The sequence below is a fragment of the Dunckerocampus dactyliophorus genome, chromosome 7, assembly GCF_027744805.1.
Source record: "Dunckerocampus dactyliophorus isolate RoL2022-P2 chromosome 7, RoL_Ddac_1.1, whole genome shotgun sequence".
Lineage (NCBI taxonomy): Eukaryota > Metazoa > Chordata > Actinopteri > Syngnathiformes > Syngnathidae > Dunckerocampus > Dunckerocampus dactyliophorus.
Genome location: NC_072825.1, coordinates 12,785,636 through 12,929,814, shown reverse-complemented (window position 1 = coordinate 12,929,814; position 144,179 = coordinate 12,785,636). Strand labels below are relative to the sequence as shown.

The 144,179-nt window shown below is 40.1% G+C and overlaps 5 protein-coding genes across 7 annotated transcripts; 3 read left to right on the top strand and 2 right to left on the bottom strand.

The window, feature by feature from the left end:
• Positions 1-33,960: 33,960 nt before the first annotated feature.
• Positions 33,961-39,571, bottom strand: gdf6a (growth differentiation factor 6a). The gene is made up of 2 exons (XM_054781836.1): positions 39,128-39,571; positions 33,961-36,086 (listed from the first exon to the last, which is right to left on the bottom strand). Exons 1-2 carry the CDS (start codon positions 39,486-39,488, stop codon positions 35,140-35,142), a joined length of 1,308 nt encoding a protein of 435 aa, XP_054637811.1. The 5' UTR covers positions 39,489-39,571; the 3' UTR covers positions 33,961-35,139.
• A 2,346-nt stretch (positions 39,572-41,917) lies between these two features.
• sybu (syntabulin (syntaxin-interacting)) lies at positions 41,918-55,229 on the top strand. Of its 2 annotated transcripts, none has more exons than XM_054782825.1 (8): positions 41,918-42,111; positions 47,366-47,395; positions 47,561-47,747; positions 48,074-48,274; positions 50,108-50,207; positions 50,276-50,428; positions 53,088-53,243; positions 53,508-55,229. In XM_054782825.1, exons 2-8 carry the CDS (start codon positions 47,372-47,374, stop codon positions 54,655-54,657), a joined length of 1,971 nt encoding a protein of 656 aa, XP_054638800.1. In that variant the 5' UTR covers positions 41,918-42,111; positions 47,366-47,371; the 3' UTR covers positions 54,658-55,229. The 2 variants fall into 2 exon arrangements, with proteins under 2 accessions (XP_054638800.1, XP_054638801.1); XM_054782826.1 differs by having other exon boundaries at positions 41,923-42,111; positions 48,128-48,274.
• A 2,758-nt stretch (positions 55,230-57,987) lies between these two features.
• ebag9 (estrogen receptor binding site associated antigen 9) lies at positions 57,988-63,949 on the bottom strand. The gene is made up of 7 exons (XM_054782851.1): positions 63,718-63,949; positions 63,316-63,410; positions 62,966-63,047; positions 61,150-61,314; positions 60,215-60,325; positions 59,504-59,595; positions 57,988-59,343 (listed from the first exon to the last, which is right to left on the bottom strand). Exons 2-7 carry the CDS (start codon positions 63,396-63,398, stop codon positions 59,226-59,228), a joined length of 651 nt encoding a protein of 216 aa, XP_054638826.1. The 5' UTR covers positions 63,399-63,410; positions 63,718-63,949; the 3' UTR covers positions 57,988-59,225.
• On the top strand, positions 63,811-76,191 carry ttk (ttk protein kinase). Its single transcript, XM_054782850.1, has 25 exons — positions 63,811-64,433; positions 64,822-64,909; positions 64,991-65,216; positions 65,372-65,478; positions 65,562-65,705; positions 66,202-66,316; positions 66,401-66,473; positions 66,561-66,691; positions 68,248-68,335; positions 68,445-68,544; positions 68,626-68,848; positions 71,092-71,198; positions 71,356-71,499; positions 71,582-71,739; positions 72,009-72,151; positions 72,359-72,485; positions 72,868-72,960; positions 73,065-73,222; positions 73,422-73,573; positions 73,688-73,812; positions 73,943-74,017; positions 74,100-74,276; positions 75,322-75,418; positions 75,510-75,595; positions 75,707-76,191. Exons 2-25 carry the CDS (start codon positions 64,822-64,824, stop codon positions 75,770-75,772), a joined length of 3,003 nt encoding a protein of 1,000 aa, XP_054638825.1. The 5' UTR covers positions 63,811-64,433; the 3' UTR covers positions 75,773-76,191.
• A 1,198-nt stretch (positions 76,192-77,389) lies between these two features.
• bckdhb (branched chain keto acid dehydrogenase E1 subunit beta) lies at positions 77,390-116,945 on the top strand. 2 transcript variants are annotated; one of them, XM_054782349.1, is made up of 11 exons: positions 77,390-77,606; positions 78,196-78,273; positions 79,469-79,537; positions 87,394-87,527; positions 88,384-88,539; positions 89,287-89,395; positions 91,863-91,960; positions 94,100-94,210; positions 103,042-103,128; positions 115,059-115,211; positions 116,604-116,945. In XM_054782349.1, exons 1-10 carry the CDS (start codon positions 77,411-77,413, stop codon positions 115,197-115,199), a joined length of 1,179 nt encoding a protein of 392 aa, XP_054638324.1. In that variant the 5' UTR covers positions 77,390-77,410; the 3' UTR covers positions 115,200-115,211; positions 116,604-116,945. The 2 variants fall into 2 exon arrangements, with proteins under 2 accessions (XP_054638324.1, XP_054638323.1); XM_054782348.1 differs by having other exon boundaries at positions 116,552-116,945.
• Positions 116,946-144,179: the final 27,234 nt, after the last annotated feature.

The following is a 144,179-nucleotide window of genomic DNA, read 5'->3' as shown; positions in this document are numbered from 1 at the left end:
GTAATTGTTAAAAGTTGTTTGCAGCTGGTGCAGCTAAGCGGGAAAGTGTTACAGTTCGCCCAGATGGATTCACAACTGTACACACAAATACAAATCAAAGTTCTAGTCAGTTAACAAAGGGAAAGGAAGGTATCATGTGGTTCATTCTTGTGCTATTGTCGCTGAGGGTTGTCTTTGCAGAATTAAAATCATAGTTATATATCTGTCTTTTAAATGATGTATAGTACAATGTTTCAGTCATACCTGTATGACTTAAAGAGTTAAACAGTAAATACAAAAAGAAGAGACTGGTGTGGATAAGTGAGCGCATGCTTTGATCGTTGAAGACACGCTACCCTTCAATTCACCTCATCCCACTATCAGCTGTAAGCACAGATGAAAGCAGAGGCAGACAACAATCCATTGGAAGAAAAAAGACAGAAGGAAAAATGCTCTTACAAACATTGGTGGTGGATAATTAGAAGGTAGAATCTTGTCATGGTATGCGATTACTCAATATACTTTAGAAGTTGGCGTGCTCTATGATCTTGGCCAAAAAGTCACAGCATAGTAGGAATAGACAGATGCAATGAGTTGAGTTTTCATGAGTAAGTCGTAACCAAAAGAGGATTTGGTAATTATTTTTATTTATTTTGATATCCCCATTACATTCACAATAAATGTTTAGGCTTCGAGAAATTATTTAACGCTCCAATTGTCAAAGATGAGATATCAGAATGAAATTAAGTAATGAAAAATAAAGTTCTGTATATGAGTCATCTTTCCCAAAAGGAGCTTAGCCGTATGAAACTTTATTAAAAGGCCTGTAAACGCATGGCATCTGAATGACACCTTTGATTAATAATTACTGCAAAAGAAGCCACCTGTTACTGGAAACACGTCATTCTGCTGTTGGCAGACAAGCCAGCCAGTGATTCAGAATAGTGAAGCACAGGAAACTACTCCGGCATTACACACGGGACTGAAAACATGGATTGAACAAAACATCAGGAAACCTGCAGCCATGGACCTGGTGAACCTAGGAAATAGGAAAATTATATTCCAACACTGACACCACTTTTGTGACTCAAAAAACATAATTTCTTATTCATGTAAACAAATGGGGTTTACAGAAACAACATTCTTATTTGAAGAGTGATTATGCTACCCAGAATGCAGGTTTATTTGAAACAGTACAGTGATGCAATTTTAGCCAGTTCATCTGGGAAGTTGTTTTAGTGACCTATTTTGCAAAATAACATCCTGTATGTCAATGTTATGTATACGCTTGGACGGTAATAGTTCAGCACTCATCTATTGTAGTAGACAGGCTATCTGCACTGACTTCAAGTCGTATTTGTGTTTATTGTTTTGGAATGTGTCCAAAAGAGAAGACATTTCATAACATAGTCTGCGCTTTTGTTGTCTAAAAGCAGTCACATAGAATGTAACCCCCAGTATCTAGTCTTAGTTTTATGGTTTGTTACCTGACCATTTCCCAAAAAGGTTAAAAGAAAAAAAAAGCTTGACAACGGTTGCCAGGCTTATTTCTACATAGGTGCACCTGCCATGTTGCAACAAATAATCAATTTTGCAGACAGCTCCTTGTCCATAACATACGCCTGCCCAACATAACCCCCACTGTCACCATGGGCCACTCGATCCACAATACATGACCATCTCCTCAGGTTGCAGCATGATAATGCACAGCCCCATGTTGCACGGATATGTACCTAATTCCTGGATGCTGAAAACATCCCATTACTTGCACGGCCAGCATACTCACCTGACATGTCACCAATTGATCATGTTTGGGATGCTGTATGCCACCCCCCGTACCTTCTCTATACAGTGAAACTGCACATTTTGGAGTCGCCTTGTGCAATAGCCATGCTGTCTAATCAGCATTTTGATATGACACCTGGATGAGGTGGATGAATTATGAATGCTCACTAACACATAACACATATACATCAATATTTGAACAATATTTGATAGATATTTGAGAGATAGCCCTTTTGCGTACACACAAAATGTTTTACATCTTTGAGTTCAGCTCATGAAAACAAGGGGCAAAAACAAAAAGTGGTTTGTATTTTGTTAAGTGTATATCAATAGCTTTTTCTCCCTCAATGATGTGTAAAAAGGAAAAAAAGTAGTCTGTCAGACTACTGAATCAATTAGCACTTTCTCTGACTCTCAACATCCGTTGGAGATTTATGCTTGAAGGGGGAAGACAGTGAAAGAAAGCACCCTTGTGATGTCAGTCTTTTTTTCCTTTCTTTCCTTTTCCTCTTAGACTTGATCCCACCTCCTTTACTCCCATACTACCTCTGATCTATGAAAACATACAAACATGACACTGAGCCTATGATAAACACCAGGTCTGTATTTGGGGAGGAGAGGAAATCAACTCCAGTTCAGGATGTGACCACTACCTCTGCCCAGATCAATCATACTCCAGCAGCCCTGCAAGTGGGTGGCAACTATATCAGTATGAGGGGGATGGGAAGTGCACACACAGACAATATTCACACACACAAACAGACAAAAGCTCAGACACACAAGCATCTGCGTATTGCAGGGTCTGCATGGACACAGGACCCTCAAAGTTAACAGGTATGAGGTAGGAGAATGAGCCTGCTGCAACTGGATTCCAGCGTCGTGTGCTGGGTTAACACTTGCAACTCCCCCTTCCTTATCTCTCAGATTAGCTCGATAAGAGAATTATGAAGCCAGACAGACATCTAAAGCTTCCTGGGGGGTAAACGATGTGATGAGAGACAGCCCAGGAGGGGAGCCCGCCGCCTCTGAAACATTTTACTATGGACTCATAAGCATAGATCCCCTTCAGTCCAGAACCTCACTTATTCCTTGTTCCCTCATCCCTTCTCCCATTAAACAAAAAATAGAAGGAGCGGCAAACAAAGGAAGAGGGAAGTCGAGAAAGGGGGTTCTGACAGATATCCATACTCCTTTAACTTCCTTCCTGTGCATTCCAGGTTTTGTGACCCCACCTTCAAGGACAAAGAGCTGAAACACACTTCCCTCCTCAAAATTCAGAGGTCGGCAAGGAAAGTTTTTCTTCAAGTCACAGGACGTAAAGGGCGATAAATTATCAGGCTGTCAATTGGCCACAAAGGCTACTCAGTACTGGGGAGGTACAAGCAGATCTCCTTTCCTCCAACGGGTAAAAAACGGAAAATTCTCATGAGGCTTATTTATAACATGCAGATATTTGATATGACATTGCAAAACTGAACTTCATGAGGAAACATTTTGCATATTTTCCTATTTTGTGCTATAAATACAAATGTTAATACCGCATTGTGTTTAAATATCCCAAGTGTGAAATGGAATAGTGTACAGGTGAATGTGAAGGTCCTCTGGGAGCAAGCACAAGTATGGAGCTGGAGTGTTGATTGAAGTAATGCATCTGCAAGCTGAATAGCAGGCATTGAATCTAGCTACTGCCGTATATGTTGAATTATTTGCGGCATCATGAATAGACACACCGAACGTGCAAAACATCTTACAAACCAAACCAGATTCTTTCCGCTCTGCAAAAATTTAGTATTAAGTGCTCAAAATAATTCAATCATTGTCACTCATTTTCATATACTGATGTAAAGTGTCATGCAGTGCTTCTTTTTCTATGACCTATAAGTTGTTAGATAGAGGATCTAACAACTTGCAAACATGTCAATACGTTCTAAAAAGCCCATTTGACATGCTGTGTAAAAGGGTTTCATAAGGGTGTCCCCCTCTATGTTCAGTAAAAACAGCAATATTGTATATTATTCTTCAATGGTATTATCAGAACCGGATTGGAGCAGGAGGGGAAAGTCAGAATAACCAAAGTTGTGCAACTATATGGACCATTGAAAAAGCTACGGCAACACTCCTCCGTTCTTCCGTCATTATTGTTTTGAAAGCAATGCTGCTCCTCTACGCATACTTTACACATCATACTCTGGTCCAGACATTGTCACGGATGTAAATTCTTTGAACCTGGGATTCCATCCCGCTTTGTAAAATCACACACATGTTCACAAAGTTCTGTGTACAAAGCAAAGGGGGGTTTTTGAGGAACCTTTGATTTGGGTTCTCTCTACATAGCAGCATGGTTCCACCTAAGATTCAGTTTCCAATGTCAATAGAGTAACTCAGTTATAATTATTGGTATGCAGTGGTCAAAGTTTGGGCTTTAGGTTGAGTTGATAGATTTTGTTGCCCATTCAATGTTTCCCCTATCATTATATCGAGCAAGAAGTGAGGTACACCCTGCCACACTCCCACAGTCCAAAATCATGATGTTAAAGGAAAACTGCACTTTTTAAAAAATGAGACATGAACACATATTTCTTTCTCTTTTCTGTGTGTTTTAAAGATATAAAAACAAATTAGAAAAACAAGAGCTCAGTAGCGCACGTAATGCACCTATGCCGCCTACAAAGACCGTTATTAAAACACCTCCAAAAACCTCCAACAATGTTGTATGGTTGTATATACATGCTGTGACCATGTAGTAACAGGTACATTCATGATAACATGTAATACTTACAGTATTTTGCGTATTTCAACCATTCTAAGCATTTCCGGCACTTCCTTGCTCTGTGCGTTAATTTCACACTGCAACATCGTAGAAACGAAGGCCTACACCTAGAGTTAATTTTTCCAAACACAGCAGCAGTGACGGCATCTCGAATATGTAGCCTTACCTTTTGGTAGTGTCTGAGGCTTTATGAGCGCAGCGCTGATGCGCTCTGGGTGAGTCTGTGGTGAAGCTAGTCGCTAGCCGGCTAACATTCAACCGGTGTGTTGAGGCTAAGTGTCAGTACACCAGTAATGTAGTTATTGGGCGTAACAATGTTAATAATAATTATAACAATCTCGCTGTAGCTTGGTTAATATACGCGTCACATTATATGTACTGGAAATGGAGCAATGTTGGCACTTCTTGAAGACTTTTTCCAGACGACTTTACAGAAGGAATACTGTAAGTATGTCCCATACATGCAGTAATGTGTAATGTGTTTTTATATTTTTTAAAAATCCACAGAAAAGACAAAGACATACGCATTCATGGCTCACATAAGGATTGTGGATGATGGACAAAATTTGAAAAAAAATGCTGTTTTCCTTTAAGTTAGTAGAACACTACTTTATGTTTATCTGTATTGGCGCATATTTGACGTCAGCATTTACTACTGCTACTACTACTACTACTACTACTTATTGGACACATCCATGATTGAGTACACAATGCCTTGACAAATAACTCTGTCCATCGGCTAATTCATGCCCTATAGCTCATGCAGTCAATGTAGTTCAGAGGTCTTCGTCCTCTGTATGGGCAGGGTAGTCGCAAGGAAATTACATTCAAATGAGTTGTTCCTTGTCACGGAAACATTGACCAGCAAATTGTGTTCAATGACAAGATACAATAGACGAAATGTTTGGAATATCTCCATGGATCTCCTCTTTCATTTTGTGCTATCTGCAACTCAAATTCTGCACTCTCATAAGCCATCAAGCCGGTCCTGCAGGGCCTTTTTTTAATGATCCATGTCTCGTATCCATATAAGAGTATGCTTTCAACAAAAGCTCTAAAAAAGGCAAGTTTTGTGGTCCTTGAAATGTTTGACTGCCAGATGGGATGCAGCCTGTTACATGCATTCCATGCTTGTAGTGTTTTGCGAGTCATGAAGTCCTTCATGGTGTCAGCCACCTAAGAGGCTAGATATTTAAAGTCATTGACCGCATTTAGCTGGGAGCCATCACTTGAGAGGATTTCTATATAACTATGAAAATATTCCATTTATAAATAAAGAATCCTGATTTGCAGAATTTCACTTTTCACGGCCAATTAACCGTAAGAAATGAGGGATTACGGTATTTTGACTATCCGTCAGCACACCAGAAACCAGTAGAAATACTGACATGTATTTGAATAACATGCAGTTATAGACAATGATGATGAGGTGTAAGACCATATTTTGTTTGAAGCCGTAATGATAAATGTACTTGGGGATGTACAGTACATTAATGTTGAAATTAGGATGAGACTAGCTTGGTTTGAGTCTTCACTTATCACCATAATACCTGTGTTTTCCAGGGATTTAGGCATTGAACCCAGATGTTTCAGTTATCTGACATCCTGAGCCTTTGTGACCCAAGGCCTTTTGATTTAGGTGATCGATCCAGAGTAGACAATACCTTTCACAAGTCAGTTGGGATAGGACACAGCTTTCATGTAATCCTGACTAATACTGAGTGTACGGACAGTGTACGGAAACGTATAGACATCACGGCAGTTATTTACCATGTAGCGCCCACCAACATGTCGCCAGAGTCATAATTTTAATTTAATTTAATTTTAATGAGAACAACAAGTTACCCCAGCCTTTCCCACTTCTGCAAAGCGTTGCATGTCAGCGTCCATCCATCCCGTGAATTACAGCATAATTGGTCTGTCACACACCCTGCTGCCCAGTACTTAATTGAACATCTTCTATGAACATTACAACAGCACTTGCAGTCGCCATCAGATCCCTTCACCATCTTTAGTTATGAAATGGCAAAATTGGAACTTCTTCCACATTTGGTCTTACCCCTAACTGTCCAGTAGTCATCCTTTTATATACCATGCACATTTAATCTCAAAACACTTCCTATGGCAATCTTTTAATGTCAAAGTGGATTTCCTCTGTGTCCTTCTTGAGCCAAAAAAGAAAACCATCCCGACACTCTGCCATGGACCTTCCTTGGTTTCATGTTTCCCAAAAAAGCGCAAATATGCTTCAAAACCAATAAAACCAGCCCTGATATTTATTAGGCTGTTATTCAAGTATTCTCTTCCTACTCAGCCAAATGCCGACACATACGCACACACGGGCAAAAATGCTTGTTATGCACCTTTTGACAAGCACAGACACATTACATATTCAAATAAGGAGCCAAGGATGAAAGAACTTGGGTGTTACGGTACACGTCTAGACTCACTGTGACCAGGGATCAAGAAGAGGAACACTGAGGGAGGAAGTTGAGAACATTTCTTGATTAAAGGCTGCTGCAACATCTAACCTTTGACTGCAAACAGACTCAACAGTGGCTTGACAACATTTGCACCATGGTGTGGGTGTGTGTGGTAGGGATTTACAATAGTCAGTATGTTTGCATGCACACAACCAGATTACTGCTATAGTTTGTTCTCTCCATGTTTTCACACTTCTCGGTGAAGTCCCAGTTTACATGCTCTGGGTCTAAGGCTATACTCACACTCGGCCAGGGCCCACTACACTCGTGAAGTCCGGCACATTTGGCTGATGTGAGTGCTCTGATCCATGCTCAAGTTCGGCAAACGTCCCCTCCTTGATGGGGTGAGCCAGAGCTACATGCACACGCACGCACGCACACGCACACTGTAGTGGAGTCACAGAATGTAATGCTGTTGCTGCTCGCAAATTCTTAATGATAGCTGACAACTTTTATATCAGAATTAAACGACAATGACCCGAAATAATACAAAAGTCAAACCCCCAGCACGCTCACTCACTCTTGACTATATTCATGTGCCTAGCAAAGACCCGTCATTTAATCAATGCGTTTGCTTCTCTTGCAAGTAATTAATGAATACAGTCACCTCGCACAATAGAAATAACCAGAACAACTCTAAATACAGACTGGAAATAATTCCACTAGTCAGGAAAATTGCAGTAATACAGGAATGTAGAAGTGACGGGACAAGTAAACCAATTGGAGCAAAAATGCTCCTGCCTAAATCCGGTACGCTACGAAAGGCCTAGTTTGAATACGGCTTGATTTATTTGCTTGCCAAACTCTGTGTACCTCTGAAATGCCAGGGGGTGGTTTTGACCATTTCAGTTCATGCAGCTGTGTGGGTTTCTCAGCAAGGAAGAGGGACGCTACATGGTAGTGGCTACATGTAACTGGTAAAAGCTCAATGGTCAAATGGATAACATAACTTTCTAAATCTCTTCCATGCAGTTGGTAACGTTTGATGAGGATATGCTCAGGTGTCATGTCACATATCAAAACTGTCTTCTTCTAGAATGTTCTGCCACCTATTAACCAGGTAGGCTTCCATTTATCCATATACTTTCAAATATTGCCTTAATTCAGCTTCTGTAGAATGAATTGGTTTCATTTTGGTGTAAACATGTGATGTTGTTTAGGCATGCTTGTGAATATTGTCATGAATCCAGATCATTGTATTCTCAGGGCATTGAATTGATCACAACTGGGCCGTTCAGGTTGACCAAGACTAGATAGGACGGCAGAACAGGGCTTTCCTATCTAGTTGTCATTGGTCTTTGAAACTAACGACATCTGCTCAGATGAGAGGCAAAACGTCTGCTAAGATAACCTAAACAGTCCAGTTGCAATCGAATCAATGCCCTGAGAATGTTGTTAATGGCTGCACCATCAGTCCTCCACAGAGACCGGTGCCTGTTCCGATGATCAATCCAAGTGTGTACATGCAAGAGGAATCTGGTTTACATTCAATTGTTAATCCAACAACAGTCTAAAACAATCAGAATTTAAGGTGTTTACGTGCATTTGAAAAAGCTGGTTTCAGTTGATATGATGTTATAGTTGAGAGTGTGATTTGGAAAGAACAGATGAAAAAGGAGGCTATTCAGTCACGTTATTGACCATTGGGTCAAACTACAGTAGAAAAAGAGGTAACCGCTAAACAGTAGTGATTACGGTTTGGATCAATGTAGAATGAAAGCCTACTATGTTGACACGATACTGTAGGTAAAATGTACATTTTCTTCACAGTTATTAATTTGGATCATTAACAAATGTGTGGATCCTGCATTACAAAAGATTGTATTCAAATTTGCTCGCTGACTATCTTAAAAACAAAACTGTGTCCTTGTATAGCTCTTCCTCTCATTCAGACAAGCCAGTTAGTTTCCTTGTGTCCCCTAACCCCGCAGCTCCTAAACCCCCTCCCAGCAGTTTGCTTATCAATCGTCCCTCAGCTCCGTCATCAATCTTACTGAGAAATTCTCTGTCTTTTCTGCCAGTTGTTTCCTCAACTCCAGTGTATTTGTTAAGACTTTGCACAAGCTCCCCCTTTTTCCTGCTGGCTTGGTCAAAGGCTCATAAAACTGTCTCGGTCAGTCATAAGACACCCTGGGAGAGAGAGAGCGAGAGAGAGAGAGGGTGGAGTTGGTGGCGGTGTGGTGGGTTGGGGGCTAGCAGGACTATGTTTCGGAATGGGCTCAGTCAGACCTGAGTGGCTTTGCTGAGGGGAGGGTCCCATTTTCAGACCTCCAAACCAGCAGCATGATAAATAGCATTTAAAAGAGACAGTAAAACACAACTATTGCACAAAGTCATCCGTTAAAATTAATTACAAAATATATGGGGGTTTGATTGAATGGGTCCCCAAGGAGTGATCAGGGAGAGAAGCTGCAGGCGAGCCGAAGACAGTCGTCCGACAAGGGGCGGTGACTCACACACATTCCTTGGACTGAGACCTGGTCTATGTAAAGGACTTCAATGAGAAAGGATGATTCATCCCATGCCGCTATAAAGGCAAGAAGAGAATGAATGTTGTTCTGCTACCATACCTGAGATTTGATGACAACTTTATTTATCGTTTTTAAATATTTAGGCAAAACATCAAGACGTTTGAACTCAAAGTTGTCCGATATCACATTTTTATTTGAATTGACGTTCAATGCACTGTTCACAAGAAAAGGAGGGTTCTAAATGACTTAAAATCTTTAGCGTTTGATGTAAACCTCTTTATAACAATGTTTATAATTCTGTAAAGAAATATGAAAAATGTCCCATAAACCCATAAACCAGAGATGTTATATATATATTTTATAAATTCTATCCTAAAATGGGTAGTAAATTTCATTGTTAGTTGGTGTTAAACTATTAAATTATTACGATGTGACTTTATTTTTTCTTTTTTTAAATCATTCTATTTCCGTGTGTTAGCTCTGTTTCAACAACAGTTCCAATGGTTGCACTTTTGGCTCAGCTGTAGTCCCCAGGCTCTGAAATGGGGGGGCAATGGTAGTCCCATGGGAGCGTAGGTGCAGGTTAAGGGCAAGTGCCAGGCCTACTGGGTGGAAAAACAAAAAATCTGAGTGACCAATTGTATACTCGTATTTAGTATTACAGGACAATGAAAAGTGTTAAACAATGTTGTAGAAACGTGTATGCGGCAATTTGTGGGTTTTGGGATATCTGTTTCGGACAAAGTTAGTTACATAGTTGTTACTGCTTCTCACTGTTGGGGTGCAGCCAGCCGTGTAATCAGTCTGTTTCTTTATCATGTCTCTGGCCTCCTATAACTCAGCGCCAACACAATCACACATTCCCAGACTCACCCACACACAAACATTGACACTGATATAGAAAAAAAAAAAAAAAAGACCAAGCCAAAGGATTTAAGCCACTTCCAGCAGAGGCCATGTGTTTCTTATGTTGCTCATGAGATCATCATGTTTTAGGCCAAGTTAAAGGGACAAAAAAGTCTAATGTGTGTATATCACGTTATTAAGCACAAAATGAGACAATATGGAAAATAAAAGGTAGAGGTGTTGGGCATGGTGCTGGTGTAGAAATCGTCACATGGTTTGCAGGGAAGGATACCAGAAGAAGCGCGTGTAAAGCGCAAACTACCAGGAAATTGGTATAGTCCTGTATGATTTTCATAGGGAACTTGGGCATGTCCTTCACATTAATTAGGATGTGGAGTGCAGAGGTATATTTTACAGGAAACTAAGTATGGAACCCCTGCCGGCTGCCTTGGGGCTCCAGCTACTCAGTCAAAAAAAGAAGACTGTAACCAAAGTAAAGCAAGATAATGCAGGTCAGATGCACACTAATACTCATGCAGGAGCTCACTGTACATAGCTTTAGGGGAACATTTGGGGACAGTAAAAAATGAAAAAGAAAGAGGATTTTAGCGTATAACCTCTGAAACTAGTTTTTGTATTAAATGTGTTGTCATTTTTACTACAAGTCAATCCAGTAATAACTGTATAATGTGTACTACTGTCAGTCTCCTGGCAAGTCGCTCACTTTCCACCCAAGTAGGTCAGTCGTTTTCACACAAGCACTGTGTGTTTAGTCAACAAGGAACTGATGCAGGTGCAGTAAAATTAATACCACATATCAGTCTTTTGAAATTCAGTAAATCCATCGTTAAGGTAATAAACCCCCCGCCCCGGTTAGCATGTTTTTCGGTTAATTTCGAAAATTTACACCACAATTTTGCCTCACTTTGCGCACAATGTGGCTCGCGCCGTGTCGTGTTATTAATACACTGTGTGAGTCCAGCTGTGTTCTTAATGTATTTTTATCACTTGTTCGAATTTTTTTACATCAAGCTGTATGACCATGTATCCCCATCAGCAGTGTAGTCCATTAACAGCGACTTACCCCCCACTTGGTCCCCTAAGTCCAGCTCTGGTCGGATTTTGGTGATGAAAAATGCATATTGTTTTGAGAAGCCAAACTTTTTACTTAATTGTCCCCAGCAACTAAGCGGAAATACGTTCTTCATCACCGAAATCCGAACAGAACAGGACTTAGGAGACCAAGTGGGGGTTAAGCCGCTGTTCACAAACGCAGATATTTACTTCATCTTGTACCATTTATGTACCTAATGTGTAATGTTTTTACATAATCACGGTAGTAACATCAAAGTCAACCTTTCCACGTCATAGAAAGACTTAATACTTTACATCCAAAGGCTCTGCAAATCAAACTGTGCTTGCACAAATGAATCAATACGTAAGACTTTCGAACAAATCAATATTTATAAATAAATCAGTATTTACGCTTCTTTGTGCTTTGCACTGTACTGTTCACATTTTTAACGGCTGGGCGGAAGAATCTTGGGATATGTTGGGCCACAAAGGATCATCTGCCATTCAGTGGAGAAGGAGGACACATTTGGAGGAGCCTTTGCGGACTTTCTAATTTGGACAGCGATGAGGTCATGCAGCCCACAAATGCAGACTAGCAGGCTGCAGACCCCGGATTTAGACACAGCCACTGACTTCCGCTTCCAGTTTCATGCTAAGACGCTGCTAAAAGGGACGTTTTGTGATAAAAATATGCTGAACTCACACAGTGTATTCGTAAGATGACAAGACGCGCGCCTTAGACGCTAATTGGAAAATGTACACAAACTGAGGCAAAATCTTTATGTAGAGTTTCGACGTAAAACCGAAAAATAGGCTTTTAATAGATATGATCTCCGACAGGCTCAAATGCAATTCTCAAACAAGCATGTCTATTTCTCATGTTATTTTGAATACAGTGTACAATAATGTGAATAACTGAATTTTGTCACAGTTTTGTTGTAGTGGACATCATGTCTGCAGTCACACTCAGCAATCAATACAAATCAAGCAATCAATACAAATGTTTACGTTTGGGATTTTTACCCAATTACTACACCTGTGCATGGTGCTAAGTTCCCTATTTCCACCTGGGCATGGTACCTCTGGACAAAACTATTGTTCTGCCTATTTGGTGTGCATGAAATACTGTTTAATTGAAAAGGCCATGAATATGACAATGTGCAATTCGTGGTAATGGTTTGCAGTGTATGGAGTGATTGTGTGGCTGGTTCTAATTTGAAAACAAAGCACAAAGAAAATACACCCCAAAATGTCCCTTTTACTCCTGAGCCTATGAAATTTGAGTGCAGAATTTGCAGTTGCACAGTCCGAAGAGAACATCGGAGTGTAACACGGGGAAGGGACAAGCTGGGTCTAAACGTCTCAATGTATGTTTACACAATCTAATGCACAAGTTCAAAGGTGAAGGGGAAAGGGGATTTTAATGTTTCCGGGTTTATTTATTCAGCCTAGTATCTGGCTAAGGACTAATTCCCAACTCCCCCACCCCTCGCTACCCTCACCCACACCAGCCTCACTTCTTGCCCTCCTGTAGGGGTTCCCACCTCAAATGACATATCCCAGGATATGATTGTTGAAGAGCACAATGTGGGCTGTGTACAAAAAAGAGAAAGGAGCTGTAACTTCTATCCACATGTTTTCTGAGACAAGTTAAGTACACACAGTAGTATATAAGGGTAATAAATCAGCCAACAGCCGGCCACTAATTTCTGTACAGGGGAAAAGGGGGGTCTGTTATCGATTTGAAATAGCTCACGCAACTTTCTTCGCAAGCATAGATCAGTTAAGTTATTTCATATTGAAAACAATGGAAATATGAATTTTGTGTGTAAACCTCTGCATTGCATATGTAGAAAAAAATGTGTTTCGCTCTCATTCTCGGCAGATGTTCAATACAGTATTAAATCCACACACATGCAATAAAAATGGCTTCAGGTTGGCAGACACAGCATGCCAAACTTTAACTGTTGTTCCTGTGAGCCTAGTCAATCATAAATAGTTGAGACATTTTATTTGGCCAGCTTGCCGCTAGTGGATAGTGTTGGCACTACAGCAAGAGGCTCATAAAATTGACATGTCTGTAAGTTCATGAATTTATTGACGCAGATGAATGGAGGCCATGCCCCACTCTGCCATTCATTCTCAACCGTTCTCTGAGCGAACCAGCTGAACAATTTTGGATAGGGTTCAAAGTCTAAAGGAAGTTGTTGAATTTGTTTTAAGAGGCAAATTTCAAAATGTCTTTGTGTAATGCTGCATCCAGACTAAACAGAAAGGTTTCCTGCACAGATGCACTGAAGTTGAGTTTGAGTCTGAAGCCATGACAGTCTGAATATAATGGTTATCAGGGGGCTCTCTTCTTCAGACAGGAACAAACCATCGATTCATGCAAGGGAGAACATATTGTATTTGAAGACGCCAAACGAAGATGAATGATGGTACTTTCTACATGAAACCACTGAAAATATGTCAATATGTAAGTTTGAGCATATTTTATTTGAAAAAAAAAAGTAAAAGTGGTGGAAATTTTCTTTGTTTAACAAATCTTTAACAAATCCCATGCATGAACCTGGTTCTCTTCCCTTAAAAGCAAGCATTATTTGTGAACTCAGAGGCTTGTCAGGTAATTATATACTATTAAGGGTTGGCATATTTAGAAAACTATTTTTGTTGGAACTCAAAAAGATTACGACACAACAAAAGATGAGTATTACAAGAAAAAACATGGACCATTAAAGGTTTAAAATTGTTTAGAAATATGTTGATGATTTTATTTTAATAATTGTGTCATAAATATGTTTTCAAATTTTACTACAGTAATTCTTCGTGTATACTGTTACAGACTCGTGTTAAGTGAATTTCCACAAAGTAAGATTCCTTCTTTCTAAATGGAATATTTTTGTAGGTAGAGCATAGAAAACCTGTTGACAACCTTCTAAATACAGGTTTGATACTGGTGAAATAACACCCATATCGTCACCTTTATAATCTTATTACCCAATATAATAAACATAATCAGAGAAAATAAGCAACTTACAACATAAATAATACGTGTGCTCTTGTGTGCTGCAATAAATGTGTTCTGGACGTGTGGACAAGAAGCAATGTTGGGGGTTCAAAGTTGAGTTTTAGCTGGATTCTGGACGCAACAGGACCCCATGTTATTATGTTATTGTGCATGTTGTGAGATAATTCAAACCTGCAATAAAAGACTATTGTTACAGCGATCAAGTCTGGCACTTGTATGTTTTCCTACTGACACCTAGTAACCAGTGTAGAATACTGCATATCACAATTTGAATGCGCAGCACAAGCCGTTTTGAACTCTGTCTTGTCAAATTTACCAGCGCACGCCTATCTCTGGCTGTAGCGGCGTGAAGAGTGAATACATAAGTAGTTACCCAATGAGGATTTTCCTTCATCACGATTACGGATAATGACGAGCTGTACTCGTTTCATGCTCGTACTTGGCAAAAATGCATTATCCGTAACGGATACTCATCTCAAACGAGTATCTGTCTCATCCCTTTTAACTAGATGTGCATTCTTTCTGATGGGAAAAATTGATTCGGTGAGAGTACATTTTGATTTGAGTCGGACCTTCTAGAAAGGGTCAATGACGCTAACCGAGATTCCACTGCATATTGAAATCCCTAGTGGTGGAATGTTACACGTGTCTGCCTTTCATGGCAGAGGGATATGGGTTCAGTTCTCGGCCAGGGTCGTGTCGGGAAGGGCATCTGGCGTAAAAGCTAAGCCAAAACCATTCATGCGATTAACTTGCTGTGGCAAACTCTGACAAAAAAAGCAACCCATACTGAAAACTTTATGTTTTGACACTTGACGCTCTTCTGTTCAGTTTATTCATTTCATTGATTATTAGCATAATAAATTCAGGACTGAAACTGGTCTGATTCCAAACAATGATGCAGCCAGTATAAATATACAAGAGAGGTTCAAAGGGGTTTTCTGCAATAAGAGTGGTTGCCATTTGACTCATTAAAAAACTGGACTTTGTACCTCATACACTCAGTGACATTTGGTAATGACTACATCTGTAATGAATGTTGGGTTACATCCACCAAATAGTCTTAAATTTCTGGGCAGCGATGAAGGAATAATGCCTCACATAGTTTCAGTCTCTGAGTTATGACTGTTTTGTCATTTGCTTATAATATGTTCTGGAATAGTGAATTTATGCCACTCATGTACTGATTTCAAGTAACATACTCTGGCTGAAGGCATGGAAAGACATTAATTCTGCCTTCACTCTCTCATTTTCTCAATTTCACCCTCACTCGTCTTTCTTCCCCATTGAAGGAGAAGTGCCAGTCACAGGACACCCTGCTGCTGCACAGAGTATTACCTCGATGGGACAGATTAAGAACAGGCAATCAGCCTGGCTGGAAATCAGGAATGCCCTCATTCTCCACTCCTCATCCTCATCCAGCACCGGCACCTGATGGCGCATACCAAACTCAGTAGGAGATCTGTGACCTCATCATCCTTAGACTGTGAGAAAACATGCCACCAGCTTTTCCACAGGATTTTGAGAGAAAATGCTCTGACTGTATTTTAAGCGTAAGCTAAAATATGCACTAAGAAAATAGTTACATCCGTTGCGTAACACTGTTTTGGTACCCTCAACAGTTTTGCTTTGGTACCCTTGACACTTGACTTTTACATCTTGGGAACATACCAGTACCCTACAGTTACCGCCATGTCCATGTACTAACATATATTAATTACGTAATCATGCAGATTCATGCTGAATAAGGCCTATTAGTAAAACAAAATGCATATTTAAGCAAACTTTATGTGCCTGAGTTGCCTAAATTAAGCATTTTCAAGCATAAAAATGGCTAAATGAACTAAAATACAAATATGAGGAATTAAGAGGACGCTTCAAATTGTAAATATAGTATTCTACATTGGTCCCTAGGTGTCAGTAATTGTTTGGTGAGACAAGCACCAGATTCGATCACCAGAACAACAGGCTTTTATTGCTGGTTGAAATGATCTCACAACAGGCACAATAATAATGTAATCATCATAGTAATAATAACAACATGGGCTCCTGTTGTGGCCGTAATCCATGACAAGCTAAAACTCTGGACGTTACTACACACAAGCTTTTGTGTCTCAAATGTCTCTGATTATGTCTACTACATTGGGTAATATGAATGTAAAGGTGACTATTGGGGTGTTATTTCATGTCTAGAGGGCTCTAATAATCTTAAAAACTGCATTTCGAAGCTCGTAAACGGGTTTCTGTGCTATAACTACGAAAATATTCCAATTAAAACGAAGGAATCTCACTTCGTGGAAATTCACTTATCACTGTCGGGTCTGGATTCAACTAAAGGGATAGTTTGGATTTTTTGACATGAACTTGTATAACATCCCCATCAGCAGTGTAGTATATCAACAGCGACTCACCCCCCACTGAGTTCCGTGAGCGGAGTTCTGGTCGGATTTCGGTGATGAGGAACATAGTTCGGTTAGTTGCTGGGGTCACTTAAGTAAAGTGTTTGTCTTCTCAAAACAATATGCGTTTAAAAGAGTATTACATTCTTATCAAGTCTTAGGAATGGACATGAATTGAACAGAAATGCCACTAACGAATGCCTCAGTAATGCTGGCCAAATGATCAAAAGTACTTAGACAGTATTTACTGATTTTCCAGTGGATATTTTTGTTTTCTTGTCACATGTTTATTCTCCTACCGTCACACCTATTTCAGAAAAAGTGCTGCAAAAAGTCCATGGAAGAAGCGAAACATTAACACAGTTAATCCTTTAATGCTTCATTTTCAGGCTCCGGAACTCTGTGGTTATGTAAACAAACAATATTTTTTATCGATCTTAAAAGGGGAATGCTGTCATATAAAAGTGTCATGCAAGAAACACAGAGTTTTACGCACTGTTAGCTACATAACAAACAATTTCACAAGAAAGTGTGCGTTATCTTCTGGAGGAAATGTGCTGGTAAATGTACCTGCTCTGTCCAGATGCACTCTGATCTGGTCTGGTGGTGATGAGCCACATCTCACAAGTTTAATAGTTCACAGCAGCTCTGAAACATCTGTTCAATATCTGTCTAAGGGTGGATGTGTGTTTCCAGGGCCAAAAAGTGCAGAAGCAATGGGAGCGGATACAATACTTTTGCCCAAGATTAATCAGATTCAGGGCTATAACCTTGCAATCTTAGATGTCTGAAGAGATCTTAATTCAGAGTTGCACTTCAAACCACCCTGAGGATGAAAAAAGTGAGTTATTTGTGAAAGCATCTGGATTCATTGGCAAAGTGGTCTGTGTGGTGGAGTATGTTCCATCAACAGGCCACTGCCAATTCCCCTCCACCCTGCCCCCTCTCCTCTCCAACCTCCACCATCGTCTATTTATCATCAGATCTCCAACGCATATTAAAACATGAAAGAATGAGCGCCCGCAAGAGGCTTTTTAGATTTTGTGGAAATGTGACATTTCTGGAAACATTTATCCTGTCATAGCTGCTGCTACTCTTGAAAGAACACCAAGAGCAATGGATTAATGTTACATCTCGAACAAACTGTTACGTTCTCTTTTTTGCACGCCTCCTGTTCCTATTATTTTGACTCTGCCTTTTCCTCCCGTTTCTTTTTTGTCCATAGTACTCCATTCTCTGGCAGGAGGCGGTTCCTCTGGGCACACCTGTAATTGATTACTGCTGCTACTTAAACTCACCGCTGACAGCTGAGTGTTGCTGGATTATTCCTTTGTCTTCCATGGCATTGAGACAAGCTCTCATTTTGGTATGTTGTCCTTAACCACTGTTTCATTCTACTGGTTTTTGTCCTTGTAGTTGTGCACTACATGTTTTTTAGCTCAGCTACTACTACCCAGTAGGCTGCGGCCTCCTTCTTCCATGCTTGGGAATTACTTTTGTTTTTGGATTGCTCCATGGTGTGCCTTCCCCCCCCCATCACCTTGTGTTTAACATTTTGGACAATACAGTATATATTTATTGCAACACACTGCCTTTTGTCTCTGTATCTGGGGTCCACCAAAGGACAAAACGCAACACAAACATTCTTCCTGTATGTCCTATGTCCTCTCTTGCTTCCAAACATGGTGGCTCCCTAAATCTCCTGTGATCACACACTAAGATTAGATAGTGTGGAGCATTAAGGCAGTTAATCAGTTTAAGATGTACAGCAATCAAGAATGTACTCAAAATTTAAAACGATAATAAAACACTATAATATGATACATCGATGGAATTTATGTGGTATAGTGTGTGAAAATCAAAACTAACCTACGCATATGTTATGTGACACCTTTGACCAGGGCTACAAGGAATAAATACTATTAATGACATTGAATGAATTAAACACCACATTGACCTATCTGACTCAAAAAACATAACAGACCAAAAGTTTATGGTCTGCATGAAAACAATGTGAAACAGAGGCACCAAACGAAGTAAAACATCCCTTGAGTGTGTCACTAAACAAATGGAATATTAGCAGTGACAAGTTGTAAAACTGTAGATTGAAACCGACTGCAGGTTTTTGTTGTAATGATAGAAAGTACAGACACTGCAAACAATGCACTGGATTCATTGTTGAAAATATTGCAAGATGTACAAACCACTTTCCTTAAATCACCAGATGGCTTAGATGTTGGAAACGGTTCTCCTCAAATGGATTTATTTGGAAATAGGCATCTGAACAACAGCTGAATCGTATAACTTTTCCACCATTAAGTCAACAAGAATTCTAAATAGTGATGAGGAAAATATGGAATGGTGGTTGTTTTTTCGCTTTTCGTCCCTATCAGGGGTCGCCGCAGTGAGCATCCCAGATGCTCTTGCTGATTCAAGTATTCAAGTCTCCCATTTATCTTGGCTTGGGAACCGCAATGGACATCTCCAGTGGTTGGGTTTTGGGGCCCTGGCCGTAATATACAGTATATATATATATACACACATATACTGTACACTCCTGAAAATGTTAAGGCCAAAAGTTGCAAGAATTTTGCACTGTTGTATCTTAAGGAGGTTCTATGTAGCAAAAAGAAGAAATGGGATTGAGACAAAAAAAATTAGTAAGCAATTTGTTGCAAACCATTAAAGTGAAATGGGCTGTTCATCAGCTGATCAAAACTTTAAGATCATAGCCTTTTAGAAGCCCAAATCTTGGCAAAAATGTGAATTCTATGGATTTTCTGTCAGGTATTCACACTGTCATGATCTCTTGATGGCAAAGGCAAAAAGCTTTCTCTATTTTAAACGTGGTCGGATTGTCGAGCTGCACAAGCAAGGCCTCTCGCAGCGCTCCATTGCTGCTGAGGTTGGACGCAGTAAGACAGTCATTTTAAACTTTATAAAAGATCCTGAGGGTTATAGAACAAACAAGTCAAGTGGTAGGCCCAAAAAAACTTCACCGGCCCTGAGCCGGAGGATCCGATTGGCTGTCTGTCAAGACACAAGACGATCCTTGGCCCAAATGAAGGTTATTACTGGTGCTGAGTGCAGTCCAAAAACCATCAGACAACATCTGCAAGAGAAGGGTTTTAAGGACAAAAAACATCTTCAAGGGCCTCAGTTCCTTCAATTTTCACGAGAGCACCAAACATGGGACATTGAAAGGTGGAAGAAAGTTTTATTCTGTGATGAGAAAAAATGTAACCATGACGGTCCTGATGGCTTCCAACGTTACTGGCATGACAAGGGGATCCCTCTTGAGATGTTTTCCACACGGCAAAGTGGAAGGGGTGCCATCATGATCTGGGGTGCTTTTTCCATCAATGGGACAATGGAGCATCAGGTTGTGCAGGGGCGTAAAATGGTAGCTGGCTATATGGAAATGTTGCAGGGGGCATCCCTCTTGACTGAAGGCGCTTGTCTGTGTAATGACTGGCTTTTTCAACAGGACAATGCTACAGTTCACAACACCCGTCTGATAAAGGACTTCAACCAGAGTAATAACCTCATTCTTTTAGACCATCCTGCATGTTCCCCTGGCAAGGGAAGTTTACAAAAATCCGTTCCATAGAGTGGATGCCCTCTGTGAAGTCATCTTCACCACCTGGAGCAACATTCCCACTAGCCTCCTGGAAACACTGGTATCAAGCATGCCCAAGCCGAATTTTGAGGTGATTAACAATAATGGCCCTACTACTACTAATTATTTTTTGAACATTTTATTTCTATTTTAGGGAGGTTTAGGGGTTTTTTTTAGCGATGGTCCTAAACTTTTGATGAGCTGATAAACAGCCTATTTCAGTCTGTGTTTTGCCTCACTCCCATGTCTTCTTTTTACATCCTGAAGCTTTGCTTAGAGCCTCCTTGAGATCCAACAGTGCAAAATGTAAATTCTTGCAATTTTTCAACTGGTCTTAAAACTTCTCAAAGATGTTGTAATCTACTACAATGCACCTACGAACAAATCTGCATTTAATATAACATTCCAGGAAATAAATACAACCATTTTTTGTTCCTGAGAAAATAAATAAAATATTCTAAAGTAAGAAACACATTTGTTTTGAGTTGTTGGTGAATTAAAACAAAACAGTGTAAGGCAGTGGCAATTATTTGTAACAAAACCCTGTTTGACTCAGTTGTAAAACACAAGTGTGAGTGTTTGACACCCAAACTAGTGTTTCAGACATCTAAGACATGGACATGTTCATCAAGCACAGATAATACTTTCTTCGCACATACAGTATTTCTGTAAACAGTACTGTCAGAGGAAGTGGATTTTCTTCTGCCGAAGTGGTCAAAAGAAAAGACGCTCAAGCGTCAACTGCAGACATGATGGGTGCTTTCTCTGCTATAGATAGATAATAGTGTAGTGGGGACTGAAATAGGACACAGAGAGGGTCAGACAGAGAAAAGGAATGATGTTTACTTATTGCACTCATCCACAAGAGGCTTCTATCTTAACAGTCAGTCCGCTGGATGTTAAGCACAACATCCCGCCAACCTCCCCCTTTTCTCCTGCCCCCAAACCCCCCGACCCTTAACCGCCACCACTTTACCAACACAAAAAGATGCGGCATGGCACTTTCCTTTTCACCCTAGCATGCAAGCCCCCCTCTCCGCCACCCCACCCAATGCTCACATACCCCTGCCCCCCTTTCCTACCTTTGTATCAGTTGAAGGGCATATGGTTACTGCCATCCGATTCCCCCCAGCTGAAAGTGCCTTTCACTTTACCGCAGTTCACAAAAAGGTCAGACTACAGCAAACAGAAAAATTGCGTGAGAGCTCCCTTTTTTTGTGGCAGAGGTACAAGGTGTAGGAGACACAAGAATAGCAGCAGCAGAAAAAGAGAGAGAGTCCACGGTAAAGTTACACCGGGTCAAACCTCACTCCATTCCTCATGTTTGAGTCAGAGAACGTATGTTGTGTTGAATCAAAAGTGCTATGGCGTGATTTTGACAGAAAATCTAATATTAGAGCTACAACAGTGATGCCATTCAATGAGGAAAATCAATCAGCGTTGGGCAGGTGGAGATGATAGGAGCAAGGTGTTGGAAGTGTCACAGTGGCCCGTTTATGTAACATGATTCACGGCACAAACCTCTCCCTAGCTTTCTTTGTGCGACTCTTGTGAATGATTAATAACAAGTGTTCCTCTGCTGACCTTGTTTGTAAAAGACTTGTACCTGACAACTTTTCCACAGTTTGCACCAAGGAGCACCACAATGGGGAACTTCTCCTATTTCAGAGGGTCTCTTTGCGGCCATCATAAAATAAAATGCATCTTTGGAAGCTTTGAGATCTCCACCATGTCACTATAGTTAACGTAAATACCTTTAGCCATGCAGTGGCGCAAACATGTGCATGCAGTGTATGCACCGTATCCCCCCCATGCCAAAGAGATGGGGGGGTGGGGGTGGGGGATTATTTTGATTCGGCGTTTTCTGCATTTAACGGCTGTTTGCGAACGTGTCAGTGATATGATCAATAACAGATGCATGTCCCTGTTTCGGCACCCCCACACACAAACACACGATAGGCGCCCCCTCGAGCATGTGCTTTTGAATTTGAATCGTACTGGATAATTATAATTATATTAATTGTAGTTATTGTAATTTTAGTAATGGTAATTGTTTAATTTTATTTTAACACGCATACAAGTTACAATGGAATACATTATATAGTTCAATTCGCAGTTCCACATGTCCGAAAGGAGTAGGAAAAAGCAAAGCTTATTTAATCCCACCCCTCGTCCATTTCACCGCAGTTGCAATACATTTATTCACTTCCTGTATTCCCATGTAGTCTTTACCAGTTAATACATGGGGAAATGATACAGTGGAAAATAATGTTGTGTAATAATGTAGTAATATAATTGTCAAGGTTTTTCCTCAATCATAATAAATAATAATCGCATAATTAGTATAATAGTAAATCAAAGTAATTAGTTTATATAGACATAAATGAACTTAGTTGTAATAATAGGTGATTACTGACAATGAAATCATAAGAATGAAGACTAATGTGTATTGTAGTGATTAGACATAGCATTTTGTACAGTGGTTCAAAACTCTTCTTCCCTGTATTTTGCAAACATCAGCTGTTTGTATTGTTTCTTGAAATCGCTCGCCCTGGTGCTTTGTTTGAGCACCGTGTATAATTTATACTTTTTTGGGGGGTTTTGATTGAGCTGAACTTAAAATAAAATTATATAATTTATACTTTTTTGTTGTTTTTGTCTGCATACCTCTCAGAAAGTAGGTAGGTGTGCTCCTGTAGCCATTAAATGTGGGTAAAGGCTGCCCTGTAATGGACTGTCAATGTGGGCAGCAATTTACAAGCAATATTTTTCCTGGCATGGAAGTTACTAAACTAATAATTTGATTTCCAAATGAGAACTGGCGGGAACCATACCAAACAGTCTTTGGAATCAAACCACGCAGCCAAAGTCTTTAGAACTTCAAACACATCAGTCCGAGCTAACAGATTAATACTGAAAACGCTAACTGCTTCTTGCTTTGCCCTTTACGATGCTTACTTTTAGTAGGATAACATTTGGTGAGAAAGTGTCAGACTCAGTTGTAATCTGTGCCTGTTGCTTCCCCGCAGACCAGAGACTTCTTGATGAGGTCTTCCCCCAACAAGAAACTTCCTCCCTTTCCCACATGCAGCACAGACTTGGAAGTGGGCACTTTTTTTTTCCAAATTACCCATTTATCCACCTCGAAACCTGCTGCCAAAAAAACCCAGCCTCAGTGAAGGACACTGCAGTGTGCCAGATTAAACTCACAGTTAAGACAATCATAAAATAATGCAATCTAGTGTGTGTGTGCGTGTGTGTGTGTGTGTTTGTGTATTAGGAAATGCAGTGAGGGATTTTTACCCCTGAATGGAGGACTGCCTTGTGCCATAAATCTGTCCCTCATTGAGAAGACAAAATGAAAATGGCCCCATCATAAAACATCTGTAATGGCTTCATCTGCCACCAACATATAATGGGGCAATTACCAAGAAGGGGGTTGGGAAAGCGTGAAGCCTTTACCTCACTTTGGCACAACATTTAATGTGTTTTTTGGTGTGTTATATGCACATATTCTTGTGCTTAATTTCATATAATGTTCAACAATAGACACACATGTAATTGTAATATTATATCATCACTTAAAACACATTTGTGGTAATTGCATGGGAACATTTGAATTTCATTACGAATGGAAGTAGCTTGGTATTATTTCTTGCGTAGTCTGACACCCATAATGCATCTTTTTGCTTTGGTTTTCACTTGCCTATGTCAGCATATTTTTTTGGTCGCACGAAACCCATGAAATAACACACAATTCACATACTTCTCAAACATACCTCATTAGCCACATCAACTTCAGGGGAATAAGGCTGAAATATTCTTCACGACTACTTTAAGTACACTTCTATGACTTCTCTCAGACTCGTCAGAGGTTTCAATAAATGAAAATAAAATTACCTCAACATAAATTTGCTGTAAAGCATTATTGATTACGGTCTAATGTATTTATATGTAAAAATTGCCCCTTTTTGACTGAATGTTAAATCAGTGAATTCAATATTTGAGTTTCATCTGACGGCAGGTACAATGACAGCACTTCATGACAATAAAAGGCTTTGCATGTCTTGCACAGGAGCAGCAGTTTCAGACAAACCAAAAAAAAAAAAAAAAAAAAACAGAACGAAAATCTTCGTTTTTCAAACACCCCAGTTTTTGAATGATTCGGTTTTTGACAAAAAAATATGCTACCATTTTGCTTTGGTTTTCGTACATTGTTGTTTTTTGTACAATATTGCACGTAACAAACTAGTCTGTTTGCACCAAACAAAGCACCCTATGCGTTGCTAGCTCACTGTCTGACTGCTAAATAACCCGGCATGGGACAAAAGAATATAAAGAAGGGGGGGAACACTATTAAATTCAAGAAGAACTTTATCGCAAAGTATAATCCCCTTCTCTTTCTCACAAAAGTTGATGTAATATGTTGATTTGTCCATTTAATTCGTCATTAATAATTGTCACAAAGATTTCTGCATGTAAAACTATAATTTTTCTCCATGAAATGTATTTTTTCTTAATATTTTCGGGTGTCTGGAATGGATTACTTGGAATTACATTCTTTGGTACGACCACTTTATTTTATGAAAATAGAATACAAACAAACATTTCATTTTTGGATAATTTTATTGATAAACACAAAAAAACACCCAGTTTTTACTTGGTCCATGTCACAACAACATACAGCAATGAATATATGTGTGTAATTGTGTTTTTCATGTCAGCGTGTGTGCATCCTTGCTTGAGTGCAAAAAAACTCATTGAACAGATCCTTGACCCTGGATATTTAACACTAACAAAAGATCAGAGTGGTAAATGCAAGCAAAGAAATTACCGTTTGAATTGTGGAACAGACACATCTAATCTGACATTGCATTATTAATGTTCAATCGTTTGCATGGCTGAGGCCCTTCATCTTCCACACCTCCTAATCAGCCGTAATTGAGGTTAACTGTACAGCACAGCTGAAACATTAGACAGGTAAGCCGCAGCCTCTCATGATTAATGTAGTGTGTTAGTGTTCTGGGCTCTGACCTTTTGAGATAGGCCAGGCACCATTTTTAAGTGAAAGCTCTGCCTCTGTTGAGCTGTGGAGTTGTCCATCAAGTCCTCGTGCACCCCTCCACCGTCCACCTTCCACCCCACAGTCTTCCCCCACTTTCAAGCTCAGATCCTTGTCTTGCTGCCTCATTGCCCCTGACCCATGTTTGTTTGCCTACGTGTCTCGTTTTACAATGAACTAAAACTTCTTTTTACCACCCAGACCCCCTTAAAAAAAAGAATCAGGAATGTCTTTAGGTATGTAATGACAATGATTAATAGGTATGAACGGAATTCATAGGAGAGACATATTGTAGAGATCTAAAAGAAAAGATTCCTCTTGCAAATTCATTTTAATTCACGTGTGCAAGTTTCAGTCACTTTTTCAGCACGCATTGAAAGGTTTTATTTGCCAGACGTGAAAATACCATTGTTGGTCAATGACCCTCTCTCGCTGTCCTCTCAACAAGCCTTCGTGGATGTGAATTGGCACTGAGGTCATGTGCTCGCCTTGCTCCCAAACATCAGCATTGTCACACTTAACTGAGTAAATTTACCTTTGGCTCAGCCTCATTCAGACCCTCACACGAGCACACAGAGACTCCCAATAACCACAACAAGAAAGATGGACTCCAAGCATGCAGAGATTGAATGGGTGGTGAATCTGTAGGTGTACTTGTTAATCAGGGATGACGAGGACAGGGTCACCCTCTGTAACATAGACCAGGGGTAGTAAATTGATGAGGAGAGGTGAAAGGGCACCCTCAAACATTCCTTTAGAAAATAAACAGCACAAAAAAAAAAGTGTGCTTCTCTGGACAGGTACGCCATGCAGCTCTAGGAACTTATTTTGCTGATTAGAAAACAAGTTTTTGTATCTCACAGTTGCAATATTGTTCATCCTAACTTTGAAAAATGTCACCGGGGAGTTATATTTAATGCAATTAGCAGGTTATCTGTATGGCTTGACAGACAGGAGATACCACAGAAGAAGAGGCAAAAGAGGTGGAAAAACCACTTCTGTTTTTATTTGTCCATTTTAACATCCAGTTTTAATTAATGAGTTCAGTTCATTTTAGAAATGTGTGTGTGTGTGTCTGTGTAGCAACTGAAGATATTTTTGTTGCTGTTAAAGGAGCTCATGAGAAAGAATGGAAGCGGGGGGCAACGTGACCTTTGCCATTAAGGCACAAGCAAGTGTATTTAATGTTTAGGGCCGCCCCTGCCTTTGTGTTGAAGCCAGTGGTTCAATGAAAGGCAGCAGGAGGGGTCACTTCAGGCATCTGCTGCTCTACTGAATCCCTCATCTGTCCATCTGTGTGCACTGCGGCCCTTCTGTCTGCTTGTACATGCATAAACTATATAGATACAAGTGTTTGTCTACGTGATCACTGCACCTATTCAGGAAGTGAACAAGCAGGACCGACAGTGTATGTGGGAATTGTCCGTTCATCCCAGGTAACATCTTTGTGATGTCAAAAGTCAATGATGATGACCCTGAAAGACTACTGACTACTGACTCTACTACTCTCTACTGTATGTTCTAGTTCAGTGATTCTCAACCACTGTGCCGTGGCACATTAGTGTGCCATAAGAGACCATCAGGTGTGATGTGGAAAATGATCAAATGATTAAAAAAAAAACACATTAATGGCAGTAAAAAAATATTTTATACATTTTTAGTGTAATTAACGCATGCGCATCATGGCAAGCTATCTCTCTGTTGCGTGGGTAGCAAGCTAAAACTCTGAACCTGCAACACCATTTCCTGTCCACTTGCCATTTAGATCCCTATAGGCAACACATTTAGAGCAACACACACAAGCATGAGTCTTATTTATGTTTTAAGTGGCTTATTTACTCTTATGTCTACTATATTGGGTAATATGAGTGTAAAGGTGACTATAGGGTTGTTAGTTCATATGTAGAGCGCTCTAATAATGTTAAAAATTGTATTTAGAAGGCCATAAACAGGTTTTCTATGTGCTAACTGTGAAAATATTCAGTTTATAAATAAGGCATTACTTAAATAAGAAATAGTTTGCAAAAATCTCCTTCCTGAGCCACCACCTTATTGTGGTGGAGGAGTTTGCATGTTCCGATGATCCTAGGAGCTAAATTGTCAGGGGCCTTTATGCCCCTGGTAGGGTTACCATGACAAATAAGTTCTAAGGGAAGGAGCAAGAAAGTGTTCCTCAACAGACCCCAATGAAGACAAAAACAATGGACCTAATTTTACCTCGCCCGGACTCTGTTAATCGGGGCCCCCCTCTGGAGCCAGGCCTGGAGGTGGGGCATGATGGCGAGCGTCTGGAGGCTGGGCCCGCTCCCATGGGGCCTGGCCGGGCATAGCCTGAAAAGGCAACATGGGTTGGGGCCCCTCCCATGAGATCACCACTCATGGGAGGGGCCAAAGTGGTCGGGTTCAAAGCGAGGTGGGTGGTGGCCGAAAGCATGAACTTTGGCGGTCCGATCCTCGGCTGCAGAAGCTAGCTCTTGGAATGTCACCTCTCTGGTGGGGAAGGAGCCTGAGCTGGTGCGCGAGGTGGAGAAGCTCCGGCTAGATACTCTATAGTAGGACTCACCTCGACGCAAAGCAAGGGCTCTGGAACCAGTCCTCTCGAGAGGGGCTGGACTTTATTCCACTCTGGCATTGTCAGCAGTGAGAGGCGATGGGCAGGGATGATATTTGTTGCTGCCCCAAAGCTCAAGGCCTGTGCATTGTAGTTTAACCTGGTGAACGAGAATGTAGTTTCTTTCTGCCTTTGGGTGAGGGGATTGGTCCTGACTTTTGTTTACGCTCATGCGCCAAACAGCAGTTCAGAATACCCACCCTTTTTGGAGTCCTTAGGAGTACTGCAGAGTGCTCCCTCGAGGGATTCCTGGGTTCAGCGCTCACATTGGCAGCGACAGTGAGATCTGCACAGGCGTGATTGGAAGGAACAGCCCCGCTAAACTGAACCTGAGCGGTGTTTTGTTATTGGACTTCTGTGCTCTTCACAGATTGTCCGTAACAAACACCATGTTCAAGAATCAGGGTGTCCACATGTGCACTGGGCACCAGGACACCCTGGGCCGCAGTTCGATGAGTCCCCTGTCAGGACTTCAACTCCCACCTCCAGAAGAGCTTCAAACATGTTCCGAGGAGGCAGCGGACATTGAATCCGAGTGGGCCATATTCCATGCGTCCATTGTCGAGGCGGCTGATTGGAGCTGTGGCCATAAGGTGGTTGGTGGCTGTTGTGACAATAATCCCAGAATCCGTTGGTCACCAGCGGTGATGGATGCCGTCAAACTGAAGGAGTCCTTCCGGGCGTCTTGCCCATGGGACTCCGGAGGCAGCGGACAGGTACCGGCAGGAGGCCAAGCGGTCTGCGGCTGTGGCGGTCACCAAGATAAAACCTCGGACATGGGAGGAGTTCGGAGAAGCCATGGAGAACTACTTCCGGGACAGCTTTGAAGAGATTCTGGGCCACCAGGGGGAAGCAGTGCACTATCAACGTGTATGGTGGGGATGCTGTGCGCTGACCTCGACCCGAGATGTTTTGGACCAGGTGAAGGAATACTTCAAAGACCACCACAATCCCACCGGCGTATCCCAAAGAGGAAACAGTGCCTGGGGAATCCACGGTGGGTTCTCCTATCTCTGGGTTTGAGGTTGCCAAGGTGGTCAAAAAGGTCCTCGGTGGTAGGGCCCCGGGGGTGGATGAGATCTGTCCGGAGTTTCTTATAGCCCTGGGTGCTGTGGGGGTGTTTTGGTTGATACGACTCTGCAGCATCACATGGACATCGTGGGCGGTGCCTCTGGATTGGCATATCGGGGTGGTGGGTTCCTCTTTTTAAGAAGGGGTACGTTCATCCATCTATGCCAGTGACGTGTAGTGAAAGGCAATACAATTCAATTATCTTCCGCTAGACTAGGTACTAGGTATGCTAGGTACTTGTGTTTTCAGCTGTTGCAATTCATATAAGACATCTTATTTATTTTTTTATCATTTAAAATTTGTGCCTTAGCTCAGTAAAGATTGGGGAAGATATGTGAAGGGTTTGAGGTCATGGTTTTGTGCAAGTTCTTCCACACCAAACCCATCAAATTATTCCTTTATGGACAGTGCTTTGTGCACTGGGGCACAGTAATATTGTAACAGGAAAGGGCCTTCCTCAGACAGTTCCAGCACATCTGGTCTTGCTAAGATGAAGAATAAAAATCTGGAGAGAAATAAGGAGTCTAGTCCAACTCCTGATAAATTGATTAATTCATTGATTAAGAAGGGTGTCTGGATACTTTTGTTCATTCAATGTAGCTGCACTATGCTCGGCACATGTTCAGATCTACACCACGTTGCATTGGCCTGTAATAAGAGAAATGCATCAAGCTTTATCGCAAAGACAACCACAGTATCAGCTAACTATAACAACAGGAACTACAAGACAAAACCCCTCTGCAGCCAAGAGCCCCTCGAAGGAGAAACATAATTATTGAAAATATGCTTGTGCTGGATTTGATCAATTTAAAAGTGGGGCCTTGGCCAAGTGTCTATCTCTTGTTTTCTCCTCTCTTTTTTACATTTAAGCTGGACCAACATGAATCAAGGCCTTCACAGGAGATGCTATGATGCTCATTCATTCCTCTTTGACACATTTCCACATGCTTAGAGGTCTCAGCTGTCTAGACGATGTATGCCTATCCTGATGAGGACACCGCTGATAATGGGAAGGTTAAGAATGAGGAGTATTTACATCTCTGAATGAGCCAAGATGATTTTTATAATCTTGGAGAGGCTCCCAGGCTTTCCACTCACACCAACACAAAGTCGATCTTCACTTTTTCACTTTGGTTCCTACCACTGCCCTACAGAAGAGTCTTCCAGCACAGATGTGGGGTGTCAAGACTATTTGTGTTATACATTCTCCACATTTCTGATGAAAAGGTCTTGTCTCGTCGCCAGTTTTGGTTTGCTTGGACTAATACATTCAAACCAAGTTTCAAATAAACACAACTCTCTTTCTGCTCTCTCGACTTTGACGTGAAGTGGAGGGACAATAAGGCGGTTGTGATGAAGAACTTTATTGGAACATTTAACTTTAGAGAGAGGGATTGAAGCGGGTAAACAAAGCATTCCTTTCCCTTTCATCACCATTTAACTGTTCCCCTCACATTCAGTCTCACCTCCGGGCCAGTGTCCGCCAAAGCAGGGAACATGTCAAATAAATATAAATCAAAAAGAAAAGGTTTATCCAGTGTGTTAGTGCACAGCTGCTTAATCTGTATTTGTTATTTCTTTACATCTCTAATCTTGATGGTGCCATCTCCCAGATTGCTCATGGGAGCAGATAGCAGGGCTCGCAGTAGCACCCTTGACAGTGGTGTTCCAGACGTATAGCCTGGAGGGCCATTTGGTTATACTCAAGGGGATGGTTGTTGTGTCAGTCATTTGCCGCGCCTGCTAAAGAGTGCACTTAGCATCCTCTGTTTCCCCCTTACAAGCAAGTGAGGAGTGACATGATACTGTACAAGAGTCTGGACAGCATATAACATTTCAAAGCAATTTCCTAATTGTTTCCAGGCCAAGGTCGATAGCCTATATGGGAGCAATCCTTTTCTCTCTAACTTTTTCATCTACAGATTGGAAAACATTAAAGTGTTAAGTAAACTTGACCCAGGCAGGCTAATTCATTGGGAAATAGATGGGGTTCATACATTCTGTGCCATATCAGTGACAGCCAGGCTGTAAATTTCATAGCTTGGATGGTCACCATATGTCAGTGTCTATAGATATAAAATGGCTTTTGTACAAGGGAGTCGCTGGGCATTTGTTGTTTGTGAAGAGTGCCTGTTAACTCGGCCAAAGCCGATAACCTGAAGAGGCAATTAGATACTTCTGATTCGGGCATTTACCAATCCAAATTGTGTGGCTTAAACATGCAGGTCTTTCATAGTCTAATAGTTTTTTCTCTTCACAAAATGACATTCCACAAGAGCTATATTGTTTATAACAGGAACACGACATAAATGATTAAACAACAAAAAGAAATAAGTACATGTAGCGGCACAGAAGATGGATGGATGGATGGATGGATGGATGGATGGATGGATGGATGGATGGATGGATGGATAAGTACATGTCTAAATGCACAAAGTAAGGTTAATCAACTCAAACAACTTATCATCCAAATGATTGATATTTTGGTATTTATAAGTCCAAACAACATTTTTATGTAGTCAGTATGTCTTCATGCCGAGATTACTAATTTTGCAAGACTAGCTAGGAGCAGTGTTTCCTGTTCGCCCTCGCTCATTAAAACACATTATAATGTGACTGTCTGAGTGTAGCTTGTCTGTACAAATCCATACAGTAGGTGGCGGTATGACGAAGCAGGAGGAATCAGTGTTGCCAACTTAGGCCCCGTCCACACGGAAACGTTCCTGGGATTTTTTTCTGGCGGATTGAAAAAATTCGCATCCACACTGTGCCGGATTAGTAAATAGTTGTATCCAGATGGGAACGGATCACTGGGTGAAAACGCTGTAATACACAAGACACACCTACATGTGGTGCTGTAAACAGACAGGCAGACGGAACCACATGACACACCAAACTATAGAAGAAGAACGCATCGTCTTCCGCTTTGCGAGGCTTTTCTAGACTTACAATGAACTGGAATTACTTCTGCGAGTCATTTTGGACTACATGACTAAATATCAGGAGAATGTCGGCTGGGGCCAAATCAAAATATTCAGATATTATGCTGGGTTGTCGTCGAAGCTCACTACTGGTCAAGTGACGGCGACGGGGGTGGCGACGGGTCGGTGACGTCATCGTTTTCATAAAACAGCAGATTGCTTGTCTACATGGAAATGACAAGCTGGCGTTGTCAGATTTTGCCACTCTTGAAGCTGTTTTCAAAAAATACCATTTCACTGCACCCAGAATGCCATTTCTGTGTGGATGAAAGGCTGAAATGATAAAATACTGTGCCTGAAAACATTTCTGTGTGGATAGCCTCTCAGCAACTTTAGCGAGTATTCAAAACTCCTCTAGACCAGTGGTCCCCAACCTTTTTTGACCCACGGACCGGCTTGTGTTCCCACAAATCTCCCACGGACCGGGGGGAGGTTTGTACATTATAGCGATCTAATTTATCTTATTTATAATGTATTGTGTAAAGCTAAGACATGAATAACATCAAATTAAAAGCACAAAATGAATGCCGACCCACCATCCACCAGTTCGAGCCTCAAGGTTTTCCAGAGAGATTATTACATCGCTGTTTGACGTGTGTGGTAAAAGGCAGTGCGCTAGCATGAATTAACTTGAGACAAATGTGCACATTAGCACTCAATAAGTCATCAAAACTTACCTTTATGCATTCCCACATAGTATCAGCATTTGACACCAAATATGAGGTGAAAGAAAAATGGTAAAAATACAGTAGTAGTCTATCTGTGGGGCATGAGATAAAGTTAGCACATGCACAATGGACATGCGTCAAGTGAGACGGATTTAACAGAGAGAATCCGGCCACTTTTCAAAATAAAACACACAAAAAAATGAAATAAGGGAAATGATTTTTTCCTTCTGTGCGGCCCGGTACCAAATGACCTAGGGGTTGGGGACCACTGCTCTAGATAATCTCAAAATAGCAATTAGTGTCAAATCTAACGCCCTTTTCAGTCTTATTGGAGAGTTTTGGAGGTGCTGTGGTGGGCCCCCACCCCACCTAAAAGCTCTCACACGCACCTCGTTCGTGACATTAAATGACAAAAAAAAAGCCACAGAAGAAGGTTCATTTGTAGTTCTAAACATATTTGTTTTGCTTTTCATGTTTTTTACTCACTGTGTCTCTCTCACAACATCATTCCGCTCTCCTACAGCGTGCAATACAATTGCCTGCACATGCGTCATGCATCATAGCCAATTATGCAATCATGTCAACTAGGCGCCACTGTGAGTATCAACACTTTACGCAAAACATGTGATACTGTAGCAGATGTTATAACACTTGGCAAAGAAATTTACACACTTGTATGTGCCCCTTTGGTGAGACGAGAATTTGGAAATGAAAGCATCTTGGTAATTAACAACAGTTTTCTTTTTTTTTTTGCGCTGAACGCCTAGTCTTGCATGGATTTGACTTGGGAGCTGTGCAGACCTGAGACGTTAAATGACTGTAAGGATATTGAGTCCACATAAATTTAACCACCTTCATATACATGAGCAATAGCTCGGAGACAAATGATTGTCAATTATTTCAATTCGTAAAAACTTCCAACAATGTTTTATTGACTTGAATACACAAAGAAAAACGAGGGTGGAATCAATCCAAATACAAGGCTTGTGGACTTGGTTTTGAAATTTATTTGTACAGTAAAGGAGTGGAATAGTATCCAGTAATATATGAATATAAATGATCTTATATATACTGTAAAAGCTCTTTACACTCTAACTGAATGCACCTCAAAACTCAAGGTCCTATATGCAATGATGAGGTAGACAATTAATAATGGTACTTTCCACCCTCTGCAAAAAAAAAAACAAAAAAAAAATTGAATACACCTTAAATTACTCTTATTAATGTAAGAAATATATGATTATCATGAAACTGTACATCACAAATAATAAAATAATTATGTAATAGAATATAATTATACCAATTTGAGTGCATTTTGTATATGTACAAAGAAATGCAGTTCTCTCATTTCTTCATTCGGAGCACTTTGTAAAGTTATCGACTATACAAAATATTTACAGCTCAAAAATAATGAACAGCAGTGCATTCAAAGCTAATGTGCATTTAAATATCGCCTCTTTTGCGAGTCTCTTGTTTTACATTTTCCTCATCGGAGCAGACAAACTGGCTGCATCTCCTTGGCGCAGCTATTTGCGGAAGTGCATTTCGTAAAGATGCAGACTTTTGAGCAAAAGAATTCAAAAATAAGTTTGCCTGACTTGTGTGTGCTTTTTAAAACATCATCGTACTAAAACAGAGGACCCACAAGTCTGGTTTTGTGTCCACAAAAGCACACGAAGACCTTCACACAGCATCTCCTGACTGGTCTGCAGTGAGGCAAAAATCTCTTGAAGGCATTATCTGCTCTACTGTGTGTGTTTGTGTGTGAGTGAGTGTGTGCATGCATGCTTGTGTGTGTGTGTGTGTGTGTGTGTGTGTGACATTCTCTCCCCTTTCCTTTCTTCTTCGTTTTTTGCAAAAAATGCACTTGCACGGGCATTTAATGACTTCAGTGGGACAGAGGCAATTACGGGCTGCATGCACAGACCCAAACGAGTTCGCCTTACAGACAAGATTGCACGACAAGAGCTTGCAAGTCCAAACGCTGACGGGCAAAAAGCCTCTGTCCTCTATAGCCACGGCACGAACAGGTGCACAGTGGCACCCAATGGGCTTCCATCACACAATGGACAGTCTGGGAAACAAGGGCCTGTTTGATGACTTGTTGCATGATTGGGAAATAACACTTTAAGGCGGAAAGTGTGCATTTTCATGAGCAGTGAGTCGGAATAAATAGCAAATATCGCCTCTTGCGTGCGTCCCATGTGGATGTCATTCAGGTGAGGGTCTCCTCAACCCATCCAGACATATCATTGCTTTTTAAGTCTTTCAAAAAGCTGTATTTTGTGTCCGCTACCTGCACCCACACTGCTCCACCACCATGTCCTCATACTGTTTGTACACAACATTGTTGCCTGAGTCTATGTACAGGATGCTGATGGGGCTGAGTTTTGTTGGGACGCAGCAGCTAGGTGGTGTGCTGTTGGGGTCCATGGAGTTCATGAGAGTCTGTATGATGGCGTGGTTGGTGGGCTCCAGATGGGATCGGAGTGGGAAGTCGCACACCCCTTCACAGTGGTATGCCTCATAGTCTAGGGGTGCGATGATCCAGTCGTCCCAACCTAGCTCTTTAAAATTCACGTGTAACGCCTTTTTGCTGCACCTGGATTTGGATTTCTTGCCATGTCTCTTCCCATGACGATTGTTCAGGGCTGTCCTCCTCCTCCGCCTTGGCCCGTCTCCTCTAACCCCCCTTAGATGGACCCCTTCCTCCGCTGCCTCCTCCTCTGAAGCCCTCACCACCTCTATCTCCTTGATAGACCTCCGCGACTTGATCTTCTCTTTCATCTCGTTGAACAGGTTTTCCCTCTTTTTGGATCGGGTGTAGGCCACCAGAATGGCTTTCTCCTGCTGGGATCGCCCACTCCTGTCCAGTCCCAGCACCCTGAGGTCCACCTCGCCATCAGAATTCCTAAGAGCGACTCTGAGCTGGAAGCAGAGCTGGTTCCCTTGATGTTCATGATGATAATGATGTTGTTGATGAGATTTCAACATCTGCCACACGTCCAGAACCTCCCACCCGGACTTGGTGGAGTCCACAGGATCCAGGATTATGGAGTCCAGCAGCGTGTCCGAGCTGCACGGGTAGAGCTGGATGTGATAGAGGCCTGTCGTCTGCAAGTCACCCGACGCTCTCCTAAATATCCTTAATTCGGCCCCGACCAGCTCCTCTTTGTCTGAAAGGGTTGAGACATCAAACAGATACTTTTGTCTTCGCAGAGTAGAGTGCAAAAGATCGTCTGCAAGGATAAAAGAAGAAAATAATTGCAGTCAGATTCACTTAGGGTGTACAGTGTTCAGGATGGGAGGGAGGCGGGGGGATTCACATTCTCCCACAGAGGCCTTCTCTCTCCCCCTCTCTTCCCCCCCCCCCAAACACCAACCAAAAACCAGCCTGAAACAGATAATTGCCTAATTGTACCCATTTAGTGCTAAAATACAGCCTCAGACTCAACTGTGAATTAACATTTACTTTACATGTATTTGATTTGAATGTGCTCTTTCAGTGTCTAATCAAGAAAAGTGGTTTGCAATTCTTAAAATGTAGTTTTATGGGTTTTTACAGTTCCAGACCAATATTAGAAAAGTGTTCATGTGTGGGACCCAAACCTGATAGAACACATTGAGACACACAACATATTGAGGAAAAGGCCTATTGTCGAGTGCGTGATGATCAGTAAAATGTATTGCCATCCAGATCTTAAATTTAGGGGAAAGGCCGCACACCTGCTTAAAAACTGTTGGTCCTTCACGCCTTTTCATTTCATTTCCAGCAAATTTGTCACGCATGACCTGTTTAAAATGATGCTGAGATACAAAGCACACAGTGTTCGAGCTGCTTGCAGGAAGCATCTAATCTTGATCGTTACACTCGTTTGTTTTCTTGCATTTTCCTGCCCATCGTCCATTACTCTTTTTTTCCCCCAATAATTCAATTAGAGCTATCTTAATGCCCCATGCTTTCAAGTGAAAGTCCACGTCCTTTATTGTGGTTCCGTTTTACTTTATGATGGATTATGTATAAGAATGTTTCATTGCAGCTTTAGAGATTCTTAATTTTGTGTGATATTGTGACCATTTGCATGTATTCTTCATGTGTTTGAAGAAGTATTGTCAAGTTTATGATTCTAAAAAGGTCGGCACTGCGTGCCAGGCATAATGACCTTAGGGTGTCATATTTGCTCATACACACACACACACACACACACACGTATATACTATATACGCACTCAAATGAATACACAATCAATGCATTATTCTCTCTGCAGGAGCAGCAGGGGGCCTGCATATATTTCATCAACAATGTGTAGGAAGCACAAAAAGAGTGTGCAACAAATAGCATACAATATAACATCAACTTTCAGACGTGTAATTACATCTGTAGAACTTTCATAAAAATTGAGAAGGAAACGACAGGTGTTTTCTTTTTCTGGGGAGATTTTACATTTTAAAATAAGGTAACGTAATTTCCTAATAATTCCAAATGGCAATGCTTTGTCCTCGCTTATATTTTCACAATAGCCTAAAATGTCCTTGTTGCTTTCGAGTAAACACTTCCCTCGGCTGATCAGCACAAACATGCGAGTTCTTTGTAAAAAATCAAACAGACAAGCCCGCGTGTACTCGTTCACGTGATTTGTGCAATATATTCTAAATATATTATTTGATTCTCCTTGTCAGTTTCCCTCCGTGAACCCTGCCGAGTGAAACCGTAAAAAACAGATTGAAACCTTGTGCTCATTTTTGTTACTTTGCGCGTCTGGTCTGCATTACGTTTCTTTTCTACCTTTTTTTTTTTTTTTACAAGAACTTAAAACAAGATCGAATACAAGTTCACCAAATAATTAACAGTCCGAATTCCCATCCTCCTCATTAAAACACTTCCCCTCTTATATTTCATTCCATGTTGCCAACGACAACATTCCCCTTAAAATGCGCCTGCACGGATTGGGTGCACCGCCTGTTGAAATTACTGACATATTCGTGTTGACAGACAAGAATGTGCCAGGTTTTCTGAATATCGTGATTCCGTTAAATATATTTTTGTGTGTATTTCAACAAATGCAAAACGCATTTTGCAATATTTTTTAATTTCTCTTGGAGATGAGTGAAGTATCTGTCGAGCTATCTGTCTACGAGTTTTTTTATGAGCTGAAGTTTGGGACTAATATTATTTGGAAAAAATGGGAAATATGATGTGGTAGTTGTGCATAATGCTTCTACAGGATTAATTTTAATATAGTTGACAATTAAGAGGAGCATATATATATATATATATACATATATATACATATATTGAGAGAGATATAGTCGTGCGTAAATATGAATGAGAGTATGTTATTGTGTGTTTTGTGTATTTGCGTCCTTGTTTTGTGTTTTAAATACCGGTGAGTGTAACGCTGAAGGTTAATGCACCGCCAAAATCATTTTCTGTACTTAATGTGGAGGTACCACAGCACAAAACTGCAAAATACTTCACAGCAAAGTAAGTGTTTCCACTTTTCCTCGTCGTTTATTTGGTGATGTGCCATCATGGCCTTGAATGGTCATTATGGGAGAATAGTTTGATATGTTATGACATGAACACTCAATTAGATCACTGAGTTCAAATACTCCAATCAGCCGTTCGATGCCAAGCGGCTCTCAGAGGGTCCAGCTCGGGGTCAGAGCCACTGACACATCAGATCACAATCACACGAGAAAGTGCGGCCTTTTTTCCTCCTATCAAGAAGCAGACACACGAGCGAGTTTTGTGTCTTCACACTAGAGCTGCAATGCTCGCTGTCGTTTAGTTTGGATTTGACTGGAGGGAAAAACAATGTCCCTTGTAAAAACAAACTGCAAATTGCATAGTAATAACACGCCGCAGAGAGAGTGAATAAATGTGTATTTAATTGCATTATGGCATGAGAGTGGCTCCGGCTCTCTGCTTCCACACATATTAAATGGCCCAAACACCTGCTTCTCTCGCTGAGATCAGGTTGGCTGCACAATACTTGGAAATGTGCACAACCAACTCATGCCAATTTTGGGCTTTTTGTGTTTCCTCTGTTCGCGTTTTTTTTCCCAAGCCAGCACTCACACTGATTTACAACCTTCTTTTTAGCGAGTGCCTCAATTTGTGTTTTACGGTGCTCTCACCCAGAGGTTAAATTTAATCTTAGTCAATTCTGAGAGGAAATCGCGTTTTGTGAACGTGTGGGGAAAAATAGCCACCAAAAAAACATGCGCAAATGTACAATTTTTGGATAATATGGCATCACTGTGCCCCCAAACCAACCTGTTCCTCTGTCCACGAAACTTGTTATGGTGTTGGCAGATTTAGAGGAGCGGAAAAAGCTGGCGTTTAGTCCCAGTTTCTCTGCAGCCGAGTAGGTCCTGTAAATGGACAGCATGTACTCATGCGGCACGATGTCGTCCTTATGGTCTTCTTTGTGATGGCTCATCATGTGACGGGAAGACGCGAAGATGTCTTTTAGGAGTTTGATTGACCTTTGTCCGGCCTGATGAGGGAGTCTCGCTCCCCTGTTCCTCCTCGGAGCAGAAGGAGAGATGATAGCAGCTGACTGGAAACATGGTATATTCCAAAGGAAAAAAAGCAGCAGGCCTACGTAAAGCGTGACAACTCGAGATGCAAACATGGCTGGAGGGTGACTTTTTTCTTTCCCTGGATGGAGGGGTCCGCCTGAGCCGGAGATGGTGTGCGCGTCAGGGTGTGAGAGCTGCTACTTTTGCGCCCTCAAGAAGTGCGTTTTGCGCTCTGGACTCCACACCGCAGCAGAGACTGTTAGGCCGAGAGGAACACGCCCACACGGTCGCCCGGTGCTTCCCAATTTCATGACATCCACTTGCCAAAAAGGCCAGAGAGACTCAGGAATCCATGTGGGAAAGGTTTTTTGTTGTGGTTTCGCAAGACATGTATTTGCTGCCCCTCTTATAGATGTTGAAATATGAACAAACACGTGCGTAAAATCAAACCGTATATCAAAACACATGCCGTTAGCATGAAACAAATTCTATTTTGAATAAAGTTTTAAAATGAGATTATGACTCTTCTGTAGTGGCAAAATATTTTTGTCAGGTTTGCAAAGTGTGTGTGTGTGGGGGGGGGGTGTTAAAGTTCAATATTTGTATGTAATGCTCTCTATCCCAGTCAAAGGACACATCCGATCAGATTAGATAAGATTTTACGTTCAGATAGTTAAAAACATACTTGGTGATCATAAAGCTGTGTCAAAAATAACCACTATTGATGATGCAACCAGGGTTTGCGTGCCCTTTACTTTTGGTAGGTAGCATGGCATCTGGATTTTTATTTATTTTGATTTTTGTAAGTAATTGAGCTCGTTATTAAAAACATGACTCAAATTACTCGTTAACTGAAGACACACGAGCGAACGTGACAGCAAAAGCGGTCATCTTGGCGTGACAGCAAAGTCTTCAAAATGGCTTTGACGACCTCTAGTGTTCATTTTATACAATTGCCTTGCACGCGACTGTATTTGCAGTCACGGAAAAATGATTAGACCACTCCAGTTTCTTGTTAATTTTAATGCCTGGTACCAAAGGGGGTACATTTGTCCGGGCCAATATAATGATGAAAACAAAAGAAAAGCTCATGAGAGTTTCATTTAAGAGCTGATATCTATCCATTGCTTGCATTGCATGCTTGCTGCTCCCTCCTTTAATGACTCTGTTCTTTGTGTGACTATTTTTTAAGAGATTTTAACCTTTTTTCAGTCTCACGCCTCTGAATCTGGAGACCTATTAAAAATGGTGACACATCAGGCAGTGAATAAACATTTTAAAGACAAAATATCATGAATGTAAGTGTCAACATGTGAATCATATGGTGTGATTGATTCAAGTTTCATGTTCCTGTAATTGGAGACTAAATTGCCCAGTGGTGTGAATCTGAGTACGAATGGTTGTTTGCGTGACCAGTCCATGGTGTACCCCACCTCGCTCACAAATTCAGCTGGGGTAGACTCCATCTGACCCCTGACCCTGAACAGGATAAGTGGCAGAAAGTGAATGACGGAATGCTAAGGGTCACGAGGACAAGATAGTTATGCTAAAACCATTCTCAATGGTGAATGACACTGTCATTGTGTTACATTATTGACAGAGGAGATGCCATTTTGAGCGACTGTAGGCCCACTGCATGTCATTACACATTAGCTCCGGCAGAGGGCATCAGCGACAAAAAATGTTTGTTGGCGACATCGAGCATTGACGGACGTGGGATAATTATCGCATTTGTACGATACGATCATTTCACCCATTGTACGATCAATAATTTCAAAATTCACACATTGGACGGTAATTTGACACCTTCAATACATTAGCAAACAAAAACAGGATCATCCTGCACTGCGCCTGATGTTGTGCATTGTCTCGCGTGCCTCTTGACAGCCAGGTGAGGGCGCTGTTCTGCCAAGAACAGTTTTATTCCAACAATGCTGTTAGTTAATTTAAAGGCACAACGGCATCATAAGTAATACTCTACTATACTGTGGTCATGTTTTGCTTTAGCAGATGGTCCCGGGCAAAATGAAATCGGGTATGTGCGGTAATTTTCCTGAAAATACTATAATTTTAATGTTCTGGTATCTCCCATCTGGCAACAGTGGTGACGTCACATTTAACTCGGTTCCACCCAGTATTCAGAACCTCCTGGCGGCCCTGTTAGACTCACAGGGCAAGTGATGAGCGGCCACATAGATACAATTGTTCATTTAGGGGTTGTTTACGACATTACTTGTCAATATACTTGTCGGACCCAACTGATAATGAAATGTCAATGTTCCAGTATGTCGCCGATGTAAATGGCTGGTAATTATTAACAGAAAAAAGGCACGCGCACTGCCCCCACCCCTCTCACTTTCAGCACCATGGAGAGCCATTATGATCACAGCTCCACCTTGGTATTTAAATACAGATCCTCTTGAATATATTTGCATATCTTAAACTTGAAAACACATATCCAACCATCTATTGATCGATGGATTACATCTACTGTAACACATGCTCATCAGTGTCTGCGGCTATACACGATGGTGGGTGAAGAGTTAATGCGTTATGTAACACCCTGAGGATGGTCGTCATCAGTGCATGCACTGTCAGTGGTCTGGACTCTTGTTTTATGGTGTGTGTGAGTCTAGCTCTCCTGTGGAGAACATCCGAACAGCAGAGCACGGGCAGATAGAGCTTTTGTGCTGCGCCGACCATTCTTCCGAGGAGAAATCTCTGCAAAACATCCAGGCAAGCCCTTTTTTATTGTTATTTTTGTCTTTTGTAATGTTATTGTTGTTGTTGATTATGACGAATGATCATGCGAAAATGAAATATGCGTGCATGTCAAATACATTTGGCCACGTTAGATTTAAAGTTGGGTGTTTACACTTACTGTACTGTATATCCTGTATGGTTGACGTTTCTCAGGACAAGGAAAAACATCCTTTTGTTTTTGTTTTTTTATGTTGGGGGCACCAAATGAAACAAAACAACGCCCAAATGTGACAGCTACAGCAGCAAATAATTGAATTAGCTGTACTGTTTGTAATGATATGAATGCTTATAGTCTAGATAGATACCGTACATAGATGCTGTAGGTAGCAATGACTCAGTCAAATGCGTCCGTCTGACATCATGATGCGATGATGCCATCTGTTTAAAGGTTGTAAGGAACAAGTTTTCATATGAGGAAGAAAAGAGGGACATTTTTCAACTACAACTTTCAATTGCATGCGCCTTAATATCGTACAGAATGGAGGTCAATTGAGGCTCCCCAGGAAAACATCATCATACAGTATAAAAGCTGTTGCCAACAGACAAATTCAAACAGCATCAGGTGCATGGACACATGAGACTGCATTACTGTATGGCGTGAAGGGGTAAACGGACTGCTCCATTTGTAGATCATCATTAGAAAGCAGTTGGAGTGGAGCTGGAGAGGATTAATGTAACTTAATATCTATGCTGCTTTCAAACGCAGAGCATCTGCTTCAGTGAGATGGCTGGAGTGGAAGCTTAAAGACGTGTTTACGTGTCATGCAAACATTTTCTGAGCATGCGTACTGTATATCCCACTGCTTATGTTGACATGTTAAATCAGTGTTAACTGTAGGAAACATGTGCACAAGGAATTTTGATGCAGTTTACTACTAAGATGTGGCTTGCCTTATAACCAATAAATGTTGTTTATCATCTTTAGAGGTAACAGTAATGGAGGACAGTGAGACACATGGCTATTTATCTGTATCACGTGCACTTTGTTTGGGCAGTTGAGACTGTGTGAATGTGCTTGCCATCATCTCGTTCACAGCCTGAGACAACCATGCAACACATACATTAGTTTGATGTATTTTTGTCTGTTAGAGTGCAGGGCATCACGGCTTCATTAATAAACCAGCTTGCCATTAACCAATATTAGAGATATCATGAGTAATTCATTGTACTTGGATAAATAAATCCAATGAATCCCCCGCACATTTAAAATTCCAAAAATTTGCAGATTTTTTTGGTAATTTTTTTTCTCCAAAAATAGTCTGTTTTTTTCCGCAGAACACACATCTGATTTAGGTTGCTAACAATTTATAAAAGCCCACAATTTTTACGTTTATGTCTTCATTGACAATGTTTTTTTCATCAAGCATTGATATTTCACGCTTTGTTCAGCAGTTCTTGAACGCACTATAGATGCAAACGTGAAAGTTATATAGAACTTCGACATTGTGACGGCAATTCCAACATGGATCAGCTTACATTATCATTCGTTAGTGGTGAGTGTTTAAAATGTGTTTAATAAGTGTGTAAGGCATATTGAAGAGAGACATGGGGGAGGTTCTGGAGCTGATTCTAATCTAATAATTAAAACTGTCACTTTTATTGCAAATGTTGATCCAAAACCAAAGAAGAACATCAACGTCAAGCTGGAAAAGGTTTTGGAGGGGGAAGCAGAGCGAGCTGTGTCAAAAATAAACATTTTTAAGAGCATCTCAGTTACAGTAATCCCCCGTTCCAGGCCTGACCATCATAAGCGAATTTCCGCAAATTAAGATTCTTTATTTATAAATCAAATATTTTCGTACTTTGAGCATAGAAAACTTGTTTATGACCTTCTCAATGCGATTTCAACATAATTAGAGTCGTCTAGACATGAAATGACAACACTGTAGTCACCTTCACACTCGTATTGCCCAATATAGTAGACATAATAACAGAAAATCAGCCATTTAAGACATAAATAAGACTCATACTCGTGTGTGTTGCCAGGGGAGATGAGTGGGTAGTGGACAGGAAGTAATGTCTGGGGTTCAGAGTTGAGTTTTAGCTTGCTGCGGGTGACTGACGCAACAGTAGCCTGTGTTATTATTATGCTGATTATTATTATGATTATTATGTTATTAATATAATGCCTGTTGTGAGATCATTCAAGCCTGCAATACAGGCTTGTTGTTGACCATTACAATAACATTACTGACACCAGTGACCAGTGTAAAATACCACATATCACAATTTGAAAGCATCTTCTGAATGCCTTATATTTGTATTATAGTTCATTTAGCAATTTTTAGGATTGAAATGCTTAATTTAGGCAAAAAATACCAACATTTGCCTAAATATGCATAATTTTTACAAATAATAGACCATATTCAACCACAAAACAGTATAATTTATCAATTTATTTGTGAAAAAAACGTGACAGAGTGAAGCGGGACCACTGTACTTTTTGTGGTCCCACAAAATAGGGGGTTCTGCACCGTGTATTTTTTGTGTACAATCAAAAATGCCTTAGAATGCTCAGCCAGATAACACCAGCTAACTAAACCGAGTAACCCGGTAACACCCACGCACATCTCTACAGTATGTATAAAGGGTCTCAGGATGAGCTGCAGAAGTTGCCACACTGTTCACATTTGCACATCACTGCTCCCTTCTCTAAAATTCTCCCTTTGTTGCTAAGACTGTTGCTAGGGCACGGGGGTGGAAGCGTTTCCCTGCTTGATGCTTAATATAATTCTGATGTGCCAATTCACTAGACAGCCACACATGCACCATGGTACTGTGGCTGTAGTGCACGAGGATGTCGAATCTAAAATAAAAATAGGTAGCGGAGGCCACCTAGATAATGTTTCCATTTTAGAATCTGAGAAGATGGGTTTGAGTTTTATTCCCACAGTGTGCAGTTCTATTTTTGTCATCCTTTGTGGTGTGAAGAAAGAGGATCTTACAAAAGCTTTTCATACAAGGTGTCTGACTTGCATTAGGCCATTGAGTGGTGATGCAGTACATCCGTGCATATTATTAGAATATCATTGAATGTATATTGGTGCAGAGAACACAGACATTTGGAATGAAGAAAAGATGAGTCCAAGCAGCACAAACACCTTGGGGGTCGATAAAAAAAAAAAAAAAGTACATCACATCTGCACTTACGCAACAGACCCATTAAGCTGCGGAGAGGCAGAGCAGCAGTGACGTGATTATGTGAATTTTATTCAAGCATGAAAGGAAATTCTGCATTATTTAGCTTTAAAGCATTCATAAAAAATGTTTGTTCCTTGTTTCTTGTCCTTGTTTATGTCCTCCCGCGGGTATGAAGGGAGTTCATGTAATTTGGTCTTACATAATAAGATAAGTGTGGGTCGTCTTACATGCAGGTTAGTTTAATTGCAGACTCAAATTAACAATGGGTATGAATTTAAATGTGAATTGTTATTTTTCAGTATACACATTAGAATTTATTGTTGGAGAGTGCAGGGTATCCTCCACCTCATACCCAAAGTCAGCTCCGGCTCACATCTAACACTAAGCAAAATAAGCAATAGCAAATTAGTGAATTAATAAGAACAAACTTATCACACAGTGGAATGGAAAACTGAAAATAAACACATCTACAGGCCAAAAAAAGAACAGCATTCAAAAATCTATGTCAGAATTTCCTATGTTTATATGAATATTTACTATTGTGTTGATTGTTCTGTATGGACATACGAGTAAGAAACTACAACAAAGTTCAGCACAAAGAAGGGAAGCATATAAAAGAGCATTTCAGGGGACAACAGTGACATTGTCCTGATCCCGTCATTGTTTGGACGCATACTGAAAGTCATCACTTCAGCTGAAACTGTCACAGAATTGTGACACCAACTTGTCAGCCAATCACCTACTATTCTTCCAACCCTTGCTTACCTAGCCTATTGAGTGCAGAGCCTTCATAAACCAGGGGTGTCCAAACTTTTTCCACCCAGGGCCACATGAAAAATGAAAAGATACAAGAGCCACTTTGGTATTTTGTAAACCAACACACGTAGATATGCTCCGAAGTTGTACTGTATATACTTCAAGAAAAAACTGCATCTCAGCTTTCTGATATACAGGCGTAGCATATTATTAAGCATATTATTAGTATGAACTTCCGTTATTGCTCTTTTTTTCCCAATTTCGGTGTTTTTTTTTTTTTAATTTTCCAAATATTGCAACTTTCTTCTTCAATAATCTCCTTAAATTGTATTCTTGTAATATTTTGAGTCTATTGCCATATTATTTAGACTTCATTCCCATATTATACATTTTTCCCCAACCCAATTTTCCAAAAATTGCTACTTTATTTTGTTCATTTTTCATAATATCATCACTTTTTTTTCTTTAATATTTCAACTCTAAGCTATTAAAATGACATTATTTTACCTCAGTTTATTGCATCTTTTTTGTCATTAGAATAACATTTTTTTCTCTTAATATTTTGACTTTATTCTTCTTTAGAAAATTACAGCCGTTTTTTTCAATTATGCTGGGGGGTTTTTTCAGATATTTAAACTTTCTTCTTGTAAATTTTCTTCTCATAATTATAACTTTAATCTCATATTATGGTTTTATTCTCATAACATCATAACTTTTTCCGCAACCTAATTTCCAAAAATCTCAACTTTATTCATTGTTTTGTTTCTTTTTCATCATATTACAACTTTGAAAAAAATAACGTCATTCTTTAATATTTCAACTACATGGTACTATAAGGATGTTATTTTTCCTCATAGTATTATAACGTTAATCTCGTAAAATGCAAAATTTTCGCGTTAGATCACAGCTCTTTTCTCTTAATATTTTGACTTAGTTCTTGGAAAATTACTGCTGATATTTCCTTTTTTAAAATTTTCCTTTTACATTATATTTTTTGAATGTGCTGCAGGCCAAAAAAAGAACAGCTCAAATGTCACTCCAGTACTAAACCACAATAATAGAAGCTTTTAAATGTGAATTTGGACCTTCAAAAGCCTAAAACCATTTTTATAAGGCCCTAAAATGAAAGTGTGTTGATTACAGTTGGCACTCTACTTGCTGTGCCATCTGTACCAGGCTGTGTGTGTGTGTGTGTGCGTGTGATTTAGTGGCACGACCGAAAGAGGGTCTTTGTTCTCTGTTTAAATGTTTAACGGACAAAATGGAGCCACAGGATTTTTTCTTTTTGTGTGGTTCATCCAAACTTATCTTTATTTTTGTGTTTTCTCAGTGAAACATGGGGCCGTTCCAAGAGTACGAGGTCAGTCCTGATTACTGCACAATTCAGCATGCTAAATGCTGTACACCTGTACACTTCTCCAACATGTTGACTTATGATGTAGTAAGAAAACAATCATTTATTTTGTGTCAGAACACATTTGACCATGCACCAATGTAGCAACATGCAGCATGTTCTCCTGGACAGGAAAAGAAGTCCCCTGAGAAAGGCAGCCCTCGCAGTCGCATCCCACGTTTGGTCCTCCATCCCTTTCAGCCTAAGGGCAAAGGGTCACCTCTTTCTGACTCCCCTTTCTCAGAGGAGGAGGGAAAAGAGTGTGATGTCAGCTCAGATCACTCCAAGAGGACAAACAGCACCAACAGTTTTTACTCAGGTAAGAAGGGAAGGATTTGACTGTGATTTTAGGCAATTTAGTGCTTCAACCTTTTATGAAAAAAAAGACTGAAAATGCAAAAAAACCTTCTTGTTATAACATAATCAGTATTATACAGCATCATCATTCATTTAACAATCCAGAACAATCCAGATCATTTATTTATGTATGTATCATGTTGGCCTCCTTGGCAGAGTGAGGCCAGCTTGTGCACGTGTACATGTGTGTGCACGCGTGTGTGTGTTTGCGCAAGATCATTTCTTGCATGTCTGTCCCGTGTTGCCCGTTCTTGGTTATTATTGTCTGTGTGCCTATCTACAATATAGATGACACCGGCTGCCCCACTAGTCAGTCTGTGTCCCCCTTCAAAACCCCGTCAGGCTCAGAGCAGAGTGCCCACAGCTCGCCAACACTCCCCGAGCGCAAGACCAAAGTGAAGAGGGTGCGGGTGATGGCAGAGGGAAGTTGTGAACCACGAAGTGCACCGAGGCGCAAGAAGGAACTCAGGCCTGCCATGAAAGCCAGAGGTAAAAAAAAAAACAAAACAAGAGCCGGCCCTACCCAAAGTGGTACGCCAGGCAAGATTTGTATATGGCACCCCCATTCATCATTAAACTCCATATGCTTACAAAAGAAATTGGATGGCATTGTTTTTTATCTGTATGTTGTAAAATAAGATGTCACCCAAATTGAATGACTAACAAATTACAAATAAATACAAAAACACAGAAACACAATATAAATACCCACAAAATAAACATCCCCAGATTATGTGAGGGGGCTGCACGGTGGAGATCAGGCAGTTCTGGGTTCGAATCTCTGCGTGGAGTACATTCCAAAAAAATATGCATACACGCAAAGTCAGCTGGGATAGGCTCCAGCATACCCCCGCCACCCTAAAGAGGACAAGTAGCATAGAAAATGGATGGATGGATAAATATGTGAGTAAATAATAATAGTAATAAATTAGAAATACAACAGTCAACATCAAACAATATAAATAACCAACCAGGTTGCACACAATGACTCTCTATATAAGCTACATTTACACAAGGCAATGATTATATACAAGTTTCGTAAAATATCCATCCATCCATTTTATATGCTGCTTATCCTCACTAGGTGTACAGTATACAAAAATCACACTGGGATCGGGGGGACTTATTTTATATATATATATATATATATATTTATTTTTTGTAAAGGATAATAAAATCCCAAAGTCAACAATGGTCATATCTAAAATACGACACATCGACATGTTACACATTCAACAGAACTGTAGGAAAGAGACATAATATTTGTCTGTGGCACTTTAGATAATAAAAACACTCCATCCCAGAATTAGACTTGTTTCATCTTAAAAACCTATTCGGACGCAGAACTACTTGACCCTGAAGCAAAATGAGGAGTAAACTGATAGGAGGGAAAAGGTTCAGCAGCTTAGCCAATTAGGCTGATTAGTGGGAGGTTACTTGGCTGAGTGAACGTGTGCACAACTTCAGTAGATTCACCAAGTGGTGTAGCGTGACAAAATTTGGACCTGTTTAGTTTGACACAGTCATCACTGGACACAGTACGATGGTGTTGTTTGACGGCAGGAGATGTCTCTCAGGTTTGCTTTAATGTCTGATATACTAAACCGTGAAATATATTTCTAGCCATCTGATTTAACGTGATATGATGACTATAGTTTAATTATGTGAATGTTTTTGTTTCACGCGCACGTTCGTCTTGCAGATGGGACAAAATATGTAACTTACCAACTGGCCTTTGACTGACAGTTGACACGATATGATCATTTCTGAGAAGCTTCTGCTCAAACACAGAGAGAGCACTTTTGTCTTGTTGATGAATGAACATTACAGACATTGTTTAGGTGCAACATGCTTAATTATTGTGTTGAATTGCTTCTAGTCACACCAAACACAGATGGCACAGTTGTCATTTCATGCGGTGGTGTCCAAAGTGTGGCACAGGGGCCAATTTTGGCCTGCTGCTCAATATTTATTGGCCTTCTGCGTATTGTAAAACCAAAATCTTCATTATTAATGAATATATTAATTATAAATTATCCGAAATTACACTAATTTGCTTCATCACCAAGGACCTGTTTCGTTCAGATAGCTTAGCATATATTGAATATTTGAATGTGGCCTGATTCTAAGTGGGAATCTCCACTTATGGACTCTATAAGGCACATCTGCACAGTCTAAAGGGATCTGATAGAAGAGTATTGATACAGCTAGTTTTGGATTACCTTATATTAGATTGTGTGAGAGTACCCATTGTTGTAGCTATTAAGCGGCACTGTGTGGGTCCGTCTGATTAAATGTTAATATTCAATTCCTCCAATGCAGGAAGTGAGGCAGACTTCAGCTCATCCAGCAGTACAGGCAGCCTAAAGACCAAGGAGAGCCTGACTTCCAAATCATCAGGAAAGAAGGCTCCCTATCGCAGGTTTGCTGTAATTAATCACTATGCTAGAGTTGTTTGTTAAAAGTAAATAATTTGTTTCACTAATGAAGTCGCAGTACGCACATCCGATCGTTCCCAGTCTTCAAACCAGCAGGAAGCCCTGCCAGCAACCGTGATGCAGATCTCTACGCTCCCTACAGGACTCCACCCAGAGCTGCTTCCTCGACCAACAGCAGCAGCTGCAACTCTAGCCCGACCTCCAGGTACTCCTTTTGTGTATCATACTTATTTATGTATATGATACGTTCTCCGAAAATGCAGAGGTCTATGTAAGGAATGTATATTTTTTAATTGTTAGTCATAGTTGAAATGGGAATTCCAATTGTAATTGGTTGATTGAGGAATAGTGATGATAAAATGAATCTTTGATATCGTTTGGTCTTTTCTCAATTGATAATCTAATCCTGGATGTGGGGTGGAACACAAAAAACAAACACAAATATCATGGTTTTACTGAGTGGCTCCGATATTAACTGTAATTGCATCTTGTGAGATGATTGAAAGCAATGCATTGGAAGTCATTATTGATGTGCTGTTTGCAAAATACACACAATTTCTGTTACACACATAATATCGATCAAGTATAGGAACCATGGAAATCCAATAACGATCATTACCTTTCACGACCGCCGCCGTCACGCTTGTTCATTAGCGTGGGAAGCGGCTTGAATGACTTATGTTTGTTTTTTTTTGTTTTTTTTCCTAACACACACTTGATTTGTGCGTGAGTGTTACAAACACTAGGCTATAGTTATGGGACCAAATTATTCCATGCGAATAAAACGTTAATTATGTATTTATCGAAAAATCATGTGGTGTCCAGCGATCACAGCTGTTATCACTGACATGAATGTGCTAAAATTGATCGACAATCGATAATTTCGACTTTTTTTTTTTTTTAAACCATATTATCATTTGGTTTATTATTATTCAATGATCATTTTGTCATGTCACTTTTGCCAAAATGGCACTCGAGCATCGTGCACCTGAGGCACAGAAGCCGCCTACTAGAACACTCACGAATCGCGGGACGTCACACGTCGCACACCAATCCTCCTCTTGGTGTCAAAAGAACTACACACAGCAACGCAATAGGTGGATAAAACATACAAGATAGTGAGCTAAAATGCAGTGTTGCTGATATCTCCCAGGCAATTCCTACTGTTGGTTTTTCAAATGTTGGCTTTTCAACCGCAGGGTTGCATTTCTTTAGCAATGTAGCGAGCGACACTGTGAATGGGCACCATTTTGCGATGTTTCGTTCAATATTTACTCCGCCGATCAAACCCCTCAGTATCCGTTGACTGTCGGGAAGAAGGCTTTGCTTCACATCCACACTGGAACTGTGGCATTCGACTTAAAAACGATTACTCTTGGGCCTTCATTCATAATCGCGTGTGAGCTAACTGCTCGCACTCCGTGTACGTAGCCCCCGCCTCCACTACTGGGACAAAGGCTAGCTGAGAAGATGCTCGCTCTCGTCTGTGTTCATTTCATGTGGAGCCAGTGAACACAGACACATGCAGAGTGAACCCTCTTGTCATCCAGCCTGTGTACCACAGAGAGACTAACAGATGGAGCAGACACGCATACACGGAAATGTCAATTTATCGAGGACTCATAATTATCGACCTGTTTTTATTATCGTTCGATAAATCGATATATCCATTATGGTGACAGGCCTAATGTTGCGGTGATTAAACGCTGCAAAAAATAAGTTGAGTGCACATCAGCTTTAAATTTTGACTCCCTTGTCAGGTTTTGAGTCGGCAGGTTCAGAGAAGGTGTCGTATATGGTACCGCTTATTGTGATCAGCGTCACCAGGGCACTGAAGCCATCCCATTTACAACAAGAGCTGGGGTTTACCCTTGATTTAACCATAAATCGAGCCATTGACTGTGAACATTCGACTATAGAATTCCCGCTTCCTGTATGAGAAGGACCTACTTTTTGGGGAATGAGATTTGGATTGTATTTCAGCCAATATGAAGGATCAAGTTCATTTCCTCTGTTGCAGCCTGCTGGGATTATTTGTGCTGATTAGGCCGTGGTTGGGATTAATACGATTACAATCATTCAAAAGTCTGGATTTCGAGCCCAGACGATGTGACCTGCAGCTCATAAACAGATTAGAATAAAAGCGCATTGTTTTGAAGGCAGCATGGAATATTAGTTACTGCATTTTCAGATTTGATCACTCGTGGGACCATCGCAATCTCTCTGGTTCCATTTAGGAAATTTATTTTCTTGCTGGCACTGAAGCAAAGCTGAAACTCTGCATACCAAAATGCATATCGATGCGCCACTCATTACATTTTTATATCCGTTATCCTCTCGGTACATTCCACCTTCTTGTGTTGTCTCTATTACTGGCTTGGAAACAGAGCATCGCGTAATTGAGGTTGCTGCGATGTTGTGCAGTTGGAAGAGGGGAGCTTACAGGCTGCTTTGCATGCTGTCCAATTCCGCCCACTCACAATCTGCATAAAAAAAACCAACCTCGTCCTTTAACCATTTCTCTTGGTGCATGAGAGCATGAATCACATACAATGTAGAGTGCATGTGCTTGTCAATGCAATTAGCGTCTAGATGAAGGTTTTACCAATTAATGATTTCCTTGTTTACTAAGCTTGCGTTTAGATTAACCACATTCTGACTTTTTAGTCTTTTTTTTTTTTTTGTCTGCATGCCAGTAATCCTGCGTCAGACAGTAATTCTCGGCTCCAGTGAGCATTTGCTCTGGCAGCGCTCTTTCAGACACACTAATTGCCTTTTTGCTAGAAGTGATTTTAAACATCATTAGTGGTGTATTCTGCCGGTTGGTTCTTTACGGGTAAACTATATAGATTTTTGCCCAACAGGCGAGCAAACTTGGGCCGCTACCACTATTGTGGAGACAACCATGGAATCAAACCCCCAAACCCTGAGCAGTACCTCACCCCACTGCAGCAGAAGGAAGTGGCCATCAGACACTTGAAGACAAAGCTGTTGGAGTCTGAGAACAGGATGCATGACAGGTTGGTTATTTTTAAAGAATAGGTTTCTGGTGGCTGCCCATACCATGAAGCTCTACTCAACTTTTAAATGTGACATTTGAATCTGTTGGGACCGTGGTCTCCTTTCCCCTCAGTGAGTCATTGCTGAGCTGTAGTATAACTGGTTGTTATTGTCGTTATGTCAAGATGACTGGGATCTTTGCAACCACGTCTTAAATAAAGTAACCAACTCTCCTAAAACTTCTCCAGTAACACAAAGTAACTGGGTTTTTGTTGTTTTTTCAGAGAGGCAGAAATTGAGGAGCTCAAGGGCCAGCTTAGCAGAATGAGGGAAGACTGGATTGAAGAGGAGTGTCACAGAGTAGAGGCCCAGCTGTCCCTCAAAGAAGCCCGTAAGGAAATCAAACAGCTGCGCCAGGTGGTGGAGACCATGAAGAGCAGTCTGATGGAAAAGGATAAGGGGATACAGAAGTACTTTATTGACATAAACATCCAAAATCGGAAGCTGGAGTCGCTGTTGCAAAGCATGGAGCTGGCTCAGAGTGGTGCCAACCTGCAAGATGACAACACATTGGACTTGATCTTTGACAGCACTGACAGCGGTCGGAAGAAGCTGATTGGGGAGGGAGAGGGCGTGATGGAGTTGGGAGATCAAGCAGAAGAGGCCATGGCTGATAGTGGGCTGCTAATAAATGATGAGATGGCCAACAGAGCTGACATCTTAGAGCAGGTCTTTATGTCCACTGCGGTGGATTTCAGTCAGGATTCCATTCGCAAAGCAAAACCCGGGCTAGAGTCTGTCCCCGGGGTGTCCACATTATCAGAAAAATCCAATCCACCTCCATCAGCTACTATACAAGATACCAGCTGTATACTTTCACTCTCCCAGGAGAAGACTGAAGATAAAGGGATCCAGACTGACATAACGCCCATGCCTCAAGACCTCCAGGCTCTGCTTTACCAGCTTCTTAAAGACCCAACGTTGTCCATCGCCAACACTCTTTTGGGCTTCCAAAACCTTCCCAGCACCACCACTTTCACCTGTGCACAGCCACCTGTCTTGATGCCTGCCATACCCAACGTGCTGACCCCTGCCCCACTTGACAGCACAGCCACACTTGCCGACACCGGCTTGTGCGGCTCAGATCCTGCACAGAGCACACGGTTCATGGATGAGTTAGATTTTGGTGTGAGCACAGAAAAACATTCTTTGTCACCGGAACTGGGTGTGGTGGGCAAGCAGTATTGGAGCAACAGTTTCCTGGTGGATCTGGTTGCAGTGGCAGCCCCTGTGTTACCCACAGTAGCCTGGCTCTACTCACGACATGGTGTGGATGGAAGCGCTCCAGTCTACAATATTGCTGCACTCATCCGGGGCTGTTGCATTATGGGATTGCACTCTCTCCGTCATGTTGCTCACAGGCCAGTTGTGTAATGCTTCCAACCCACAAGCACACACCTCCCTTTGAATTAGAAGCACTTTTCATGTATTTTTTTCTTATTGTGATCACGTAATGCAGCATTTTGGGGTCCAGCACTGTTACACTGCACTGTATTTACCATCAGTTGATGCGAAATGGTAACATGAAAGGGAATATTTATTCATGGGGGTAATTTATTTCTAGTTTTTCCAATAAGCTGATCATCTTGGTAGATGGTTGCGTTCATTGTTTTGTAATGTTGCCATGTTGTCCTTTGTTAGAGTAAAAGCTCTCGTTCAGATGAGATCTTTTTGGGAGGTGAAAGATTGAATGTCTATTTTTGTTTGACAGGTTTGATATGTCTGAGTTATTGTTCAAAAAGAAACCTTAAACCTTCAGCCAAAGCTTTAATGTAAATTCACCTTTTTTTTTGTGAAGTGTATATTTTTCCTCCCTAGCAAAGGAGCTTTATGTGAACCAATGTATTGCTAGCAGAAAGTTAATAGTTATGTGCCTGAGCTATGTCCAATACAAGTGGTTTACATCAGATGTCTATGTATATTATTAAAGCATGATAACCAGCCAACTGTGTGGACCCTTGACATTTTTGACAGGGTTGTGCTGTGGCAAATGCGTCTCTTATGTAAGATGCTTGTAAAAGTTAGCTCAGACCTTCATTTATTCAAGATGTTCATATTAATTAAGTTGAAAATATCCAACTACAGCCAAACACCATTCCCATGACTTATGTAAAAGCTTTCTCCGTTTGTGTTTTCATGTCCCTTGGGTTAAAAAGCTGACAAGGTGAGGTGCATTAAATCCACTTTACTGAAGCTGTAAAACTGCGGCAAAGGCAAACTGGGTCAGTGCCACTGCAGCTGTGTGTGTGTGTGTGTGTGTGTGTGTGTGTGTGTGTGTGTCGACCCATACTTTTCAGAATCATGATGTAACACCAATCTACTAAATAAAGCAGATCGGCCTAAAGGAACTAACACTATCTCATCATGGTGACGACATTCCACTCTGCCATGTAGTGGCATTTCAAAGTTACATAAGCAAAATCTCTTGGTTCAGAAGGCATCAACAGTTTGACTCATAGGATGCGGTAACATCCCACTTTTGGAGCCGGAGCTAAGTCTTATGATATGTGGTGATATATATTAGTAATATTACCCAGAAGAACACATAACTTCTATAGGTGCCTTTCTGGGATTTTTTTCATGACACAAACATTTCAGTGTCAAGGCTCAACGACTGTTGGGTGACTATATTTTGACTACCAAAACCAGGACACTCAGCCTGACATACTCAAATGATACTAAACGTTTACTCAATATAATTTCAATACATTTATATCATGGCTTCACTCGCATCCATGCATCCATCCATCATGGATGGATGAAAACCAGATGAAAACCAGGATGTTTTCATCATTAATTAAAAAAAAAAAAAACACAGGACAGGACATGAAAGCAGGACATTCTAGGAAAATGACGTTTGCTCACCCTAGTGTATACTGTAACTATGTGCACAGTTTGTGCTCTTTTGACCTGCCTTACCACCATTAGTTTGAAAAATCATATCTGCAAACGACAAAATCCTTTCTCTTTTTTCTGGCATATTCATAATGTGAAACAGTTTTGTTCACTATTTTAGTTCATGGTTAATAGTATTTTTATAGCATCAAATAGCAGCTGTAAAACATTTATAAGAGCTCCAACAAATCACAATTAGGAAGCAATAGCTCCATGGACTCAAAAAAATGTAGTAGGCATTAAATCACATTTATATTCAAACTTTTTCAGCCAACACGAGTAAATGCATCCCTACACAAACTCCAAGCGCAGACGTCCACCAGTATCCACTCTTAAAATGTTGGATTATGCCACAATACGCTGATGACAGTGGCGGAGCTACGTGGTGGCCGTGGCCACCCTTGGTCACTCTCCCGCCACCTGATTGCCACACCCACGACTGGAGGACAATTTTGACACATGCGGCTCTGTGGTGCAGAACATTAGTTTAGCCTAACCGTCGTTTCCGCATGGACGCACTTCACTGCAGCACACAACTTTCCATGGGGAGGAGCTGACAATAACACGTCTTGCATGAACCGCAAGTGGTAGGTATGTTTTCCATGATTAGTTAGGTCGGTTCCAGTCAAGTTTTCTCACTATGCTGACTTTGACTTAAATTCTGAAGCGTGATTCAGCACAAACATCTGTTAATAATGGAAGCTCTCTGTCGCAGCATTAGTGGGCATGCCAGTCTAGAGTTAAAATAGGAGTGCCGATTGGCATCCACTTCCTTATTACGCCCTAAACGGGTTTGGCCGCCATGATGGGGCACAGAATCCAGAAAGTATGCATTGAATACATGCCCTCGGCACACTACTCAGCTATTAATTGCTCTAATAGATGTGGCGACCCCTGGTCACTCTCCGGCCACCGCACTGGTCATCTAGACAATTCGGGTATCAGCTTATTGCCACCCCAATGAAACATTTCTGGCTCTGCTACTGGATGACAATGCTACGTTTTGGAATGAAAACACTCAATTTCGCCTTTCAATATTATAGCTATTTGTGGTATGATTAGCGTTGATTTGTATAACAATTCTTACGTAAATTAAACAGAAGTCAACAGTGCACTAATGTTTGTACAAACATTCTTGCATGTAGGCTCTTACCCAAAAGTAGAGGCTTTCTTTTCAAATAACGACAGTCGGCTGAAATCCAACAAGGCTGAAAGCCAATATATTCAGTTAGCCCGTTATCACCTCTTGCTGTAGGAATCATTGAAGTTTATTTATAAAGCCAGGTTGTTACACTTGAGGATGTTTGTTTTTCCAGTCCTTTGGGTTTTCAAATCAAAACAAGCCACTGCACAAATTAATCTGAAATACTGTCCATAGCCCCTCCATGATTGTTTATGGGTAGACGCTAATTCTAAACCAAAACATGCAAACTAGTTAGTTTAACAGCAGGGGAGATCTTATTGCTGAAGAATCTACAGAATCTCAATGGCACTTCACCACTGCAACAATTGTACATTGTGAGGGTGATGGCACCTGTTCAGAGTTATCCAAGATTAACAAAGATCACTGAGAATAAATGATGGCTTATTAGCAATGTTATAACTATAGGCACCCTGAGCATGAAGTGAAAGGTGGGTTTGATTACAGATTATCTCAAATTATTTAATTCTTGAAGATGTACAGTGTAATCAGGGCAGAACAATACAAGTAAATCAGACACTTCAAGAAAAAAAAAACAAATATAAAAAACAAAATTATAGAAATAATAAAAAACACTACTGTTCGCCTTAAATGATTTTGAATAGGTATAACAGGTTGAGTTTATTTACATACTGTACCTTGAACAGGGCCTGTGCTGACAATAGCACCTGCAACCACAATGTAAAGTAAATGGTGCTGTTGACAAACCTAAAATAGATTGGGGCAGATAAATACAGTAAATTCCGTTGTATAAACCTCGGTGCGGCTCTAATCTTGTGGCATTTCCTTTACTTCAGAACTATTACTAATTGTTTAAATATTGTGCCACTTGTGAGTCATTGAGGAAACAGTGACTCTTTCCTTGGCAGGAGCCAATCACAAGCTATTAGTGCACTCACAACGAGCTTGTCAACTCAATGGAAATCGCAGGTCAAGAGTATAACAACATAACAGTCTGACTCACGGTGTCATCTGAGAACACAAAATTCATCACACATATCTCAGAAATATTCAAACATGTACCAATACAAGCTTAAAACAACAAAAAAAACCCCCACATTTTAGAATTTTCCCATTCAGCATTGCGTCTGAGCAGCGCATTCATTGGAGCGCTGCAATGACGTCAGCCTCCCTCTGGGCTCTGTGCAGGCTCCGGGCTCCCTCTTGTGGACAGAGGCAGCATTGCAGCGCCATCCATCTATGTTGCTTGTCTCTAGTTAACTGCTCTTCTGGCAGTAATGCATTAGATGTTAAAATAGCTGCTGTTTTGTTATTTTAAACTCGTATTGGTACATGTTATGTATATTTCTTAGGTTCCGTTTGAGTGTTAAGTTGCTGTGTGATGAGTTCAAAGTTTGTAAGATGAAACAATGAGTCAGACTGTTATATTGAGGAATGACCTGCAATTTCAAATGGGTTGCCAAGCTTATCAGTTTTTTCATAGCTCATGATTGTCTCCTGGTCCTCACAGACTTGTGCGTGCCACAATGTCATTTTATGACGTGGACACGTGCGGCTTATACACCAATGCAGCTAATACAGTATATGAACAAATCTGGTCTGGTCCTCTAAATTTACTGGGTGCGGCTTATACACCGATGTGGCTTATACACTGGAATTTACAGTACAATTTTACCATAACACCAAAATGACATGGATGAATCTTGGCGGACCCCAAGAAGGATTCATGTCTGCTGCAAGAAAATACTTAAATAGCTGCTGGTAGAAACGGGATGGAGGGGGGGGGGGGGGGCAAGTTGCTGACAACATTGTTTTTCTGACTTAAAAATAAACTCATGACTAATTCAGTGTCTTTCCCTTATATCCCTCTGGCTCAAAACTGATGTTATGAAAGCTTGACAGCCATCTTCTGCTCTTTCTTCATCATCCTTTGAGCCTCCTTCTCCATCTTCTTTCTCTGCTGTTCCATGGACCGTTTTTCTCTCTCAGCCAGCTTCTGTTGTCTGTTACAAGGGCAGATAGCATATAGATAATGGAAGCATGCTCATCTGAGAGTGAGGACAATAAACTACTACGATGGAATTACAGTATTAGTAAATGCTGCCATCTGCTGGTCAAAAAGGGGACCAGCACCCCCATATCAAGGTACATTGCCAACTTTACCTGAGCACTTCTTCTGCTTCCCAGGTGGCATCAGACTCATCCTCCCAGGCATTGGTGTCCTCCTGCCAATTGTCCATTTCGCCCAGCTCCGCCTGTACAAAGTTTTTGTTTGCATCTGAGGGCTTGAATGGGCCCCAAACATGAACCTTTTATAGAACCAGGAACTGGCATTTGTTATGGAAAAATCTGGTGTTTTGCAGTATTACAATCCAGACTTAAACATAGCAAAAGCATTTATATAGAGTTGACTGGAAATGTACAGAGAAACAGTAAGTTCACAAAAAACACCAAAGTCACTCCAGTTGCATTCCATCAGCCTTAATTATTTGCATACCGACATGCCCAACTGTTCTACGCATTGGAGGTTTCAATTTCCACCTCAACTGGTTTTAAATTAAAATAAACACTTAGGTTAGGTTAAGCTCAAGACACATTTTCAAGTCAAGGATTTATTCAACTGTTAGCTAACTAACTTATTATTTCACTCCACATTTCAATACAAGTTTTACATTTAAAAGTAACAATAAAATGTAGTCTCAGGTTGTAAATTTGTTCCTACCCAATCTGACCACAACTGTATACTGAGATTAATTTCAATTTATATTGGCCCCAACTTACAAATACAATTTTCACATCTCCACACTGTCTTCATTTCTCAGCCATGAACTGATTGCCTGCCTGAAGCTTCAAAGATAAGATAAGGTAACTCACTGAGGGTGCACCAAAGGTCATCATATCCTGAGAGGCTGCCAGTCTGCTGGAGAAACCAGCTGAGCCGTCTGGCACCATGTAGTTCAAAGGCTCCCTTTTCTTTAACACTATCTACAAGATGGAAAACAGAGTGCCACATCAGAATTCAGAGCTACTATAACATAAATGCATCGCATTAAGTGGTTTCAAATTCAAATTCAATTGAAAACTTACTGCCGTCTCCTTAACAGTACAGGTGTATGTAGAATAATTGCTTTGTGCATGATTATGTGCTCTCAGGCATTTGGACTTTACCATCCAATACCTTATCCAACCACTCAATATAAAAAATACTACAAATGTATATATCATGCTCTGGTAATGATGACTAATAAATAAATTAATTATGGATTCGATTTTTTATTATTATTTTTATTATTTTTTATTCTTTTCAAGGTACCCAAAGCGCTTGACAATGAAGTGAACCCATTACTCATTAAGAGCACATCTTGAAAGTGATTCATGCGTTCATCAGCTCGAGACTCGATTACTACAATGCCCTCTATATTTGAGTAAATCAGTCCCTCCTCCGCAGGCTCCAGTTGGTGCAAAATCCAGCTGCTCTCCTCTCCTCACTAATGCTCCAAAACATGCCCATATCACTCCAGTTCTCTTTTCTCTACATTGGCTCCCGGTACAGTCTAGAATCAGTTTTAAAGTCCTCCTATTTGTGTGCAAGTGCTCTAGCACAATTAGCTGAACTTTTAACTGTCACTCACCACTCCAGGGCCCTGCGCTATTCTCAGCACACAACATTGGGTGTCCCAAAGGCGAAATAAAAAAAAATGGTGGGGATCGCTCTTTTGCTGCGTTTGCTCCCAAGCTTTGGAACGCCCTTCCAGCATGACTTAAAAAAAAAAAAGACTAGGTTTAATCAACATCAATGCCAGACTCACCTTTTGTGTTTTCCTAATTGTTGGCGCCATGTCTTTGAAGTAGTCAGGTTCTTCATCTACTTCACTGGGTGGAGGGGGGACGTTTCCATTACCACCTTCAATTTTAATACTTGTGGGTGCGTCTTCATCCCATGAACTCCATTCTTCAACCTCAGGCTGTGCAGACTGAATGGTCAAAAATAGAGTTGGATTTTGAATAAAATCTTTTATGTATACACAATTTTAGGGATGCATGATTTTTTTTTCAAGCAGATAAAACCTATAACAATACCGATTTTTATATCTATTATTTTTTTTAATTTTAATTTAACTGTAGTTTGTGCACACCAGGAGGTAAAACGACACAAAGTTGGATTTCACAAACTGTACCTGTAGATTTGTCCTTACCAAATATAATGACATCACTACTATTAACAAAACATTAAAAAAAATAGCAGCGGCTCAAAAATACAAACTGTGGCTCCAAGCCAACAAAAGCCGGTATCTTCAACAATGGTAAGTGACGGCCATCTCCTGCCATCATTTCCCTGATGAAATCACAGATGGCTTTATCCCTCAGGTACGGTAGTCTCTGGCAAACCTTTTTGCACTTTTCAAATGCCGCAGGCTCCATAGCGATGCTGGTGTTTCAGGTGGCTGATAAGGCTTGGTGTGTTGTAGCTCCAACTTTTTTCCCCTCATTGTGGAAGGTTTGAAGAGCATCTGTAGCATTTGAAATGTCTTCCTCTAAAAAGGGGTAAGTCCCACACAATGGACACTGTGTTTGTTTACAAGTGAGCTCAGGGGACGTTTTATAGCTTTGAAATCACGACCAATGTTAATTTGGCTTTTTATATCTTTAATGTCAAAGTGAAAACAAGATTTTTTTTTTATTTGTGTCAGTTAATTAAAGATATAAAGGTAAAAGTAAATGACTGCATATGTATTCAGTTCATTCAGTATTTAGAAGACGCACCTTTGGCTGCAATCACAGCATTGAGTCTGTGTGGATATGTCTCAATCAGGCTGGCACGTCTGAATGCTGAAATTTCTCCTTAACCAATCTTCTTCTTGTCCGATCAATCACTTTCGGAGTGAGGTAGGCCAGCTCAATGCAGAAAAACACCTTATCCTTCCATTTCTTAATTATGGCTTTAACTGAACTCTCTGGGATGCTGAGTGACATGGGAATCTAATTGCAGTCATCTCCTTCCCGTAACTTTACGATGATCTTTTCTCTGTATTGCTTGGATTGTTCTTTTGTCTTCATGTTGCAATTGTAGCAGGAACGTTAATGAAGCAGAGACTGGACATCCCAGACACAAATGTTTTTACACGACATAATCATTTGATACACAGGAGCTGTACTCAAGTCGTCTCCATTTCACGAACTTTCACACTGCAGCCATCAACTCGCTTGGTCTCTGATGAATTACGTCAATAAATACTTTTTCCAAACGCTTACTTTACATTCTAGATTTTCAATTAATGGACAGTTTGTAAAAATCTGTTTCCACTTTGATGTGAAAGGAGATTTTTTTTTTCTAATTTGTGGCAGAAATGCAAACATTAAAGCAATAAAAGGCTGAAATAGCAGAGGGGGTGAATCGATTTGCAATGCTGTGTAGACACAAGAGGAATCTGGTTTCCAATCACACTTTTCATGTATTCATTTGACCTTTAAAAAGTCAAACACGATCTGATTAAAGTTTACATGTGTTTGAAAAGATGCTTTCAACCAAATTCATAAAATAATGTTGTTTTTTTTATGCATGTAGTGTATTCCTGTGCTGTTTTGCATGCAACAGTGACCACGTACCGTTAAATGAAAACTGACCTGTTTTGGTGCAGATGAAGAAAAATCCACTGTTGTTGGGAGAGTTATTTGATCACCACTCAGCTTCCGGCCCCTTCCACTTCTTTAAGGGAAAAAATATAAATAAGAAAACATTGCAAAGGACAAATAAGGTCACAGCTGCACCTTTGTTTTTGCATGCATTAATACATTATATAAAAATGTTTTTTGTAGTTTTAGCTCTATTCTTACTAAAAATGTGATCTGTTTATGTATTACAAAATAATGGCATGTTTCAAATTCCTGTTCAGTTTGCCATTCTTCAGCAAACCAAAGAGCAAAATGCATTAGGGGCTGTCAAACATTGTTTTAATATCCTCAAAATGACTTACCTGCAGAGCAATCTCTTAAAGAAAGACAGCAAAGTGGCTAGGCATGTGCAGATCTTAAACAGACGAAACTGAGTGATGGCCATGATGAAACTGATCTGGTGAAGGATAATACTCAATATTAGAACTGTGACTGAAGTGTTGCAGTCCCCTCCATAATGTAAAAAAATGCGATGCTGTCTTAACATGGGAAATAATATCAAATCACCAAATGTATGTAGCAAAGAGCACATCAAGGAACCTTTCATAAAATGCAACCTTTATGCCATTTCAGGTTATTCATCGGGTTCTGTCATTACTAGCAATTTGTCAATGATACATCCACCTTACAAATGAATAATACCGTTTGCAAAGCTGATGCTTTCTCTTGTGTAGCTAACGAGACAAGTTCATTTATTTGCCTACCGCTGCTTGCTAGCTTAGCCAACAGAAAAGCATGGTCTTTAGCGATTCTTCGACGGTCTTGTTACGTGACAAAAAGTAGCTCGATACTAAATTAAATTAGTGTCATGTCAAACCAACGACAGAAACAGCTGCATGGGCCAATGCTGTTTCATGACAGAACTCTAACGTGTCGTTGCTCATCCTAGACGAGCGGCTGCCATCTTCGAGTTGGGAGGAGCAGGAAAAAGGAAATACAGTATTCACGTCGCATTCAGGGAACCGGAAAGCGTCGGACGTTTATGGAGCAGCGTACTATTTTCATGTGTTTCATTTGCAAATTTGTGCTTTTAATTGTTACAATATTTTAGAATACGCCATAAACTCCGCTGTCTTCCTGGTAACTATTAATACGTTTTACCGTTATATTTTTGGCGTGGTCTGACCTACTATATAGATCATGTTCTCAAAAACACATAATATTTAAAATATAAAGATTTGTCGTCGCCCGTCGGCAGTATATGACTTAAAAGAAATAAAGAAATAAATACAATGACTGCAAAATAGAAGCGGCGTTCTCAGTGCAGCCTCCCACAGAGTCCTACCAACTAGCCAATCAACACGCAGTCCGGACGGAAGTGGCATATTTGAAAACTTGTCAGTTGAAGGCGAGCCTCGACCGACTTCTGTAAAAATACATAAATAAACAAAGGATTAACGTAACTGACATCGCAAACAAGGTGAGATATGAATAGTTCTGTTTAAGTGTTTTCTTATAAGTTGTTAAGTGTTGCTTGAAGTCAAGTAGGTGACCTGTGGCGGGATAAATCAAAGTCAATTGTTACAACATGCTAACTAGTTTGTTTTCAGCCTGATACTAGTACACATTAGGATAAATATCGGTTATCCTGTCAGCTGTGTTATTGTCGGTATACTGCCTCCTGCCTATACATTTTTCCTACCGTATAGAAAAGTCTACGGCCCACATAATTTTTTGCGGGAATGTACTTTCAGCTCATAGATCGATCTCAAGTATTTTGAAGGAGTTGCAAGGTATTAAGTCAGTCCTGCAAAGGCAAAATCATACCTACAGTGAAACCTTTAACATGTAACTATCTTTAATTTTAGATGGAGGAAGAGGAACATTCAGACAGAATGCAGAAACTTGCCATGGTTTCTCAGAAGCTCATCAAAATTAAAAAATATCTAAACGAAGGTATTTTTGCCCCATCGTAACATATGACTAACATGTAACAATATGTTCATATTTCATCAATACCTGCTGCTTTTCTTTCAGATGACACTGACAATATTAATCATCAGATCACCAGCTTAAAGTCGCCTGAAAGCTGTCTTTCATATTTGACGGACCTGGAAAAGAAAAGGGATCCTCACTTGGATTCTACCCATCTCACAAGACTGATCAGTTTTTATACCAAGGTGTTCTCCAGTATGCCACTACAAGTACACTGTCAAAATGAGAGCTACGCCAGAATGTTGGTCAGATTTGCTCAGCTTAAAGCGTGAGTGACCTTGTTATAACTCATTTGTCAATTAACTATACCTCCATTTTTTTAGACTTACCCATAAGACATTTTTAGTATTGCTGCTTTTATGTCAATGTTGCACATCTCTTTTGCTGACTGAACACAGTAATTATGTCTTTTTCATTTCTTAGAATTCAAGATGTTAATGAGGCAGATGCCAATTTCAATGTGGCAAGATCTAACAGCCAGAACTTTGCATTTGTCCATATTGCACATGCAGAGTTTGCACATTCTCAAGGTACACAAATATGTGTCTGTTATTCATTACAGAAAGTTTCTCATGACATGATGTCTGACATTTTGTGTTTCTCTGTCTCTCAGGCAAAACAAAAAGATGTGTGTACATATTGCACAATGCAATTGAACTGGGTGCCAAACCAAAAGAGATGCTTGAGGCTGCCTTGCAGAGGTTGCAAGTGGAGAAAATGCAACGTGTTCCTTCAGAGGACAAGGAAAATGACCCACGTAAGACTGTTCTTCATAGCTCCATTAGTTCATGTTTATGTATTTTTAACAGTTATAGCAAAAGTGAGATACATTCCAATAGCTTCTAGAAGAAGCCTGACATAAAACATAGCATTCTTGTGTATAGAATGAGGCTGCCAGGGATGAGAAAGGGAAGACCAAAGAGGAGGTTTCTAGATTTGGTTAGAGAGGACATGCAGGTGGTACGAGTGACAGAGGAAGATGCCAAGGACAGGGCATGCAAGATGGCAAACACGTGATTTGATGTGGTGACCTCTCATGGGACAAGCTGAAAGAAGATTATTTTTGTGTTGAACAGTCAGCAACAGAGAGTATACAGTTCATAGAAATAATTGGCAGAAGAATACATACTTGCTCTCTTGATCTGATACTGTAGTAATCACTAAATTATCTAGTACACCAGCCTCATTTGACATGTATTCTTGTACTGAAATTCACTATACTATATATTTATATATATTTCCATTTCTGACAGTATCCTTCAACTGTACCACACATGAGTCTGTTAAAAAGGGCTCAGACTTCCAGAAAGGAAGCAGGATGTCAGATGGGACAGGTGACTTGTATCTGCCAAGCATTTTTAATTCAGGGTAAGAACAAAACATCTTTTAAAGCTGCTCCTTGTCATTCATTTACAAAGAAAACAGCAAACATTGCCTCCCTCTTACTCTCAGAAGTGAACCTTTGCCAGATGACTTGCTGCTGAACTGGAGATCGACATCTCATCGCAACAGGGCTGCTGGTTTGGTCGGAATTTAATTTGTTCATGTTACTCCCACTACGTTTTTATATATTGTTACCTACATTTTTCCAATTAAACATTTTTTATTCCAGCCAGGCAGAGTTCCCATTGTTCCTTTCTCCATCTCAGAAAAGGATGATGATGATGATGATGATGATGGCAATGACTTTAATGGGAGGCCATCAAACAAACATGATGCATCAGTCATCAAGAATTTGTCCAGGTAATTTTGTTAGTACAGCACATTTTCTCTAAATTCAATAGCAAAAAGTTTAAATGTGCACCATATGGACCTAGGTTTTGTGGCACACATCTTCACCCAGTATTTACCCTGCCATAAAATTGGGGCTTCCATGACTCTTCCCCCTGTTCACATGGCAAGGTCCATTCAAGGAAAACTTTTTTTTTTTTTTTTTTTTTTAGTTTTGCCCATCATGCACAATGCTTATGTGAGACATGAGCACATACAGTATTGGAAAAAATGATTAGACCACCCTTGTTTCTTCAGTTTCTTGTTCATTTTAATGCCTGGTACAACTAAAAGTACCTTTTTGTTTTGACAAATATGACATAACAATGACAACAAAAATAGCTCATAAGAGTAACATTTTGTGGCAGTACAGTGTTATAGCTATTCATGTAAGAACTTAAGTGTTTTTTTTTGTTATTATCAAGAAAACCATGGAACTTGCTAGATATCAGCTCTTAAATCAAACTCTTATGCACTATATTTGTTATCATCATTATATTTGTCCAAACAAAGCTACCTTTAGTTGTACCAGGCAATAAAATGGATCAGTCAACTGAAGAAACAAGGGTGGTCTAATCATTTTTTTCCATGACTGTATGTTTTTCTCTTTTCTGTGTAAATCCCATTTACTACACGTAATGGAATCCACCTATGCCGCCTACAAAGGCCGCTATTAAAACATCGTCAACAACGTTTTCATGGTTTTATATACATGCTGTGACCATGTAGTAACAGGTACAGTCACGATAGGAACGAACACCTACACTAGGTGAGGTGTACACAACAGCACTGGCAGCATCTCGAATATGTAGCCTTACCTTTTGGTAGTGGTCTGTGGCGCTGCTTGCGAATCTGTGGTGAAGCTTGTTGCTAGCCGGCTAGTAGCTACTCAGTGTGGCATGGCTAAGTGTCAATGTGCCAGTAACGTAGTTCGACCGGCGTAACAATGTTAATAATAATAATAATGTCGCTGTAGCTTAGTTAATATGCACGTCACATTATATGTAAATGGAGCGTTGTTGGCGCTTTTTGGGGACTTTGCCCGGTGACTATAGGCAGAATAAATAAGTCCCATATGTGCAGTCATGAGTGTCTGTTTTTGTCTGTTTTTATATCTTTCAAACGCACAGAAAAGAGAAAGACGTGTTCAGGTCTTGCATAAGAATTGTGGATGATGGGCAAAATTCCCCCACAAAAAAGTGCTGTTTTCCTTTAAGGCTGGTTTGGTTGAGTTTGGGGAAGTAGAAAAAGGAGTAGAAAACTAAAAATAAACTAAACTAACAAATGCACTTTTCTCAAAATCCACTAGAAACTTGCCTCAGAGTATGGAAACCCTATTGTTATTGTAATGTTTGATGTTGAGAATTCCACTGTTACTATTTATTATTGTAATATTATAATATAGGTATTGTAATAATAATATTGTTTCATGGTTATTGGTATTTTTTGCTTACATCTGTTCTGTGGTAAAGAACACAATCTGACAGAACAAATGCGCCATGTGACGTGCGCAAATGGTGTTGTTTCAGGCAACCATCCGATTCCAGTATCGGCACAAAATCTGATCGATCCTCTTCCAGGAAAAGTGCTATGGATGAAGATTTTGTCAGCTTTCGGGTTGGTATTTTACATTCTTGTTTTAGTGTCTGTAGTGCTTGCTGGTAGTGTTCAGTTGACAAAGAAAAATAAAGTGTAAAGACTTCCTTTTTTTTTTTATTGATTGCAGCCATCCTCGGTAACTCCAGAGCATCACACTTGGGATGACCAGAGCTCCACATCCACGCTTCTGCACACACATGATACAAAGGACACCCTGAAATTGGATGGTATTGGAGCCATAAGGAAATATATGCCTTTATAATGTGCTGCTTAGAGTAAAAAGGAAAATTTTGGATTTTTCTTTTCAGATGTAACTTACAATTTTGAACAGGTCATCAGTTCAAATTCCCCTGAGTCATGCTGGTCTTACCTGGTCAACCTGGAAAAAAGAGGAAACCCTCATACAGACATCAATCTCCTTAATAAACTCAAGGATTGTTATTCCAAAGTCTTTTCCCGCTTGCCGATAAGAAAATACAGCAAGAACTCCACTTATGCAAGGATCCTGGTCAGATATGCAGAACTCAAGGGGTAAGTGTAAACACCGTTTGCACGATGCTTCAATGACTGCTGTTTGTGTGACATTCATTTCATGATTGTCTAAATAGTTGGCAACACCAGTGAGTACACCTCACAAATTTTGCTCAATGTGTCAATATTTAGTTTGCGCGCCAGAGTTATCTTGTACTGTGTTAATCCTTTTGGGCATGGAATTCACCAGAGCTGCACAGGTTGTTAGTGGACTCCTCTTCCACTCTTCCATCACAGAGCTGGTGGATGTTAGACATCTTTTTGCTTATCCACCTCCCACCTGAGTATTCCCCACAGGGTTCCAATTGGGTTTAGGTCTGCAAACATGGCCTCTGCATCACTTTCAGCTTTTTCAGCAAGGCACTTGTCACCTTGGTGTGTTTGGGGTAGTTTATCATATTAGGAAAACAGACATGCAGCCCTTCTTTTCAAAGGGAGGGACTCATTTTCTGCATCAGAATTCAGAAATGTTTCAATTCATGTTTCTCTCAATGAATTGCAGTTCCCTTTGTCGGCAGCACTCATGCAGCCCGAGACATGACGCTAGTACCACCAGCTAGATTTTAGGCAAGACACGATGATCTTCTGCTGCCAACTTTTTGGACAGTATTGGCTGTGAGTTGCAGCTAAATCTAATGTAATAATCAAGGCACTCACTTATTGCAACTGTTGATCCGAAATCGGCCGATAAGTCAACTTCAAGCAGGAGGGTTTGGAGGAGGAGGTGTAGTGTACGGTGGCGCCTCAATGCAGCAGCAAACCCGGGCTTTATTGGCCTGCTTTTATATTAACAATCAAGGTATCCATATTGAAAATAGGACAACAATGCAAACGTGACAGGTAGTCAGGGTAAAAAAAAAAAAAAAAAAATCAGGGTAAAACAAAAAAACCAAAAAAAACATTTGAATCAAATTTCGTCTACAGATAGATATTAAAGTGTATTAATATCCTATATACCTTTTTATCTTGTCCTGAAGCCCCGACCAATAATTTCGAAAGGCTGAATATTGTACTTAACTTTCCAAGCACGAATTGACTTGATGTGGTCCAACCTTCAATATAAATCCGATACGAAATTGAAGATAAAGAAGCAATCTACCTAACAAACATGTAAACGAATGAAAATACACCAGATACCATACGTAAAAGTTTCATTTTTAAGGATGCCCCCACGGACTCTCCTAACAGAGCGCCCACGCTCAGTGTCAGATTTTTGCATCACTAAAATATGTTTAGTAACATTACTACACCTAGCGTTAACTTTTTCAAAGTCAAAAATAAAAACACAGCAGTAGTGGTGTCAGCTCAAATATGTAGCCTTACCTTTTGGTGAGTGGTCTGAGGCACTATGAGAGCGGTGCTGATGCGCTCCGGCCGCTAGTAGCTAGCCAGTGTGTTATGGTGAAGTGTCACTGCGCCAGTAACGTACTTCCATTGACGTAACAATGTTAATAATAATAATAATAATAATAATAACAATGTCGCTGTAGCTTGTTTATTATGTGCATCACATTATATGTATATGCAACGTTGTTTGCGTTTTTGGAAGTCTTTTTCAGAAGGCCTTATCCCATTATGTGCAGTAATGAGCTGACTCTCTTCATCTGTTTTTATATCTTTAGAATGCACAGAAAAGATAAAAACATGTGTTCATGTCTCACATAAGGATTGTGGATGATGGGCAATATACCAACAAAAGTACAGTTTTCCATTAAAATACATGCATAGATGTTACTCCGAGGAACTCAGTTGTTGTCAGTTAACCTATCAGAAGCTTCCAAAGTCCTAATTTTGGTACAACAGGAAAAGTTTAGTCTGATTTCATTTCAGATAGTGAGAAAAGAATGTTTGTGTTTTTCATGACTAGATTCTCACTGAAGGCATCAAAACTATGAATGAATACATGTGGAACTATATATTTAACAAAAAAGTGTATATTTTAGATTCCTTAAAGTAGCCTTTTTGGTAGCGCTGCAAACCCTTGGTGTTCTATGCTCATTGAGCCTCATGAGGTAGTCACCTGAAATGGTTTTCACTTCACAGGTGTGCCTTGTCAGGGTTACTTCGTGGAATACCTTGCCTTATTAATGGGGTTGGGACCATGGGGTTGTGTTGTGTTGTGTGTGTGTCTCCAAAATTTTGGCCTGTACTGTATATAGTTGCCAAAATAACTCTTTTTATTCATGGTATATCATCATAAAATGGTTTTCATTTGCATTTAAATTTCTGTTTTGCTTTCAAAGTATTCATGACGCAGAGGAAGCTGAGGACCATTTCATAGTTGCAAGGTCCAACTGCAAAGCCTTTGCATTTGTCCACATTGCACATGCTCAATTCGAGCTTTCTCAAGGTATTGTAGTTCATTAATTCTAACTACTATGCGATGTGATCATGTTTTCTGACTTTTAATCATTTTAATGTATTTATATATTGACAAGATATTTCCTGAAAATATAATTATGGCATGACTCAGCTGTGAAGGTTTTATTATTATCATTATTATTAAGGAAATGTGACCAAGGCGACTACAATACTTCTCAAAGCCCAATCATTAAATGCCATACCAGCCGAGCTGTTGGATGTGGCTCTGCGGAACCTGAAAACTGGAGAGAAACAACTTGTTCCCACGAAGAGGGAGCAAACCCTCACCGGTATTTCTTTAAGGTTATAAAGCTTGATGATGCATCCTGTTTGACTTTGTTTTTTAAAAAGTTAATCTAATGTCTCTTTAAGATTTTGAGATGGATGTGTCAACTTGTGGGGGAAACCAGGACCCGCAGCATCCTGCTGGAGTTGCTGTAAACCCAATAGTGGACCAGCCCAAACCTGCAAGCAAGGCGGGTGTTTCAGAGTGGAAAATACCAACGCTGATGAAGCATGTTTCTCCAGAGGTATGTGTTCATGTATTTTCCAAAAATATGTGGTATCAAATAGTTTGTTTGAAGCAACATATGTCAACATGACCGTCTTCACTGTGGCTTGTCTAAGTTACGTAAAGACTGGTCATGCAAAGCATCCAGCCAGCACAATGCCTGCAACCAAATAAATCAAACTACACATCTTTCAATACTTTTTCTGCTACAACCTTGGTTAACGCTAATTTGATGCGCTGTGTTATTCAGCCTTCTGTCAAAATTATCTTTTTTTCCTCTCTCTCCAGGATAAACATATTACACCACCCGCTCCCAAACTGAATCCTTGTGTGCTGAACTCACTCCCTACTCCAGCTCTTACTCTTTCATCAAAATTAAATCCACAAATTGTCTGCCAGACTCCAAACGACAGAAATCCCTGTGCTAACAGGTAACAAACTGACAGGGAAGTTGGATAAAATACATCTATTTTTTAGGGTGTTTGCTTTTGCCCCAAAGTATGTCAATGGATGTATTGTTCTGATGTATTAATGAACCTTTTTAGATTTTGATGAAAATGTGAAGTTGTGTTGTGTGAATTGTCTTATCTTTGTAGCTGTAAAACAAACCTTTTAATTTCTGTTTTTCTCCCTTTCAGCTTCATTACACCTATTGAAAAGAAATACCCAGGAGTGTCAAATTCCTCCGCAGTAGCACCACATAGAGTTGGACTTGTGCACCCATGCACGCCATTGAACCAAGTGTCTGGTTTTCAGACTCCACAGGTACAGCCTCTTTATGCATTTGTTGCCAATCACACAAAGATTGTTTTGTATTGCTCAGAATTTCTTAAGTCTGGATTTGGTAGAAATATGTACAGTATCTATATCTACAATATATCTAGCCAGAACTTATGCAGAATGTTGTGCTGATTTTTCTGCTATAGCATGCAACACTTTATTTCAGGTTAGTCACAATCTCTAGTACTGGTTGGCATAACATGTGTCCAAAGAAATGGAAAGCTCAAGCAACCAAGCAAAACCTCCTCGAGCCAAAATTGATTAGGTGTCAAAATAAAACCTGGATAATGTTAAATTATATGTGCATTATATACGGTGTTTTTCCATCATTTCAGACTGTAATGAGAAATGTTTTCTAATCCACCAGGCTTCCTTTACTACACCGTCTAATGAATCAATTACCATTAAAGGCAAGCAGTTCTTCATTCTTAAGATGATTGGACGAGGGGGATCCAGCAAGGTAAATAACAGAAAATTCAAACAGTATATTGCAAACTACATTATAACGATAATTATTATTATTAGTCTTGATTGTAGCCTTAACATGTCTTCTCTTTTCTTTAGGTGTACCAAGTCCTGGATCAGAGAAAACAGTTGTTTGCTGTTAAATATGTGGACCTGGAGGAGGCAGATGCTCAAACTGTGGAAAGTTACAAAAATGAGATTCAACATCTGAACCACTTGCAGCAATACAGTGATCAAATTATAAAACTCTATGACTAGTAAGTACACAGACTGGATCAAAAGAATGTTCCATATACAAATCACTTCTACTGTGAATGTGTGCTAACACCAGATTTTCAATATCATGATTAAGTGAGTGAATAAAAAGAAAATACATAGACTTGTGGTGAGTGTACACTACAATGGGTCTTTGTTAATGCTGTTAATGTTAATGCTCTGCTGGTTGTGTGTTTGCAGTGAAGTCACTAACAGGTACATTTATATGCTGATGGAGTGTGGAAATTTGGATCTAAATACTTGGTTGCGGAACCGAAAGACTGTGAATCCACTTGAGAGGAAATTCTACTGGAAGAATATGCTCGAGGCTGTCCATACTATCCATAAACACGGTGGTTGTTTTTCCTCTTTCCATCTATATAAATTGTCATAGTATAGTTACATTTTGTTCTTATTATGTCTTTATTTCTAACCTCTCGTGTTTCTTGTGCTTTGTCTCATGCCAGGCATCGTGCACAGTGACTTGAAGCCAGCAAATTTTGTCATTGTAAATGCATCACTGAAGCTAATTGACTTTGGCATCGCAAATCGCATCCAACCAGATGTGACGAGCATAATGAAAGATTCCCAAGTAAGTGCATTTAGTGCAGCTAAAAGTCAATGAGTGTTGGACATACCAGATAAATAAAAACATGGATCTGGGGGAATGTAGTACAGTGATGCAATTTTGTTGTTTGTTGTTTTCTTGTTTCTCAATTCAGGTTGGAACCCTGAACTATATGCCTCCTGAAGCCATTAAAGACACTTCATCCCAGCATGGAAAAGCACGCTCAAAGGTACTTACGTACTTACTTACCTCAGTTGATTTGAGTTGATTCTGAACTGAAGTTTCTAATTATTTTTTGCTTTGTCTCTAAGATAAGTCCCAAAGGGGATGTGTGGTCCCTTGGCTGTATCTTGTACTGCATGACCTATGGGAAGACTCCATTCCAAAGCATCACCAATCAAATCACCAAGCTACACGCCATCATTGATCCCTCTCATAAGATTGAATTTCCTGACATCTCTGAGAAGGATTTGCTGGGTGTGTTGAAGGTAAAGTAAACATGCCAACTTCAAGATGGAAACTTTGATACCCACTAATATATTTGAACTGGTTTATTAATTAAAGTTATTTTGTTCAACCCACACAAACATGTGTGGGTGTGTTTTGTGGGGTGTGGCTTCCAGAGTCAGAGCACGAATATGTGCAGAATATACGGCTTTTGAGGGTTAGCTCCCCCGTGTAGTACCTAACCAAGGCAGACAGCACCTTTTCAACTCATTCAATCCCGGCCATTTTTCAAAAGACAACCCCTTCAGTACCGGTCATTTTAGACTATTTTGGCTGATTTTTCAAGGCACACAGAATATTATGTTCTATAGCTGGCTGTATAAACATGGAACGTGCCAAAAGAAAGATGAGACTCTTGTATTTCATCTGGGAAAAAAAAAAGTTTGTTTCTACCATTTTCCATTCTTTACTAATCAGCAGCAGAACATAGGTACGTTTCAGGAAAATATCAGTTCCCAACAAGAAAAGGGAGAATATAATGTTTGAAACCGTATTTAGAAGGTCGCAAACAGGTTTTCTATGCTCTAACTACGAAAATATTAGTTTTCTTCATCTTTCTGCTTATTTACACCGCACATGACCGAATAACAAACATGTTTGTGTGATGTTCTGTGTGTCTGTGAATGCACTTTGCGGTCCTGTAGTGTCATTGCGAGGACAAACGGACTAGGGACGTGTTTGTGAGTTAGAGATACATATGGTGTTAGAATTGCACTGCTGTTGATGTGTTCAGGTCAGATTTAAAGTTTTAAAAGAGCTTCTGACTCTGTGGGGATGCTACACTGTGCCTGCGTCTACTGTCACAACATGAAGGTGTGGCTTGCCGTGGTGCGCATGCGGTAATTACGCAATTTTAACATAATTAAATCAATTAGTTAAGTTATCGCCATTAACACGTTATTTTTGACAGCGCCCCTGAAAATGTGTGTGAGTTAAATGGTTTGCACAGAATTGGCATTCACACATTTATTAAATTACACAGTTACCATGAATTAGTAACAGTTGATATGACCTTTTGTTGGACAGAGGTGCTTGGTCCGAAATCCCAGAGAGCGAGTGTCTATTGCAGAGCTGCTGGAGCATCCATACCTGCAATTGAAGCCACAGCTGTCTCCAGAACCAGGTACACACACAGTGTCAAAATCGGATTCAGAGTCCTCCTTTGTTGACGACAACGTAACAAGTGTCTTTTTTTTTTTCTTTACCTGTTTCAGGACGTCAATGTAACAATGATCTCAAGAAAATTCTAACAGATCTTGCAGCCCTCCAGTCTCCCAACAGCATCATACGAGCAGCTAATGTAAGATACAGTGTGTGTGTGTGTGTATGTATACGGTATATATATAAGTTTACAGATTTTCCTCCTCTTTTTTAAAATAAATTCACTGATTCAATATGTTTTTGTCCACAGAATCTGGCCAAAATGTGCAGCAGTGGAAAGAAGCTAGATGTGGCAGAGTGTGCAAAGTCAACCTAATAAGGCAGAAAATGCAATGTAAATATGTTTTTTTTTTTTATGTATTTAAATAGAAGCAGTAAAAGTTTATATTCGGCAAGTTGTGGAACTAACAGAGGTAGAGTTTTTATTTCTTCATGTAAAATTGGTCATTTTTTTGCCAGCCCTACATTTTTTGCCTATGTTCTGTTAGATGCATGTCATAAATAAACTTACTATATCCTCAGGACTTCTGCCTTATCTGTGTATGTTGCTGTAATTCCTACCAATGTCATGCTCATTCCTAAAGAGGTTCAAAATGACCCAAAAAAACAATTGGCTCTTATTAATAATACAACTACAGTCTGATGATTGAATGATTGCAACCTCCCACAATAATCAGCAAAATTCTTACATTGGTACCTGCTGGATGTTGCTGCAATTTCCTCCACCCTGTCTTGGCCCTGCTGGCCACTTGTATTCTGTTGTTTTTATTGTATTCTGTTGTCATTAATTAAATTCGATGTTTTTATTACACACATTAATGTTGTCACAGTGAGCGCGCTGTGGGTTTGAGTTATGGATTATTTTGTGTATTTGTATTGTTATTGACATTACATTAGATGCTATTAGGAGAGCCAGACCTTTGGTACGTTATCAAGAGCTACATAACTGGGTGTTTAGCAGACTCATTTCAAATATTTTAAAAATGAAATTGTATTTCATTTCTCTTTTTCAAAAGTCAGCCAAGTTTATTCTGAGCATCCCGCTCATGTCAGGATGAGCATCCCTCATTATTATGATTACAGGTGTGATCGCTGTAACTATTTCTCCCTCGTGGCCTCACATTCTTCTGGTATCACAACCCTTAGCACATTTAGGATAACCGGCGCCAACCAAGTAAGACCTCTGGGTCACACATACTGTCATATGTTAGGATAGCTCCGACCGCCTGCGCGTGGTAAGAGCTGAGCTAGTTGAACAGGGCACCTGACCTGGAGTGTCTCTGCTTGGTCCTTCTTGGTTCTGCTGCTTACTGCTTTATTCACTTTGAAATCATTCTACACCCCCCAAGTCATTTAGTAATGATGCTAATGTATTATTTATTTTTGCTTTCTTGCTCATGTTTCACAGGTTTCTGATACGTGTTTTGGCCTGTACATGCTTTTGATGTAAACATGCTTATATGCTTTACATGCTTTCAGTGTGTTTTGGTATTTGCAGCATTTGTTTTTGATCTTGCAGTACTACTTTGAAGATTGCAGCATTGTAAAAAGTAGATAAACGATGTAAACTCGCAGGTTGCAACAGGTGACAACAGTTAATTTACTGTATCCTGAAAAAACTTTTCTCGGAGCCAAATCCCTTCATGCACGCCTCCCATTTCCAACCAATCACACCATTGTATCTAACAGCTGCTCTGTACTGTCAATGGAGAAAGAGGGCTTACTCCAACAACAGCGAGGGTTTAATAACTTAGTTTAGGATACTGATATGATTGGAGTAATACTAATCTGTAGCGAAGATGTCTGAAAGTATAAACAAAACGACAAGTTACAAATATGATACTGTTGCTCGTACGCTCTGAATCAAGTTATGTGTCGTGAGGGACGTGATTTTAATAGACGATCTTTGTAGTTCATATTGCCCTGCCTGGTCACTGAAGCAGTCACAACAGTAATGGCGGCGGCTGCGCGGCTTTTCGTACGAGGCGCACACTCGAAACTTTGTTTCTCCGGCGTAGCAACGGGACTACGGTGTTCTTTTGGGGCCACCTTGCTGAAACGGGCACCGAGTGGTAACTCCTGTACCAAAACACACCGTAGACATGCAGCACACTTTACCTTCCTGCCTGACCCCGAAACAGCACAGTATGGTAAGTAGCTGGACAGCTAGCTAATAGCTAATGTCCGCTAGCTTTTTGCATTTACGCTCGAAACCTGAAGTGACATTGATCGTAAAATAGCACATGTAATTTACAAATGCGAAATCAAGTCTGTTATGGACAAAATTCAAGAAATGCATTTTGCCTTTGAAGATACAGCAGATTGCTAGTAGTAGAGTGTCTGGTGTTAACATTCTGACTCTCTCGCTCTCTCTCTGTCTATCTACATAAATACATACATACATACATACATACATATATACATACGTATACTACAGTATATGCATGCATGTAGATAGATAGATATGTAGCCATTTTAGCCACACCGCTGTGGAATGTTGGGAGTAATTGAGAAACAAGCGGTGTATTTCCGATCACTGAATAACTGGTATGGCCACAAGTTCCAGTTGATGTACTTCTTGTACTTTAACTGGATTGTTAAATGGAGTGATATATAGTACAGGATCCCTTAGTCCTATCAAGGGAACTTAAAGACATTAAGTTAACCCATCTCATCTTATAGTAGTTATTTTTGTATTTTTTGTCTTAATGTTTTATTCTTATTTGTACCTCATTTTAGGTCCAACCGAAAAGATGAATTTGTTCCAATCAATTACAAGTGCATTGGACAACACCCTTTCCAGTGACCCCACAGCAGGTATTTGGCTCTTCACGGGTGGTTATAATCATGTCCTAAACTTTACAATTTGTTTACTTTTGAAGTATTAGAATATGGTAATGGTAATTTTTTTAAATTTATTTTGAACATGTACACAAGTTACATTGGAATACATCGCAAAGTACAATTCACAGTTTTACATGTCCAAAAAGGAGTAGGAAGAAGCAGAGCTTATTTAATCTTTGGCAGGAGCCAATCACGAGCTATCAGTGCACTGACAACGAGCTTGTCAACCCACTGGAAATCGCAAGAGGTAATTATATATGCCGGTATAACAACATAACAGTCTGACTCACAGTGTCATCTTTAAAAGAATTCTTTATTAACACTAAATTCATCACACAGCAACTTAACGCTCACAGGGTATGTACAAATATAATATGTATATAAAAAATATACAGACATGTCCCAATATGAGTTTTAATCCCGAAACTCATTTTAAACCCAACATTTTAAAGTTTTCCCATAAAGGCATTGCATCTGAGCAACTCATTCATTGGGGAGCTGCAATGACGTCAGCTTCCCTTTGGGCTTCGGGTCCATTGGCTCCCTCTGGTGGACAGATGCAACATTGTAGCATCATCCACCATTTTCTATGCTTTCAATGCCGATTTGAAAGGGGTTTCTCAAATGAAATGCATTATGGGAAAACTATAAAATGTTTTTTTTTTGTCGTATTAAATTCGTATTGATACATGTTTCTATATTTAGTTATAACGTTTGAGTGATACCTTGCTGTGTGATGAGTTTAATGTTGTTTGTAAGATGAAACCGTAAGTCAGACTGTTATTTAGTAATGACCTGCTGCAATTTCCAATGGGTTGACAAGCTTGTCATTAGTTTTTTTCTTAGCTCATTATTGGCTCCTGTCAAATAAAGAACTGACTGGTCCTCACGGACTCGTGCACGCCACAATATGTCATTTTATAACTTGGGCACATGTGGCTTATACAGCGGTGCAGCTTATATAAGAACAAATCAGTTTTTTCTTCAAAATTTAGTGGGTCCGGCTTATACACAGGAATTTACGGTACATGGTAAATCTGGGCCCATTCACCTCCAGTCAGAGAGCTCTCTCTGTTTTCTGACATTTCTACTTAAATGTTTATTGTTACTGTTTTGTTATATACTTCTTTGCTTCGGAAACTCTTAACTGTGTTGTCTTTAATCACAGTCATTTTTGGGGAAGACGTGGCCTTCGGTGGAGTATTTCGATGCACAGTGGGTCTAAGAGACAAATATGGTAAGATAAAGCCATCTTAGTACTTTGTACAGTCATCCCTCACCATATTGCAGTTTGAGTGGCTTCACTCACGGTTTTTCAAAGACATATTGATTAATAAAGAATGCTGTTTTGCGGTTGAATCGAGCCAATTTTTTGTCAAAACGTACATATTTAAGCAAGTTTACATATGTTTTGCCAAAACTAAGCATTTTCAAGTATAAACCTGGCTAAATGAATGACATACAAATACAAGGAATTAAGAAGATGCATTCAACTTGTGAATGTAGTATTCACGTGTCAGTAATTGTTCGGTGAGACAAGCATCAGACTTGATTGCCGGCACTACAGGTTTTTTATTGCAGGTTTGAATTATCTCACAACATGCACAATAATAATAACATAACAATCATAATAACAGTGTGTTGTAATGTTAGAATAATGTTATGTTAATTGGCGACTCTAGATTGTCCATAGGTATGAATGTGAGTGTGAATGGTGGTTTGTCTATACATGTATGTGCCCTGCGATTGGCTGGCGACCAGTCCAGGGTGTACCCCACCTCTCTCCCAAAAGTTAGCTGGAATAGGCTCCAGCATACCCCCGCAACCCTCGTGAGGACATGCAGCATAGAAAATGAATCATAATAATAATAATAATAACACGGGCTACTGTGGCGGCCATAACCCACGACAAGCTAAAACTCAACTCTCAACACTGACATCACTTCCTGTCCTCCACACATTTATTGCAACACACACCAGCACAGCTTTTATTTAAGTCTTAAATGGCTTATTGTCTGATTAAATCTACTATATTGGTAATACAAATGTAAAGATATGGGTGTTATTTCATATCTAGAGGGCTGTAATAATATTAAAAAACGTATTTAGAACATTTTTAAGCCATAACTATGTAGACACCATAAATGTTCCATTTATAAAGAAGGAATCCTACTTCGGTAAAACTTTGTTTTTTCTTCAGAAATAAATCCTGCCTCTCTGCGTATACAAGGAAGCGTTTAATTTCTACAACTTTCATACCTTTGCTGGATTACGGTGGACTCCTTTTTATGAATGCGTAAGAGCATCTTTTTAAAAAGCTTGACACTGTTTGCCACTCTGCTTTACGCTTTATGACTCGCTGTGGAAATGGTGTTCACCAACCATTGCACATTTTATGCTGCAGCTGAGTTTTTAATCCCTGTAGGGTATAAATTTATAAATGCATTCTTGTACTGCTGCCATCTCACTTCTGCACATACATGCATAAATACCAACAACAGTATGCTCTGCACTCAGAAAAACATACTGATGGTTGTTCCTAGAGTTAGAACAGAGTTGGGTAAGACAGCATTCCAGTACGCTGCACCCTTTGTGTGGAATGACCTGCAAAATGACTTAAATTTATCTCAACTTGTTACTTTCGGAGAATTTAAGGCTATTTTGAAGGAACGTGAAATGAATATAACTGTTTTTAAATTGTTGAAACTGTTGATTCTTCATTGTGAATGTTGTATTGCATGTTGGGAATGTCTTATCAGAAACGTTGTGTCATGCTGCCGTCTTGGTCAGGCCACTCTTGTAAAAGAGATTTTTAATCGCAGTGAGGTTCATCTAGTTAAATACAGGATGATGGTGAAACGAGGGATTACTGTATGTTTTATCATTCAAAAGTAAGCCCGTTTGCTTTTTGGCTGCTTCTGTTGTCCGGCTTACATTGTGTGACCACAAGGTGGCAGCAGAGCACTTTTAAGATCCCATCAACCTCTCCTGTAGAGGCGTTTATAAGAGTTCACTGTTCACCTAGAGGACCAACATTATATTTTTGCACATAAGTATTCATTGTTGCCTTATAAAGCTAATATGTAAGAATGACGTTTTTCATTAATAAGTTTACTGTTTAAATTCTGTATTCACAAATCCTTAGAATTATTGGTATACAGTATTTTATTAGTATATTTTTAGTAACCAATTACCGGTAGTATACTGCACTGAATAAAATATGATGCACTCAATAACCTTTTCGTATCCGCGTGTGTGCGTGCGCGCGCCCCCTGCTCCTACCAGTTAAAATGTGAAAGGCACATTGTCTTTTTTTAACACAAAACAATCAAAGTGATTTGTTGTTGGAGTCTCTGGGATAAGTTATGTTAATTGTTTAAAACTGAAACATAGTACCAATGTACATATATAAAATCTGACTTGGCTACGACAAAAAGTAAACCTGACCAGTGCGAGACCCATACCAGTTGAATATTTTCTGCCTATCTGTCTACATGTGTGTGTTTATGAATGGGTACTGTATAAGGGACAGATGAGCAGAGAAGAACCTATGGCTGTGTATTAGACCAGGGTTGTCACTAGACTGTTGCTTTGCACGTTTCTACAGCAACTGTTGAAACAGAGTTGCAGCCTGTCTAACAACAGCTTGCGCCGCTTCTGCAGTCTTGACATGATGAAGCTGAATGCATCACTGTGCACAAATGAAGTTCTTAAGGGCTCAGCTCACATGTCCAGAGGTTTGGACCCTGGCCTTTGAATTCTTGTCGTCTCTTTGCACTAGTAAAACAGGTGCTTTTGGAGTTTCTTTGTTTTCATCATGTACATAAAACTTTCAAAAACAGAACTGTACAGAGCTCAATTTCCACTATATATTTACCCATTTCAAATTGTTTCGCAGAGAAGAAAAAATCAACTTTATCATAACCACATTGGAAAAATTCGACGGTTGCATTCTAAAATTTACAAATAAACAGGACAGAGAATAAACATGACTAAAACAAAAATGGAATGAAAGAAGTAATACGACAGAGTTTGAAAATAGGAAAGTAATAACATTATAACACGTATTGCACACAGAGCAGAAATACTGCACACCAGGAAAAAAAGATGACACTACCTTTTGTGTACAATTACTAGGCATGTCAGTATTTTGACCATATCATCATTTTTCGGCATATTTTCCAAGCTGATTAAATTTGAATGCCTATTGTGTTTTAGCATACCAGGTGATGTGCATGTGTTTACCGAGGGAGGGTGTGGCCTTAGGAGACCAACACCCTTTATTAGGTGTGTACAATTATTAGACAGCTTCTTTTCCTCTGGCAAAATGGGCCAGAAAAGAGATTTAACAGACTCTGAAAAGTCAAGAACTGTAAAACATCTTTTATTGGTATGCAGCACTCTTGAAATTGCCGAAATTGCCAAGATATTTGGACGCGACCACAGAACCATTAAATGTTTTAGCTGCAATTGCACAAAAGAGTCGCAAGAAATGTGTTGAGAGAAAAAGATGCAAATTAACTGCCAAATATTTGAGAAAAATCAAGCAAATATTCCAGAACTGGAATCTACCTGGAGTGTCCAGAAGTACGGTACATTGTGTTCAGTGCTAAGAGACATGGCAAGAAAGGCTGAAACGCGACCACAACTGAATAAGACACACAAGTTGAAAGGCTATATGACTTGGCCAAGAAATACAGTATCTGAAGACTGATGAGATGAGAGTGACTCTTGATGGACCAGAGTGATAGGCCCGTGGCTGCATCAGCAAAGGGCAGAGAGCTCCACTCCAACTCAAGACACCAGCAAGGTGGAGGTGGGATACTGATAAGGGCTGGAATTATTAAAAGATGAGTTTGTTGGGCCTTTTCAGGTTGAGGATGGACTCAAACCCAACTCCCAAACCTACTGCCCCTTTTTTCACACAGGAAAAAGTGTGCATCTTTGCAAGAAGATCATAATTTTTATGCAGGACAATGCTCCATCTAATGCGTCCAAGTACTCCACTGCTGGCTAGCTAGTAAAGGTCTGTAAAAGGTCTTAAATAATGACATGACCTTGCTCACCTGACCTAAACCCTATTGAGTACTAGTGGGCCCTTAAACGTAAGATTCACAGTGAAGAAAAAATTTACATCTCTCTGAACACTGTCTGGGAGGCTTTGGTTGCTGCTACAAAAAGTTGATGGTCAAATGATCAAGAAACTGACAGACTTCATGGATGGAAGGCTTTTCCGTGTTATTGAAAAGAAGGGTGTCTGTATTGGTCACTGATTTATTTTTGGAAATGTCAGAAATATTTATTTGTAAAGTTTGTACTGTATTTATCATCATGACTTTAAAAAATGAAAATAAAGTACTGAGTTGTAAATATTTTGCTTAATAATATAATTTGCAAAATAATATTTGCTTAATAATTGTGCACACAGAGATATTTTCAACAAAAGCCAAAACCTCACTTTCACTTCCTTAAATATTCAAGTTTGAGGTTTATTAACATTTTTGGATTGACCACGAGTACTGTTACAGTATTGTTAAATAATAAAACTAATAATGAATAATGCAAATTGCCTAATACATGTGCACACAGTGTATATACATATGAATTTACAAGCGTGTGTTGTAAAGTCTTATGGCTATGTGGAGGAATGACCTGCTGTAGCTCCTTCTTGCACTGCGGATGAAACAGTCTGTTGCAGAAGGAACTGCAGTGTCGTCAATGTTGCGTAGGGGGTGAGAGGGCTTAGCAAACATCCTTTTGCCAGCCACCTCCTTGATGGTATCCAGTGGGCAGCCCAGGACAGAGCCAGCTCTCCTAGTCAATTTATTAAGTTGTGTCCGTTCATGCTACCGCCACCGTAGAACACTATGCCATATAACACTGCAGAAGCTACCACAGTGTTATAGAAGGTGCGTAGCAGGTGGGGATGACTTTGGTCTTTTTCATACAGGGTGTTTGCCTTGTGTTTCCAGTCCAGTTTCTTGTTCAGGTGAACACCCAGGTATTTAAAAGAGTCCACTCATTGTCTGATCCATGGATGTTGGTGCAGCCGATAGCCACAAGTCAATCTCAAACCTTCGTGTTCAAGTAAATAGAGCATGAGATGACCCCTATATTCCTGCTTGTTCCTCTCAGATGCACAACCCACCACTGCGGAGTCGTACAAGAACCTCTGCAGATGGCAGTGGCTGGAGTTGTGTCTGAAGTCTAGAGAGTGAAAAGGGAGGGTAAAAGAGTCATTCACTGCTGAGCCTGTGCCAGAAACTACCACGTCCAAAGTACAGTCGGACAACCTCACGTACTGTGGTCTGTGGCTGAGGTAGTTGATAGCCCATGCAGCCGCCAGGTGATGAACCACTCCCGCCTCCTTCAGTTTTCCCAGCAGCAGTGTAGGCTAGATGGTGTGGAAACCGCTGGAGAAGTAGAAGGACATGATTCTCATTGTGCTCCCAGTGTTCTCTAGATGGAACAGGGCCCAATGCAGCTTGTAGATTGGTATCCAAAAAAACATGCAAAAAAAATTACCTAACCCTTACGTCCATTTTTGTAAAGTGCACTGCTGTGGTGGCGCACACCTACAATTTAGTTGTGTAAAACAGTACATTGACGATATAAGCCCTTAAGCCCATTCTATTATTCATATATTTATTCCCTAACAGTAAACCCATGAAAATAATTTTATGGATTTCTTTCAGCTCCAGTAAGAAACTCTTGTGATTTTTTTCCCCCTCTTGTTTTCTTACTTTAGTTTAGCAAGCCCGACGATCATCTCCAAATAGCAACACTTCTGCTAATTTAAGCTATTTTAAAACTGTGAAAAAATATCTGAAGTGATGACATGCATAGAAGAGCAGTCTAGAATAATAAGCTGTGACTCTTACACGTATGAGCTCTGCTGTATTTTCAGTTGGTTTTGGTGTGTTTGTTTTTCTTTTTAATAACCTGGAGCCTCAAATCAATCCCACAGTACCTGGCTTTTCCTTTTGTTTTCATTGACGTCAGATATGTTGACCTTTTGGAGGGGGATCATTATTTTCCATCTCATCCTTGTGTACAGTGACAAGCGCAAAGCTGTTTTTATCCCTCTCACGACTGAGAGGGATGGTGCTCACCTCTACCACCTGCAGCCATTATACAGAAAAGAGGTTAATGCAGGGTGACCGCTATGTGAATGGCTTTTTACGAGGCAGATGCAGCCATCTGCGGCTCTTTTTACACTGCACTTTTTTTTTTATCTGTATGCCCTGAAATATAGTCCTTCCCCATACTACGTATTGTCTGTATGCTCTCATTGTCATTATGTTTGTTTTTACTGTATTTCCAAAGTTGAGTCACAAACACTGACTTGAAATGACTGCTTTTTGTGAAAGACATTTGGCATGACAGTATGCAATCTGTAACTACCTACCACTTGGAAAACCACAAAGTCCAATTGCCTTTGATTCAGTTTTTTGTGGATCACCAGTCAGTGGCGCAATCTACACAGACATGCTTACTACATACATCAAAGCGCATTTATCTGCCAGTAACTGCTTATGTATCTCACTTCCAATCAGAAAAGATTGAAACACCAATTAACAATAGTGTGGGCCATTTATAAAAAAAATAAATAAATAAATACATTTAAAAAAGCACAGTGACTTTGATTTCAGCGGACTTCTAATGTAATTCAAGTAATGAATGCAGATGATTTTATAATGAAACACCCCCTCAATATTTCATTAACAAACAGACTGCGTAGAATGTGATGTACATTTAATTTATTTTCCAATAACAAAACTATAATATTCATTTAGAAGCTGAAAAAAGTGATATATAGAGTACATTTTCCAGATTCTAAATGCAGGCTCAATTTGTTGGTTTTTTTTCAGTGGTGGAGTTGACATTTCTCAAAGCTTTGACAACACAGGCACACAGACGTTTACGGTTACTAACGCATGAGCTGCACACTTGGGTTGGCTCTCGATGTTAGGTCAACATGCTCACTTTGATCACTGAACTCTTCGTCCCTCTTTGGGTTTGTGGTACTGTGGTAGCTAATTGAACTTAATGAGTTACACTGGTGAAAGACATTTCCAGGCAATACAGAAAAAGAAAGTTAAGATGAGAGCAAAAATAACACTCTCGATCCAAATTTAGAGTACACACTCTTTGGCTCCATTGTAGATTATAGGGTGGGGAATGGGGAAAAATATATATTTTTTTTCATCAGTTATTTCTAACTCTTGGAGAGTCCATTAATTTATGCAGGTTACTTTGATTGATGGCAAGTAACGATTGTACATGTTCGATCTTCAGGTAGCCAATGTATACTGTTCTCTTGTTTATCGCGGGGGATAGTTTCCCAAAATAGCCTGCAAATAAGTGAAATCTGCGAAGTAGCCAACTTTTTTTGTTTTGTTTTAATTATTATATATGTTTTAAGGCTGCAAAACCCCTCACCATACACTGTATACACTTTTCTCAGACAGGCATTAACATTTTCTCACATTTTTCTCCTGTTTTAACACTCTGAAAAAAGTTCAAACCTTCTTTCGAATTTTAATGATCAACCTACAGGTTGGGCACAAGAAATTATTAAGTGACTCACGTGTATTTCACTTCTCTAACAGTGTCTTTTCGTCCTGGCACCGTTCTGCTGCACTGTACCATTTTTGTACCCTTGTTAAAACATATTGCTGCAGTACTCCTCCTGTTGCAGTTTCCTCCTCTTAGTCTCCTCTTAGTATCCTCCTCTACCTTTTGGGGCGCAGAATGTCTTTTTTTGTTGTGGTTTTTGTAAACATACAAAGACTGCAAGCTAGCAAGCAAGCAAGCTAGCGATGACACAGGAGGGCAGGGTGGCACGAAGGCGATTGATTAAATGACAATGGTCTACAGCCAATCGGGACGCAGAAGACAATGGGCGGTGCAGACAGACGAGAGAGGGAAGTGAGAGATGAGAGAGAGATGCAAAAGGGCCAGGTCTTCATATTCTGAAAAAAAAAAAAACAGCGAGTCCACGAAAGGTGAACTGCGATAGAGTGAGGGAACACTGTACTGTACTGAACACTGTAAGACTTTTTGTTTTGTTTTCCTGTTAATGTCCCCCAGGTAAGGACCGAGTCTTCAATACTCCTCTTTGTGAGCAGGGGATTGTGGGATTTGGTATTGGTGTAGCTGTTGCAGGATCCACAGCTATTGCTGAGATTCAGTTTGCAGACTACATATATCCTGCGTTTGACCAGGTAAGCATCATTGAACAGGAAATAATCAAAAAAAGTAAGGAAAGTATACCCAGGGGTGTCTTACAAGCCTCCTATTTTTTATAAATACACTTTTTTGTTCAGTTAATGAGGATAAGCGGCATAGAAAATTGATGGATGGATAGAACTCATTGAAACACTATTTCGGAGCCACTCATCTCCCCCAACCTCTTCTCACCTAACTGAAGCTTCTTTCGCTTAGTTTTTTTTTTTTTATTTTTTACATGTTTCCCTGCTCTACAAATACCTTAAATGCCAGACTATAAGCCGCTGCTTTTTTCACATGTTTTGAACCCTGCGGCCTAACCAAAGATGTGGCTAAGTTATGGCTAAAAGAACTACAGTTCCCATGATGCTTACAGTGAAGATTCAGGAAGTAGTGAAGTGGGTGTTAATATCACATATTAAAGTCTTATGCAGCAATTGTCTTTTGATCTGACAAATCTTAAGTAAGTTTGATCAAGTGTAGAATTGCTACTGCTTTTGCTTTGAGTGCTTGGCAGCTGTTGAACTCCAATGGAAAAAATGTGTCTCACGTGTCACTCATCGGATCTAATCAGTGACGTTGGGAATATCCCACGTTACAACATGGACATCTGTAGTTTATAGACAAGTGCTGCCGATCAATGTACAGATTTTTTTTCTCTCTAAATTTGGTGGTTGCGGCTTATATTCAGGTGCTCTCAATAGTCCGGAATTTACGGTACATCAGTATAGCATCAGCATCTCTCAAATCTTCTCATTGTACAGCACTTTTAGAACGTCACCATATTTATGTTACAGTTTTTAAGTATGTTCTCATACACAATACTTAAATATCATATTGATCTCTTTGTAGATAGTCAATGAAGCTGCCAAGTACCGGTACCGCTCTGGCAACTTGTTTGAATGTGGAAACCTCACCATTCGAGCTCCCTGGGGGTGTGTTGGACATGGATCCCTCTACCACTCACAGTGCCCTGAGGCCTTCTTTGCCCACTGCCCTGGGATTAAGGTTAGCCGTCCAGCACACTATGGTGCTTTTCCGTATGATATACTGTATTTTCACTGTTATTTCAATAGCTTTAAATTTGACCAACAACTTTGCCCTTGCTCTTCTCCTTGAAATTCATTAAAACACCACCCAGCATTTACCATGTGTGAAACTTGTTTAATCCTGTGTTAAGATATAATTTGATCTTTCCTGCTCATCAACCAAAGTCAATGACACCTTGACGAATAGTATTGCAGCATGAATTTAACAGCTTGTGTTCTCTGCAAACAAATTGGTGTTAAAATGTCAGCTATGACATTCTTCACACTTTCCTTCTAAACATACATTTAATCATTGTAAGTAGTATCTAATTTCACCAGAGCCAAGGAAAGATTGTACGCTCTACAAACAAAACAGTTGATCCACGGTGAGTAACCATCTCTGAGAGCAATAAACATGTTGTCGCCCAGCAAAGGTCAGGCTGATAAATGTTAATCATTGTGCATACTATCGGCACAGCCAGCTCCATCTGAGGGATAGCACCACCACTGCAGTCTGATTGGCTTTGGTCATCTTTGGTTTGATGTTGCTTTGATCTTAATGCAATTTGAATTTGCAATACCAGGAAAAAAAATTGCAGTGACAAAACATGATAATCCATTTTTGTATACTGGAATTATAATTTTCTATATTTGCAAGACAGAAATTTATAGAAGCAAATCAGTACTTCAGTGGCTAATGAGATGCTGTATATTGCATGTTACACAGGTTGTAGTCCCTCGTAGCCCAGTGCAGGCCAAGGGACTGCTCCTCTCTTGCATTGCTGATAAGAACCCATGCATTTTCTTTGAGCCTAAGATCCTTTACAGAGCAGCAGGTAAGTTGAATTTATCCAAATATAAATCACAAGTCAAGTTTATTTACTGTATCTACAGTCATGGCCAATAATATTGCAAGCAAAGTTTTTGGCCATGGCTGTACAAATTAGGCTGATTTGGTTATATTTCATACTGGCATGACCAAATACATTGTCATTTTTGGCCAAACCATTGGCATCTTTGGCATGCCAATATATTTGGCCATGACTGTATACCATGGATTCCCAGGCTTATGGCCGGGACCCATAATTGTTTGGTGGTCATTTTTTATTCGGTCGCCGATTGCCCAAGTAAAATTCTGCAACGTAATTTATTCACTATAAAGCAGGCACACACGTATGCAAAGGGTTTTAATAAATTGTAAGAGACATTATCTACTTTATATATTATATTTCTGGACATACACTATATTATATCACATGTACAATGCTGGAAATAATTATTTGATCCCCTGCTGTTTTTCTAAGTTGTTACAATGACATGAACAATCCACAAATTTTATCCACTGTTAGCCCTAGAGCATCATGCTACCACCATGCTTGAAATTTGTTCCTCACCATGACTCCTCCAAACATACTTCTTGTCACTTTTGCCGTGTCTGATCATCAAACCTTTGTCCAGAAGGCAAATGGCAGTGGCCTCCTTCTTGGTCGACACCGTCTAATTCCATGACGATGTGAAAGTGTCTTCACAGTTCACGGTGATGACGGTGTTCCAGTAGTTTCCTGTTCTTGTCAGGCTTTGAGCCTGAATTGTTCCCTCTTTCCTTTCATCTGAGGTTGACCGTTTTGAGTATTCTTCCAGACAGTGGCAAAGTGGGGACACCTCCAAATAATATGTACTTATGTGTAATTGTTTGAACTGACGATCTTGGAGTCTGCAGTTGTTAGAAATGGCTCCAAAAGGTTTTCTTAACTTATGTAAATCTATAGTTCTCCTCCTTTAGAGCTTCACTGAGTTCCTTGGACTAGCCAAGCCTTCCAGATGCAACTAATCAACTAATGAGATTTGAGAAGAGAATTTATACTTTTAACATGCAACATGAAAACTATTCATTGTTGTGGAGCTATTTAATAAACCATACATTTTCTAAAATTTAATTTGAGCAAAATGCAGCTTTTCCACTCAGAATATGTCTGCCTCTAAAGCTTAACCAGTCATTGCAACCAGGTTCCTTGCAGTCAGCTTTCTTTTCTCCATCTTAAAACAATCGCAGTAATTAAGTTTAAAACTGTAATTATGAAGAGGACTTTTCCATTTGCAAGATGTCACAGGATAACTAACAGCTGTATGCAGTAACAATACAGTATACAGTTGAGGGATTTTTTTCTGTGGGGTTTCCAATGCATCAGAAATGATTAGTCAAACCATATACAGTCCGTATTTGCCATCTGCCTTGGGTTGGTTTTAAAGTTAGACAATTCCTGAGGCCTCCTCTTTTAGACAAGTTGGTATCCAAAACCTTGTTGTTGTCAACATTAATCAAGTTGTAGCTGGCAAACGTTATTCACACATTATGTTGTGCTTATAAAAGTACATGTTGTCTCTTATGAGCAATGAGGTTCTGGAAAAAGCATGTGGAAGCCTTTTGAAATGGGCCAGATAAAATGTTCTGCTGGAGAAATGTGTGTTAGATTGGTTTGTCATTCCATTAGTGGTTCAACTGTTGTATTATTAAAGTTAGTCTTTTTGGAATCTTAGTATCTTCTAAGTAACCACAGGGTACATGATGTGTCTGTATCAACCCTCTTAAGTGTTGAGTCTGCATGTCGGTGATTATTGTATTCAAAACTCATAACATATAAAATGATAAATAAGGGCAGCTCAGTGGCGCATTGGTTAGTACCGTTGGCTCACAGCAAAGTTTGGCATCGAAGTACAAATCTTGGCTTGAGTCTTTGTGTAAAGTGTACATGTGTATCTCCCTGTACTTGTGTTGAGTCTTGAGTGCTCCGACTACGACTCAAGGTCCAAACCAGGTATTTTTAGATGAATTGAGTACTCTAAATTGCCCAGCGGTGTGAATGTGGTTGTGAATATCTCGTTTCCACCAAGTAGTACAGTGCAGTTCAGCTCACTACACTACATTATGTAAACGTGAGTCCTGATCAGGCTTGCATGTAGGGTAGGCTGCAGTAAGTTATCAGCTTTGTAAATAGTGTAACATTATAGAATCTTGACAGCAGTTTCCCATTCCATGTATTCCAGGTATTTTTAATAGGTATTACTTTGCCATATTTCTTATCTGTCAATTAATGACTGTCGATGGCATAAGTGAGTGCTGGTTGAAGTAATGCCACTGACCAACAAATGATTATGTTGCTGAATGGTCTCAAATTTTATGTTGACAAAAGTGGTTGATGTGTTGAGCAGGCACTTTTTCGGAAACAAGAACACTACTTAAATGGGTTGGACTGCACCAGGATATTTTGGCAGGTATGACATTAATCATTTGTGTCTTTGCAGTGGAGCAGGTTCCTACAGAGCTCTACACTATACCGCTTTCACAAGCTGAAGTTTTAGAGGAAGGAAGTGATGTCACTTTGCTTGCCTGGGGGACACAGGTTGGTGATCTTGAGCATCATTGTCAGAATCTCAGGGTGCACTGAATAGTTTAGTTACCATCTATCTTTAGAACCCTTTCTACGCACACAGGAAAAAGGGAGTCACATCAACAATACTGTATATGATCCTCAAAACCAGAGGATTAACTTTGTCTATAACAAGCTTCCTGTGTCACTGCAGGGTCTCTCAGCTGCCATGCATAGACTACAGGGTATATGTGTGTAGACATCGCCACAATACCAAGCTTGACTCTCCATCTATTATGGCACATGTCTACAGCACACTTTCCATTGTCGATGGTCTTTTCATCAGTCAGCTTTGATTTCTGCAGCTTGGTATCACTGAGCCTGCAACCCGCCAGGAGTCAGATTTAGTTTGATTGTTTCCAGCCACTTGATCTGGCTTATCCGCGCCCCAATGTACCTGCAGTCTAGGAGGGGGATCAATGGACATAGGGAGAAAACGTCATCAAGACTCCAAGACTTTTTTTTTTTTTACTAGGAGCACAGTGGCCCTTAACTTAAAATTTTATAGGAGTGCAAGCAGAAAATTTTGGGGTGCACACTGAAATCGACTTGCAAAGTAAACGTTCACATTTACTCTCGTTTTCACTGTATTACTGATAAATACTGTTAACTTGAATGCTGCCCTCTTTTCACACACATCGACCCGCCTTCTTCTTCTTTGGTGTTTGTCTTCTTTCTTTCTCCTTAGGAGTTAATGTTGGTTGGCAAACTAGCTCATTTGCGTATTACTGTGAACTACTAGGTTGAAGTGTGGAGCACACATTTGTCAGCAACAAAAATATTCAATAATAATAAAATAAAATCATCAAAATCTGATAGGGGTGCCAACTTGTGCAAAATAAATAAGACACCTTGTCAGCAGGGCCAACCAACCAAACTGTTTTGGGGGGATTTTTGCCTTTAATTGTGTAATTTGATGCCTGTTTTAGAGTAATACTAATACATGGGAAAGTCATTGCTCAATGGTTAGGGTTAGTTAAAAAAATGTCACAACACAATAAAATAATGGTTTAAATATCTTTCTCATAGAAATCTGTCCTGATTAAACAGGACAGTATAAAACAATATAAATTAAGTGTCCAGGTTTATGATAGTGCAGGTGTATCCAACTTCCAGCACTTTCAATAAAGCTACTTTTGACAAAAAGAAAGGAGAGGTGAGCTATTTGTGTTTTATGTGACTGCTAACATTTACATTGTACTTTACAGTATTTACAAAGCACATCTCCACTCAAAGTCACATTTGGTCCACAATCCGGGGTCTCAAAATGCGACCATTTAGTCGGAGTCTGGAGCCCAGGTCCCTTTCATAGCCACTATTATTCTTGAAGAATGAATTGGCAAGATAGACGATCCAGTAAAGCAGTGGAAACAATGGCACTCCATTTTGAAATGCACTTCTTTGTTTCCATCTACACCACTCATCTGCCCGTGGATCTGTGGACCAGAGGCTAGGCGGATAACTCTAGCTAGCTAGCTACCACTAGACAGACGTGTGAGCCAGGCAAAATGTGTAAGCAAAGATGGTAGAAAAGTCGATCAAACGCGATTGAAATGTGAGTGATCACACACGCTGGCATCGATTTCGGTTTAGCATGTGAGGAGTTGTCATCAATTGACTCCACATTTTTTTTAAATTCTCACAGTAATAAAGGACAAAATTGCAAGTAGATGAAACATTTGCTCGCAATGTGTCATATTTTAGTCTCAAAATGCGACCATTTAGTCGGAGTCTGGAGCCCAGGTCCCTTTCATAGCCACTATTATTCTTGAAGAATGAATTGGCAAGATAGACGATCCAATAAAGCAGTGGAAACAATAGCACTCCATTTTGAAATGCACTTCTTTGTTTCCATCTACACCACTCATCTGCCCAGCCTTCCAAATGAGCAAGAAGGAAAATAAATTGAACACAGTGGAATTTGTAATCCTAAACAGAAAAAAATATTTGCCTGAATTGCTTTATTTGTGTTTAGCCTCTTTTTACTGTAAATACCTTTACAAAAGGGCTTATTACAGTGACTTTCTACCATGTGTGTTGATACATTTGTAATAATTAAACACAAAATATCATGTATCATGACATTTGATTTTTTTTTCATCTTCCAATAAGGTCCATGTGATGAAAGAAGTAGCCAAAATGGCTCAGGAGAAACTCGGAGTGTCCTGTGAGGTCATCGACCTTCGTACTATCCTGCCGTGGGATACTGAAACCATTTGTAAGGTACAGTGCAATTAAGTGCTTATCCCTCAGCATAATGGTTCTCAAAGATTTTTTGAAACAAAATTGAATGTGGATGGATGGAAAATGGAATATACTTAAATCAATTCAAATTTGGAAATAGCATGATTTGTGTATTTTGTCTATGTAAGACTAAATCGAGAATATTTACTTTTAGTGTCATTTAGTGTCTAGTAGATACAGCAATATTTTCCTGCTACAATGTTTACAGGCTCAAGAGTTATTTGAACACTAAAACTTGTATCTCCTGTTCCATTATTTCCAAACATGATTAAATAATTGGTCAGTGGATTTTGTTATATTACTTTCATTGTCATTATATAGGTTATTATAGACATTTACAAGTGATAATTTGGTGATATTTATTCCGTCATAATTGTCAACAGGGCTCCATTATTTTATTCAAAAAATAATATACAGTTAGAGAGACGGCTCGCATCTAAAAAACACTAGTCAGTTGGGACATTCATATGCCAAGGCACCACTGTATAAATGACAATTAAATAAATGTCGGCAGTGCTCCAGTACCTTATCGCTTTTTTTGTGGCAGTCATCGTCCTCGGTGACAACTAACCTCACAGCGATAGCAGATGCAAATAACTTTCGTCGTGTTGCGAGAGCCATCTGTCAGGGTTTTGGAGTTAAACTTATCATTCAAAATACCCTTTTCTTTCTTCATTTCTGCTGAATATTTGTTCCCCCTTGTGGCTCCAAATCCACCGTTGTGTTTTCTCAAACTACGGTGTGGGCCGAAGGTCAACAAGGACATCCGCACATTTATCTCGCTTAAAAAAAAGTGCTGTTAAAGGAAATTTCCGTTAACTTCGACAGCCCTAATAAAAACTGAAAAAAAGACACGGACAACTCTGAAAGAAAGAGTAACCCAGTACTTTCTCACGATAAAGACTTTTAATATTTTTCAGTCCTCAAATTAGTCAGCCAGTTCTCCAAGTCTATAGGCTGAGAACCACAGATCACACTTCACAGCACACAATGTGTCCACCATATGATGTGTAAGCCTTAGAAGAAATTGAATAATCGTTGTGATTTCAATACATCGGCTACATTCACCTTTGAGGCAGCGCACACATAGACAGTGAAATGAGTTAATACTACCTTAGATATACTTAGTCTGAGATTAATTGAACTGATATGACACCCAGTACAGCAGTGAAATGACTCTTGAATGTTTTATTTGGAGCCAAATCAGGAATGATTTAGGTGGCCTGTCAGCAATTAGCACAGACTAACTGCCATCATTCCTGCTTTTGCATTTCAACGGAGGGGTGTCAGCCAGCATGCACTTACTGGCCTACCACAATAATTGGAATATTTTTGGCCTGCCGTCACTCACGCTGGAAACAATTATTGTAAAAGAGAATGGCACAGGAAGAAAATGTCAAGAGGTTTAGACCCCCCTCCCACTCCCCCATATTGCTGCCTTTGTCTGTAATGAAAGCATTATTACTGAGTACTGAAGACCAAACCAGCACTAAGTATTTTGCAGAGTGAAAGAAAGGCAGAGCTGGATCAGTTGTGCTTGTGTGTGTGTGTGCTCTTGTATGTATTTTATAAAACAAAAAGCACATGCTTGTACTTGCATGCATTTTTTTCTAGTTTAGCCCCGGGTATTTCAAAATCCATCTCAATTCATATACATCTTGTATATGTACAAATATGCCAATTTTCTGAATAAGCACATTACATATTAAAGAATCTCACCAGCTCATTCGTCACTCACCGCTTTGGACAGTGAGATACTAGACAGTACCATTTACCCTATTACCATCATACACATGAAGGATGAATCATTCTGAAATAAAAACTGGCATAAAGTTGAAAACGAACTTGTGGAAGAATGCTTTTTTTTGTTTGTTTCATCGCTAATCTCCATTTAGTTCCTAATGATACTCATGTGATGGAAATTTCCTGTTTATGGTTATTAATGCACCCCCTTGTATTTTAAGAGTCTTCAGATTGGAAGGTTTGCTGCTTCTTTTCCACTGAAGATGACAAAGCCTTGGCGAGAGTTGTAGGCATGTTGAGATCATTGAGGTCAGCTTGTAGGCCTGATGGAACTGGCTGAAAAAGGCACTGTCTGTGAAATCACTAGCATGGGATCCAAGATGCATACTACCAGATTTTGTGTTGCCAAGGGATTCTCCAGATCCTCTGGCTGTTAGTTTTAAATTAGGTAAACAGTTAGAGCAATTGGATAAAGGAGATATGTCACATCCAATTCGTTATGAATATTTTGTATAATACATTGTTTGATTTCCTGTCCCTTTCTCTGTCTGTATCTTTTTCTGTTGCTGTCTTACATTTTTTTCTACCCAAGCCCAAGATTAGAAAATGTGCCCAAATAATTTCAGTTCCAGGTATCCTGTGACTGTCGCTACAGGGCAGTTGAAAATGTGGCAGGTGAACAAGACATTTGTTTTGTTACACTGGCTTCTTTTTGTGGGTAGTACAGCCTAAAGTGATTCAAGAAACAATCTCAAAACATACACCAGCAGTGGAGGTGTGAAACATAGGGGAAGTGTATAATTGTGTTGCAGAAATAGTCCTGCTATTATCAAATACAGTTACATGTGTTGGAGATTAAGATAGAGGTCCATTTTTGACACACAAGGGGCTGGGGCTACATGCTGCCAGCACTGGAGAGCTGTGGCTACAGATGTAGATTAGCACCACCAGTGTGAGTGACTCAATAATGGTAGAATGTAAAATGCTAGGTATTTAGAAAATGCTATACAAAATTAAATCCATTTTCATTATTATTATTCAGTGTTGATTAAGCTACGAGCCAGAGCAAGGACGAAATTATTAGGGTATAGTCACATGAGGAAAATTGTACACTACTTAGGTCCACACATGCGTGCATCGTAGCCTAATTATGGAGTGACTGCAATGTGATCACTCTCCACAAGTTCTTAATAACTGGCACATAAATAGACTTCAAATAATCCAAAAGTCAAAACCCATGGAATGCTAACTCACCAGTGACCACATTTGTGTGTGTTCTAAAGATGAGTTATTGAATTAATGTAATCTTTCCCATCCCAATTAATGAATGACTGTCGCCACCTTCCACATTAGAAAACTCTGAATGGTTTGAAATAAGACTGGAAATAATCCACTGTCAGGGAAATTGCAGTAATATAGCCATGCTCAAGTGCTGGCACAAGCGAACGGGCTACACAATGTGTTATGATTGGTAAGTTTATCTCTGAAGTCATACAGTTGTATTGGCAAGAACAAAGTTATATGTATTAATTGTCACTGTGAATTGAGTTACCACCTCAGTATGTCAAGTTTTGGTTTGCTTGCAAGTGATCACTGATGTGATTTGTTTAACTTGACCTTAAAGGTGAATGCTGCACGGACCAAAAATATAAACTGACGTTACAATTGCAGCAAAAAGTATGCAGAAATGATACATAAGAAAAAATGTCCGAAACACTCCCTGCTTTCTCGGTCTGTATGAGAGTGCACTCATTATATCATGTGAAAAAAATGGTAACAGGGCTTTAGAAAAAGTGATTAATCATGATTAAACTATGAAAATCTTGCAGTTAATTGTGATGACAAATTTTAAGCACTTGACAACCCTAATTCAAAGCAGTCATTTATAATGTACTACTTTTTGGCCCTTTAACGGCTGGATGGATTTTTTTTTAGTACTACTATATGCTTGTACATGTTAAAGCCTATGAGATACCCTTAAAGACTTGTCCATGTATAGCAGTTGTACATTCCACTGCGCTGGCAGGATACAGTGGTGGTGTAGGGAAGAAAGCAGAAAAGCAGTGTGTGCGTGCGCCATGTTATTGAATTAAATTGGTTTTAATGAGTTTTTTCAGTCAGAGGTCTCTTGGCATTGTACTCCTCCAGAGGTTGGCTTGGCCCCTTGCCCAGTGTTGAGGCAGTTCCTCGCACTCTCTCCGACTCCTTTTTTTTTGTATTCTCACCCTTTCTCCCACTTTTTGGGTCATACCTTTCTTCACTGTCTGTCATGATAGAGATTGAGTGGCTGTACACCACTAAAATCAAGTGCTTGTGTTTCCTCTGGCCTTCCTTCCTTCTCAGTGCTGTAATTTAACAGGCCCTCTAGTTTGCCAAGCAGTGACTCTCTTTTGTTAATCACTGAGCAGCAATTTAAAGTATTAAACCAGTAGCCAAGACTCTTATTTGTCATAAATATCACAGGTTGGTGCTTAGTTGGGACTCTGCCACTGCCAGGCAATTACAGTGGAAGGGAGAAAAGCCAGCAGGACTGAAAGAACTTCTCAGTGGCGACACTGAGTTTTTCTTCCTGACGGTCTGAGGAAAGGGGAGTCATACTATATGGGAAGCAGGAGTGTGTGCGTGTGTGTGTGCATATGCGTGTATTATTTTTGTTATCACCACAGTTTTTAAGTCGATTATTAGTATTAGTAAAGATTCCGAACAATTTTTAATTTTATATGGGTTGTATGTATACTGCTCAAAAAAATAAAGGGAACACATCCTAGATCTGAATTCATGAAATACTGTATTCTTTTGAAATACTTTTGTCTTTACATAGTTGAATGTGCGGGCAACAAAATCAAACAAAAAGTTTATTTTTGTCTCCTGCCGTATCCTTGCGCACTGTCGCCTCTCCATTCTTGAGTATGTGATGAAGACGCTTGCACCTTCTAATGCAAATGTATTACTCTTTTGAACGCATATTGTTTTTCAGAAGCCAAACTCGTTCCTTGTTACCCCATTTAAGGCAAGAAATTAGGCTGTTGTTTTTTAGTATAGCATAGTATTTGACGCTCCAAATGGTCTCTCTTTTTTTAGATGATTCCTACATTGGGTAGTAAAATACCCATAGACAGCAGGAGGTTTTGCAATTCACTGTCATCAATCAACTCAGAATAAGCTCCCCCTGAAAAGCCATTCGTGTTTGCACTCAGGGTGTGTGCTTCACATGCAAGAGAATGATTGTGTGTTTGCTTGCTTGTTGGAGTTGGCTCTGAGAAGCTCTCATCTGCCTATGTGTGTGATTGGGTATATATTCCATGGGAAAATGACAGTTGTGACCTTAACCTTTGAGGGCATGCCAGGTGATTGACTGCCAACCTTGGTGAGGCCACATTGTGGTGTGTGCTGGAATTGAAGACAGACTTCACAAAAGCAGGCTAAATGGATGGTTTGAAGAATCAATGAAGGGCGAAGCCGAGAGAAAAACACGAGGATGAGACAAACCACAGCATTGAGGAGCGATTTGGTTGTGGAAGGAGGAAGCAGCCTGATGTAAAGAGCAATTGATCATAGAGGTAGAGTGGATGGTGTGGCTGTGGCAGGATGAAACTCCATGCTCCTCATTACTTTGGGTGTGTATGGGAATGGCAGTAAACATGACATCTGGGATCTAATGACATCCCAATGAGTAGTCCTGTTGAATCCACCAGAGCTACTGCGAGCAAGGGCAGAAGCAGAGTGAGTTAGAATTAGAATAGTTGTACCTTCAGGGAAAACTAATCTCGTCATCATAAAATTGTACGACACATTAATGCAGCAATAGATGGCCAGGAGTAGCAATCATTGGAACCCTCAATTAAGAAAGTGCTAGCCACAGGTCATTTCTCTCTCATTATCCATCTTCAATTTCTCCAGTTTCTCTACTGGTAGCATGATAGGGTACAAGCAGCTCACGAAGGTCGTACAGGTCATGCAGCTTATCCAGGATCACACCAAATGTGACTTTCAAACACATTTTAACTTCTATATTTGTAATATCTGGATGCAAGTCCCTATTTCATTTTTTGAGATTTAATTTGACCAAATATCTACCTGTGATATAGTAATTTATGCTTTCCTGAGAATGTCCTTTATCCCTTCGCTTTATTTTCTGGAAGTAAAAAAAAAAATTGTTTTTGCTTTGACTTCATCATAGGAAACTGTAAAAGACTGTTTGTAAACCAAACCCACTTTCTGGTCTTGTTAGTCTCCATAATGATATTGGACATATAGACATATATTTTTTTGAACAGTGATATTTCAAAGTGTGAGTCGGGGCTACCCCAGGGGAGCACCAGAGAACTTCAGGAGAGCCGCAGCAGCTTGATAGCGTGTTTAATATTTTTTTAACTTGCTACTTGAGGTTCAGACAGACAGATTGGTGATGGATTTTTTTATTTTGGTTTAGTTGTTTGTTTGTTTTTTTTCTACAGTGACTGAGTACGCCACAGTTTTACTGTGAAGGTCGGAGAGGCCCTATTTGGTGTGCAGTATCTATGTGTAGCTGAGGTTGGCTCTCACACGCTTTGAAAACCCCTTTTGAAGAATTATCTTTTTAAACAACCAACCTTTTTCTGCTTTCAGTAAGAAGTGATCTTTGGCATGTGCTACTATTCAAATATAACCTCATGTGGCTGTTATAAATCCATGGAAGAAGAAAACCTGTTGCCAGCATGTGGTCTTGAGTTTTTATTGAAAGTGTTATATTTTACTGCCTTTCGTCCGCCTACACACTGAATTTTTCCCCTTTTAATTCATCAAACTGCTCAATGTCCCAATATTTTTCTATGGCTTCATATTGATGTAACAATGATACCATGTCTTAAGTTCTCCCTTTGATGCAAGTGACAAGAAGATGTTAAAGGTAAATACAAGTTTAGGCTGACTTTTGCGAACGGGGTCAAACCGCAGAATGCGAGTGGATGAGTCTGAAAACCCACACCCAGCTTCTGAGTTTGAGCCAACTGCTGTAATTACTATGTATGACAAACCTGATGTCAATTGTAAACTGACAGTTTATCCCACAATATTTTGAAACACTGACAAGATCTTATTTTCCCAGAAGATATTTGAAGAATCCATTTTCATACAAAGACGTTCAATGGTGTATCTCTCCAACAAGAGAGGAGCTGCCATTTAATACCATCTATGTATAGGTGTTTTTGTTGTTTGTATTAAGGAATAAATAATTGGTCAGCAGAGAAGATTAGATAGCAGCTCAGTTTATTGGCTGTGAGTGTGAGTCATAATATTGCAACAATGTGTAATATTAAGATGTCGCCCTCGTCTCAACCGTAAAGCCTGGATTTCGCTTCTGCATTATCACAACGCCATCCCCTCCGACATCATCTTGATCTTTTTATAGCTCGTCGAGGTTGAGCACATGGCATACAATTGTCTGCCAAAATGCTAGGAGCAGAGTTTTGCAGAGTCAACTCCGTGAGCAACCATGACAGACTTTTACTTTTTATTACAAATGTTAATCTGAAATTGGAGAATATTTCATTCACAAAGATGGACTGCATGTCCTCTGAACTAGTGTTGTACACACAGGAAATAATGTACTAAAAGCTGATCAATCACAACCCTTAATTTCCATAGATTTTTGGTGCATGTCAAGCACCGAAGCAAGTCCTTAAAGTGTCCGCTGACACCTTGACGCTGGAGCATAAACCAAGCTTTAGCTTGATTTCCCGTCAATGTGCTGTTTCCTCCTGTAGTTATTGCCTTCCAGTGTTGTCATTACTTTAAAAATTCCAGAAAAAAAACTTACAATGAACAACAGACTGAAACAATTTGATACAAAAGGGACACTTGGCTGTTCACTAGCAAGGTAACATCAGGAATTTGTCTTTAATTACCCAAGCACACAATTTTTCCACCTGGAAGACGTATTGGAAAGAATTATAACTTGATAACAATGTGAACATCCAGACCTATTTTTGCTTCTTAAGTACACAGGTATTTAGTATTGGTGGATGCATCGCATTCTAGTTCCGACTTAAATAGTTTTTCATATGGTCATAAGTTGTTAAAACAATTTAAAATACAACAGCTTGAAAAAGAAAATCTAGTTTATTTTTCTACTTAGACGAGTGGCAAATGGATTAGATTATAGTAGAGTGTTGTTGTTGTGGGTTTTTTTTCTGCTGTGGAGCAGAAACATCCTCCTGCAATAATGTTGGGTTATAGAAAACCCAAATGCTGTGTATGGAAGGTTGAGGCCTTTAATGTCAATGATTGTCCCATTGGCCCTATGCACCCGCCTAAATAAACCCTCAGCTCATACTATTATATCATGTCCACTTTACACACGCACACGCAGACACACACACACATACAGTACATAGCGATACAGTCAGACATACAATTCAAGGTGAGTAAGCTGCTGTAGCATACCAGAGTACGCAGCATGACCTCCATTCCGGTCATCCACTTATTGCCTTACTAGTGGCATTGCATGTACTAGTAGTTCACCCGTCATACGGTTTCATACACAAGGTTTACACATAGAGCACACACAAAACATTGATGTCTTTCTTGTGATATACAGATGAAGAGGTCACATTTCTGCAAATGTTTGATCTCTTTCTATGGGACAACACTGAATAAATGACACTTTTGTGCAATGTAAAGTCAGTATACAGTACATCTTGTATAGCAGTGCAAATTTATTGTCCCCTCAAAATAACTCAACACACAGCCATTGATGTCTGTGGCAACACAAGTGAGTGCACCCCTAAGTGAAATTAACCATTTTACATCCCCAGTGTCGAACTCTGAGGATGCGGCTGTATGTTGACTTAATTTAGATAGTGTGTGTGTATATAGGTCCATCAGGCAAAGATTTGTTAGCACATACATGGAGGTAATGTGCTGTATGTCTAGCTGAAACAGAATTAAAAAAAAAACACTGCAAAATGTGAAATGTTTTTTTTTTTCAGAGAAACTTCAGCCTTATCTCTTAAGACGTTTGCTGTGCTGATGCAGTATATAGAACATTCAGTAATCTTTCTTTTTATGTGCTTATCTTTGTATTGCAGTCTGTGGTGAAAACTGGACGTTTGCTCATTAGCCATGAGGCTCCAATAACCGGAGGCTTTGCAGGTGAAATCAGCTCTACAGTGCAGGTGAGTCTTCAGGGTATACTGTATTTTTTTGGGGTGGGAGGTCATTTAAAGTTTCCATGAGTAGGAGATGAGTTTCTAGTTTCAAGTAAAGCTAAATAGCCTTGCACTGAGTGCCCCAGAGCACTCCAGACTTGATGCAACTTCCTCTGCTAGTTTCAGTAGATGCAACTTCATATGCCCGTTAGCAACCATATACTGTAATGTATGTGTTATTATTCAGATTGTTCTCTTGTATAAACAATTGGACATTTATAAACTAGAAATTTTAGAAGCTCATAAATAACCATTTTTGGCTTCGTCGTAATAATGAAATGCTTTCCAGTTGGGTCATTTTTAGGGAGTGTGGGATATGAAAATGCTGATAAGGCCTAAAAAATAGTTCACTGCAGAAAGCCAGTGGCTACTCCCTAAAAGCCGCAATTCTCAAAGCAAAATTAGAAGCTCAACGTTTTTAGCATAAGCAGCCCAAAAAGCCAAATTGCATACCTCATTGTCATTACAAGGCACTTAACAGTACAATGCAGCAAAATTAGTTTAGGAGCATGTCATATTAATAGAAAAAAATATACAAAAGTAAGCAATTAAACAGATAGAGAAACAGTACTGTGAAAAAGTCCTAGGCTACCATTAGTGTTGTTGATGTTGTTTTTGGAATACTTTAATGGCCATATAATTTTTGATAACTGTTAGAACACAGACTATTATTTGTGTTTGTTTGTCCATCTGCTAACAGAACACTGCCTGGTTTATGAAGGATGAGAAACACTTAGGGTATGCTGTCATTATTCTCTGACTGACAGAGGCTGACAGTTTATTTCATACTGTCTGCAATAATGCATTCCTGTAATAGCCCCTTTATCCACATTGTCATTATAATTTAATCGATTCTTCCTTTGTCTGCGTGCCATTCCTTTTTTTTTATTGTAATGCCACCATTTGTGCCTGTTCTTTTTTTTTTTTTTTTTTTTTTTACCTGTTTTACTGTGTCAGAAAAAAAAAAATCATAAAAACAATAAAATGTGTGATGGCCTAAGGCTTTTTCACAGTACTGCATACACAAGATGTTGCAAATATAAATATATAAACATATAAATATAAACATGTACGTGTATATACATGTTTATATTACAGTGAATTTCCCCGCTGTGGGATAAATAAAGTACAAATACAATACAATACGGTGTCAATGATTGCACATACTGTAGAAGTGAGGCTAATGTATAACATGTACTAAATCCAGACAACCAATTACAACTGAAGTAGTGACATAGTGAATTCATTTGCATGTATGTATACTAATACTGCAGTTGCCCTCAGACTGTAAATTAAATGTTTGTTGTTATTGACAACTGCAAAATACTGTCAGTGTAATCCTAAATTAAGTGTTTCCCTGTCGATCATCCAAATTACACCTATTTCTGCACCATGACATCTTTATCAGCACTTTGTGGGCTGTTATTGTTTGATTTACTTACGATACCCAGCAGTTAGTACCACTTTCCTAGTTCTCAGATGATATTACAGTCACAACAATTTGTGTGGTTTCCTTGTTAATGTCCCCGAACGTCCTTTATCCAGGTATTGTCAGTCAAATTCACTTTTCATACCCTATTTGTCTGTGAGTGTGTGGATAGCCATCCTTCCAATTTTTATGTGTCCGGGTCTTCGCATTGTGAACCTGTGATGTAAGTTGTTTTTGAATTCACTGATTGTATTAGATCTGCAGCTTTCACATAGCCTCAGGAAATTTGGACAGAATACTGTTGATCTTCTATTTTCTTGTGTTTTTAAATATAATGAAGCATGACTTAAATGGGTCTGTTGCATTGAATTATTGTTCAGCTGTTCTTCAAAGAGATTGTGTTGTGTGCCGAAATACTTTCCCATAAACAAAATAACCCACATGGAAGTGCCTCAATATTAGATAATCAATTGTTAGTCTTGCGAAAATCCGACCTAACCAGATATGTGCAGAATGATACACACACACACAAACACACAGTAATCCCTTGCCACTTTGGTTTGGTTTGGTTTAGTTTATTTGAACATGAAGGTTACAATGGAATACATCTCGTGAATCATTCTTTGACAGTTCCACATGTCCAAAAGGAGTAGGAAGAAGCAAAGCTTATTTAATCCTACCCCCCATCCATTCTACATCTAGTACAGTACATGTAGTTCACTTCCTGGATTCCATGTCATGTTTTCAGTGATAGTCAGGATAACACATAATAGATAACGGTGAGATAGCCCTCCCCCCAAAAAAAGAGAGAACATTCATAATAGTGATAATAATGATGACAATACTAAATAAATAAATAAGAACAAAGCTTTTTTTTTTTCCCTTTCTTTTTTTTTTTTCCTTTCCTTTTTTTTTTTTTTTTTTTTTTTAAACACAACAAAGAAAATTATAAAAAAAAATAAATAAAAATAAATAAATAAAAAATAAATTTTAAATAAATAAATAAATAAATAAATAAATAACAAACCTGACAGAACAATCAGGACTCTTCTGCCTTGTATTTAGCAAACATCAACTGCTTGTATTGTTTTTTGAATTTGCTCATCTCCAGTTAGCCGTTGACGTGTGGTGCAATGCCTTCGGTGAATAATCTTCGTTATAACGGCGAGTTTATCTCTCACCAGTATCTCACCAAAGTCCCACCAGTCCTCGTGGGCCGAAAAAGCTGCACAGGAAAACTCCAGATGTTATCCTGTTATTGAAATCAGGCTTCAAACCGCGACTAGCATGATAGCTTGCTTGTAACGGCTGTCGGCTCCACCTGATTGTCTCTTTTGGTGAGTTTAGTCCACTCGCGGGTCCGAGTTGAGGCAGAAGTCTCAGCACTCACTTGCAGAGTTGTAATCACAAGTTGTGATCACAAACTGTATTCACCAAGGTCGCAAAAGTTTAAAACTCCGGTAATAGTGGACGGAGCTTTTCCGTGAGCGTCCTTTCCGTACAACAGGAAGTGACGGGCTTAAAATTAAATTAAAACTTTGTGCTTAAAATTTTGCAGCTTCAGTCTATCACGTTTTTTCAAAAATATATAAACAATTCATTGCTGTTTCGTGGTTGAATACGGCCTATAATTGAGCAAAAATATGTATATTTAAACAAATTTTGTGTATTTATGCCTCAATATGGCGATTCGAATCTCCGTTTGGGCATCTCTGTGGAGTTTGCATGTTCTCCCCATGCATGCATGGGTTTTCCCCAGGTTCTTTGGCTTCCTCCCACATTCCAAAAACATGCATGTTAGGTTAATTGGCAACTCTAAATTGTCCATAGGTATGAATGTGAGTGTGAATGGTTGTTTGTCTGTATGTGCTCTGCGATTGACTAGCGACCAGTCCAGGGTGTACCCCGCTTCTCGCCCAAAGTCAGGTGGGATAGGCTCCAGAATACCTGCAACCCTAGTGAGGATTAGCAGCATAGAAGATGAATGGATGGATAAATATGGCTAAATGAAATCTAAGGCATTCAGAAGACTCATTCAAAGACTTTGTGGTGATATGTAATATTCTACACTGGTCACGAGGTGTTAGTAATGTGATATTGATGCGACAATAGCCACTGCAGGAAGTACTGTCTAGTACGTAAGTAGACGTAAGTAAAAAAAGAACAACAACAAGGAACTCTCCCAATGCTAACATGTGAGTCTGTATTATGTCTTACTTATTTCTAATATGTCTATAAGTAACATCACTGATGATGTGCCCTAGTTTTGCATAGGAAGATGTATCATGACAATGTCGGTCTGGAGAAACCAGCGACTACCAGGAAAGTCTGGTTGACAACCAAGAATAGGTTGGTGACAGCTGGAGAGTCAGTTGGCAACTCGGTAAGATGGCTCGAGGCGGCATGGGCTAGCACCCCTAACCGCACCTCATGCGGAGGAGGAATCAGACAAGCTACTGAACAAAGAAAGGAAATATATCCCCAGGGGAGCCCGAGAGGAGGGGAGGATGAGCACCCCGGCTGGACAGATTCAAGGTTAACGAACAACTGCAATGGCCAAACGTTGACGAATAGCATGCTTGTGCAGAAAGATCTACAAAAATGAGAAAGGCCTCAAGCTCCATCAAGCAAGGATGAAATACAAGGAGTGAATGCAAGCATCACAATGCGCAGATCCAGTACCTCGTGAGACAGAGGATTAACCGGGCCCCGAGATAACTCGCAGAGTCCAGAGCCTCCAAGTGTTGCAAACGGTTTCTTCGACCAGGAAGTCTGAGGAAAGAAAGAGCAGATGGCCCCAAGCCTCGAAAACAGCAGAGGGGCAGAAGTTTGATGAGGATGTGGACACGGTGCTTGAAGCAACAGCCAAAGGGGATGTCGAAAAGAGGCTACTATGACAACCATCATAGTGAGTATGGCCACAGAGAGGTTTGGCGTGGAGGAGGAGAGGGGAGTGAAGCAGCCTTACACCAAGAATGAGAGGTCAGCCAAGATCCACAACATCAGGAAAGCGCTGAAAGCCCTGAAGAAATAACACAAGGAAGCCAGTAAAGAGTAGAGGGCAGCACAGGCAGAGCTGCGAATCATGCTCAGGAAGAGGCTCCTAATCTTGCGCAGAGCTGAACATCACAGGAGACGGAGGAAGGAGAGGGCAAGAAAGTTGGCCGCCTTCATCAACAAACCCTTTGGCGTCACGAAGGAGCTCCTCGGACAGAAGCGCAGCAGACGGTTGGCCTTTACAAACGAATAATTCGACCAACACCTTCGTGAAACCTAGAGGGATCCACTGCAAGACCAAGAGCTAGAGCAGTGCAAGGCTGTGATCACACCACCTTAGCCTACTAAGGCCTTCAATCTGAGGGACTTACTCCTTAAAGAAGTTCAGGAGGTGATGCGCAAAGCAAGGTCTAGGTCAGAATGTGGACCGAGCGGGACACCCTTCACGGTCTCCAAGCACTGTCCCAAGTTTCGGCACAGGCTTTGGAAAATCCTGAAGGTCATCTGGAGGAGGGGAAAAACAGCGCAGCAATGGCGATTTGCAGAAGGAGTGTGGATCCTGAAAGAGGTAGACTCCATGGTCATCAGCCAGTTCTGTATCATCTTGCTACTTAGCGTTGAAAGAAAGATTTTCTTCAGCGTTGTAGCTAAGTGACTGGCAGAATTCTTCCATATAAACGGGTATATTGATACTTTGGAGCAGAAGGGCGGCATCCCTGGCACACCCAGGTGTTTGGAGCACACAGACGTGGTAACACAGCTCCTCAGAGTAGTGCCGTGGCTAGACCTGGCCAACGCCTATGTCTCAATACCCCACAAACTGGTCCTTGAAACGCTGCAGAGGCACCATGTTCCAGCCCAAGTAAGAGACCTCATCCAGGACTATTATAGTGATTTCACAGTCTCAGCAGGATCAATAACATCAGAGTGGCACAGACTGGAGGTGGGAATCATCACAGGCTGCACTATCTTAGTGATCCTGTTTGCTCTGGCGATGAACATGCTGTTGAAATCGGCTGAACCAGAGTGCAGAGGGATCCGACAACCCCCAATCAGCGCCTTCATGGACGACTTGACAGTGACTGACAGTGGCAGATAGATCCTGACGGGGCTTGAGAGGCTCATAGGATGGGCCAGGATGTCATTGAAGCCATCTAAATCAAGATCCTTGGTCTTGAAAAAGGGCAGAGTGGCAGACAAATTCCAATTCTCCATTGCAGGAACACCCATCCCTTCCATCTCTGAGAAGCCGATCAAGAGCTTCTTTGACAGCAATATTGATATTATGCAAAATATATATACTGTATATATATATATATATATATATATATATATATATATATATATACACACACATTTTTTTTTTACCCATTATATCGGTATTTTGACCTGCCACAATAATGTAGTTAATTTAAATCTACTGTATATGCCTCAAGGTGGTGAGGGTTTTTCTGCTCAATCTCTTGACAGTACTGAATACTGATATATATACACCAGGGGTCACCAACAACCCCAACCCCCCACCCAGACACACACACACCCATGACCACATGAGGCGCCCGCAAGCATGCTATTCATTCAAGGTTTTCAGTTAATAAGGCAACACTAGAAAGAAATGCATTTTGAAATGCAAAATGTGAGTGGTCCATACCAGCATTTAGATAGATAGATGGGGGGTGGAATGATCTACTTAGTCTTTCGGTGGAGCAGGGCAGTGATGGTAATCTGCCACTGAAATGGCTCTTTTGTTGGGAGATAATGCTCTCTCTGCATTGGATGTTGCTGGTTGTCCATGATGGAAAGGAGCCTCCTCAGTGTCCTTTGCTCTGCCACAGATGCCTGCCTTCCTCACCAGTTCGTCCACGCGTGTGGTGTCCTTCTTTTTGTTTTTTAGGTAAATGCTGGTAAAACAAGCATATTTGGTTTGTTTGGGTTGAAATAAGTTATGAAAATAAATATTACAAAAATGAGTAGCTCTTGGCCATCTTCAATTTGTAAAAGCGGCTCTCAGATGGAAAAAACGTTGGAGACCCCTGATATGCAGTATATTCCCACTCATTCCCATTAGCTCATACGTCATTCTACTGTTCTGCCACATTTAGACAGACTCTGTTATCTGTGGCACCTTTTATTTATCTTCTATTTTTAAAGTTCCTGATTCATCATTGCATCCCATCGTGGGAAACTCCCCCAGTGTACTGTGTATAGATGATATAAAATGACATATAAAAGTTGCACACAACATAAGCAATGGGAGAGTATCATATCTATCTGATGACAAACAGAAACATGTAACTTTTATACATTGAATGATTAGTCACACCTCTCAGTGATAACGCAACATGTTATGTCTTTAAATAACAAACAGTCTTATTACAGTATATCCATCCAGTGACAGCTGAGTATAAAAGTTGTGTTCTGAACATAATGATAAGCTATTTTGTGTTCTAAGTCATGAGATCAGTTAGGACTATTGGGGAAACGCTGAATGTTTATACAGTATATGACAGATTGTCATGGCAGTATTTTATCATGCTCTGGCAGAACATCGCCTGTGGTGTTAATAGTTGTTAGCCTAGGTGCTCTGCTGTTGGAGTGGGGTTTATAATAAGCGCCTTGAGTTAGGGTGCCTTCCATGCTTCACAACAGTAGCCTGCTGCCTTTCTAATTTCTCCTGTCATTTTTCAAGTACTGTAAATACAAGCTTGGTAAAACTGTGACATTTGCCAACCAGACATCAGTACTAAATAGTACTAGCATCAATCAAATCTTCACAATTGATTGATGCTTCCTGCCTTTTTAAATAAAATGACTTCCCAACATGGGTTGTGGGTCAGATCTCTTTATATTTACTTCAGACAAGCACACATGTACGCAATTCTGTCCCAAATGGTGTAAGCCAAGGATAAAGGCTTTCATTTGGTCTGCCATAAATGCACTCTGAATTCAAACCAGGCTACTGGTTAGCTGGGAGGCATGTCTGACTGAGAGGCAACATAGAACCAAATATTGTAAAAATCATTGCCCGACAAGCTTTCTTCATTAGTTGAACCACTAAACCTTCTTCAAAGGACAACTATACAAGAATGTAAACTTTTACACACTCAGAATTTGTTCTAATGTGCTTCTAGTTTGCTTTGTTATATAATCATTCCTATTTGGTGTTTTATACAAATGACCTATGGTTGAATTTATTGGACAGATACCCTGTTGTGATGTCCCATTATTTACAAATACTACTATGCTGTTTACTATTTGAACAGCCAGTGCTATCTGTGCCAACACACCCCGTAATCGCCCTTCCTTGACGTTAAATCTTAGCATTCTATCCCTCACTGAATTATTTTAAGTGTTGAGGATATAAGCTTTGCAACTGCCATATTAAAATATTTGTATGCTAACGTTTAAGTATAACACATATAATAATGCACTTCCAAAAATATAAATACTGATTTTAATGTAATTTGAGACTTGTGGCCTTTCTCTTGTCCAGCTGTGGTGGCGGGCAGTCAGAATACTGTACTTTGCTTCCACATGCAGTGATGTTTTTAGAGGAGATTACAGATGCAGTCCTGACGAACAGAGCAAACTCCCTGTTACTGTCTGACTGGATGAATGTTGTGGAGCAGGGCCTTGCTTCCTAATTATAACTTTCATCAGTATGCTGACTTTTGACTGTTTCTTCCACAATGAGTCTTTCTGACCAAGGCAAGTGCATTTTTCACAGCCTTTTACGATGTCAATTTAATGTTACATGATTTAACCTAATCCATGGTGAATTATGTAGACATTGCAGCACTGGTGTTAAGTGTATGGCATTCACGTCTAGATTTGTTTCCTACCTAGTCTTTGCAAGTACACTCCTGCTCTACTTCGTGTTTCAATTGAATTAGACTACTGACTCCCAACCAGGGGTACGTGTACCCCTCGTGGTATGCGATCAAATTGCAGGGGGTACGTGGGAGCATTTAATTTCCAAGATAAGTAAATATTTTCAGTCATTTCATATTGAGCCAGACAATAAAATGGAATGTGTGTACTATAACTAGTTTCCTAGGGAGACGATAACCTGTGGCACAGCTGTGCCAAAATAGCTGTCACGTTCTACTTTTGGAGAATTATCAACACGTATGAGTGAGGGGGTACTCATGGTATGACAAAGGCTCTGGGTGTACAGAAGACCAAAGGGATGGGAAACACTGAATTAGACAACCAAACAAATGTCCATATACTAGGAATAGTTTTGAATTATAAGGTTGATATTTAAATCAGATTTTAAACATTAAACTACTGTAGTAAGGTAAAAGGTGTGGAAATCTTACTTAAACTAAGATTCTGTTCAGAGGTTATCATAGGAAGGCTTGTGTTTGATCATCTTTTTTGGGTGCATCATCCATGTACTGTACAAAAGAGTTTGACTCTATTCCACAATCCTCCATTCTCTTAAAGTTTTTAGTACTTGAAGACAAAACTCTCAAACAAAGACAACATGAAACTGAGTTCCAATTTTACTCATATAGTTTGGCCACTGTCTAGATCAGGGGTGCTCACACGTTTTCAGCCTGCGAGCTACTTTTAAAATGATTAAGTCCCAAAGATTTACCTCCTACTATAAATGTAGGAACTATATATTTACTGTCTTTATAAGTTTGAGTATTTATTTAAATTGTACATGTATATTGGAGTGCACGCACTTTTTCAGCACGTTAAGTTATAAGTCGACATGATCTATCTGTTACTATAAAACATATAACATAAATATAAAATCTAGCCGGTAAACTTTTAAACTACTATACTAAATACTAATGATTAATATGTCACATTCACAGTTTCAAAGTAGTGCTCAAAGTAGTTGATATAATTCACAAATAACTCACAATTCAATTCAATCTGGCAATAAAGATAATTACACGTAATTGCTCAATAGTTTTGTACATAACTATTGTACCGGAAATATGTCAGCCAAAATGGTGAGGTAGTATTCATTAGACGCACAGTTCATTTATTACGTCCAGTTAGCATTTGCTATCAAACATTACCGATATGCAAAAAATGAAAATTATCACGTTTATGCAATCGACCAGTAGCTCCCGAGTGACGAAATGGTCACCCCTGGTCTAGATTTACTAGTACCAAAGCCTGATGGAAAAAAATCTGTCAAGTTGTATTCCAGCCAAAGGCTGAGGGAATAAAGTGATGAAGATGAGGTTGTATGAAAGTTGGTGTCCCCCTTCACTGCACATGAATTAATCACATATAAGTGGGGAGTAGAATATTGTAAGTAATTGACTTTGGATGACTCCTTAAGAGAGAGGGGTAGAATCAATGTTATCGGGAGAAACACGGAGTAGAACCACTGCTCGTTCGCATTGAGAATAGCCAGATGATGCCTCCCGGACGCATCCCTAGGGAGGTGTTTAGGGCACGTCCAACTGGTAAGAGGCCTCAGGGAGGACCCAGGACACGTTGGAGAGACTCTGTCTCTCAACTTACCTGGGAACGCCTCAAGATCTGCCAGGAGTAGCTGGTCAAAACAGCCGTCGAGAGGGAAGTCTGAGTTCTCTTCTTAGGCTACTGCCCTTGCGACTCAACCTCGTTTAAGCTGGATGGCTGACTTTGGATGTCATCTTCCTGGAAGATAGCAACGAATGTGGCAGCATGGCTGAGCTCTAGTAAAGAGGTTACCTCCTTCCCATATGTCAAAGTTTCCTGGAAGGATATATTCAACCTTCCTTTCTTTCTTCCTATCTATCAGGCTGTATATACAGTAGGTAGGTTCCAAGAATAAAAGATGATTTATTTACTTCCTGTAGCATCAGTTTGCAACTCCATCCTTCCTTGTCACCTCTTCAGATAATCATACTTACCAATTAATTGAGAACTACATAGAACTTGTTGACACCTCAATATATTAGACCTCTCAAAACTGGTAGCATTTCGGACTGAATCTTTGCAATTTGGCGTTTTGTTCCTCTGCATCGACTTCACTTCCTGCTTTCTTTCACAATTTCTGTTTAGTCTGTCAAGGAGTCTTTACATGATATGAGTGTCAACCCACTCAATGAAGTGTGGTGTTGATCGCCCAACTGGCTGAAATAGACCCTTGGAGACCACCCACTCATTTGTATTTAGGACAGGACTGAATTGCAACGGCAACAGTATTGGAAGCTCATGCACATATGCAATGTATTTTTTTTTCATACAGAATTAATTTTTCTATTCATTGTCCATATTAAATACACAAGAGACTGTCACTGGTATAAACTATCATCAAATCCATGCATTCACAAAGGATGGAGGTAATTGTTTGAATGTCTTGTATGTTGCGGCCTGCTTAAAGTGGCCACGCCAAAGAGTCTGGACTAACAGATGGTTAATGAGAAGTGACAAGCCTCGTGTGAAGCAAGTCAAATCAAGTGAAGAAAGTTGCATCAAATTACAAACTTGTCAAAGGCAGACAAATTTGTAATGTAACAAACTTGAATGGCTGAGTCTGAGGTCATATTCATACAAGGCCATCCATGCTGTGCCAGACTTGGGTGGCACTCCTGGCCCTTGCTGACCTTTGCTCACACTGAGCATTTATTCTACAGCCTGTTTGCTCGTCCGATTGCTTCTATTCTGCTGTATTACTACAGTTTGCCTGACGTAGATTATTTATTATTCTTACTTTAGTCTTATTTCGAGTTGTTCTGATTATTTATTTTGTGTAAGGTGGCAGATGTCATTTACTTGCGGCAGGAGCGATTGCAGTCCACCCAGAAATGCCATTCGTACATTGAGAGGGTGCTGCATAACATCTCAAAATAAAATTGACATTTTATATTTGATGTAGTTGCTTAATTTCCTGGCGGCTCAGTATGTTATTGAAGAGAGGACTTCATGTTAGTATATTCACCAGTATCACCCAGGGCCCTTTGGGTTATGATAGGACAATTGAAGACATTACTTTACATTCTTAAGAGATACATTTTGACGTCACTTGTTCAAGTTAAATGTGTTGTTTCTAAATATTTTATTTGTTGTAAAATTACCATAAAGTAGAAAAAAGACAAATGTAAGGCCCACATACAGTAATTGTTATCAAGCTCAAAACTGAAAAGGAGAAGACACAATAGTTGATGGACTGCTGCTTTAAAAATTATTTATAAGCTTTTGTTATTTGTCGGCAATGTGATTTATTTTGCATCTGATGATGCAAATTAACGCACATTGTGTTCAATTTCTATGAAATCAAAACTTCATTTTAAAAAATAAGAAATTCTTTACGAATGTCAACTGGAGGAGCTCATGCTCTTTCAGCTCACAAAGCCACATGATGTGAGCAGGTTAAGACAGTGTGTCATATAAGTCTAGAAACTCATAAAGAAGGGGTTTCCTTTTGTCATGTCACCTTGGCTTGTCAACAACATTTATGCTGATCTGTTTGTTGTTAATTGTGTGTGTGTGTTTGTTTGTTTTTTTTTTTTAGGAGGAATGTTTCCTTAACTTGGAGGCTCCCATTAGTAGAGTGTGTGGTTACGACACCCCCTTCCCACATATTTTTGAGCCCTTCTATATCCCAGACAAGTGGAAGTGCTTTGAAGCAATCAGGAAGATGATCAACTACTAAAACTGGAGTCAGGTAAAGTCGACATGTCAGCATCATTTGAACAATTTTAAGACAGTAGGAAATTGGGGTGCTGCTGAATTTTAACCAGATTATAAGTGGAGCATTATAGTTGAAACGACTGGGTTGGTTTTTGTAAGAAGGGACATTCACACTGTTATAACCTCCTGATGGCAAAGGCTATACAGTACAGTATTGAGTTCTGTTTATTCATGGACAGCCTGTTTATGGTGTCTGATACTTGACTTTTTTGTCGCATAACCCTCAGGATGTTTTAAGATGTTTCAAATCACTGTCTTAGAGCATTCAACTTCAGCAGCTTGTGTAGATAAACAATTTACCACCTTCAAAGACAGAAAGCCTTTGATTTTATACATTTCCAGGAGGGTGCGCCCCACTATTTGAGAAGCACTGACCTAAAGATTATTTCTTATCATGTTCCTCACCTCTGCAAAATTTCATGAACATCATCGACCAAAGAAGCACTCAAAGGATTTATGGTTAGCTTTCCCATAACATAACTCAGTCACCATGCACATGGTCTGTGTTTAGTAGTCTCAACGTAGTGTTGAAAAGAAACTGCAGTGTGTTTAGGACTAAAGCAGGCAAAAAGGCCATCAAAATTGCTGTGGCAAATGGTTATAATCTTGTAACACCTGAGCTACAGCATGTAGGCAATTAACTGTCTTTATTTCATCTTTATTCTTGTATTCACATTAGCAGCTTTTAGCTTCACATATGTGTTTATGGAGGGCTATTATGTGTGCTGGCTGAACCTGCACATGAGGAATAATTTCTTTTACCATGTGTTTAAAATGTGTTCCTGTCAGAAGAGAGCAAATGGCTAAAATCTGTGTCAAATCAGCACACACATTCAAAACACTTGACATCTCTCTCTTAGTGCGTGTCTCTTTTCATCTTATTGTGTATATAACTTCACAATAAGAGACAGCAAGTGGCAGCACCATCACAGATTGTGATTATTAATACCATATTGCTTTTCCCCCAACCCATCGGTATTGAAGTTTACTGTTCATCAGATTTATGGGACTCTGGAGCCTACACTGTTGCCTGATGATTCAAAGCACACGGGTCACAGGATTACTGAGCCCTCCTGCAACCCGTGTGCTTTGAATCATCTACACTTTGGTTATCCCCTTTAAATTTTAATTTTGAGTTATAGTTACTGAAGAGTTGGCCAGAGGGCCACAGAGCCATTAATAACTTTCTCAGTCAAATCCAACAGACGTCAGTGCCTGTTCTTGCTGTGCACCATTCCTCTCCAGCATGGCTTATCCGCCTCATATGCCATCGTTGCCAAGTGATTCACTTTCTCAACCTCTCTGTTATTCCAGAGCCAACTCCTGAAAGCCCTAAACTGCATGTTCTCCCATTTTCCTCCTCAAGTATCCAATCAGTGGAGGGCAGCCAGGAACAGACACTTTTGTTGACCATCCAGTAGGGAAGAAGTGTCCAGATGATTCCCATTGCCCTGTGTGTCCTCCGACTAAGCAGCTAAGACTGTTACATTACCCTTGGATTTGTGAACCTTATTCTCTTACATCCTTGAAGGCAACCATGTGATTAAATGATCCTTTGTATAATATGTGGTAGGAATCGAATTTAGAAAATTACGTTCTATCATTTGTTGACTTCGGCTTGTCACTGGCTCAGTCCCTTCATGTACACACACACACACACACCTTGTTTTATTTGAACTGAAATAAAAGATTTAAATGAACACATACAGTATGTGTTACAGTTGTCTTTCTTTATATTTGCTGTGTGTATGCTTTTACAATGGCAGGCTTTAAAGTGACTGAGTTCGTCACAGTGTCAAGAGAAATTTCGAACTCTTGACACATCCTCCCCAAGTTTGTTTTACCACATCCTGCAAACAACTGAATAATTATGTAAAACCCCAAATAAATTAACAGCCAGATGATTTGGTGCATAAATTACAAACTCAACACTTAACTAATTTCATTTGTGCTTTTCATTTGTGCTTTTAACCCTTTATGTACAGTACTGACCATTTCAGTTTCAGTGTTTGTGCCTTTTTTACCATTAAGGTGAGTCATAGGTTCCATTAAGACTATTGTGGGAGCCTCATGAGGAATCCTGAATGATCCATTAATAGTTCATTCTAATGGCAGTTATTTTGACCTTGGTGCAAAAGAAGCTTAGAAGCTATGTATAAGCATTTGCAATAGATCATTTCCATGAGTTGAAACGTCTCTTTTCGAATAGTTTTCTGTGATGTTGATTCCATAAGTACCCAATTGTGACCATGGACCGTTACGCCATGTGTGGCAGTTGCAGAGTAGGCGTGATGTTAAAGGGATAGTTCACATTTTTTGACATGAAGTTGTATGGCATCCCCATCAGCCAGTACTACATCGACACTGACTAAGTGCTGCAAAAATGGCAGAGGAAAAACAAAACACACGTACAGATTTTGACTGAGTTTCAAATTGGGCGAATTCAGTGGCATTTTACTTCTGAGTTTCCTCTGTATTATTTATAATACCAGGTCGTCTCAAGTGACACACGAAAATGCAACTTTGGTCTTCATTGTTACAATTATGGATAAACTAACTCAGGGGTAAGATTCCTATATCTATAACAAAAGGTATTCGTTCATTAGTAGTGGCTCATTATCTTGAAAAAAAGTCATTGTTTGATGGCTATGCTCCGCGTCCTGAACGTCACTGTCGAAATGTGTGTTTCCTACACTTCCGACTGTTAAACTATTATTTCATGATTAACTGGAAAATGTGCCCATTGATGAAACCACTTTAATATGTTACCTTGACTATGGCTGCTTTGTCTTCTGCATAATCATTTTCATTTTTTTGTATATCTGTAGTGTTTGACCGCAAATGCTAACTGGACATAGTACATGAACTGTTTGTATAATGAATGCTACGACATACTACTCGGGTTATTTACAGAGCTATTGAGGAATTATATGTAATTATCTTTATTGTCATATTGAGTTGAAGTGTGAATTATTGAATAATATCAACAATATTTCATTGCATAGCAGAACCACCAGTTTTACTGTGCATATGACAATAAAACTCTTGAATCTATATACTCATTTACAAATATACAAAGTATACTGTATATATTCTCTATGTCTATAGTAAGCGGTAGATCTGTGGGACTTTGTCATTTTAAAAGTAGCTTGCAGATTGAAAAAGTGTGAGCACCCCTATTTTATAGGGTCTCGCATTTTTTCAAGTGCACACTGAAGAATTTAAACGTTTACCTAAAAGGCATGTTATTGTCCTTCACATTTTCCTGATGTTGCTTTTATACTGTTTGATGGTGTGGCTTTCTAATTGTGTATCCCCATAAGGCTACAGTATTGCTGCCTTATGGTCCCATCCAAGCAGCCTGTGGGGAAGGACTAATCAGCCTCCTGATGAACCATTTACGATGATAAGCAGGGGGCCAAACAGCGGATGGCCTGCGCCTTGAAGTTTTCACTTTTAATTTACGCCTGAAGTGGTGAACTCAACCTGTGAGTGGAGCTGAGGGGAAAGGTGAGTGACTTCAAAGTGGGATTAATACATAAAAAATGTATGTTTTCCTTATTGCGTGGCGTAGGCCGAGGGCTGATGGTGTAACATTTTGGCTAAAATCAACACAGAAATCCGATGAAATCGTATACATAACTTATTTGTACAAAATGGCCATGTAGTGTTTGGAAATATTTACAGTGTAGATCTGGGGTGTCCAAACCTTTTCCACAAGGGCCGCATACTGAAAAGTCAAACAATGCTGTGGGGGGCTGAGTCGCACTGGCATGCTCTGCTAACTCGGGCAAGTTCCACTCATGCTGGCTGAGGAGTAAGAGATGACTTTCCAAGTTATCTTGCCGACATAGCCGGCGTTTGAGGTGGCTGCTTCAGGGAGGGGGCGGGTTAGTGTTTATGAGGAAATACCACCATGAATGAGCAGTCCGCTGGGGAAGTATTTCCCCACACCAACATTCCTTCTCACAAAGACAGCATTTCTTTCACATTGTCCATTTCTGCGAGATTACGCGTTTAACTGTAGATCCTGTTTTAATCCGCTTATTCCGTCATTTCGTGAACACGGAAATTATAGGGCCCTGCGCATAGAACTTGCTTGCTATCATGCGTCTCTTTGTTGCCACTGTTGCCAACTCCTCAGGAAGAAAAGTAGCTATTGGCTATCCTAGAAGTTGTTAAATGACGCCATCAGCTAATTTGCATATGATGTAATGGATGCTATAGGGAAAAAGTAGGGATGTCCCATATTGGCTTTTTTTTTGCTGATAACCGATATTGTCCAACTCTCAATTTCCAATTTCGATATCAACAGATACCGATATGTGTAATATCACATATCTTTTTCTTGACTAAAATTGTTCTAAAGTAACTTTACTCTTAAGTGAGTACAGTTGTTTTGTTGGCTACTCCACCCATCTCTGAGTAGATCATTCATGTTTTACATGTTCTATATAAGAATACATTTGTGTTTCTTGTGCCTTGATTTATGTTATTTTCGGAAAAGATGTAATTTATTTTCAGTTAAAGGCGTATTGTTTAAAATACATGAATTTGCTGATTATTATTTTGATTGATAACTTTGATGTTGTTATTTTATATTCTTATTTTATTGCATTAAACTACTCAATGGGATCAATAAAGTTCTTATCTTAGCCATCTGCAAACATCAAATCCAAATGAGGCTTGAGTGTAATGAGTAGTAATTTAATGAAGATTAAGAAACATTTAAGTTTTAGATCCCGCCCTGGGATCCCTGCGTACCTCATGCATGCGTGACTCATGGATGAGAAGACCTCCACTATGCTCTCAGTGTGCTGCGGAAGCTGACTGCGCCGACTCCCAAGTGCTTTGGGGCCGGGGCGGACCTCGTAGCAGCACCCACTGCTGCTCAGTCAGAACACAAACTGCACAACAATACAGGCTTTCACTTTTAAGTCCCCTAATACCAGAAAACTCTCCGACGACACCACAAAAATTGCTAGATTTGTCGCTAGTCGCTTTTGAGAAATCACCAAGCTGGTTTGGAATGTCGTCAGATTTAGTGACAAAGTCGCCAAATTGGCAACACTGGTGCTGCCATTTGTGGTTACCCTGAATAATTCTTATTCTGTGATCGCTTTCTTTGTGGAGACACTGCCTTGTTCAAGACGGTAGCTCCACTAAGAAGTATTAAGAAGTACAAAACAGTTAAGTACATGTTATATACGGGTCATAGTCAATTATATTTTTAAAATTTGATACAGGCGGGTTAAAAATGGATGGCGGGCGTAGTTTGGACACACCTGGCTTAATGGTTAGGAATTGATTTCAGTTTTAGCAGTGCTAAAATCATATTGTAAATGTTAGTTAAACCCCAAATGATTCATACACTGGCCCAAAAAATATACAGTGTATGAATTTATAGAAAGGGTATTTTCTGGCTAAAAGAATGTTATTAATGTTGCATAATTTCTAATTTTTTGTTTTCTAAGTTTTGTCTATCATATCCCTTTTCTTATGAGGCGATCACAAAGGATATATTTCCAGTCCAAACTACAAACTGCAAGTTTTCCCCTTCAAATAATCCCCCTGGAGTCTAACACACTTTTCCAGCCTTCAGTGCCATGCCTTCATGCACTCCTAAAAAGGATTCTTCCAGGATCCTTTGCTGCTCCATCATCACTGCCATCTTGATGTCATCCGCATTTTCAAAACAGGACCCCTTGATGACCCCCTTGAGCTGGGGAAAGAAGGAAAAATTACACTTTGCCAGGTCAATTGAGTAGAGAGTCATTCCAGCATGGCAGTGTTCTTCTAGGCCAGGAACAGTCGCATGCTTGGGGCATTGTGAGCTGGCGCTTTGTCATGGTGAAGCAGCTACGAATCGTCGTGCCACAACTCTCTCCTCATTTTGTGCACTGAACAAAGCAAATGCCACAGGATTTCTTTGTAGACGTGCTGGTTGATTGTCTGGCCTTGTGGTTGGAGCTTGCATGAGGCGATGCCCCTCACATCAAACAATGCGATCAACATGAGCAGGTTTTGTGACACCTCCTTTATGCCAATTTTAAGAAAATACTGTAAAACATTCTACATTGTTTGGGTGACTTTTACCATCATCTAGAGCAGTGGTTTCTAACTTTTACTGTGCCTCACACACCAAACAAAAGTAATAAAAAAAAGTGAATAGAAATACTATCCAGTATGTCGCCAAAAAGTAACCAAATCCTCCCGTTTTTTGGTCATTTCCAACTAAAATCAATTCACCAAATAAAAACTGAGTTTAAGTCAAGATCTGGCCATTGGGTATGAATCATTCTGTGCTTAAGTAAAACCAACTGGCAGTAAATGCATACCTTTGCAGTGAATATCACAGCAATGGACTGTTACAACAATGGCAACAATGACCAGGCCTTTTCTGACAGCCAAATTACCATCTGAACTATTAAGTTTAGACCTTGTAAATGTCATCCTGGGATTTGCATAGAGCTGGAATGTGACACATTGCCTGTGAGTCCACTGTTCTTTGTCATAATTGCCATAATAGCTGACATATACTCACGCTCTATCAAGCAGCTTTCTCCACCATCAGACCACTCAGTTAAGGAACATGGATGTCTTATCTCTTTATCACTGGTGGGGGGAAAAGGCAATTGAACAGAAATTCTGTTTTATTTTCCTGATAAGTACACTCAGGACACTCGCATCACGAAGTCTGGTCACCATGTAAAGATATAAACTCATCTGTCATTTTGGTCAGGGTGAAAGCGGGGCCTTTGACCACAGTGGTGATTCGGCCCCTCCTTTTGGGCGGGGTGGCAGAGATGACCTCTGCTTAGAAGCAAGGCCATAATAGCATCTGTGCTCTGACAGTGTGTCATTAGACACTATATTTACATAAAATGCTCAAAGCAGGGGTGGTAGGTCCCAGCATGAAGCTTTGGGGGGGTGAAGATGCTATGGTACATACAACCAGAGATTACCGGAGATTAGAGAACCGCTGGGCCTGTCATGTGGCCTGTTGTACACTTTAATGGTTACTGGGTCATGTTTTACAGCATCATTACAAATTCATGGCATTGCTCGGATTGTGATTTTCCAACATCCAGTGGATATTTTGATAGTTAATTATAACAGATCTTGCCTGGGACAGTCTGTCCTGTGGTTAAAGTTGAAAATGATGGCGGCGGTGAAGTAAATGTTGTGTGTCAGAAAAAAAAATCCTAGTTGGATGACATATCAGTTCATTTCAGGTCAGCATCATGGAAGTTTGTTTGTTCCCCCTTTTCCCGCTTTTGTATTGTTGATTTAATTAGGAACTCATTCTCTGGAAACAAGTCTTCCCTGATGAGTAAAAAGTTCAAATGACCAGCGCAACTTTTGAGCCATCATCCTCACAGCTTTTGACAGCACAGATCGAAGGGCGGCTACAGTAATTAGGATAGAATAAATCAGGATTTTATTGCCAATGAAAACCAAATTAGCAACTCAAGGTTTAGCAGTGTTTTTTTTTTTTCATCTCCTTGTTTGAAGATATAAAGTCAGTTGGAAAACTTTGCTCGTGGTACTGAACACGGTGCTTTTGAGAAAACTACAGTGAACAAGGTTGACAGATTATTTCCCTGTTTGCCATCACTGTTTGCATGAATCGCCATCTTCACACAGGTCATTTAAAAATAATTAAATAAAGTCTTACAGATCACTTACGCACATACACAGTACACATATAGCTGAATAATAAACAATAAATATAGCAACTTCAATCCATGTCAATTCCAGACACACCCACTTCTGGTTTATACCCCGCCCACTCCGAGTACAAGATACCATACAGATCATTTAGATGGGTATACAGATACAGATAGTGATGTACTCGCTTATCCCTAGTCCCTAGACTGCCATGGAACCCAAAAAATAGGTAATTACTAATATAATTACTAATTAATTAATGGGGCTGGCGGAGAAATGTGAATCTCAGGGTACCTCACGATACGATACAATTCACAATACATCCATGTGATAACACCACTGGTAGTTCAGTGTTGGTGTTTACTTGCCCCTGTAAGTATGTAAGTAACACTGAGCTTGCCCGGATGTTGCGGGCTGCAGTTACACTACTCTTTGGTGTCCAGTCGCGGGCCGCAAGATACGATTTGGTGGGCTGCAAATGGCCCGCGGGCCGTGAATTTGAGACCCCTGCTTTAAGGAGACTTTGGATGAGAAAGTACATTGGTGGAGCTTTAGAACTTCCAGGTAAGTGAGAGAGCAGTCAGCAAACTCGGTGTCTTCCACCACTGTGAAAGACTGGTCATCTTGTCCAATGAATTCAACTACTTTTCAAGTTATTTGCTTAGCCTTCTGACAGTCACGCACATACGGGCGAGTGTTGTCCACATGGCTGCGGTAGCTGCCGTTTGACTGATGATTACGCCGTAAGCCTTGAAAACTCACCATACTTCATCAAGTGTTTATTCTTCAAATGCCGTATTAAAGCTTTTTAAAATGCTATCCCCGCAAGATAGTTTTCGTGGCATGTTTTCCACATGCGTTCCACACGGCAGACATGATTGCTTTTGTTTTGGCAGAGCTGCACACTGTGAAGGAAAGTGGGAGGATGACTGTCCAAGATGTTAGGGCAAGACACTACACTGCACAAAGGGATTGCTGCGGCCTGCAATAGTGCTAGCCACAAGTGGTTGGCTTTTGTGATCGGTGCTGAAAGGCATTTATACGCCGAAAAAAGATCAAGGGGAATGTGGTGTAAAATGAGTATAATATGTGATAATATAATACAATAAGTAATATCCCAGAGCACCGTGGTCATCAATCAATCACATGGCACATATAGACGAAGCACCCTATGCACCGTTTAGAGCCTTCCCGAACATGAATGTTTTTGGACTGTGGGAGAGAAATGCACTACCCAGAGTGAACCCACACAAGATCTCCACACAGAGAGGTCTGAGCCAGATTCAAGGCCAGAACCACCTGACTGTGAGGCAGATGTGCTAACCACAACCACGTTTCACTGTGCTGCCCATAAGTAGAAATATGACAGCAAAAAATGTAACAATATCATGAAATGTGGAGGTATAAATGTTATAGTATGGTATTAAGAATGAGTAGGTCAATAGAGTCTAATGTGGTAACCACTATCATGGTTAGTAAAATATACTCCTCATTAAACTCTTAAGGCCATTTGAAAAAATGTAAGAATTTACATTTTGCACTGTTAAATCTTAAAGAGGTTCTAAGTAGAGCTTCAAAATGCAAAAAGAAGAGATAGGAGTGAGTTTTTTAAATTTATTTATTGCAAACAGCCATTAAAGTGAAATAGGCTGTTCATCAGCTGATCAAAAGTTTAAGACCACGGCCTTTAAAAGCCAAAATCTTGGCAAAGATGTGAATTTAATCTAATTTTCTGTCAGGTATACATGCTGTCATGATATTTTAATGGCAAGGGCAAAACAGCTTTCTCAGTTTGAACGTGGTCGGATTGTTGAGCTGCATAAGCAAGGCCTCTCCGAGACTTATTAGAACTTATTTTAAACTTATTAGAAGTTCCTGAGGGTTATGAAACAAAGAAGTCAAGTGATAGACCCAAAAATATGTCACCGGCCCTGAGCCGGAGTATCCGATTGGCTATCCGTCAAGACACGGGTCTCCTCAGCCTCTGGTTGTTACTGCTGGTGCGGAGAGCAGTCCAATAACCATCAGGCAGCATCTGCAAGAGAAGGGTTTTAAGAACAAAAGAATGTCTTCAAGGACCTCGTTTCCTTCAACGCCACAAAATTGCCCATTTGGAATTTGCACGAGAGCACCAAACATGGGACACTGAAAGGTGGAAGAAAGTTTTATTCTCTAATGAGTTACTGGCATGACAAGGAGATCCCACCTGAGATGTTTTCCACACATCACAGTAGAGGGGGCACAAAGGAAGTTTACAAAAATGGACATCAGTTCCAGACCATGGATGCCCTCCATGAAGCCATCTTCACCACCTGGAGCAACATTCCCACCTGAGATGTTTTCCACACGGCACAGCAGAGGGGGCGCCATCATGATCTCGGGTGCTTTTTCCTTCAAAGGAAGAATGGAGCTTCAGATTGTGCAGGGGCATCAAATGGCAGCTGGCTATGTGGAGATGTTGCAGGGGCGTTCCTCATGACTGAAGGCCCTTGTCTGTGTTGTAATGATTTTCAACAGGACAATGCTGCAGTTCACAATGTCAGCCTGACAAAGGACTTCTTCCAGAGGAATAACCTCACGCTTTTGGACCATCCTGCGTGTTCCTCTGATCTAAATCAAATTAAGAACATTTGGGGATGAATGGCATGGAAAGTTTTACCTGGAGCAACATTCCGACTAGCCTCCTGGAAACACTGGCATCAAGTATACCCAAACCAATTTTTTAGGTTATTAACAAGTATGGCGTAGCTACTCATTACTGAGTTTGTTTTTTGAACATTTTATTTCTATTTTAGTGGGATTTCAGGTTTTTTTTTAGCTATGGTCTTAAACTTTTTATCGGTTGATGAACAGCCTATTTCACTTTAATGCTTGTTTGTAATAAAATATTTTGGCTCACTGCCATTTACACTACACTACAGTCATCGGCCTGATCACTGGTGGTGTTGAAACGTCATACAGAAGAGAGGTGGCGGACCTCATAGCTTGGTGTCGTGATAACAATCTCCATCTCAATAAAGATAAGACCAAAGAGATGATCACTGACCTAAGAACAAGGGAAAAGGAGCCGCATAGACCCCTGTTTATTGATGAGACTGAGGTGGAGAGAGTGAAAACCTTCAAGTTCCTTGGCACATACATCAGCGAGGACCTCACCTGGTCTCACAACAACCAACAAATTATCAAAAAGTCCCAAAGGAGACTGTACTTCCTGAGAAGACTGAGGAAATTTGGCATGTCCACCACAATCCTGAGTTGCTTCTACAGATGCACTATCGAAAGTGTCCTTACCGCCTCCATCACTGTTTGGTACGGTAACTGTACAACACGTGATAGGAAGGCACTCCAGCGGGTGATCAAGACCTCACAGAACATTGTTGGGGCAGTCCTCCCCTCACTGCAAGACATTTATAAAACTAGAGTCCTACGAAGAACACACAACCTCATCAACGACAGCACACATCCACAACACTCACTATTCACACTCCTACCGTCAGGCAGACGCTACAGGAGTTTGAAGTCCAGGACCACAAAGCTGGCAAACAGCTTTTACCCACAGGCCATCAGGCTTCTCAACGAAGTACTCACACACGCCGCATGCAACACACGCACACACTCTAAACACTATTTATTTATTTATTGGTATTAATGTCTCTTCTGTTGTTGTTCCTTAATTTATTGGTATATATGTTTCTTTTATTCTTATTCATTTTCTTGTGTTTTCTTTCTTTCTTTTTTTGGGAGAATGAACAGAACAAGAATTTCATTGCATAGCAGAACTACCTGTTTTACTGTGCATATGACAATAAAATTCTTGAATCTTGATTTGTTCTTTTTGTATTCTGAAGCTCTTCTTAGAACCTTCTTAAGATCCAACAGTACAAAATGTAAATTATTGCAATTTTTCAATTGGTCTTACAATATTGTTGTATGTTGTTAAAGATCAGGACATGAGTCATATTAAGATATGAATAAGATATAAATAGGTCTGTAATATTATGAGTGTATGAATGAAAATGCAGAAATTGCATTGGGCTGCTTTCCGTTGTCATCTGGGAAATGCAGGCATGGTACATTTAACAGTCTGTGGGTAGAAGCTGTCTAAGTCTACTTTGTTTACATTACTGCTGGTGCTTGAGCTGTCTATCATTTAACACCACGAAGCAATTGATTTCCACTGAAATACACTTCCCCTTTAGTGTTTAAAGTTGAACTGAGTCAGAAACAGTGATTATTACCAGAATTCTGGATAGTGAGGTTGACCTATTGGCCTTTAACAACTGTTGTGCTATTACACTGCTGTTCATCATCAGGATGATGCTGAGCACAAAGTTCCACTTGACAGCAAGATCAGACACTAGTTGGAGCAGTTTCCACTTCTTCACATTGTGATTGCTACTTGAGTAGAGCGAGGGACTGGAATGCACCTCTATGCACATTTCGAGGACCTGGAAAAAGAAGTATCTATCAAAAATGTCGATATTGAGTTCTTTATACTGGAATTGTTGTAGAGACATCTTTCAGAAACGATCTGCAAGAGCCAACGCTCCACTCAAAGCCATCGCAGGGTGAAAACAGGGTTATCATCTCTTTCCTTTTCTCCAAACGCTTGACTTGGATGTGGTTTTGAGTAAGACTGTTACTGTGTGAATGTGGGGAAGCTTCAAATGACTGTCACCAGACACCTAAAAGAAATCTTGTGGATTACCAACACATGCAAGTGCAGTGGAAACACCCACAGGTAGTCCAACAGAACAGACACAGATGATGGACCATGTCAAAGACAACATTTGCCAGGTCTGGGCTCAAATGTAGTAACAGACAGAGAGCTTTTAATTTACTGAAAATGTAAAAACCTTCTTGCACAGGTTTTGTACAGTCAAACCGTTTTCGAACACCCCTGTTTTTGTGTTATTCAGTTTTCAAGAAAAAAAATGTTGCCAACATCTTGCTTCTTGTATACGGCCTCAGGTATTGTACAATATTGCACATAACTGTTGTATTACAGTATACCCTTTATTACGTTGATAGCTTTGTTTGTTTATTCAGCCATCTTTGGATCACACACCCAACACCAAGTGTTGCGATTCTTGGTATACACAATACTACGATATCCTGTAAGGCTCATTCATTTGGCAAACTCAATGACAATACACAAAATTACAGTAGTTAATGAGGAACGAACCAACCTAACCCGAACCCTATTCATTGTCTCTCTGCTCTGTTGCCCCTCTACGATGTCATCAGCGGTTGACTGTAATTCTTTGCTAACATAGTTACACCTCAAGTCTTTGCTTTATTTTTATTGCAAACAGCTGCAAAATAACCCACCAGGGGGCCAGAGAAAGTTGGAAGAGCCGGCACTTTGATAAAGAATGTGAGACACACAACTGAATTTAAGAATGAATTTGTAGCAAAGAGAGCCTTCAATGAAGGTAAAAGTGATATTAAATGTTAATTTAATTTAATCTTCCTTTTTAAGTTTTTCACTTTGTTTGCTGCATGTAAGACTATAATTATTCTGGGGGTGTCGCGACCCAATATTGTTATCAGATGTTGGGCATTAGCAGTTGGATATTAGCAAAAAAAACAAGCATCGGATTATATTGGCCTGCATCTAAAATTGCCGATATTATATATACGCAGGCAGTCGAATCCGGACTCCGCCCCAGCATGTCTTTGCAGCAGACCTCTTGTGATCACAATAACAGCGGGTGCTAACATGTTAAGCATCGAATAGGAGTGATGTCGGCCGTGTTTGTTTTTTTGTTAAAGTCCGAAAAAGACATTGCAGCTCTGTGCTGTAATCACTTAGTAATCACTTGATCAAGCCTTTTCTAACATTCCACACAACACAAGTAAAATAAGTAATAAACATATGGATGATTCGTGCTGAAATCGGAATCAGACAATATTCACGGCTGCATTATCAGTATCTCATCGGAAGTGAAAAAGTTGTATCAGGACACCCATAAATGATTCTCTATAAAATGTGTTTGGTGTTGATATTTGTAGGTGTCTGGAACTGATTCACAGGATTTGCATTGTTTCTTACAGTAGAAATTGATTAGGTTGTCATACAATTTGGTTTTTGCCAGAGCCTTTGGAACGGAGTAATACTGAAAATTGAGTTACTACTGTGTTGGGGGCAGTGCCCCACCAGATCCAGCGTGGCGCTGTCACCTGTAAAATGATTGGATGCCAATGAAGCAAAAATCCCAGAAGCTAAATTTCTGGACGAATTACAAAGTCCAACTTTGACTGTGTTGCTGTCGCATCTCCCTGTCCATTCTCTGGTGAGTGGGGTAGAGGAGTCCTCTGTTTCCAAGGCATCCAAGTCTTTGGTGTATGACTTTATCGTCCCGAAGAGACTTGCGGCCACCACATCTGGGTTCCCAGCCTTCCCATTCCAGCTTGGATTTGGACTGGATCACTGAATTACGAGAAAGCATTAATGCTAAACTGGATACATATTATGATTTCTTTTTGATGGTGAGATCTGATGCCTTTGTTGGACATTTCAAACAGTCATTTCAGTTAAATTCCGTGGACTGTGGCTAATTTGTGTTCATAGAAACAAAGATAATGATGTGTTAGATCTGCATATCTTACCTCAGTGACAGAAGAAACCTGTCCAAACCTCATAGGGTATATCATGTTGAAAACAGAGTGCATGTTCTATTCCCTACCTGAAACCGGTTGCTCTTACAGTAAATGATGTGTGTGGAGTACTTCACTCGGGGCTGATGGGGAAATCTGTCTGTTTTTGTTCCATTTATCCAAAGCGTCATTATCCTATCAAACATTTACCAGCACACACACACACCAAGTATGTACTGTACATCCTATAGTGTGGTCGACTGCCTCTTTAATCCAAAACAGTTCTCACAACAGCGTTAAAATTCAAAACACATGTCAGTTTGACAGACCTTTCACACACACACACACACACACACGCACACGAATGGCATGTCATGAAATAAGTATCCCTCGTCATTAGCATCACTGTCTTAAAAGGACAAAAAAGATGTTTTTAATTCAGCTGGAAATGGTTGCTATGGGGACAGTGGAGGAGAGTGACAAAAACACTTGGTCAACAGGGGTCATTTTGCCACGTTGTCAGCTTTTCAGTGTGTTTGTGCATCACTGACACCCTTTTAAAGGCGGAGGGTTGCAGCACAAATTTGTGCGGCAAATATACTTTGTCTGATTCCAAGGCTGTAATGGTGGAGCATCGCATGTGACGTTCACACGCGCACGGCCTCCAAATCAAGCAGCAGGACTGTTAGTGAATCAAGTGTGATGACTTCCCTGTCACAGCAACTGCAGCTCTGCGGGAACAACACATTATTGACTGTGAAAGTTGATACAACGCAAATGCCGACCATCTGTCCAAATCTGACAATGAGAGGAACATGATGTTTCTATGAACTCCAGCTCACGGTTACGTTTTGTCAACCTTGAAAGCTTTTGGTGCAGGAAACAGAGTTATTGGTGAGATTGGGGTTTTCACTTGTGGTTATGATATAGGATGGATAATTCTGTTTACAGTTTATATGGATGAGTTGCCAGAAAGCCGTGTGTAGAGAGCATTACAATAAGCACAAAGTTCCTCTGATTACTTTCATCTGTAAACAGATCTTTCTTTTCTGGTACGTATTTGCACTGGATTCAGTGCACCCGCCATACAACCCCGTATCATTGCAATTTTTTTTTTTCAAGCATTGACGATTTGTTTGAAGTTGGAGTGCTGCCATATATATACAGTATATAAATATAAATACAGTACATACTGTATATATTCAAACCCGGATTGCCAGACTGTGAGGCTGACATACGAACCACTAGGCCACCGTGTGACCCCTTCAAATACAGTTAAGGTTTCAACCAAGGTCCACTTGAGACTTTCAGACATTACATTTCTTGTATTCCACTGATTTTAATTCTGTTCATGTCAGGGGTGTCCAAAGTGATTTGCTGCGATCAGCCCGATTTTTATTGGCAATATTCTACACATAAAATCCACCATTAAACATTATAGTCAACGTGGAGGTGCTTGCAATACTTTCCTCATCCTGAAGGAGTGGGGTGTGCTTGAGCTGCAAGGTGCTTGTCCATACTTCTGATACCAGAGCTTTTATGTTCTAAAATCGAATCTCTAATCAAAATATCAATACTTTTGATACTTCAGTCAGAGTCAAAAGTAATGTTTATCATTAACTGGAATAGAGTGGAAAGTAAAAATGACTGAGATCTTGTCTAAATGATACGTAGTTGCTGGGAACTACTTTTTCTTCCGCCTGGGTCAGTCGGTCTCGGTCTGTTTAAATGATGGCCGACTGTAAATGGAGATTTTAGAATAAATAAATAAATGACTCTGATGTCTTGCATTATTTTGAATTTACCAGACACATTGTGTGTATTTGCACAAAGTATCGGAATCGGATGGGTATCGCCGATACCAACCTGAATTTTACTCAGTATTGGGTCGATAGTGTTGGAAGGAAATCAGTTGTGTCGCACATCACTACTTAGCATATCTTGACTTTCATTGGAGTGGTTTTAGTTAATAAAGAATTAAGTAAGGACAACTGAATAATACGTTTCTCATCAAAATTTTAAGACCAGTTGAAAAGTTTTTGCACAGTTGGATCCCAGGGAGGTTTGAAATGCAAAAAGAAGAAATGGTAGTGAGACAAAAAAAAATGGGTATGCAATTGCAAACTATTAATGTGAAATTTTACATTTTTGAATGATTAAAAGTTTAAGACCATAGCTTCAAAAACCCTGAAAACCTTCCTAAAATAGAAATAAAACGTTCAAAAAAGGACTTGGTAATGCGTCGCTACGCCATTCATGTTAATCACTGCAAAAATTGGTTTGGGTGTGCTCGATGCCACGGAGGGCATCTCCGCGGAGGGCATCCATGGTCTGGAGCTGATGTCCATTTTTGGAAACTTCCCTTGCGCCCCCTCTACTGTGATGTGTGGAAAAAATCTCAGGTGGGATCTCCTTGTCAGGCCAGTGACGTTAGAAGCCATCAGGACCGTCAATGTTTTTTCACCTTTCAATGTCCCATGCTTGGTGCTCTTGTGCAAATTCCAAACGGATAATTTTGTGGCGTTGAAGGAGACGAGGCATTTGAAGATGTTTTTTGTTCGTAAAACCCTTCTCTCACAGATGCTGTCTGTTGGTTATTGGGCTGCACTCGATACCAGTAACAACCTTCATTTGGGCCGAGGATTGTCCCGTGTCTTGACAGGCAGCCAATCGCATCATCTGTCTCAGGGCCACTAACATTTTATGGAGTCTGCCGGATGACTTTTTTGTTCCATAACCCTTCTTTGAAGAAGTTTAAAATGACTGTCTTACTGCGTCCAACCTCAACAGCAATGGCGCTCTGCGAAGATGCCTTGCCTATGCAGCCCAACAATCCGAACACGTTCAAAGAGAGAAAGCTTTTTTTGCCTTTGCCATCAAGAGATCATGACAGTGTGAATACCTGACAGAAAATGACACTAAATCAACATTTTTGCCAAGATTTTGGCTTTTAAAGTCCCGTCTTAAAGTTTGGCCACCCCTGAGTTAAATAACGTAGGAGTTTTTTCGCCTCTGTTGCTAAAGTGCTTGCTCATGTGGGTTTCAGTTGGTTTTCTCTGATGTATGAGGCGTGTGGTTCTAAACCAGCTCTGTGTTTAATGTGCCTTGAGATAATGTCAGCTGTGAATTGGCACAATATAAATAAAACTTGGCATGACTTGGCATCAATACGTCCTGAAATAACTTCACATAATGACCACTTCGTGTTGGTTTGTTGCATCATGCATTATACACAGAAAAAATTAGCATCTGCCCATCCACCCACATACCCACATATGCCGGGCTCCTCACACGTCTTCCCATTCACATGCACGTGGTCTGTAAACATCGGTCATTCAAACACAAACATAATAAAAACATCTCTCCCGTCACATACAGTATACAAAGAATGTGAAAACATCTTTCTGTCCATTCATACCCAAAGACAGTGTAAACATGTGTCAATGTACATGCACATAAAATGCAAATATCTGCCAGACAAGGAAGAAAACGACCAAGGTGCTGACATATGAGACCTCAGATTAAAGTCATGCAACCAGAAGACCTCCTACAGCAGGGGTGTACAAAGTGCGGCCCACGGGCCGTAAATGGCCCGCGACTGCTTTTTTATCGTCCCTCGGCACATTCTAAAAATACAATTAAACAATAAAATTTGAAAAACAACAGCAAAAATGGGGGAAAAAAAAGCAGTCATTTTTAAAAAAGTTGTAATATAAGTTGTAGTATAAGAAAAAAAAAGAATTAATTAGAAATTTAGGAAAATTAGGTTGGGTAAATGCTATAACGTTATGATAATAAAGTCAAAATATTATGAGAATAAGTCATATTGCTGTGAGTAAAAAAATGTAGAGTAGTAGAATGTTAGTATTTGTAAAAAAAAAACTAAAAAAAACAGCCAAAAAGTAAAGTAAGGAGAAACAGTCCATAATAATAATAACAATAATACGCTTTGTGACTGATAAAATGAATAAATATATTTTATATGTGTAAATATATATGTATATCTATACATTATATTAAATATTTTGTTTGGGTTGGTTTAAAAAAATATATATATAAAAGCGCATCTTTGGATTTGCTCATATGCGGTCCTTAGTGGAAATAGTTTGGACATCCTGTCCTACAGCAAGGATGTCCAAACTTTTTCCACAGTGAAACAAGTTCAATTGTATTGATTTAAACAACCCAGGAGATGTTGCACAAAAACACTCCATGTGGGCTTTTTTTTTTTTAGCCTGCTTTAGTTTTTTGTGTACATAAATAGTCTCATTAAATGATTAGTGATGTGATTGGTCAGCTGATGTTGACTCTGCTCACCAGCTGGCTGAAGGAGTTCAACGTACTGTAAGTCGATCCAGGTTGGATTCATCTTCATCCAAAACGTTGTCGTCCGTGTGGTAATGCTGTCACTCTGAAAGCAAGCGTTAACCACTTGTAATTCTCATCACAAACGGCTCTTATTTTATTAGATGCATATCCAAGTTATATCCTTGTGCATGTAATGCAAAGTGGGATTAAACAGGAACAAGAATGAAGGCGCTTGTATATAAGGTCCTTGTGAACTTTTTATTATTGTTTTCATTTTAGAAAGGCTTTTGATCTTTATGAGCAGCATTCAAATCTAATTATTTCTGCTGGTTCACACGCAGTTGGGGAAATAAAATACCACATGCACATACAGTATATTGTACAAACACAAAAGAAAGCAGGGACTCCCTTGCTGTGCAGCAGTGCTAGCCACTTCCGCTGTGTAGTTAACTGATCTTCGCCAAGTGGAACGGATGCCAGCTGGTGCAGCTGTGCGAATGTACGTTGGTAAACCTCACTTCCTGACAGCTTAAGAGTCGCCCTGGACATTGAGTTGACCGTCCAGGCTTTTAGCTCGATGGCTAGCGCTCTCGACTCTCATTCTTCATTGGTTTGAACGCGAGGCTGGCTGGTCCAGGCAGGTTACACAACTATGTAAGAAGTGTAATATTCATTTTCTGTCAGCTTCATGAACCAATGTGCTTACACAAGATCTGGATTTGGAATGGGTTAATTGCAGGTGTGAGAAATTACCATACCCTTTATCTGACCATTACAGCGGTACCTCGATTTTCATACACCCCGGTTTTTGTAGGATTTGGTGTTTGCACGAAAATGATTGCTAAAAATATGTCTCGTTTTTTTGTACACGGCCTCAGTTATCGCATGGCCAAACATTGCACCTACGGTGCCTTAGAACCTTGGTTAGGGTCATTAATCCGTTCCACAAGGTCTGACTCCTTAGTGTACTTAGTAACCTTAGTGTACTCTAACCAAATTAATTTTTCAAATAATGTAAATGTAATTAATACCTTTCAGACACCCAAAAACATTCATACAAAATATATATATTTTTAATGTTATTGTTTTTAGAGTTTTGCATGAAGAAAACACTTTGAAATGCATATAAATGACGAATAAAGGCGATAAATTAACATTGCACGTCACTTTCACCGTGACTGAAGACTTCATTGTTGACAAAGATGGCGACGATGAGCAGCGAGGGAGGAGGAGAAGAGATCCACACCTTTGTGCTGTGAGTTATTTCTTGAGTTTCTCATCTTCTTTATCAAAGTGCTGGCACTTGCAACTTTCTTTGGCTCCATTGTGTGTTATTTTGCAGCTGTGAAAAGCAGCGAGTTGTGGCGTAACTGTGTTAGTTAGCAAACAAGTACCGAGTCGCCCGCTGATGTCTTCCGCTTCCGGTTTCCATTTTGTTAGCATGCTGCTAACCAGGACGTTTTGTGATAAAAATACGTTACAAACACAGTTGGATTCACGCATTGTATTAAAAGCTGGACAAGCTGCGCTAATATTGTATGCTAACCGGAAAATGTAGGCAAAATTTTGGCTTACATTTGGCTTACAACTGGGGTACACGCCAGTAAAAGTTCCACTAGAGAATTGAGGCCCCAAACAAAAAAACCCCACGTGTTGGTGACTCAATCTTGTTGTGTGTTAATACACTGCGAGTCCAACTGTGTTCGAAACGTTTCTTTATTAGAAAATGTGCCCGTTAGCCTGGAAGGTACTACTGTACTGAAACCCTGCTAAGATTTAAACTGATTTTCTTTTCAAACCTGAGTCATTATTATAATATGAGGTGTATCGGTGCCACTGCACCACCGAACCAGTGAACCTGTAGTGCTCTTGTCCGGTATTTTCACCCTTTAGGGCTACTGGCTTTGGCAATCGGGAGTTTGCTTGCGTAACAAACCACATTATACGTTATTTGTCGCACCACTTTGTCCATATACAGTACATACACACATAATGCAAATGTCAGTCTGAGAAGGACCATGGAGACCTCATAGTTGGCTACGTCCATGACAGTTCTGAGATGTTAAAAGTGTCTCTGTCAGCCTTTTTTTGAGTGTAGAAACAAAGTCACACTGAACTGATTAAATGTACACTTTTAGCCACTTCCATATGGTGGGGGCTCATGATGACGGCATGATTGCAGATTTAACACAAGAACGATTTCATACTTTCTGCTGAAAACTGTTGTCATTTATTACTTTTAATTTGACTTTAAAACCTGCCTATGTGTCCCCTACCATCCCCGTGCTAAGAAAAGTAATTAACAGTTGCACTGCAATACCCACACGCAACATGATATCAACACAGTGCTTGGGTCAGCCTTAGAGTCATGCTGATAAATATACAGTTGATAAATATACAGTTATGCATGAACATTTTTGCCCGGCACATATTTCCACTGTTTGAACATGCTACTCGAGGTTTGCGTCATGGCTCCCATCCTGCAACCCTTGACGCACTCTCATTTTTCAACAAAAAAAATTTAGACAGCGCACTTAATCCTCTCTTGGTTCCCAGATGTGTCAGATGTGCTGCTGAGTGGCGGTGCACAAGGATCTCAAGGAGCGCTATTTTGCAGGGAGGGAAGAGAGGGCTCTTTTGAGGTTAGCGAGAGGGAAATGTGTGAACAGTGAAACATTTCACCTCAAGGCTGACTCAGGGCTGGTGTATCTGCTGGAAGGGAGGCAGGGGGGAGTCCAATCCACTGACTGGTGACAATCCTAATATTACACTCATCATTTAACACATGTCTCAAATGGAGAAAGATACAGCACAGCCATATAGTCACCTTTGTGTGTATTTTAGTTTGGAATATTAAACTTTGTAAAAGGTTTTATTTCATGAGACCTTGCAACATTCCGAAAATGTAAAGTGGAAATTAAAGTTTGTGCATAATTACATAGTTCAGAATAAATACTAAAATAAATGCCAGCTCACGTTCCCAATTAATAAACTGAATTTCCCCCCAGGAGAGTATCAAACATGAATAAATAAAAATTGAGTAATATTCTCTTCATGAAAGCAAAAGTTTCAGGATATTTACTGTATTTTGTTATTCAGTACAGCATGCAGGCACATTTTTTTACTTTATTATTATGATGAAGAATTGCAACAGAGGTTGAGAGGTTGTAAAGCAGGCTACGTTCACACTGAAGGGTATGCTGCTCAATTCAGATTTGTTTCTATTATGTGGTCATTCACACGGCAAAAAAATGCGGAAACTTGAAATGTGGAAGCGATGCATCTGGCAAATGACGCACACGCGCAAAACACGACTTCACACTCATTCCCGTGTGTTCACGGAAGTAAACACCGCCCCAATCAGTGCTGTCCTTGGTGCTTTTGTGACAATTTCAAGGATTGTTCACGCAGAGCTCGCTGCGATGTCTGTTCAAGGAGCGTCTGGGTGGATGTCGGAGCCAGGAGTGGTGAGACATTGACTATGTTTACATGCAGTCAATAGTCCGGTTAAGGTCAATATTCCGGTTTCTGAAACTTTCGGAATAACCCGTTTACATGCATGACATGAAAAAAATTAAAAATAACAGCACAGACAATTTTTCGACACACAGTAAACGTCGGATGTAATTTTCCGCCTCTTCTTCCTGTATCCAAAAACAACAAGACCAGCACGGCGGATAATAAATGCCGGAGCGCAGTAACCGCTTTTGGTTGCACGCGACACGGGACCCTCTGCTTTTAGGGCTTTTAGGGCTGCTCCCTCTCTAAGTGGTTAGTTGCTATTGGAAAGGACCTGGGATGATCTACTCATCTATTGGCGATCAGAGGGACCTGTCTTCATGTTCGATAATACCGGAACAACCTCAAAGGAATTCCTGCATTTTTATGATGCAAATGTATTACTCTTTTGAACGCATATTGTTTTGAGAAACCAAACTCTTAAATGACCCAGCAACGAAGAGGAACTACAGTACGTTCCTCGTCACGGAAATCCAACCAGAACTGGACTTGCGGAACCAATTGGGGGGTAAGTCACTGCTGATGTTGTACACTGCTGATGGGGATGTCATACAACTTCGTGTCAAAAAATCCGAATGATCCCTTTAATGCATTCACGTAGTCTGTGATTTTCTGCCAGCCTCTCTTGCATTTAGCAGCTGCAGCTGTGTTTCCTTGAGCAAGTATAATATCTTTATATTCTTCACACTTAACAGCACAGATTGTTCTTCCTGAGTGAAGGTGCTGTGCTGCTGTTCATTATTTATATTTGTGATTAGTCCTGTGCTGATAACTCACGACGAGACCAGAAAATCCTGACTTGACTAATTAAGTTGGTATCTAGCTTCACAGCGCCACTTATCCTACACCTTCAATGTTTGGCTTCGTTAAACCGGAAAACAAATAAGAAATCATGGATAAGTCAAACTTCATCCGCAGTAGAGGCCCCAGGACTTGATGAGTTGGTTCCACTGCATGATGAATTGGATCAAGTTATGTCATGACGTGAGAGCTCAGCACGTGAACTTGAATAAGAACATATTGTTGTTGCAGTCAGGACATACAGTACTGTAATGTGAAACCAACAGTTTATGTTAAGCCATTATAAAACATTGGACATAATTGTTTCTTGTGTCTTCATGTGACCTTTTCTGTCATATAAAGTCACGTTTTCAGAGCTTGTGACCCAAACCACTGTCTCATGTCACTGCGGCGCTCCTCCTTCGACAAACAAAACTCACACAAAAAGTCACCTTTCCAGGAAAGTTTGCGATTCTGTCTATGACTTAATGTCTATGTTTTTGTAATTTTCAGTTTGAAAGCTTTGTTTTTGTTTTGGTATATTTAGCCAAGCCTGGTTCTGGGCTCAGTGCCCGCTTGACAGGCAGTCTCTAATTAGCGCAGCAAAAATACATATTTAGACCACTGTGGCTTTGGAGACCTTCTGTATTTAAGTCACCAGGGAGGACAATGGAGGAAACAATGGCTGCTTCTCACATCACTTTTCAATGTGATGGGCCTACTCAAATTGAACAACCTGCTCATTGTAGAAGATGAAACCTTTCTTTTCGCAGTGACAGGCGGACGGCAGTTTTCTACTCTAAAAGTGAATAATTGTTGCATCTTGTCTGTTGAGAATTTGGTGCACACTCTTCATGCGTCAATAATAATAACAGTTTCAGTGGGGAACATTGTGGATGCTTGTAATTAAGACAATTTGTTTGCACCAACAATCGCTGGTGACACGGATGACTTGAGGCATAATAATAGACATAGTGAGAGCTAACAATTTAAATCTCCCTGCGGCACCGTTATTAAGAGAAGTTGCTTTATGCCCTCTGTGGAAAAGAGACACTCGAGCAGGAAGTCAGGGTGCGACTGGCAGACATTTGCCTCCGCTTTCCACTGAGACTCCTTCAAACGTCTATCAAAGCCACGATGCGTTCACTTGTCTGCGGTGCGCAAATGAGAAAGCATCGAGGAGCTCCAGTTGTGAAGCACTATCACTGAAAGGAATTCACGTCAAGCATAATTTCGATAAAGATGATAAGGCAGTCATGTGGTAAATGATACTTTAAATGTCGTCTTGAAATAAAGTCTCAAAATAACGACAACGTGACAAACACAATCTTTCATTAACGTCTCTTATGAGTACACCAAAAATGTTCTTGTACATGACTGAGAGGGAAGTCGGCTTGCCTTATTCTTTTTGCATTCTAAAACATTTAAACTGCTGTCTGCAGAACTATTTATTGCTCACCATGACCACGAACATGAACTATACAAGTGGAATAACGCCAGAATTGCTGCTATTAATGTCTAACAGTGTCGACTATTTTGGGTATAATTTGATTTGGGCTGGTCCTGAAGTTGAGTAACAGGCTGCAGCAGTCCTGATCATTTCGGTTTATGATGTGCAAATTCCCTCTGTTCCCTCTTTTTTTAATGACTGTTGTTTGTGTATTTATTCTTTATTGCATTATATAAGTTCTTCATGTGTTCTGTGTACAGTGTGAGTGACTTGGGTGTTAATTTAGTTATAGTTTAGGTATAGGTTCGGACTTGCACTAAAATTCAACTTACATGACAGTCGTAGGAACAGAACTTGTTTGTAGACAGAGGAGCACCTGCATTATACTTTTGTGCATATGGTGTATCATTAAAGGGATACACACACACAGGGAATCATCAGCACTTTTTCTGTATTGATATCAGAACCATGAAATGCTGCTGAATGCACCTTTTAGACAATCCCCCCCACTGGGAAGCGTGTCCTGCCCGTCTGCCCTGACTAAATGATTTGTCCGTGTTGACCTGCTCTGATGACATTCTTCCATGTTAGCCATCTCTCAGCAGACAGCACTACGGCCCAGATGTCCTGGGGTAAACATGCTGGTAATTAGGCCAGAACTTTCTCTGATCTCCTTTCAAAGACAGCTACTTGCCCCAGACACACCCTCCTCACGGGCCCAGCCACACTGACCAGCCGAACACCCAAGGCAAATATTTAGGGAAATAGCAATGAACCCTGTATTCTAAACACAAATAAACGCTTGCATTTGTCTTTCTGCACTTGTGAGAAGATTCCACTGGTCACTCCTAGATCACATATTCTGGTATTGTGCTAACTCAGAAAAATCAGCCCTACTTTACCATATCCTTTCTGGCTTTAGTAAAATTACACACACACGCACCTTTATATGGCTCAAAATAACAAGATACAAAGATAATACAGCTCAGTTGTGACTGGCACTATCATAGATATCCTAGTTTATGATTGTGGTTGTATTTTGCAGCAGTCTAGCCTAGTTTATAGCATTTTGCTTAAGGTTAACAATGCAGTTACCATTGCAAAGCACCTAACGCCACCTACAGCTCTAGTTCGGTGTCCACTCTGCTCATGTGTCAGCAACTGTTGTTGGTTTATTTGTGACTATGATGACTTAAACGCAGAAAGCAAATCAGCCTTCCAACGATTGCTGTGTAAACTGACACATAACAAAAACCTACATACTTACCCACGAAAGAACACGCTGTGATGAAAATGTGATGACTTCGAAAAAATATCTCTCCTTTGATTTGACAAACACCAAAAACCTCAACACTGGTTCATCACTGACGATTTCTCAGTGATGTTTTCAATAACAAAGACACCTCAGAGGACCTCGTTGGGCTCGAGTTCAGTTTGTGGCCATGCTTGCCAGTTGGACTGATTGGTCTAGTTCCACTTGAATGAGTGAATGAGTGTGCAAAACACTAACTGGCTCAACCAGGCAGAGCTGGGCTGTTGACGAGATGAAAAGAAGAACCAGATGATTTGTTTTAGTGTGATCTTGAAATTAGTCATAGTTGTGCATAGCGTTACAATAAAGAAAAACACATTTTAAAAACTACATCAACAGAACACTTTTTTCCTCTTGATCTTTATTTTCTTATATGATAATAGAAGAGGCCTAGTGGTTAGCATGTTGGCCACACTGTCAAGAGATCTGGAAGATCTGGGTTTGAATCTCCGTTGGGCAGCCCTGTGTGGAGTTTGCATGTTCTCCCCGTATGTGTGTGGGTTTTCTCTGGGAACTCTGGTTTCCTCCCAGAAACATGCATGTTAGGTTAATTGGCGACTCTAAATTGTCCATAGGTATGAATGTGAGTGTGAATGGTTGTTTGTCTATATGTGCCCTGCGATTGGCTGGTGACCAGTCCAGGGTGTACCCCACCTCTCGCCCTAAGTCAGCTGGGAGAGGCTCCAGCATACCCCCACGACCCTAGTGGGGATAACTGGCATAGAAGATGGATGGATGGATGGATGGATGGATGGATGGATAATAGAAGAATATTCATAACATTTATTCTGGGCTTCTGGGTGTGTGTGTCTGGATGTTTGGTAGTGGTCTTGCATGGCTTGCTGCTCTCGGGGTCTGGGGCCACAAAAGCCTGCAGATGGCGCTCTGTGGCGCCTGGAGAGCATTCTGTTTAGAGCCTCGCAATAATGAGGTACAGATGGTTGGATATTAGGTGTCAGTTTGACCGCATGTTGTTGACATGTTGGTGGCATGATGAAGAGGACTGTTGAATGACAGTACAAAAAAAACATCAAAACTCTTGGTCCGCCCACGGATCATACACCCTTGTGGGTTTGGCCATTTTGGCTCCTTGTTGGAGGGCGGCGGGGTGTGCAGGGGTTGCTGGGGCGCTGGGCATTGGACGGGTGCATTCGGGAGCTGGGAGGGGGGAAGGTCAGGGTGGGTTGGCCCGCGAAGGTGATGGCGTGCTCTGGCTTCGTCCTGGGATCTTACCTGGGGACCCGATGTCCCCACCTCTGTGTGCTTTTGTGAATTGCATATATGGACGCAGGGAGGGAAGAAGTCTATAACTAAATGAATAACTGCTGTGATATGGAGAAGGGGTAGGATTTAATAAGCTCTGCTTCTTCCTTCTCCTTTCTGAGCAGTGAATTGTGAATATGTAATGTGTTTCAATGTATCATTATATGCATGTTTGAAATAAATCAAACTAAACTAAACTTTAGTGGTCTATAATAGTGGTGGACCAGAGTGTGCACTGGTTGTACTAACGTTACCACACTGTAAAATGTTCAAGCAGTGTTTATTTGAAGACATGATGTTATGGTGTAGACATCCTCTTATAGTGTAGTATCATTTAGATTACGTCTTAGCGTCGACGACTTCCACGTCCTTCAGACTGAAGTTAGACTGTGGCGGGCGGTCAGGGCAAGCAAAGCTTACTCTGCTGGCTTAAACACTATCAGAAGTACTGACCTAAATTTACAACAATTTGTTGGATGAAATGGTATGAATTTATCCCCAAGGGTCTATTGTCTTGTATTAGTTGTATGTCTCTTGGCTACACTTCTTCCAGCAGTGTATTTGTATGTTAGATGGTTTTCTTCAATCAGATTTCAGCTTTTTTGGTGTTTCCATGTTAATGTAATCTGCCCAAGGCCTTCAAATTTAGGAGTGCGAGCCTGATGTCACTTTAACTATTAGCAACGGGGCTGTTTCTTTCACTGATCAGATTTCAGATTTGCCTCACAGGGCCAGCTAGCAGGTGTACCACCGTAACATCAGCATTTTTCCATCCTCTGATTGGTTGATGTCTAAAAGCCTACTCCCTAACACTCAAAGTTACACAGCGTCAGTTAGCCCTTGAAAGTATTTCTTCGCCCCTTGCACTTTGTCTTCCATACCAGTGCTTATGTGTGTGTGGAGAGTGTGATGTATTTTATTTAATTTTTTTACGTTTTTGTCATGTTATTAAATAAATATTGATTCTGAATTGCTCCAGATGATGTTGTATTGTAGAGGTTTAGCCATGATATATTTGACGATAAAGGATTAACCGGTTTCCTGCTTTAGCAATAATGGTATTCATCCCCAATTCTGTAATGCCATGCATTGTTATATTGCATTTTTATTTATATTATTGATGATCTCTTAAGTCCCCACTGAAGGCCCAGGTACGAAATGGACCGCCCATCATTATCTACCCTAAGATATTTGTGGTTTTTCAACTCCTCATCCACTTATTTACTTTTGTTGCTTTCTGTAAAGTTTCCCTGCAGAGGACTGCCTCTCATCCTCACACTCCCTGTCTGACACGTTGTTAAATACAGCTGAGGCCCTCGGCGCTGTGTTTATTTGCTGTCCCAACAATCTTTTGCTCTCCCTGAAACTTCCTAGTATCCTGGGACTGTCATGAAACTTGATCAAAAGAAATCACAAGGAACAAGACACAAGAAACAAAGACAGTGTTACTCTGCAGGGTTCTTTAAATTAAAACATTTGCTTAAGCCAAAGTGTTGTTCCTTTAAGTGTGATAATATTTAAAGGACGTGTTTTACACTCGCGTACTGTTCGCAACCAGGGACCACACGTGCACTCGCTAAATGTGCCTCCACAGTTGCACTGATGGATTTTGTGGTGACAACATCCCTTTGCCAGCAGTCATCTCCTCTTCACATAATCTCCTATCCCAAAATACGTGATTCATTATAGCAGGGAAAGAAAAATACAGGCTTCCAATGTGTTCGAGACTGTTTTATAACCACTGACTGAAAGATAATGTGAAAATATATCTTCAAATATGATTTAGTTTAAATGTTTTTTCCTCTGCCTTTGGTTTTTGGACGCTTCCTGTTTCTGCAGAAAACTATAACCTTTTCAATGTTAACCACATTGCAGCAAACTGTGTGCCAACAAACACCTCAAATTACGAGCATAGGTGTGTAGCGGATAGTATCTGTAGACTGCGTATTCCTTCAAAAGAAGCAAAGGGCTGTGCGGTATGACGTCAGTAATCTTAGCAGATACAATATGTTTGACTGCACATATGGACAATACTCTGA

Bases quoted from the DNA above. Each gene is read 5' to 3' on its own strand.
- gdf6a (XM_054781836.1), bottom strand. From the start codon at position 39,488: ATGTTTGCATCTCGAGTTGTCACGCTTTACGTAGGCCTGCTGCTTTTT. The intron at 36,087-39,127 runs GTTGGTTTGGGG...TTATCCTTGCAG, and splicing joins TTTCGTGGACAGAGGAACAG to ACGATCTTTTGCACTCTACT.
- sybu (XM_054782825.1), top strand. From the start codon at position 47,372: ATGGGGCCGTTCCAAGAGTACGAG. The intron at 47,396-47,560 runs GTCAGTCCTGAT...TCTCCTGGACAG, and splicing joins GGCCGTTCCAAGAGTACGAG to GAAAAGAAGTCCCCTGAGAA. The intron at 53,244-53,507 runs GTTGGTTATTTT...TTGTTTTTTCAG, and splicing joins GAGAACAGGATGCATGACAG to AGAGGCAGAAATTGAGGAGC.
- ebag9 (XM_054782851.1), bottom strand. From the start codon at position 63,398: ATGGCCATCACTCAGTTTCGTCTGTTTAAGATCTGCACATGCCTAGCC. The intron at 59,596-60,214 runs GTGAGTTACCTT...AACTTTGTACAG, and splicing joins TGACCTTTGGTGCACCCTCA to GCGGAGCTGGGCGAAATGGA. The intron at 59,344-59,503 runs GTAAAGTTGGCA...CCCTTGTAACAG, and splicing joins GAAGCAGAAGAAGTGCTCAG to ACAACAGAAGCTGGCTGAGA.
- ttk (XM_054782850.1), top strand. From the start codon at position 64,822: ATGGAGGAAGAGGAACATTCAGACAGAATGCAGAAACTTGCCATGGTT. The intron at 68,849-71,091 runs GTAAGTGTAAAC...TTGCTTTCAAAG, and splicing joins AGATATGCAGAACTCAAGGG to TATTCATGACGCAGAGGAAG. The intron at 73,813-73,942 runs GTAAGTGCATTT...TTCTCAATTCAG, and splicing joins GCATAATGAAAGATTCCCAA to GTTGGAACCCTGAACTATAT.
- bckdhb (XM_054782349.1), top strand. From the start codon at position 77,411: ATGGCGGCGGCTGCGCGGCTTTTCGTACGAGGCGCACACTCGAAACTT. The intron at 79,538-87,393 runs GTAAGATAAAGC...AATGTCCCCCAG, and splicing joins GGGTCTAAGAGACAAATATG to GTAAGGACCGAGTCTTCAAT. The intron at 89,396-91,862 runs GTAAGTTGAATT...GTGTCTTTGCAG, and splicing joins GATCCTTTACAGAGCAGCAG to TGGAGCAGGTTCCTACAGAG.